General features: G+C 43.9%; 4 protein-coding genes across 13 annotated transcripts; all 4 read left to right on the top strand.

Annotated features, from left to right (window-relative positions):
* Positions 1–13,094: 13,094 nt before the first annotated feature.
* On the top strand, positions 13,095–95,591 carry plekha6 (pleckstrin homology domain containing A6). Of its 9 annotated transcripts, XM_088920857.1 has the most exons (27): positions 33,412–33,856; positions 51,683–51,766; positions 54,331–54,451; positions 55,052–55,156; positions 55,613–55,685; positions 63,136–63,236; positions 72,394–72,572; positions 72,868–73,299; positions 73,754–74,291; positions 75,526–75,612; positions 76,199–76,252; positions 77,311–77,391; positions 79,374–79,445; positions 79,762–79,842; positions 79,958–80,107; positions 80,800–80,895; positions 81,794–81,905; positions 82,705–82,844; positions 84,323–84,505; positions 85,916–86,015; positions 87,118–87,230; positions 87,626–87,802; positions 87,885–88,037; positions 88,328–88,461; positions 89,187–89,329; positions 90,132–90,240; positions 91,167–95,586. In XM_088920857.1, exons 1-26 carry the CDS (start codon positions 33,828–33,830, stop codon positions 90,227–90,229), a joined length of 3,636 nt encoding a protein of 1,211 aa, XP_088776983.1. In that variant the 5' UTR covers positions 33,412–33,827; the 3' UTR covers positions 90,230–90,240; positions 91,167–95,586. The 9 variants fall into 9 exon arrangements, with proteins under 9 accessions (XP_088776982.1, XP_088776978.1, XP_088776979.1 ...); XM_088920852.1 differs by lacking the exons at positions 33,412–33,856; positions 76,199–76,252; positions 77,311–77,391; positions 84,323–84,505 and adding exons at positions 13,355–13,462; positions 41,250–41,392 and having other exon boundaries at positions 72,457–72,572; positions 91,167–95,591; XM_088920853.1 differs by lacking the exons at positions 33,412–33,856; positions 76,199–76,252; positions 77,311–77,391; positions 84,323–84,505 and adding exons at positions 13,355–13,462; positions 41,250–41,407 and having other exon boundaries at positions 91,167–95,591.
* A 594-nt stretch (positions 95,592–96,185) lies between these two features.
* Positions 96,186–99,870, top strand: golt1a (golgi transport 1A). The gene is made up of 5 exons (XM_088920868.1): positions 96,186–96,285; positions 97,101–97,192; positions 98,176–98,354; positions 98,914–98,977; positions 99,206–99,870. The coding sequence occupies exons 1-5, from the start codon at positions 96,186–96,188 to the stop codon at positions 99,245–99,247; spliced, it is 477 nt and encodes a 158-aa protein (XP_088776994.1). The 3' UTR covers positions 99,248–99,870.
* Positions 99,871–100,013: 143 nt separating this feature from the next.
* kiss1 (KiSS-1 metastasis suppressor) lies at positions 100,014–105,693 on the top strand. 2 transcript variants are annotated; one of them, XM_088920870.1, is made up of 3 exons: positions 100,014–101,657; positions 103,549–103,719; positions 104,770–105,693. In XM_088920870.1, the coding sequence occupies exons 2-3, from the start codon at positions 103,575–103,577 to the stop codon at positions 105,054–105,056; spliced, it is 432 nt and encodes a 143-aa protein (XP_088776996.1). In that variant the 5' UTR covers positions 100,014–101,657; positions 103,549–103,574; the 3' UTR covers positions 105,057–105,693. The 2 variants fall into 2 exon arrangements, with proteins under 2 accessions (XP_088776996.1, XP_088776995.1); XM_088920869.1 differs by lacking the exon at positions 100,014–101,657 and adding an exon at positions 102,739–103,078.
* A 647-nt stretch (positions 105,694–106,340) lies between these two features.
* LOC148831009 (polymeric immunoglobulin receptor-like) lies at positions 106,341–114,331 on the top strand. Its single transcript, XM_088920871.1, has 8 exons — positions 106,341–106,395; positions 108,478–108,813; positions 109,036–109,965; positions 111,211–111,277; positions 111,652–111,770; positions 112,156–112,296; positions 112,379–112,428; positions 112,888–114,331. Exons 1-8 carry the CDS (start codon positions 106,341–106,343, stop codon positions 113,260–113,262), a joined length of 2,073 nt encoding a protein of 690 aa, XP_088776997.1. The 3' UTR covers positions 113,263–114,331.
* The last annotated feature ends 18,605 nt before the right edge of the window (positions 114,332–132,936 follow it).

Here is a 132,936-nt window from a genome sequence, read left to right as displayed (position 1 = left end):
ACACCGTGGCTCTGTGCTGGGAAAAGTCTCAGGTTATCTAGCAAATATGGATGCTTTTCATAAACGTTTTGCCTAGTTTCTTGACTTCCAACTCTGCCTTCCTTATCACAGTTCAGTGAGTAACGCCTAGCAGTCAGTGTGGTGTGCGCTGCAGTGTCCAGCTCTGCCATGGAGAGACCACTAGACACTGACCACTGCCTTCCCATCAGCCCCCTCTGCTCCTGGCTGTTTGACCAGGTAAAATTGTGCCCAAGTTACCTTATTTTGTTGGAATCTTCGTTTGAACTAACTGAGCTGGGTAACTTCAGAAGGACTTAGAGTAATTTATTGAGGACAGGTTTAAATAGGATTTGGCATCCGTGTATGCCGGCAAATTTACAAAAACCTCTCTTTCTTAGTTCTTGACTGACACCGTATCTAAAAACTGAAATGTATTCGTTTGTCCTCTCTCTGTTCTCAATTCCATTAATGGTCACTAGAGGGAGCTCTGAGATGTTCAAAAGACCAGCTCCCTCCTGTCGTTACGTACAGTACTGTGCTGTTAAAGCATGATATTTAATACCTCTCCAGGGCCAGTGTGTAATTTGAAACGCGTAGCTTGTCTGTTGAACACTATGGAATGAAATATGACATCAAAACTAATATTTTTTTAAGGCTTTGCTATTAAAGAAATTTCAAACAATGTACAATGTACAAAAAAGAGGAAAAGAGATGGCTTTGAGGAAAAAAAGCAGTGATTGCAAGCCATTTTGTGAAAGAGGACAGTAAAATGGACCAAAGGAAAGTGATATCAGACAAAAGACTTATGCAGCTGTAATCTCATTGGATTTGATTTTTATTTTATTTGATTGATTTTTGGAATAGTGATCTAAAGGTTCTAGTAATAACAATTTCCCACCAGAAACTAAATGAGAATACTTCAATAAATGAATTCAATAAAAATGAAGTCTTGCTTATTTTATTAACTGTTGTTTTTGTGTACCACTTCAGCAGGAGGTTCAATTTGAAATCCTGATGGATGTAAATAAAATACAAAATAAGGATTATTTATAGGGATCCATTTAAGAGTGGTGCCAGATACTGTAGATCTTCTGGAATATGGTTTGTTCCCAAAGAGACCTAGTTTATCAATCCCTGCATCAATGCTTTCTAATCACAGTTAGGCCAATTGATGTTGATATTCTTTTTCTGTGGTAAAAACAGGGAGCTCAGTTTATCGTGTTTCCATGAGTGAGTTTTGTCTTGTATGGAACCAATTAGACCTGGATTAAATCCAGGATGGAGGGGTGTCTCCAGTTCACTGATAATCATATCTCCATTCTCGGCAATGCAGAACTGTGGCTTTTTAGGATGTATCAAGGCACCTATCTCGGAAAAACAAGATTATGTCCGTTGAGGCCAGGAAGGTGCAGTTTTATACTGGGTTTATACTGTATCTAAATTTCAGCTGTAGAAGCCATTGCATCCATCATTTCTACACTGTGGCTTGAATCTCTGTGGTTGTTTAATACAAGGAACTTTGTGAAAGGAAATTAGTTCAGGAAAGAAACCAGCTTTTTTCCTTTAAGTCTATGAAAGTGATAAGAGAAACACGACACACAATAAGCTGTATAAGAGCTAAAGGATATAAAGAGCCAGGATTTAATTTGGAATTATTTTGCTTTTATTGGTAATTGCAAAAACCTTCAGAACATGAAAGCAATATTAGATGGTATTTGTAACACACAGAAATATATTGGTTCAACAGGACAACGCAAACTCTGAGAGAGATGAGTGTCTGTCTCTCCCTTCTGTCCACCTCAATCTCAATAATATACTGTATATGTCTGTAAGTCTTTAAGTAAATGATGCACTATCCTTGTATTTCAGTGGGATTTCTGTGGAAAGAATAGCAGGTCAGGACTGTGTCTGCAGTCTGTGGGGTAGAAAGGGTTAATCCGGCTCCTCCTGTGTTGTAACACATGAAATCTCAGCTCCTATTGGCAGGCTGGATACCTTGTAGGAGGGGTGTTGGTGACTTTAAATTTTTTCATCTATTAGGGGGTCTAATCTGCCAATCCGGCTTCTGCAGGGTTAAACAGAGCAGCCTTTCCCCCCATCTTTCTTAATGAGTTTGCTTTTCAAAGCTCCTGACAGCTCGAATAGTGTCATGTGACATTTAAATACCTTGGGATTTTCAGTGGGCATGCTCCGTATTGCTGCCTGCCTACCTCCCCCTTTTTATTCTCCCTCTCGCTCCCTCTTTTTTTCCTCCAAAGGATGCTTGTTTTTGTACAGCATCTCTGCCTGGGCTGATCTGGCACTGTACTGTTTTGCTTGGCTTTGCTATTGTTGTGCATCTGGAGATCAGAGAAGAACATCAGTTGACCAGCCTTTCTCTCTTGTCTGTCTTTCTCTCTGTCTCCTCAGCTCTCTTCCTTTGGAGCTGACCCAGGAATAGGGGATTTTATTCTATTTTGCTGCACCTTTTGGAAAGGCTACAGGCTGCTGGACGAGGGAACAGCAGGTGGCTGGAAGCTGGTAAGTCTGACTAATTTTCTTGCGTCTCCCGGCTAGGAGGAATAGCTACACCACATATTAAAATGCGTCTCAGATGTGGAGTGGGCACACGTGCTGAGAGCTTATGGAAAAATGTATACATGTGTGCATACAGTTTGCTTTGTCTGTTTGTATGCGTGTGGTGGTTTCTGTGATGAGACTACCAGGTGTATGTTTTTGTACTGCTGTGACAGCAATGAAGTAGGAGCAGTTCAGCTCAGTCATTCATTTGTACTAACACGCAGTTATCTGTGTGTCGCAGACATGCTCATATGTACAGATGGCTCAATGCATAGACAATCTGTGGTATCTATTTTGCATTAAAAGACATTTCCCCGTCACCCCCTTTTGGTGCACAGCCACCTGCCATTCTGTTTCAGTGCCCCTGCTGACTCTCCGATCACAGACAGTGTTGTTAATCCGCACTGGGCAGGCTGGGGTTCCTGCAGCCCAGGGCTGCCAGCAGTGCATTTGTGCTCTTTGCAGAGGTTGGGATTTGTACAGCATACAAAGTGACACTTGACTGGACAGAGACTTTGATTCCCGAGATAAGGGTCGTTGACTTCCAGGGGATTCTCGTTCCGCGCTTGATTTACTCAGCAGTTAATTGGATTTCTCTATACATACTCCCGTTGCGAGGATAAACGAAGAATCATCTTGCGTTGGAAAGGGGGAAGAAATTGGAATTTCATCCGAAGTGAGTTACAATCAGTTTATACCGTACGTAGTAGTGTCCAAGCTGTTTCAGTTAAGATATGTTAGGCTGAAGCATCTGTTAGTGTGTGTGCTACTGGGATGACAACAAATGTATTTCAGCTGAAGGTGAAGTGACAGTAGCAGGGATGAATTTTGCTGAATGAGGTTCCAAAGATGCTGTCAATCAACTCCCTCTACCCACAAACGGCTCTGATCTGCACTGGGGGATCTGTCTGTGCTTGTTGGCTCTTGAATATCTCGGTGTTTGGTTGTGTGTTCGTACAAAACAAATCAAAAAGCCCACTTGGGTTTTATATGTAATTGAGCTGTATCTTTTTTTCCCATCCAATATATTCCTTAGCAAGGATGTTGCTTCGTCCGTGAAGCTGGTGGTGAGGGAAGAAGGGAGCAGGGAGGCAGATGTACTGCAGAATCCTGGCTTGCTGTCCAGATTTAAAAATGAGAGTGGGAGAGCAGACCCGATAAGGGGAGATGTGATCGGAAATTGAAGTGCTGGAGGACCAGCTGCAGCTTCACCTTAACCATGTGCTGGCTGTGCCCTAGTCCTTTCCATGTGCCCAGTTCTCTGCTGCAGAGTACGCCACACTGGTCAGCCCCGCTTCCTCGTATTAAAAAGAGCAAGTTGTTTTCTCCCAACTTTTACAGGGAGTAGTGTAGATGGCATTTTCCCCAACCCAGACATCCGACCTTCCTCCAACAAAACTGGTTGGATTTCTGACGCTGAATCTTTCAACCAAAGTCCTGGTTGTGTGGCGATTGCCGATCTTGTGTCACGCTTTGGAAGAGTAGGGTGTCCAGGGTAAACTCCAATCTGGAAGACACGTGCTACACTTCAGTGGTAGATCTGGTGTGTCTCTGCCATAGCACTCTGGAATGAAAAGTGGAGCAGATAATTATTGGCAATTGTATTATATTACGTAGAGTTTGAAACTAACATATAGGCTGATTTCTGTCTTGTGAATAGGAATTATCTTTCACTAAACAACCAGAATCAACCAGAGCTTTGACTGCTCCCCTACGGGTTTCCTGTGGCTGTGGGTTTTTAGTGCGAGTGCTTGATTGAGTTTATTTTTTGCACCTCGCAAACAGCACTCGAGGGCCCAAAAGCAGTGATTTGGAGGACCCAGATGGCTGCACATCTCGCAGCTCTGTGTCTGTCTGGCAGACTGTGGGGCTCACTGCTGTGTGGTGGAGGAGGGAGGGGGGCGTAATCACCAGACTGGGTCTCCCCAGGAGGGAGCTGGTGCGGTTTGATCTTAATCCTGCCAGTGAGGGTATTAGCAGCTTGGGCTTTTCTTCCCCTGTCACAGAGGCTCCCCGTCTGCATGGTGGAAGAGGGCTACAGACTGGGGGAGAGCTTAAGCTGCAACAGGGAAATTCTAACACCTCTCCTGCGCAGTGTATCCTGCAGCTTCGAGCTAAGCGGGCATGGGCAACACAAGTGCAGCATTACAATGCTGACTAATGTGGAGGAGGCACACTCCAAGATTTAACCTGCGGAATAAATGCTGGTTGCCACACTCCCTTTTGTGCATTTGCTCTTTTGAAATGAAACTGCATTGTTTGTTCAGGAAGTGCTAACAATGAAATTTGATCAGTGTGGTATACCAGCTCAAACATCGTTATCCAATCTTTGCTCAAAGGTCATGTGCATGGAAGTGGAACAGCACCTCCCACGTGTAACAGAAATTGACATTTGCATTTTGCATGCATATACAGTATATATTTTATATATATATATAAGACGGTCAGTTGTGTTCTTTTATCCTGGCTTGCATGAGCAACCCCCTGTACCCACATAGGGTGAATGAGGAGTGTGGAAGAGCATTTCAGAGCCACTCGAGCCTCTTATCTTTTAACATGCTGTAGACCAGAGGGGTTTGGAGGAGAGGTGTGTCCCGTGTTGGTGTCACTGTGCACCAGCAGGACATGGTGGTGCTGTTGTGCTGGGGTGCCAAGAGAACCCCTGGCTAACTAAAACTCCAGTGGTGTCGGGCCAATTGTGCTTCACTACTTAGGGAATCCCAGGCACATCTAGCTGCTGACTTGAACCAGTCCCGAACCCATGACACCTGGGTCATAGCGCTCAGTATGCGCTCAGCAAAAAAATTGAAAAAAAAAAGAATGAATCCATTGTCCGGCATTCCTCTTGGGACTAGTGCAGGTCCAGAGGATTTGGGATTGAGAAGCATAGTTCTAAAGATCTGATGTCACTTGGCTAGTGATGTGGCCCCAGCTCAAACGCACAACACCTGGATCACTCAGTCTAGTCTTACTCAGCCTCAGCTGCAAGAACTGTCATTATTAATTTTTTAGTGTGTTTTAAAAGCATGGGATTAAATGGGATCTTTCACTCTGTCAGAGCTATGCATTGCAGAGTATATTGTACTATAAAGTACACAAGACCCTGCCAGTTTGCAAACAGTCTACAAACAGGGCTATTATTGCAGTGTAATATCATCTTGCTAAGGAAAGTTTTTACGTTTTTTGGAATGGGCTTCCTTTCATTACGTAGCCTAGCAAACATCTGCTCATCTGAAGCTGTTTCAGTCGGGGAGTGTGCTCTTTCTCTCCTCTTCTGGGGCAGCAGAAGAGACTGTAATGTGTTAGAAGTGAGCAGAAGAGCACTAAGGATAAAAAACAGACCAGACCCAAGCACCTCAGTTCCTGGCAGCTCAGCCTCTTGCATAATGTAGGACCTGACGCAGATGCTCGCGCACAAGGCTGATGTTTGCACCACGTGTGTGGGAGTGTGGTGGGCAAACCAGAACGTTCCATCACATTTTGGGGAAGTGTGGCATCAGGGGGGTGTTCGTGTGAGCCAGACCGTGGCTGGCGTGTGGCCGTGGCTCAGCAGGAAGCGCCAGGGAGCCAGGGATGAAACAGTTAAGTTTCCTCACCTTGCTGGGAAAGTAAAGCAGCCCTCACGGCCATAGGCGGCCTGCAGGATTGCCATGGTAACCTCTAAGTAATTGGCTTCAGGCGGCCTTGGATGTGAAAGGACAAACTGGAGGTAGGGGGGAGCGAGAGGGGAATGAGTGCTGGGAGCAGGGAATGATAATGAAGCCATTGGGAGCAGAAGAGCAGTGTAGAGTTGAGGTCCCAGTTTTAGGACAGGGCCTCCACAGACTGCCCTTGCCAATTGTGAGACGACACTGTGGTGCAAAGCGGGGCACAGTGTAGTGAGAAGATGGTGAAAGCACATGGAGGTATGGCAAGTTACCATACACATCCATGCCCAGTGTGAACACAAGTGCAACCACAGAAATACCACATTTTTACCGTCGTGAACTACTAGATAAGATAAGATCACTTTATGGGCTATATACAATTTCTTATATTAGGAATTTGTCATTTCGCATACCCAACTTGCTCTACTTGAGTCACACAGACAGGGAGAGAAGCTTGGGGTCAGAGCGCAGGGTCAGCCATTTATACGGCGCCCCTGGAGCAGTTGGGGTTGCCTTGCTCAGGGGCCCAACCGAGTAGGATACGAACCGGCAACCTTCCAGCCACACCCGCATATCATTAGCCACAGAGTCACTGCACTGGGGCGAGCTATTGTAAGAGCTGGCTGCAACAGCAAAGTTAACTGGAAATCAAACGGGATCAGGACAGAATGTTCAACGCCTTTGCCCACTCTGGGAATGAACGAGGGAGCACGTCGGAGACGCCTCCAAACGCCAGCAGCTCCGACAGCACTCGCTCACTGATCTGATGGCGTTCCCTCTCGGAACAGCTGGGCTCTGTCTTCTTCAGCCCTGTCTCTCTGCCTGAGGTCTCCTTCAGCTCCTTTCCCTCTTAGCTTCTGAGTCTCTACCTCAACATCGCCCTCTTTCAAAATGTCGTTTTCGTTGTGCTATCTCTTTTCATGAGCCTCCTGCATCACGGTCGGTCATGCGGTGTAAGTTATTGTTCTTCAAGATGTAGTGATCAAGCTGTAAAGAAAAAATACTTATGTGTCTATGTACTGTATGCATACATTTCTATGTACTGTATTATATTGCAATTTTGGACATATTTCAGAAAGCACAGATGATTAGTCCTGTCCTGTATAAAAATATCCAAACCATGAAAAATGCGAAGTGTTTACATGAAACACCTCCTACTCTGTCTGGTGAGATCTGAAACGGTTGATGGCTGTGTCATTAATTAGCAAGCAGAAATGCTCCAGAACAGCTCAGGGACTCTGCAATGAATGGCCGCAATGATAAGTGGATGTCATTAAAGCAGGGAAAACGGCCACAGTGCTCCTGCCTGAACGCTTTAGCTGTTTAAACTGAGCTCCGTCTCATCACTACATGCAAATTTAAATGGCACATAGGTATACCGATTTCATCCTTTCTCCAGTCGGAGCTTTTCCACAAACACTGCAGAGTAAGAGGGGCTCACCCCCCCTCACACAGAGAGACTCCAGGAATGAAAAATGACATTTTGAGGTCTGTAGATGGGTGGATAGAATCAGAATAATTAAGTTAATACTGATTTTTGTCACCGAAACAAAAAAAAAGGAAATAAAATATCTTGATGCTCTTCAAACCGGAAAAAAATATCAACCTGTCTGATCATGAGTCTTCTTTTGGCCTAGGGCACAGGGGGAGCAGTGTTGCGACATTACAATGTTGATTTCCAGATTCCTTACCTGTCAAGTTGTGGTTGAAATCCAAGCTGTTTGGCTTTTGAAAAGTTGTTTGCTGGTTTATCTCCGATTTTGTGGGTACATGACAGAGTTGCTTTTTTATCTCAGTCACAAAACGGCAGCAGGATGTAAAAGGACACTTCCATAGCAGTTTCGGCCACTCTGGGCTCTTCTGGTTAAGCCGATATGTGGTGCTGGACCCTTCGTGTTTGCAATCATATGGAGAGTGTTTTTGCATGGATATGTAATTATATTTGGAAAGAATTTGCAGCTAGAAAAAGTCTGAGTGAAGTGAAGTGCTGTACAAAAGGAATCTTATTTCCGTTGTTGAAAAGGTAGCTAGCTTTTTTTTGCAAACTTCTAAGAAAAGCTATTATGCCCTATTAATGTCCTTAAATAATTAATGTGTTTAACCCTGAGCGACTAAAATAATAGTGATAATCCATCAGCCTAATTTCTGCCGTTTTCCTGAGCGAATGTTGAAACATTCTTCTCGCCACAGACACATGCTGTGCTCGCATCCTCATTTCTGTAATTGGCTGGAATGCAAATGGCATTTTAATAAGCTCTTGCTTTATATTTAAAAGCAAAGTCATTTTCATGCTTTATATATAAAGCGGTTTTAAATAATGAAATTCATTGCATAGTTTTGTCATCTCAGGCCTTGGCTCAGTAGCAGATTTGCACAGGATTGACACTAATGTATGCTATATGTTGTGTTCCAACTGTTTCCTTCCTCTCTTTGATCCGTGAGGAGTTGTGCTCCTTATAAATGGAATGGCAGTCAATTTGCTGAAGCCTGGGAAATCTGTGGTTGGTTGAAAGGGCCCTGGCTGAAAAGATGATAGTTTAATGACTCCTCCATTACTGTACAGCACTGGTACAGGGAGAGGGGGAGACAGCTGGAGCCTGAATGTTGGGGCGGGGGAGGTGCAGATGCTTCATAGTGCACATAATGATGATGATATTAATCCTTTATTTAACTGGATAAATCATTTAAGAAAAGCATTCTCATCTACAGAGACGACCATGAGAATCACACCACTGTTGCATAGAAAGAAAGGCCAATCAATAAAAGCAGATTGACTTGACGGGGCGGGGCAGGGTTAACAGGCACAAGTTTCTGGCAGAAGAGATTTCACTGCACAGCCGAGAATGCCTTCAGACATGAAGGTGAATGGTTTCAGCTCACTCTGCAGAGTGTTCCAGTCACTGGCCAGTCGCTGCTCTTGGGAGCTGCTTTTAAGTGCAATAAATTATCTAGAGAGAAAGGTTAGAGATCTGTAAAGTAAACCGGTGAAGCGTTTGTCTAATATGCAGAGAGGGCCCATCAGTCAAAGAGTGAAGATCAGAACGAATGCAGTAGGGGATAGTACTGACAGACCTTATGACAGAATGCTACAACAATTCAAATATGTGTGTTTCTTTAGAAAGTAATGTAAAGCAGTGATTTATAAATGCGAAGAAGAAGAATAATGAAATGTCAGAAAGATAAAAGGAGCAGACACAGACACCAGGCCAGAATCAGATGAACAAAGATTGTGACGTGGGGAGTAGGAAGGTAATAAGTTGAAAAGTGGAAGCATGTTTAAAAATGGGGGCTAGAGGCATTTTTTTGTGCACAATGAGTCGCTGGTGTCAGGACAGGGGATGGGACATACGGATAAGGATTCCTCTGCTTCCTCCAATAGACACTTGGACGAGATCCTCTGATCAATGACCTATTAGCAATGAAATGAGCAAGACCGATCGAAAGGATGGGCCTTCTCTTGTTTCAGCTTATCTCATGCTGTTGTGCTCTTACCTCAGAGTTGTTTTTCTAATTGGAAGACAGCATGATGAAGAAAAGTGTCACATCAGTCTTTCAGGATGCTAGCGCAGAAACCTCTATAGTCCAGTGGAAATATTTCTGTTCCCTGGTATGGAGGTGCTCATCCCGCAGTTGCCTGGCAGGCTCTGAGCTGTGAGTGTGATACTGTACATCTCCTGTGACAATGAAGTGTGTGCGGGGAGGGGCTTCTGGGGTCCCTTATAATCGAATCATAGCTGGATCTTAGGCAGAAATTCATGTGAAGCTGGTGGATTGGAAATTCTATTGGCATTTAAATAGAGCTGTCATGCCTCTTTCTCTTCAGAGTAATGAGGCCAGGCTCGCACAGCACCACACCCCAGCGACCCTGCTGCAGGACTGGGCTTCTTCTCTCCCGGGGGACTTATTAAAACCGGGCTTCTGCTATATTCCAGTCTCTTGCTTCTTTGATGATTGCAGGACGCCGCAGCCACCAGAATCAAAAACAACAACGCTGTCTTTGCCCATGAAAGGCAAGCCACCGAGCACTGGGGAAATCAAGCAAAAACCCTTGCTTGCTTTTTAACAAAGATGAAGTCACGTAGCTAATGCACCTCCTTGTCAAGCCTCCATCAGCGCGCTGTCTGACTGGGGACCCTGCAGATGCCCTGCAGTACTGCTGCGATTGGTGGCGCGCCCTTTCCCTAGCTGCTCACAGTTACTGCCAGGCTATCTTGTGTGTCATATGACGCTTCTGTTTTAATATAATCGGCTGCACGCTGACAGAAGTGTCAGGAGGGAGCGTTAACTACCCTGGTCGTCAATCATGGGAATTAGCGACTGGATGGCAGCCCGAGCTGCTTGCCTGTTCCCACTCTCTGTGCTGTATTTTTTTTAACCCTTGTTCTCCTGAACATTTTAGGCAGCACCTGTGATGATCTGTGTTCATGGCTTTGCACGTGGAACAGGCACTTCACTGCAGTGATGCCTTTTTTTGTCTGCCGTTTTGTTTCTTTCCAGTGCTGTTGTGCAAAAATAGAAGCAGGGAGACAGTCCAGGAACCGGTCTGTTGGGTTGACTTTGCCGAAGGCATTGACAAAGCCAGCCCAGTGGATTCCTTCAGACTGAACAGTGTCGCGCCCTTGCGCTGAGGTACCAGGGCAGAATTTTGAGAAAGCTGTGTTTGAAGGTAAAGCCCTTGCTGTGGTTCCTGGATGGCACACTGAGCCTCCTTAAATGTCTTTTAGGTGAGATGTAAAGGCCCAGATCCTGTTGTCACTGACTCTGCAGCAGCTGATGTCATGGCTCTCCCTATAAGTCACTTTGGATAAAAGCATCTGCTGGGTGACTAATTGTCATTGCTGCCATTATTATTGTAATCTCTCGCCCTCAAGTTAGGATAGTGTTTTTTTTTAATGTATTAAGTTGCAGAAGAAGCTTAACCTAATAAGTTAAAAGGTTTCCCATAGTTTATGTATCTCTCTTCTGAAAAGGACTCTTATTATGTTATACTGTGCTGAAAGACAGGCTTCTTTCCAAGCAAGTGTGTTTGTGCCTCACATTTACATCCAGTCTTCTGCGGTGTGAAGGAGAGATATCTGAAACAGACACTATAAAAGGCATGCCTGTCCTGAAAGTAGTTGTGGACACCCTCAGATAACACCTCCTGTAGCTGACGGTCAGAATCAAACTGCCAGCCTGTGACCTTCCCTAAGTTATAACCCTGATGAGCTCTTGGCTCAAGTGGCCTCACTGTTTTAGTCAGTCTGTTTTGGCAACGCTGTTTCTGTCTCCATCTCTGCAGTGTGAAGTTTGAATTAGACGTAAAGCCTCTGTTGTTTTGTAAATATTACCAGTACTGTATTTTTAGCCACCAGATTGTGTAACAAATGGGCTGTCATTGTACTTCAGCTTAGATAATCGTTTTGCTTTATTAACGGGTAGGGCGTGTCTTCCCAGAATAAAGAAGGAAGGATAAAATAAAGTTATTTTAAAAAATAGGCTCTGGGCCAATGAAACGGCTTCTCTGTATTAATATTGTTACCTTAACATAGCTGAGGTTTGACCCTGTAAAAGCAGAATTAAGCAAGTATTTTCATGTTTGCAGCTCTGAAGAACAGAACTTAATTCTGAGAACCGTATAATACATGAACTTACATGTCTACTTCAGAAGCTGTTATTGTTATTTACAGTTTACTCTGAAAAACCTAAAATATTCATCTGCTGTTCCTTCATCATCTCATCTACAACTTGATCATTGATGCAGCTTTTCAGAGCAGTTGAATTTGAAAACAATCATCGAATAATCCCTCTATTATACTTCACAGCGTGCCTTCAAAGAAGAATTCCACTAATCCAGCTTTAGGGCTTGGTTGACATAGACTTTGGAGAAAGAAAAGGTTAAAGAGAAATGGTAATTTTGCAATTTCTAAAAGAAGTGATCTGCTTCTTTCTGTGTACATCTTAAGGACCAGTCCTGCTGGACATGATATCTGCAAAGAAGACCAGGCCACTATTTTACTACCCCCTCCTCTGACCACACATCAGCACTCCCTCCTTCCCATTTTGGAGCACAGACTAATCCTAATCCCTGTGTTCTGCGTGGCTGCGAGTCAGCCAGCCCATGGGACTTTGAAAGAGAGATTAATGTGACAAGAAAAGACTTTGATTGGACAAAACAGACCCGATCACATGACTTGTAGACCGAGCTCTTGAATCATTCATCTTAACCCCAGTGAAAGCTGATGAAAAGCTTGTTGTGCCAGCAGGACTGGTTTGGAGCGAGGTATCCAGTGTGCTGTGAATTTTGCATTTATGAATTGCAGATTCCTTGACCTATTGATGCGGAGGGGGATGGCCCTCTTTATTAAAGATGTTACCTCCTCAGCAAGGACCTCACAATTTCAGTTTGAATTAATGAAACATTTGCAAGAGGATTTGTGTGGTCAGAGCCCATCCCACTGTGTGAGACTTGATTTCTGCACAGTATTCTTCCCTTATATAGTAGCTGCCTAATAGTGCTTAAAATGCACTGTTTGATTTAAATACATCATTAGAAATAATATTTTTCACATACCGATGGTATTCAGTGTTTCACTGTGATCAGTGTAACACCTTACTGTAGTTTCTGACATCTTAGTATTTACTTTAACCATGAGTCACACAGCGTGATGATAAATCCAGTAACATTCCTGGTTGTTATTTATTGTGCAGTGACGGTGAGGATCTAATAGAGGGCTGAATTTTTCACAGGTCTCCTTGAGTGAAACTCCAGCTCCCTGCTTGATTGCAACACTTCCTGCTTTCTTGTCATTTCTGCACTGCACACACCTCAACCTGCAGCTGTGATTGAACTGTTTCTAGGCTGGCTGGGCAATTAGAGGAGGAACAGTCTGATTTCACGGGTGACTGGGCAAGGAGAGGCGGAACAGTCTTGCCCAGGCCAACTAAGCCGCTGAAGCTCACTTCCCTGGGATCCTTCAGCCGGTTGAGATTTTGGGATCGAGCAAGGTGAGCTGGGGGATCTTCCCTCGTTTGTCACCTTTCTCGCGTTGGTATGTGGTAACACCTGTGAACAGGTGAGCTCCTTAGCGAGAAACAAGGAGAGAGAGGAAAGGAAGGAGCTGCGCAAGACACCGGCAGAAAGAATAGAAATGGGGAGGGACAAGGAAGAGGGAGGGAAAAACTGAAGACGGAGAGAGAAGGAGACGATTCTAATGAGCACTTTATTTGAAAGATAAGCTGTGACCGGAAACTGCAGCAAAGCACAGCCCTTGCAGGTAGGAGTTTATTTTGCCATTCTCTTATCAAAAAAACAAAAATGGTATTGTTTGAAGACAGGGTTGAGACTACCTGGAGTGGCCAGCAAGAGCAGGTGAGCTCGTCCCCTGTTTTTCAAATGAGAGCGCAGGTCTGGGCAGGCCTAGGCTGAATATTTTCCAGCTGGTTGTAAACAGGGGTTCTGCTGACTGAGCACGGGAACTCCCCAACTCTGGCTCGGCGAACAACTGAACTGATGTATTGCTGTACCTCCTCTTCGTTATTTTGAGTTTTTAAATGAAAATAGTCGAGCTCTTTTTGAAAACAGAGAGCCAGTTGTTGATCATATCCATGTGAGCTCGGCTGCTGTAAGTGCAATTGGCATATTTAAGGAACGCCACAGTGATGAAAGACGCTGGAGCAGTGAGGACAGCATTAAAGCAGCTTTTAAAATTTCTTCATCTTGTCACTTCTTATTTGTTGTACAGACTTAAAAATGATTTTACTGCTCATCCACAACCAATAGTAACGTGCAATAACAATTTTTGTTTTGTATTTCTTCTGTGATATTTTGTATTTAAATTAAGTACGCTTTTTGCCACTTGCTCTATTCCCTATTACTCTTTCAGACAAAGCCTTTAAAAAAATCTGCGATGTTTAAAATTCAGGATGTCATAGTCATATAATGTCTAAGTTATGCTTTATAGTAGAAGCTTGATTTCAGAGATAATGATTGTGAGATAGTGAATAAACTATGAAAAACAATAAATCTTTGTAGATAAACTTCTTGATCTCATTCTGCATTGACTCCCAACCATTTGCCATTTTGATCTGAGGCCAAATAGTTGTAATCGGTCTATATGTATGACTAGCTGTCCTCCGGTTAGACACTGATTCAAGTTAAAACATACTGGGGAAAGCTGGCTCATTTAGTAGTCAGAGAAGGCTTGTTTTCAGACCTGCGAGCAAAGTGAAATCTTGGGAAAGGCTCTTGCTCCCCTCTTTCATACTGTATGTTTTTACTTCCATGCTGTGTCTTTGTGGACTGTGACAGTGGCTGTAGAAGCTCAGGCCTCATAAAGGTCATCATAAAAGTTACCCTACAGGCTACCTGTGCTCATGTTGTCTGTATGCAGAGGGAGTGGCAGATCTGCGTCACAAGGAGAGATATTCACTGAATCACCGGAGATGGTATTCCTACTCAGTCAGGATGGAGTTCCTCCCACTTTTTTTGGTAGTAACGCATTTCCTGCTCACCTTCCTGTGGTGTAATAATGCAGTCCTGAAGAAATCCCAGCAGGAGCAGGTCCAGCTGCCCATTTATGGGAGAATGAATGTGCACTGCCATAGTTAGTATCAAACCTGCTTGTGTAGGCTGTTCAGTCCTTGTTGATGGACAGCATTGTGGTGTAAAAATAGTTTCTCTCCCTCTTTGTGAAAGAGGGGCCTAGATGATGCAGTTTTGTGGCCAAATTCAGCAGCCAACTAACAGGAGAGCAGAGGCCAAACCAAAACCTGTGCGTTTGTCCCTCTAATGGAAATGCCAGCTTTTGCATATTTTTGTCCCTCTAAAATTGCCATGTGCTTCACCCCAAGCTCCGAGTTGAGATGCTTGGACTTCTGGCTGTCCCCACACGCCTGCTATGCTGCCTGTATCTCTGTTGAGTGGATCTGAATTAGAGTTCAATTAGATTATTATGCAAAATGGGGGCACCTGCCCACCCTCCCTTGAGAGGTCATTCTTCGTAACATTCCTTCGTTTTTTAGGCTTTCTGTTTATCTCCCTCTCTTTTGGCAGTGCAGAGGAAAGACACTGCCCCTCCTACGCGTGCTGGTCTCTTCTGAATATTCAGAGCATTGGCTTTCCAGCTTTCCACTTCTCTTCATACCTCCTGTGAGGCACATGATTTGATTTTTTAGTTCATGGCAATCGCCAGCCCTGATAACTCAGAAATGGATTTTCATTAATATTTTAGTGGTCAAGTAGCAATTAGCTTCGCAGACTTTGTAGGGGAGCTGCGGAGTGGACGTTTCTTTCATTTCCGGTCAAGAGAAATAAAGGTTATGTTAATCATTTGACATCCAAGCAATTGAACTTTAGTACAACTCATTCAGTAGAAGCCTCATGTATCACAGAGCTTATGCACATACCAAGACGTGACATCAGAGGTTTACTTCAGTGGTCTAAACACATTCTCTACTAAACACAGTAGAGAAAGGATCAGTCAATCATTTTTTTCAAGCCTTTCCCATGGTATTTTTTTATGCACATACTCAAAATCATAGTTTCATTGATGTGTGGTTCAGCTGTGCTGATTATTATGCAGTGAACTGTGCTGTTGCGGAGTTAATAATAATCTCAAAGTTCAGAAAGACCTCTGAAACACTTCCGAGTGGCGCCAGTTGAGGTGATCCTACAAAGCCTGGGTAGAGTCCTGTAGTCCAGGCATCATTGGTTCAAGTCAGGGTGTGACTGGGCTTTCCCAAGCGGAGGTATGCAGTGGTGTGAGGATTGGCTTGTGTACCCCAGCAGCCTTGTGTGTTGTCTGTGAGTAGTACCCAGTTTTCCTCATTTGTTATAGGATGTTTGCACAAAATAGTGAATGGCTGTGCTTGTTTCTGATTAAAATGGTCCTCATTGTCCTGTTCATTTAGTCCCCATTTAGCTTCAATACAGCAAATTACTTTCCTGGTTTGTGTTCTTCTGCACCTTTGCATCACACTGCTACATGCAAACCTGTGCTGGTGACAGGACAGAATTAAAGAATGCTGCTTGACCCGCCTTGCGATATTCACCTCCTCCAAATGAAAAGTGACAGTGCTGCGTGAACAGACTTGACTTTCTCTTTGCAATATAAATAACCATGCTGCGTTAGGGCATGCTGAGCAATCCTTAATAAACTTGCTGTTTTTTAACTTTAACTGTGTAAAAGAAAGACACGTTTGGGAGGCTTTGCAGCTTTGCTTTTTTCCCTTAGGCTAGACACCTTGGGCTTGCGTGCTTATACCTCATATCTCGTAAAACTCTGTGTGTTGACACCAGTGACACATTCTGACAACTTGGGCCTGATAATTGTACACTACGAAACGTGGTTATGAAATGTGCAGATGTCTTCTGGACCAAGTTCAGTCCCCCACCCTATCATTTTATTGTTATAATAAACCTGTCATTATAAATAGATTAACTGATAAGAGGAAGATATGAAAAATGTAACTTCTGTAGCCTGTGTGCAACTCTTTTTAACCATTGGCTTCAGTTGCTTGGATCATGTTTTTGCATTTAAATGAGCATTTCACACGCAGCCTGTAGCATGTTGTTCTGAGAATGCTATTTTGGGTCTTCTAAAGTGAAGTGCCAGAACACATCTATCGCTGCCCCCCAGCACTGTCCCCATGAAGTATAATAAATGTTTGTGGCAGGTCAGGTCAGAAGACTGGAATTACAGACAAACTGCCACAATAGGAGAATTTAGGCCTCTAATCTCTGTAAATAGGCACATTGGAGGAAAATGTGAAAATTAATGAACTGGATAATTGGTGAAGGGTTAGAAGTTTTGGCTTTTTCTTTGGCGATTGGAGTTTAAAAACAGCAAACTGTAGAGTGGTTTCTGATTCTATTCTAATGAAGACATTGTACATTTTTTTGTAATATTCACAGACCCCTTGAGCAAACTCAATAAAATAGGCTGGGACCTGTCACAGTGTTACACTTCTTCCATTCCCTGCCCTGAAGTGCTCTCTCCCTTTGTCTCTCTCAGTTCTAATAATTTCCTTGTTTTTTGAAACATGGTCTCTTGGGCCGTTCTGCTATCGATATATATGACAGCCCTCTTTCCAGATGAGCAAATCTTATTGTACGCAAGGATTCAACCCCTGGCTGGAGCTTTTTTTTGTGTTGAGAGCTAAAATTTAGTTTGGAGTCAATATTTTGGGTTCAGATTTTCTTTCGATATTAAATGAACGTGCGTGGTGCCAACTGGCCAGTCATAGCCAGAAGCTGATTGATTTACTGGCTGATGAAGAGATTGAAACCAGGGTTGTGTCAGAAGTTGTCCAACACAGGAACAGCGAGAGCTGGGAACGGATGAAGGAGTGAAACTTCCCAGCTCCCTGGGAAACTAGAAAGCAGTTGTGTCTATAAGACACCAGAGAAAATGAGGTTGGGGAGACCATACAGCAATAGTCTGTAGTGTAAGTCCTAAGAAGAGACCCCTTTATTTCTTGCAGTGTTTTTCATCCCGAAGGTTTCCAAACTGCTTCACCTATAGGAAGGGAGCCCCTTAAATGATCCATCGCTGAAGTGCAGTCCCCACTCTGCAGGCAGTGCATCTTTCCATCTTCAAGTCCTGCCTCAAGGAGAGCTCTGAGCGCTTGTACTGTTGCCCTGGCTCTAGCACCCTAGCACCATCCTTCTTTTAATTATTAGCTATTTTGTTATTCTCCATAGGCAGCTCCAGAACTAACACTCCCTTGTATAGCTGGCGCCAGACATTTCAAAAGCCCTGCGAGCTGAGATGGGATGTGATGCGCACATCTGGAGAAGGGCTGCTGTACTGTAAGACCGGTGGGCTAAAGCCCTTGGTGAAAGTACAGAGCGCTGAACAGATGTATCGCGCTCAGTGCGAGGGGTCGCCTCCTCACTGGGAGCGGCTCCCGGAGGAGCAGCCGATTCTTCGGTTTATGGAAAAAGAGGCAGGAATGCATTGAGGTTGTCAGGGCAGTGAAAAAAATGGAGTCACTGAGGCCCCTTCTGTAACTGTCTGTTACCGTATTTGGAGGGCTCTGAAAGGCTCGGCTGTGATTAACCATCCCATGAAACCTTGGGTACAAGCGTACATGTGAGAACGCTGCCTCCCGAGAGAGTGTTTTTGTGTAGGTTGGCGAGGATGGAGCAGGGGAGTAGGTGCAGCTGGTGCTTCTCTTTCACCTCTGGCTCAAGGGGGAGAGTTTGTTTTCCACTTTCCTTTCCTAATAATAGATGGGAACCACTGGGCTTAACAACCCCAGAGATCACTCCTTTGCCAGTTTCGGCCCTGAACTGACGTTATCTACAAGGTTGCGAGAGAAGTTGCTATACAGTGCTGTGTGTTTTTCTTGCTATCTTTTAGCACTGATATTGAAGAGTAGCCAGTAATACGCGAATATAAACCAGGTTTTGGAAAGCAATGCTTGCTTTCTGTCTGTCAGGAATGTTGAGTGCTCTTTTACTTGAGGGAGTATCACAGATTTGTTTATTGTCTCAATCAGGAGTTAGGCTGTTGACCTGAGCACTGCTCAGCCTTGTCACGCTTTTGACCTGATCTTTCTTGGTAGAGCACAAGGGAACCCGTTGTAAAGGACTGGGGTGGTAGACGTAGAAGGGGAAAAGTGCCGTATCGCCCAGGGAAATCATGGTTAAGCATGAAGGAGAATGGCACAGTATGGTAAAGACCATATATTACCATGACGCATTTCCGTAGCTAACTTTGTGCATTCTGCTGCCAAGGTGTTTGTTCCTTCTCCTTTCGGCAATAAAGTTAAATAGAAGAGTGAAACCTGTAACACAGTGAGCTCAATACTCCTCTATTCTGCCAGTTATGCCTTTTTAACCAGTATTGCCTCTTATCACTTCAGTTATTCTGACTGTAGACATACAGTGTATAGTAGTGTTTGTCATATTGCATTCTCTGTAGTTGCACAAGAAAATTTAAGAACAGAGCCAGTCAAGGGCTTAGGCATTTGTCACTTAAAGATGAGTTATGTCGAGCATTGCTCAATATGTTGCAATGGAAAGACAAGAAAATCAAGAAGGTATTAGCTGCGAGTATGAAATACACAAGCACTAAGTGAATAGTGACCACCAGGGGTGACTGTTCCTGCCAGTTTGCTGTCAGAATGAAATGCACAGTGCTGTGCCATTGTTGGTGTTGGTCGCCCCTTCTGCCTTGCCTAGTTCCAGCCAGGAAAGTGTCAGCCAGGCACTCTGTCTTCTGCGGATCAAGTAAAAAGAGGCCAGTACTTCTCATCATACTGAACAGAAGTAAATTTCATTGGCAATGAGACAGTATCTAGGTAACAGTGTGGATCACTGCGTCTCCCCCTGTCGCATTGACGTGGAAATTCAGACTCCGCTCTGTGTGCGTGCGTTAAACTCACACATATTTCTTAAGCACTCAATGGGGGAGTTGCACTTCATCGAGGTTCCTCCTTTACTGTGCTTCTTTTTTTTTGTCTGAGTGCGACATTTTGGATTCTCTGTTTCATAAGCCTCTGTCAAGGAACTGCTCAGGGAAGAAATCTTTCTTTTTCTAAGGGCTTCAGACCATCATTCCCAGCCAAGACTAATCTTTCTAATTCCCTTGTGTCCACAGAGTCTGTGTGTTTCTTGTGACTTTTCAAATCTTATTCCTGTAGCTGAAGTTGCATCTTGCGGCAGTCAGCAGGTGTTTGTATTGACCTTTCTCACTGCTGTAGTACCTCTAATGAATTCTGATGAACATGCATCCTTTTGACCTTTTCTGCAGAGCTCCAGTTCACTCTTCAGAAAAAGCTCTGGCACCTTTGAACAATGCTGACTGCTCAACCTGGTTTTTATTCCCTGAAACCATTGGTCTCACCCTACCCTGCAGAATGCAAACATTACATTGTGTAATCTCTGCATTGCCCATTAGCTGGTTTTAAAAATACACCTGTTTTACTGAAGGTTTATTGAAGCGAGTACACTTCTTTGGTCTCCCAGAAGGAGAGCTACCACACATCGAGTTTGTATTTATCAATCCTGGGAGAAAAAGATGATTTAAAGTCCATGTTTCTTTTTCAAGGTATGTGTAAGATACAGCAGTTTTAAATAAATCCAGAGGTTTAATTTACCACATAGCTGCTGAGAATGATTTTCTGTGTTTTTTAAAAAAAGTTTAGAAAGACATTTTATTTTGGATTTCAAATTTTTTCTTTAGTGTTCTGACAGCTATAAGAATCATGGTCCTTCATCCAGATTAGCGCTCAGAAAAACCCTGCTGTACCAGGTAAAAACGCTTTTAAATGTGTGACACAATTTAAATGTGACACCATTACATAAAATTATCTTGTGCTATCTTTTTGAAGTTTTCCTCATGAACCTGCAGGCTGTTAACAAGCACTTTTAAAACCCTAGTGCAAGGGAGGTATTTTATTCCCGATCGGTGTTTTTTTATGAATTTCTTATGAATTTTATGGATTTCATAAATCATGAAGAAAGCGTCATGATTTTGCAGATATTGGCGGAGTCTTGTGCAGAAGCCAGAGCCACAATGTGGCTGTTTCAAGGACAGTCATTTTCTGTTTCTCATTTACAGAAGAGTCTGTGTCCCTTAATGCAGGGTTTCACAGTTCTGGTCTGGGGACCCTCACGTCACTAAAGCTGAATTCTACTTCTGAATTCTTAACTGAACCAACATGTTGCTTGATTAGAAACTTTTTCTATTTAAGACTTGAAGATTTTAAATTGCTTAAGAAGTGCAACAGTTAAAAGGCACCCTCTTGCATGTTTAGAAACTGAAAGTAAATCAAGAGATCAGATGAAACCTATTATTACATCTCTTAAAGGTGCAGTACTTTTGAACCCCCTGTCTCTGATCTCTGATCTGGTGACCCCACTCCCATTCTTGATGCAACAGTCCAGTGTTGTGGATTAGTGTACATCTGATCGCTCAAGAGAATAATTAAAACCACTCAATTGTGCAGAGGTGGACCACGCTGGGCTGCAGCCCACCTCAGGCACACGTGTACAATCCATTGAGCCCTGCCCCCTGCGCCTCACTGTGTCAACACCACGCACAGAAGCTGCTTGTGCCCTGTTTGAATGAAGGAGACTATTGTTAGCCGCTACAATCTGCTTAGCTAGGCTGTGTGATTGAGGGTGGGGATGAAAGATGCATCTTTCTGGACATTAAAAGAAATAACCTGTTGTTGTAGGAAACTTTCCTTTTTTGTGCAGAAGTACAATGACATGGCTGACTCCATTCTTCCATTTTCATTGATTTACTGGAGTGCAGAATTTGTCCCATACAGTAGGTGAGAAATTTTAAGATTGGAAAGCTTACCTCCACAGCACAGTGTACACAGTTAAAAGTGCTGCAGGTTTCTGACTCTGCAAATACTGCATACATTATAATGCGTGCAATACAATGTACAAATACTGTAATAACTCTGAACACAAAGTAGCCCATTAAGGTTGTTGTCAACTGGTCTGTTAATTTCCCTTTGCAATATGCATTGCTTTGAGACTGAAGTGCATCATCTTGTTCCCAGCTTCCACCTGCTGAAAGAGAGAGGCATTAGTGTTGAAGTGTGTTGTCTCTTGCCTCTGAGGCTATGTGTGAATGTTTTTGTTAGCATATAGTTCTGTGGCAATAACAAGGCAAACTCTTGAACCTGTTTGCAGATAAGATCTGCAGTAAATGCTGGGTCTGGGTCTAATTTGGGTAGAGATGGACTAATTCAGTGTAATTATCAGAGAAGAGAGGCTGGAGGGCAGGGGGGTCATCTTTCACAGGCACGCACATACCAGGGACCAGACGAGGTACTGCGCACGCGTTTCTGCTAAGACAGCAAATAGAACCATGAACTTCCCTCGGGCTTTGAAAGGCACTTAAACTTGTCCTTGGAGAATAGTTTAAAAAGCAGGACATCATCAGCACTTACTTTGTTACCATATAGGATAAATGAACTTGTTTGTATGTGTATGTGAAAGTGTCCAGAGCTAGCCTTTCACCTGTTCTGGAAGTGTGACGCTGTGCAGCCCTCTTTGTGCCAAATGTGAGCTTCATCTTGAGTGCGAACATCTCCAGGAAAGACAAATATTAATTAGTGCTACCTTGTAAAAGACAGCATTCCTGCAGCACTACAACACAGGCTGCCCTCTGAGGCTAGCAGTTGTTGTTCTTCTCTCTTTTCTTTTAGTTTCTAACCATGTCTTGAACTAATCGGGGAAATAAGAAAAAATATCCCTAAGCAAAATCTGGAACCAAGGAGTTGAATATTGTTTTATAATGCAAGAAACTAGGCGTGTTATAGCTTGATGTTACAAGATAAGAAAGGACAGTATTGTTTTGAAAGTCTGGTTAATATGTTGTGTCTCAGAAGAGAGATATTTGTAGAAAACAGTGTGGCAGGCAAGCAGAAAGAGGTTTGAGACCGTCTAGACTAGGAGAGGCAGTTGAGGGTAGGATCTACAAAGAAAGGAGGAATGTACACGTGGCTCTGATTGTAAACGGGCTCTGCCGAGATCCACTTTTATGTTGCAACCCAGCAGAGCATGAGGCTACAGCAGTGAGTGTGTAACAGGGAGGAGACTGGAGATAAACCCCACTGACAGGGGTTCCACAACTTCTCCCTGTTGAGTAATGGCAGTTGGCCCTTGTGTCTATGGGATCTAACTGCTGTGCGTCACTGGGACAAGAGCGTCTTCACAGCCCAGGTGTCTGCAGCTGAGACTGTGCCCAGATGTTGCCCAGGGATTGCATTATGTCTTATGACTTTAGCCGGCTATGAGGGTCAAAGAGTGTGGTGTAGATTTGCAGTTTATAGTTCTGGTGCACTTCTGATATAGAAAAACAATGACTGTTAAGTCAAAACAGGTAGTATCTGGTCATTTTGTACAGACAGCTGCTCCTTTATATGATTCACAACACTTCTTGAGTGTCTTGACTGCATAAGAACTCATTACATGACATTTCCAATTTATTAAGAATTTATCCAAAAACATCTAACCTAAATATAAGGTTTGACTTAGTAACAAAGTTCATTTATACTTTAACAAAGTTAATAATTTAACTGTCTTTATTGATCTATACCACTAGATGAGCATTTTAACTACAGTAATTAGCTATCCCTTCTAGCTTTTTAATTAACTTGCCAAATATATTAGATATATTGCTGAAGTTGTTCACTCTTGCTGTATATGCAAGAGTTTACAACATCAGTGGATTTGGAGACCTGATTCTGAATGCGCATTGTTAATGACCTGATTTCTCCATGATCTTGTCATGCTATCGGACTCCTGTATTGTGTACAGGCCTTGGTATATATTTATACACACAGTGTGATTTATGGCCAGGTGAAAGGGTGGCACTTTGAACAGATGTGCTTTTGGAAAACAGAAATCAATTTACCTGTAATTTTTCCAAACATAAACCAAAACCATGAATTGTTGCCTCATATTTAACTTAGGGGTTATATGAAACGAAACAAGCTTCATCTGTGTTGCATTCATATCCATTGCTTGGCACTGCTTCATAATACTTTTCAGGTGTGTGCGTCTGTTACAGAAATGAACTTGCCCTAAGGGTTTTATTTTCATTCCCCCCCCCAAGTCGTGGACTAACATGACCTTTGGGCAAAAAACATTTCCCTTCATTGCCTGTTTGCTTAAGCCCGGCAGAAAAGGGAGCTCATTCTGGAGGAGAAAGAAAGAGAGAATCCAAATGATTGTTTGAAGACAACCTGAGGTTTCAGGTTTCTCTCCTCTAGCTTTCCAGCTCCCTCTCTCTCTCAAGCTGCCCCGCGTTGCAGGAGATTACGAACAGCAGCCTTCGGGAGTTGAAAGGGAAGGACGGCTTAGGAGAGAGGGAGCAGCAGCGAAAGTGGAAGTCGGAGAAGGAGAGCGCCTCTTTTTTCTTTCTTTTCGGTTTCAGCAGAAGTGACGGGAAGGAGAAAGGCAAGGTTTCCAGTTTCCTTTTGTTTGCTCTTTTGTGCTGAGAAAATGCCAGTGCTCTGAGCAGGCTGCTCGACCTGACTTCTTTACGGTAACCAAAAAAAAAACAGGTTTTGGGGGGAGAGTGTTGTGTGGAATAGCTGTGATTCAGAGTACCAGCTCTTTAGGGTGTGTCATTGTGGAGAGGCAGGTATTGCTTCGGTTGTTTCGGGTTTAGTGTTAGATGCTTTAAGACACCAATATGTTTGTGAAGGGAATTTAAATCTGAGTTAGGAAGGTACTGTACAGTACGTGGCTTGACTCACAGGATGTAAATAATGCACTGTAAGAGAGACTTTCACTGTCCCATTAGTGCATTCTACCGATGATCAGCGAGACCTACTGTATCTAGACGCAAGAAGTAAACCTGTTGGGCTCTTTCAGTCCCAGGAGGATCGTCTCCAAACCTTCCTGTTATTTTCAGAATCCATGTGCTTTTTAAAAAGGTGGTCTCATTTGCTCCTGCTGGTCTCGTTTGAAGTCTGGGCTCCACTTTTCAGAATCTGTTTATTCGACTTATTACCAGCTAGTTGCCATGTCTTTTATTTACTGTTTTTTTTATTTTATTGCCATACTCTTTGTGAGAAAAATGAATAAAAGCAGCCAACTAGGGAAAAAATCCTTGGGAAAGCAGCATGGCTAAGTGGTTCTGGACTCCAGTCAAGAGGGTCACGGGTTCAACTCCTGGGTGAGGCACAGCCTTTGTACCTCACTCAGTCCAGTAAATGCGCTGCTGTAAATATCGTGTTGCAAATGACAATTGGTTCCAAATTGGCTCCGATTAAAGAATTGTAAAAAAAATGTGAAAGCACAAAAAATAACCAATATTGAGAAACATTCAAGGGACACTGAGACACAAGAGTCACCAAAATCATTATGTTAAAGGAATATAGAGGAATCCACTTCAGTTGTGTATGCCGCTGTATGTTTGAGCCTTATTAAAACTGCTACATCCTCAACTGGAATTATAAACAATTATAGCTGAGCTCTGGTGAACTGTGCTGGGCTGAGTGCTCAGGTGCATTCTTTCATGGAAATGAGTATCTAATAAGCCAATACATGTTGGAGACAACAAAGACTGGCTTCAACACTGCTTAAGGTCTGATCCTTCAGGCTTTGCAGTTGTTATTGCTGAACACGACTGTTTCCAAAGACGGCTGTTAAATTTCAACTTCAAAGCATTGCTTTCTCTCTCTCACTATCATTTTCTCTCTCTTTCTAGTGCATTTTTGTGTGAACAATTTTCCGGTTATTTTTAGCTCTGGAAGACCAACCTTGAAGAGTTCCTAAACATATTTATTTGCATATTTTTGTAGGAGTCAACAAGTTCCAGAGAAGTAAAGGGGAATATGTTTTTTCAAAATTCCTATTCTCCCATAAAGACACCAGAGCACCAGAGAGAAGAGTTTCTGCTGACTGAAATACTGTACAGGCGGCCCTCATCTTTCAGGGATGTGAGGGTGTATGTTGACAAGCAGTGTCTGGGAGGCTGTTTTAAAGAAACCATATTGAACAGACTCAACCTATTCGCTCTGCCTCCCTCTGGCCTGCCCGTGCTTTGTGTATTCTGTGGGATGAATTGTTTCTCTGTGTCCCGATCTATGGAGGGGGTTAGATTGGTGCGTGAGTCAGGAGTGATCTGGCTCTGTGTGAAAAGTTAGTTCAGCATTTGGATAGAGGGAGTTGGCACTATCTATGAGGTACACACAGAGCAATGAAAGATAGGAACAAAAAAAAAGAATACCTTTCTTGTCTGCGGTACGGGCGAGAATGACAGGCTCACACAGGATATCTGCGTGAAGGCGCTTCTGTCCCTTGGTACCCTCTCTGCAGCGATGCCATCTGAAAAGCTAATTCATAGCGCTTTTTTTCCATTTGTATGAATTGAGAAGGTTTCTGTCCTTTCTGTTGGAGTTGCAGAAAGAGAGTTTCCAATCCATTGCTTGTAAACAAGTCTTGTCCTTTAGCAGCTTCAGAAAGCTGCGTCACTTGGATTTTAGAGTTTTGCCTCTTTCCTCTGCAGGTCTTCGTTTTCCTCCTCAGCCATCCCCCCCAGCAGAGGGCACGAGGCTTTGAAGTACATGCTGCAGACGCAGAAACCACTTGAAGGCTGCTGATACTGTACATAATAAACATCATTGTGCTTGTTTGCTTACACTCTGGTAACTGTAGTATTTTCGTTTATCTAAAGAAAGTGCTTGAAGGGATGAATAAAAAGCTTTGAAGACAGTCCAATGAGACCAGTTGACAAAATATCACATCTCATGTTTTCATTGGACTCTTTTTCCCTTTAGTTTCAATTATTCCTTTTGAGAGTTTAAAGTGGTGGATCTTCCACCTGTTTTTTTCATCTCTGTGCATACACACTTCCCCGTCTTTGACAGAGTTTCCTAAGGTTGGTGCTAGGCCGTGCTCGATCTTCGACGTCTCTCGATGTGGAGTTAAGCTGTTAGGACGGCTGTGTTTCCAGGGCTCCACTGTTCGCCCAGAGCAGTCGAGAACCCCTGTGCCGGGAGTCCAGCCACGCTGTGCGGAGGGCCTGACCACTGCGCGTGCGTCTTTGTGTGTCAGGTGCCTGAGGAATGCCCAATCCGATCCTGGGTCCCGCCACACATGCCACGGGTGCTTCACCGTGATTTCACTGCATTTTACTCATTTTTTAACCTGCTTCTCCCGCTGGGCCCTGTTCTTCTCGGCTTTGTTTTTTTTAAACCTCCCAGTGTCCTCCAAAGCAAACGAGAAGAAACAGGTTGCCTTTCATTCCCCTGTCGGTCCATGTCCCATACCAATATCTCAGCATTTCTTTAAAGTCAGGCCGCCTCTCGGCTCCAGGAGTTTTGAGAGTTTTGAGAGCGCTACTGCGAGTGGCGTTCAGAAGAGTAATTCCTTTCCACTCGCTGCTGTTCAATGAAGTTTTTATTCAGGCAGCCTGGTGCCCTAACAGGCTGGGGGCATTCTGAGAAGTAACGGTCCCGTTAGCTAATAGTTGGAAGCAGTTTTTGTTGCCCATTTTTGTCTCATCTTTTGCAGATGTACAGAATTGGATCCCTCAGTTTTCTCCATTTCATTCTGTTTTTTCTCTCTGGACTAGACTGTTCATTTAAACAAGTTTATTTATCATGATATTTTCCTTCATCAGAGCAGAAGCTGTGATAAATGTATACCTTATATTTTGGGGGAACAATGTTATCCTTAAGGGTGCTTCTTTACCCATGACAGAGGATTGATTTTCTGGGCCACTGTCGCTTTTGTGTGCCGGTTCATTTAAAGAGGCTGAGAGAAAAGCATTATAGCGTCATGTTTCTTGTTAAATTGGATCATAGGTATTAGGATCAGGTTTTTCCTCAAAAAGTGATAAAAATAAACCAGTGGTAATGACTGTTTAGGATTTTGGTTTGGCAGATGGCTGCAGCCGAATAAAGGATTACCAGCTGTGTGAGACTGCCCTAATTGAGGACTAAGATGTTGTGGGGGGTTGTTAATTGAGTATGAATGCTTATATTTGCCTTATCCATGTTTTTTATATAAATGTCTCTTTCTTCTGAGACTGGTAATAAGCACGACGGAAAGATTGTACCCTCCGTGAGAAATCTGCGAAGGAGAACTTGGTGGCGTGGTATTCTGGCACTGAGGATTTCATCTCTTTCTTCTGCAGTGACTTCCTGCTGTTTGTGCCAAGAGCTGGCACGCCTTTCTGCGCTATATAATGTTTTCACCGCTGTTTCATTGTGCAGTTCTGCACATTATTCTGCTTCTCTCAAGGTGGCTTTCGAAGGGCCTTGCAACAGGTGGTGCCCCGTTGGCAAGCTCCTGCTGGCTGTCCTCCCACGTCTTCATGAGAAGCTGTGGTGCGCTTTGATGAAGAGGGTTGTGTTCATAGGCCTCAGGGAGGTGTGATATTTCTGAAGTCTGAAAGTCTCCGCAGAGAGGTGGGGTATGAGGTTTGGCAGGTCATCTCTCTGGCATTCCAGGAAGATGAGCGGTGAAAAATAACAGCTCTTTCTTTGTTTATACCCTGCCAGTGCAGGCCCTGCTATCTGGTTTTGAAGGATTGCAGGTGCTCAGAAACAAGCCACCTCCTCTTGGTCCTATATCTGTTGTCTGTAGCTTATACTGTTCCCTAACAACTACCAACTGTTTCAACTGCTGGAGCTAAATATATATAGACCAAGGTTTATGGTTTTGGTACTCTTTCCATATTTGAGAATTCCTGACTTTTTTGGCAATAACCTTTACTAATTACAGATCCTCAGATCGATGAGCTGCTAACTACCAATGTGATAGATGGGCTAAATGACCTTCCTTTTGTTTGTAATCATTCTTACTGTATATCAGGCAGGATTTGTTTTCCTATTTGTAGTGCTTTCTACTATAATAACTTACTGTGGTATGACGTGGTAAAAAGGGAGTTGTAGTAAAAGCTGTTTAAAGCATTGAGAGAGGTTCCCAGATGTCATTAGTTCAGACCTGGGTTCCATAGAAGAGGAAATCTTGGAACCGGGCTGGACTGAGTCAGCCAGCAGAGACTCCTGCATGTCGAGTGTCAAAAAATATACAAACTGCTTGAAGGGGGGTTTGTCAGACGATCATACCCTCATATAGAGTGATATCTCATCCTCTATAGAGTGATAACTGATACAGATCCTTCCAAACTGAGATTCCATTTTTTAAGACAGAAGAAAAAATGGTAGGAGCACCGGATGGTTTGGTACAGCAAGATACAAACTATGGGGAGCCATTGTAAATCTGCTGTTAAACCATAAGAAAATATAAAATAAGATGCACATTTTTGCTGTTATCCTTTCAGAAGGGCTGGCTGACTATTGCTGGCAACTGCTGATTAGGAAAAAATTCTATCAAAGTGGTTTACACCTGTAGAGAAAACTCTAACCCTCACGGGCTGAAATGTTAGGAATTTAGCACAAGGCTCTGGAGAGAGTTCTCCAGCATTTACATTATGATGGCCAGAGGGTGGCAATGTGTGGCAAGGCTGGAAATTATTTGGAAATAAATGTGAGAGGAAACACATTGGAGAAGACAAAATGTAGTAAAATGACTGTAACAGTTAGGAGTGCACACTTGTAACCTTTATACTTTAACCCTTATAGTATGTAAAAACCTCCTGATATGGTAAGGAAGTTATCAGTGCTATTTGAGACTATATACAGTATGTAAATATCTATTTCTTTTATAAAGAAATTATTTTGTGTTTGGTTTATATACTCCATAGGTTCTTATATTTGTTGGACGATGGTATCTCATCTTTGCAGTTCAAGTTAAAGAGGATCCACTGTCATTGCCTTTATGCTTGGAATGGATTGTTTCTGCTACAGTACATGAAAAGCAGCAGTTTGGCCATCATACTCGAAGGAGGCTGACATCTGTAGGTGAGTCACAGGGTTTAGGGCTAAGGAGAGCACAGTCTATCTGGGGAGGGTTTTCTGTGGAAAGACATGAGTAACCAAGCAGATTCCTAAGATGCCAGGGGCCTGTCTTTACCTGCTTGGGATAATCACTCACAGCTGGGAGGAAGGCAGGTTGACCTCCTTTGTCAAGATCTGCTTCACTGCAGTCAGTTTATCAAAACCCTAGTGCTGTCACCTGGCAATTAAAGGAACCAGCATACCTCAGATGCACTGTGGTTGTTTTAGGTTAGCAGGACTGCCATCGGAAAACACAGAGGGATTTCTCATTATAGTAATGCGATGTATTTCTACATGTAATACTAGCACCTTTGGAGATCAAGAGTAATGAATGCTTCTCCTACAGAACAGACTACCTACTGTGTTTTGATCCATGACCTTAACCCTTTTTTCTGGCCATGAGATTGATTCAAACATGACACATGAGGCCCCAGTCTTCCCACCTCTGATTGAGGATAACCAGTTCCAGCCCTCAATGGTCCAGCCTAGGCCGCCAAGCGACAACTGAATAACACTGCTTTGTGCCTGGCACACCAGAGAGGGCTTAAGTTTTCAGCATATGCTTATCAGCAAGACACATTTCTTAATGGTTTCCTTGGTATATCATAGTGAAAGCAGGAAAGTCGGGATTAAATGCAGATGGTGAAGGAGATACAGAATGTGTTGGATAAGCTGTGAGAGTATCAAAAAAAATTACCATGGTACGCTTATATCAGGACACTGTTACATCAAGAAAAACCCAGGCTGATTCAGCTTATTTGAATCTTGGCACTTACAATTTCTGACTGTATGTATAATTTCCTAACTTTTGCTGGAGAGCTGTAGAAGTTTGATGACCTATTAGATAAGGTCTTAGTTGCATGATTAAAAAGGGGATAATATGGCCTGTTTAAGGCTATCAAACTTGTTTAATATTCAAACTGTCAAAAATTACATTTCTTCCTTTGCATAACTACTGATTAATTTTCTGGTAATAAATTAGAACATAATAGTCTTGAAAAAACAGCACACAAATGTTTTAATTGGCTAAGGGGAAAGAGGAGATTTATGGTTCTTCTGCAGGGGCGAACTGAGGCCTTGAATCTAACCGCTGTGCTGCAGTCTAAGATCAATAAGCAAAAATGTTCCTCTAGCGTCAGAGGTCTGGTATGGTCAGTGTGCGTGTGTGTGTGGAAGAGGGTCCAGGGATTTGGGATTAGTGTGAAGATTTCCAGCTGTGACATCGCTATCCAGATGGAGGCACTTTGTTCCAAAATAAACATATTTATCTCAATAGGAGAAGGTTCTGTATGAAACAGAGAGAGGTGAGGTGGGGGGTGGGGTGGGGGGGGGGTGTGGACTGTCACATTTGTACAGAGTACCCCTGGACAAGTCCTTACATCTGGATTTCAGGCAATGGAACAAAATAATGATTTTATTCATTTTTATTGAGTTCACAAGTACATTTCCTGGTTTTGTGTTACTCGGCTTTGATTTTGCATAGAGTCCCACCGAGTGTATTAAAGAGCATTGAGTGCTCTTTTTTACCTGGAGTAATATAAAACAGGTTTCTTTTGAAAAAGTGTTCAGGCGAAACATCGTTTTAATTTTCCAGTAAATCTGAACACAGAGAAGGAAAGTGTGAAACAGTGGAGACAGCACGGGCTGGTTGCTGCTTCCCAATTTGCAATAGCAACGTGAGCAAGAGCAGCAGACGGGTGAGAGTTGCTCTGCTGCAGGATTTAATTTGTTTAAGTGCTATTTACAATGTATCTACTGTGCCACTACTATCCTGACAGCAGTGGTTCTTGGCTTCAGTTATATAACAAGCGAAACAGAGTTCATCTCTGTAGCCTTGACCCTGTTCTTTGGGCTCTGTGCAGATACAACTGACGTCTACAGTTTTTTATTCTGGTTTTGAACAAATGTGACTGCTATTTAGTATCTCAGACTGCTGCACTATGCGCACCCCCCTCCTCAGGGCAGCTCCAGTGGTGGTGCTGGCACAGGCTGCAGAGACTGGTCGCAGGCACAGAAGAAGGTAAATGACAGGCTGGGAGAGACGTGGAGTGGAAAAGGGCCACCTGTTTTTTTTAAAAGGTGACTTCCAGACCTAGTGATGATGGCTCGAAGAGGTCTGGGTGCTTTAAAAATAGACTTTTGGGAAATCTGACCAAACTGAGCCGAGAAGCAAAAATTCACACGACATGTCCTTCGGTTAACCAGGTACAGTATCGTCTGTGCTGCCACTTACAATGTGTTTTTGATGTCGTGGCGACAGCCATCTTTCTGTGCCAGGAGCTTGGGAGCTCAGTAGCTTGTGCAAACATGTGGTCTGTGTGTGCCACTGAAGATGGATAAACTGTTGGAGCACTCCCCTGATGCTGTGGACACAAGCCATTTTGTTTTGCGTCCAAGGTCTCCCTTTCACTCGCTGACTGGTTGTTGGAGAGGAGGTTTTGAAACGTCGAAAAGTAAAAGCAGTTGAAATGATGCATGATGCTGGGGAGGACATAAGTGGGAGCTATTTGGAAGTCCATTTACCCAGTCATGTGGTTGAAGTGGATATCCTCCCTTCTTTCAAGAAACAGCTGGATGAGATCCTCAGATCAATTAACTATCGAAAAAGCTAACTTGACCGTACAGCCTACCTTCATTTGTGACCTTTCTTATGTTAAGCAAGTAGTTGTTTTCCTTTCCGTTTGCAGTGCTTCTCTTACAATGCCTTGCTGTGGTAAAAAGGCAGTGTGCTGTAGCCAATGACAAAAGCATTGTGGGGGGTTCCCATGTGGCTAGACCAGTGAAGGTGCTCACTTAGGGTGCGTTCTTATGTCCTTTGGTAGCCTTTCAGTGTACTGTAGGTTGAGTTCTGTGGTCCTGAGTCTGTGTCATGTCGCCAGCTGATGGTGGCCGAGATTTCCCAAGTGACCATCAAGGTAGCGCTCCGTTTTGTCGGACAGCGTTGCCTGGTCTCTTCAACTTCAGCGACTCCTTCAGCTTGCCAGGGGTCTGCAGGCTTACAGTGACATCAGTGAGAGACATGCCTGTCCTCCAGTTGGTTTGCTTTCTGTCAGGCACTGCAGAGCTCTCTGCGTGTCAAAGGTCGAATGGCTCAGGCAGATGTATCAGACTCCCACTTTATCTGTCTATATGCTGTATCTACTGATATCTGATGAATTGCTCAACACATTAACTGAATTTAAAGACAAATGCTTGAATCATATGATAAATATAGATGTTATTCATGTGTTTCATAAAACAAATGTGTAGTAAAGAATATTCCTCTTAGTTCTGGACATTTTAAGAAGTTGAAAGCATGCCAAAGCAAAATCTGTTATTAATAAAAAGCTCTATAATTTAAACTTTTTATGGCCCATAAGGATGTTAGCTGTAGCCCACACTGGAGTCTCTAACCCTTTAAGCCAAGCGCTGATATTGTATGTATGTGTATTGTATGATATTATATTGCGTGCTGGAGGGAGGAATGAGTTCCCTAAAAATTTCCAAGTGTGCCGTCTCTGGATCGCTGCTCATCAACCTTTGCTTCAAGCAGAAGTCTGCATTGCGTTAATCATAAAACCTTCTGGTCTTCACTGAACCTGAAATAGCTTAGTAAAATTGCAGCAACAAAAGGCACTCAATCCAGCTGACCCTTGTAATGTTGATAGATTTGTTTGCGAAACCTCAGTGCTGACTTGACCTTAAAAGCTGGATGAGACACTGTGTGCTCTGACGTTTAAGAATGAAGAAATCGGGAGACAGCGTGTCGAATTTTTAGCACTGCATGAACCGAGAGAACAAAATTCAGATGACAGCAGAGGGTTGCACCAAACAGTCCTGGTTTTCAAAAGTATTTAAGTTACATAAAAACGAATTTCCAGCTCATTTTAGAGAACAGCGTTTGGATTTCCCTTTATGTGCTTTGAGTCGACTCTGCGGACTGTGCCGGAGTCTGATGTTCTGAACGGGAAGCTCAGCCCCGGTGCACGGTTCAGGCTGGCACCGTTTCCCTGTTGCTGCCTTGCAGGATTTGGATCTCAAAAAGCAAAACAAACTGAAAAACCAATCCGCTAGTGCTGCTGCTGCAGCAATAATTACAAAGCAGATGGCACGTTGTGATGAAGGGCGGAAGAAAAGAGCGCGAGGAGACGTGTCAGAGCTGTAATTTAGGAACTGGACTCAGTTATCTCTGAAAGGAGCAAAGCTGTGATTTGGACTGAAGTGAAGACTTAAAGGAATTTGGTGTTGCAACACGAGGGAGGGAGGTGTGTAATGACAGCAGTGCCAGGCAGCTCTGCAAGGTAATGAGCCCTGAGAATGAGCTGCTGTAGGAGCAATACTGTCTGGTATGTTGTGCTGCTACATTTATGTCTTGTTTTGATTTCCTAAAGAGCAGTGCTTCACCTGTCAGATCAGCACTCAGGCACACCTGCATACACATGAGGAATAGAAACACTGATTGCTAGTTGTATGTGATCACACAGAGAACCAAATGCTGATTTCTTTGTTTTGATGATTTAGGTTTTGTTTTCTACTTTTTAATCTGCTTTTGCTGTTGTTATGTTGTTATATCGCCAATTCCATGCAGCATCTGAACTTGGTCCAGTGTACAAGACGGCTAATTTTTTAAATAAGCGCCTAGTATCATAATACATGGTCTTCCAATAACGAGCCAGGTTAGTACCAAGTCTGTGATTTCTCAGTGTCGGATTTGTTATATGCACTATGCATTTGTATTCTTTTGTTTAAATCCAGATTGTCTTGGTTATTCAGTTGAGGGCATAGCTAAAGGACATGGAAAGTAGGAAGCACCTTTCCATAATTATTTTGTGCATTATTTAAGCTATGTACAGATACAACAGTTTTCTACCCTATTTTGTACCAGACTTGTTCTGATGTCATGAACGATTGTGGCTGAGTGATCTGGCTTTTTTCATGTTCCTGCACTCAGGGTGCTTTGCAACAGCCATGTTTACCATTAATACCTGAGAGCTACACACCTGTCCTTCTCGGTGTGCTGGCAATGAAGGGGTTAACCGGCGGGCACCCTCTTCACTGCCAGTTAATGATTATGGAGAATATCACAGCGTAAGGATGTAGCAGGCTGGTTGGAAACAGAGTGAGTGCTCTACTTCAGCCCATCTGCACTTGGGAGAAATTCAATCCATATGTGCTTAAGTTCAGCTGTTGAAGAAGAAAAGAAATTACTGCAAAGAGGCGATTGTTTCAGTGTTTTTGTTTAAATTCCTCTCATACTGCACTGGACCTGGCTTTCCTACAGCAGCAGTAGAAAGGGAGAGGAGGAGGGAGGGAGAGTGAGAGCCGAGGATTGGAGGGGGTCGAAAGAGGAAGCTGTGAGTTCAATGTTTTCGTTCTGCATTTTCAAAATGGTTTTGCTTTTCAGTGCTGTGCTTTCTTGAGAGCAGTGCGAGCTGCGAGGGTTTGAATTTGACCGAACTGTTTACGGGAGGCTGGGTTAGTCTTCTGGAGCTGCTCTTGGTTGGAACAGCAGACATCCCTGTGCAGCCTGTAGGGAGTGTCTGTGTGGTCCCGGGGTCCAGAGAACGCAGCAGTCTGCATGGAAAAACACAAGGAGTGCAGGAGAGCCGAGCAGGGAAGCCCTAGCAACTCTGAAAGTATGTGAAGAACACACAGGGCACCCTGGACTGTCAACGGTCAGCGGACCTGCATGATCTGGGGGATATCCCAGCTGTGGTAGTAAGGAAACAAAGATGTGCGTGTCCATGTGTTTTGTGGAGGAGATGGTGGGGGGTGGGGGTGGGGGGGTGATCTGAAAGGAGCCAGTGGTTGTAGTGAGCAGACATGTGATGCCTCCCACTCTTGAGCGATTCTCAGACGGACTGAGAGCAGACCCCTTCTCTCTCAAGGTTCGAGTCTCGTCAGTAGTCTGGGCTTCGGATCCTCCTGTTTTACTGTTCCAGGTAATGTAGGCACACATTCACATCGCTTGTTTCATGCTTTGCATGGAAATATGACTTTTGATTGTCAAGAACAGTATGTGCATAGTATGAGTGTTATTGCCACTGTATTGATTTTTGTGTAGGAATGCACTGACTCAAGATGTAGGTGTTTATAATGCTTCAGTAGGAAGAATTATATCTGCCTTGCCTAGTCATAGAATGAATTAACTGCAGATGGTTGTATCTTGTATTATTCCCTTGTAATGGTACTGATATTGAGTATGAAAAGATTTTTTGATTTTTTTTATTAATGTCCAAATAAGGCTCAGTGATCAGCTATAGGGAATGGAGAAATTAAACTCTTTCTCCAGTCCCAATGTGCTCGTGGGCAGAGAGACGTCTGGCATATTCTAAAGTGAGGAATTCCCCGTTTTGACTTCAGCTATTTCATAGTAAAGTTCACACAATAGAAGGAGACAACAGAAACTGTCAGAAAGAGGAGCCAGAGAAGTGTTCTTGAAAAGGTTTAACTGCAAGTACATGCATAAAGTTTGATTTTAGAAATGCATGCACAGAGCAGATGACAAAATAAATTAAAAACATGAATACGTGCAGAGTCTGAAGTTTGCATGTTACCTGTTCACAGCAGTAGTTGTATTATATGCACAGTAAAGGAATGCTTTAAAAGCTTGGGCTAGAAGGCATGTGTGCTGTGCATGCCTGGCAGTGGCAGGCACCTGGGTCCCCACCGTACTCCTCTTCCTGAAAGGCCAGACTGGTGATTCCCTGCACGTGCTGCGATCTTAAGACAACCCATTTTCTCTTACTTCTCCTCATTGTTCCATGATAGACAGTTATAGGTTGGACATGCTGAAAGACAGAGGACAGTGTTCTCTTGAACTTGGTACCTTTTTTCACTGCATGATTTTTGTGCTCTCTTTTCCAGGGCACTTTGCCTAAATAGATGAGAATTGGCAGCTTGCCTTTGAATTCCCCTTTAAAAAAAAAAAATGGGACAAAAAGCATACACTCAGAAGTAAACCGTAACCGATTCTTTTTTTATCTGATCAGGAATGTGTGGCAACTCCCTCTCCATCTGTGATTCATACATTCTCTAAGCCACCCCCCCCCAGCTGTCAGAACTCCCCATGGGAAGAGCAGAAGAGCTTGAGCAAATTTCAAGCTGTACAGCCTCCATTGGCTTAATATTATCATCAGTACAGTGCTTTACCAGTACAGGACTGCGGGGGAGCCAGAGCCTATCCTGGCTAGCTACGAGCACAAGGCAGGGTACACCCTGGATGGGACACCAGTCCATTGCAGGGCACACAAGGACACACACACTCACACCAGGGCCAATTTTTACCGGTAGCCAGTTAAAAAAAAAAAGCACTAATATGCTTTTGTATGTGGGAAGAATTAGGAGTACCTAGACGAAACCAACAGGAACACGAGGAGAACATATGAACTCCATACAGTTTGCACCCCAGGTCCAGATTTGAACCAAGGACCCTAGCACTAAGAGGCAGCAATGCTAAGCACTGTGCCACCATGCCACCCATCCTTTAATTTCATATGTCAGTTGAAGCAAACTCTGATTTATAGTGGTGACCCAGAGCCCTACTTGTACAGCAGCATTTCTTTCTGACAGCAGTTGAGAGTTGAGTTTTTACTGAAGTGTAACAGCAGCATCTCACCTGGGATTTGAATCCACAACCCTTGGTTTTAGAGACTAGAGCCTAACCTCTACTCTGCTGCCCTAGGCATTACAGGATGCAAATAACAACAACATGCTTCAATCGAGAAGCCAGTGCAATGAGATGTAGTTCCAGTTCACACCCAGAATCAGGGGCATGATAACTAGCCCCAGTGCAGAGCCAAGAGATTCCTTGCATAAACTTTTAAAGTCTGCGTACAGTATTCAGTCAAGGTCATCCTCTAGCTTGTTAGGCAAAGGTCTGTATTATCGCATCGCTCTCAGTATGCACACCTGGAAGAGCGCTCGGCGTCGCGCGTTGCTCTGGTTCCACTCTGAGAAATTCCTCGGCTGAGTTCCGCTGCTGCTCCCTGTGATTTCCGGCTGTCTCAGCTCGGTGAGAAACGCCGTGTTCCGCTCCACAGCAATCAAGGCCTGCTGGCATCACTGCTGCACCCTGCTCTGGATCTCTGTGTCCTGAGGTCAGGATGTGCAGGTCAGGCTCTGATGCTGCCCGTGTGTTTAGATCCAAAAGGCCTGGTTCAGTAGGAGAGCAATTTCTTCCAGGAGTAAACTGGAACCCCATAAACTACAGCTACTTCAGGGCATAAATGAAAGGCTTTTGTGCATTCTGCACATTTTAGAGCGATATGAGTTTCTGCATAAACACAGAAGAAAAAGTGTCTACCCCACTTCCGACAAAATAAAAAAAAAGATCAGATTTGACATGCCTTTTAATCAGTGGCGTCGCCCTTCTGCCCATTTCGGAATATAACTTGAGCAGGTGTGGAAAACCGTCCGTTAAACTAATTCAACAGTTTGGGAATGAAAGTAGTAATTATGTCACGTGGGAGAGCAACACTTGGCACACAAAAATGTCCAGTTCCCGTTCTTTCTGGCCGTCTGTCAGCACAGCAAAGCTGTGAAATACTCACCCACAGGTGAGCTGTGACAGATGAGGTATGCACATGGCCTGGTTTCTGTCTGTTCTTGGTTTCTTTCCAAGCGCCTGTTGTCTTGATACCTAGATGATGGTTTGCGTGTCATTCATTCCCAGTGCAACAGACAGATATTGAAGATTTGATCTGCGATAACTATCCGCCAGTCATACCCCAGAGGATACACTGCCTCCATTTCTTTAACCAGATTTGTATTATTACATGGGATCTAGTCTTCAGAGTAGTCATGACTGTTTTTTCCTCTCCCCAGATGTGCTTTGTAGTCCTGCCCCAAAGCTTGTACTCTGCATTGTAGCACTACCAGATATTCCATTTTGATTTTAATTCCATCATCTATTCAGCTAAAAGGGACTAAAATCTACTCACAAGAAATCATGATTAAATCAAATGGTTCCTTTTCATCTGAAGGAAAAAGAAATGTAATGTTTAAAAGCTTGGCTCAGTAGTGCGTTGGTTTCATTTATTTTTCTTAGTTTGGTTGGGTGGTTTGAGGAAATTTGCATGAAGTATACATAAAAACACTACAGTTTAATCCAGGACAGATTCTTTCCACCAAGGCCTGACTTGCTGGACAGCGAAAGAGCTTCAGAGATCTCAACACATCGTCGTTGCAGAGCTTTGGTTTCAGAATTTGTGATGAAACAAAGACCTCAGTACCTCCTGACAGAACTATTAGCAAAGGCTTTTTAGGTTCTCTTGCCAGGTAGCTAAATGTGAAAATTCAGTTCTCCGTCCTCTTGTTTGTTAAACCCTTTGTTAGTGTCTGGTTGGATTTAGTCTGTGCAGTTGTGTGGGTAGAGACATACTGTAGCAGCCACAGTTTAACTGAAGCGGTTGGAAGACTGGAGGGAGTCTTGTAAGTAAAGGTCTGTCTTCACTGCCTGTTAGAGTGGAGGCGTTTTGACAGGGTGACAGGCAGGGGAGTCTTTAAACCGAAAAGAGAAGACTCATACCTGGGTTTGATGTTTATGTGTAATACAGGAGACATTGCCAAGAAAGGTCACTTTTTAATTGCACTGTGAAAAAAAGCTTTTTCCAGTAAAAGTAAAATTGCTGTAGAGTAAAATAATTTCTGCAACTATTTGAATGTTGTTGTGTAAACAAAAAATTGTATTTGCTTTATCACAACTTTCCATTGCATTGACCAAAGAATCCTGCAGGTCATATTGCAGCTCTTTCAGTGGATTAAAGGCTAAACACTACACAATTAACATTTTTATAATGTGTTATAGACATCTGGGTCTCCACAGTTGGCTTTGCTATGTCAGTGCCTGTATATTCTGATTGCCTTTCATTTACAAGGGTTGCCTGAGAAGAGAATATCAATATGTTCCTGAAACAGAAGAGCAAGCGGGGTCTTTTCTAGAAATGATGGGAGAGGGCATTTGTGTGTTTCAAGTTACATTTCTCAAGGTGCTTATTGAGCTATAGTTTCACCAGGAGATTCCAGTGCAATTGAAACTGCTACGTCTTTCACAATACTGATACTGCCCAGAAGCTATGTGTCTAGCACATTCTAATGCAGTGTCAACACAGTACAATAGGAACTGTAAAACAGATGCTTCTCAGTTGAAAGTATAGCCTTGGTTATGCAGTCGTTGTGCTCTGATATAGTAAGTAATAGTTCTGTTCTTCTGAAAAAGACAGAAATGGGCAGGGCTTTGCCCCTGCTCCCATTTGACGTATTTTATCAGAAGCTATTAATGCAACAGTAATGCCCTGAAGCCATTGACCACGATTTAACTTTTCTCAATAAACCTACAGCACGTGGGTCTTTCAGAGCTCTAAATGCTTCCTTGCCTGAGCCATTAGAACAAACGATCCTTCAGGGTTTGCAGTGCTGTGATGTCTGCAGTTAAAGATTTTATTAACCCACACAAAGGTCTTATCAGGGGCTGTTGTTTGCCTGTGTTTGAAACACTCCTTAGCTCGGCTCCCAGGCTTTGTCTTAGTTCATGTCTTTTAGGTGCGGTTCCTTGACTTCTTTTCTGTTCTTTAAAAATAGCTTTTATCTTAGTGCTTATCTTGTGCTTTGAGGTACCTCACCTCTTTGCAGTGATGCCAGTTGTGATCGGTATCACTTGGCTCCTTGTGAAACAAAGGACTGCACTTCTTTTGTGTCCACTTTTGAAGTGCAGCCCCTGCCTGGGTGACACACTGCAGGTATTCTGTCCCAGCAGCCTCACTGCACAGCTACTGAATTAGGGGGACATTTTATGGAGGCCAGACTGTACAAGCCCAGAGTGGAATTTAGCCAGAACAGGGGTTAAAGCCCCTACTTTTATGAGAAGTGCCCTTTGACCTGTAATAGCCAAGTGTTCCTGACCTCAATTTAATGTCTCATCTGAAGGACAGCAGCACCGACTCCAGTAGGTCCCCCATGCCCCCCTTTACTAAACTGAGGCCTTGTTTCTGGGAAATCTGGTTTGGAGGGAAGAGTGAAGCCCAAGAGCTCTTCTCCTCTGCGATTATAATAATTGGCACGATTTGGTTCAATCCCTGCACTACATTGGAGTAAATTGGCATGCACTGCTTCACAAAAGGCACAGGTTGTTTTAGAGTGCATCTTCATGAGCCCCCTGCAACCTTTTCAGCATGTCCGAGTGGCCTTTCTGTTTCAAGTGTGTTTGTTTTGTGCTGAGATATTACTCTTCTCAGACAGTCCTCGCTGGTTTACTAGGTACTCAGAGATGTCCCAGGGTACAAGTGATTTTGAAAGAACAGGAGATGAAAGCGGAGCTCTCAAAAAGCGTTGGGTTGGACTGTTGGGTTGAGCCGAAAGGGAAACTAGGACAGAAAACGATGGGGCTGAGAGGAGTTTTTAACAGAAAGAGCATCAAATCAAATATTAATTCTGTGTAGTTAATGTAGACATTCAAATTGAAAAGTAATCACTGGGCTCAAAAAATGTACAGAAAGTCAGTAAGGTTATTTTTGCTTGCTTGTCTGAAGAAACGCAGAGCTCTTCCCGTCATTTAAAGTTAGTGGCCGTAACTTAATACTTAGCAAGAAAGGAAGTAGAAAGAGCGTACCAATGCATAGGCATTTTTACACGCTGTTTCACAGTTTAGATCCATAAATCGCCAGTAAGTGGTGCCTCGTGCATTTGCATTTTCAGATATAGTGCGGATGATTCTGTAAGGAATAAAACCGGATGTTCCAGGGTCCTGAAAGACCTGAAAGTGGGCTCTGCAGAGCGGTCAGCCTCCTCCTGCAGAGCGATGTCCGTGCCCTCCAGATGTAGATGGGATGTCCCAGGACGTGAGTTACACAACAGTAAGCAGTAAAAGTATGGGGAGAAGCACCTGCTGGACACAGGCTGCTTCCTCACTCCAAAGCCTGCAGGCTGTGTGGCGGAGAAGGGAGGCGGCTGTCTGCTTAACTCAAGTTGATAAAGGAAGCAATTTTAGGTAGCTACCCCTCTAACTCCTCCCCAAACTGGATTGGTTTGGTTCCATAACTATTAAGTCTGTTTGTTACATGGATTTAAAAACTTAAAAGAACCCAATCACATTGTCATGGAGCCTAGTAGGAGCATTTTGTTAATGGAACAAGTAATAGGTTTATTCCATGCTGAAAAGAGAAGAACGAAAAAGAAAACACAACGTTTTGGCCGTGGAGCCTTCTTCAGGTGTGAGAAAGACAGGGTGATATGCCTTCCTTTGCAGCCTACGCATGCTGACGCAGCTACCCACCTGCATTTTTTAAAATTATTTGTTTTTAGCATTTTGAATGAATGGAGGCTACTGTGAATGGGTGACTACAAATGAAACCGTCAAAAATGCCATCCTACCAAGCTTCTGGCTAGTGTTTGCTTTAACTTTTCTCAACCAAAAAGGAAAATTAAAAGTACTTCAACATAATAGGCCAGTGCAGCTGTGTGAAGTGTCTAGATCGTCAGCAAACCTCTCCTCTTTCACGAGCTGAGCTGCTCTGATAATCTCCACAGAAATCTTGGGCAGAATGCTTTTCCCTCTGTCCTAACGTTCTTTCATCATGCTCTTAATTTTACAGCCTGCCCGGTGCATTGTGTTGTAGTGAATTGTGTGGCAGTCTAGAAGAATTGTATCGAGATTCTGATGGACCTCTTAACTGGGCATGACACCCTAAACATGACACTCATCCCAGCTGACTGGCGCAGTTGAAGCGTCCTCGTTAATTGTCACAGGTCTTTCGCTCTGTACAGGTGTGTGGGGCAGGTTGCACTTGGGTGCTGCATGTGTATGTGTGTGTGGACCATAACTCAAACCTCGAAAAGTTGGCAAGAGTACAAGACAGAGGTCCTGCCATGGAAGGAAGGCTGCTTTTAAGAAAGAATAACAAAGAGAACAGCACTCTTGTTTTTGATACGCGCTATCATTATCAAAGACAGTTATAGGAGTAGAAAGTCAGTAAAAGGTGTTGGCTTTTCACTTGGCAGCCGAACACTAACTGCAGATCATTGAGAAAAACACAGCTGTTCACATCAAAAGGAGAGCTTCCAATCCCTCCTTTTTTAAGGTAAAGATAGCATAACCCCTCCGTCATTTGTCTTTCATGAGCGGGGTATTATACTAACATCTCATGCAAAAGCAAAGCTTTTTCACACTTAACACAATTTTTACGCATATATTCTGTCACACCTGTTAATTTCTGATCAGTGTGTTAAAGGTGATCTTTCTGTAAACAAAACACAAGACTTGTCCTGTGTCTGGAAAAAAAACAAGACTTCCATGCAGGATTGGTATACTTTTGTACTACGAGCTGTTATAGCAATGTAAAAAAATCAATAAACACAAAGCTGCAATTTTGTTCAACCGCATATACACCAAAGGTTTTATTGACCCCTCTTGTATTCCCAGCATGTCAGGTTCTGATACACTTCGGTAATGATTGTACAGACAGAGGCACACCCGCAGTGACATAGACCAGGCCTGTCTGGAGCAGTGCCCAAGTGGCCTGTCTTGCTAGCTATCTGTGAGGATACAAAACTGAAGTGATCTGCAGGACTTGTGGCTCCCCTGGCTGCAGTTTCTACAGGGGTCGAGCCCCCTCTCTCTTGGTCTGACCCCTGCTGAGAGCAGGCGGGTTACGTAACGGAGATGAGCTCATAGCTGTTCTCAGTAACACACGGGAGTGGCTAGACCCCCCCACACACACACACACATACATACACAACCAGCAGCCTGCCTTCCAGCGGCGTGTCACGAGCAGAGCGGCTTATTTCACTTCCTTTCTCTTTTATTCATGGAGCATCCAGAGATCAGAGACACACGTGTCCTACAAATAAACTATCGCACGTGCTTTTTATTTTTGCCTGCTGTGGCAAGAGATGCAGGAGATGGACGAATTTGAATAGAATGCCCAGTTAACAGTCGTGGGTAACTGGATTATGTCCTCCTATCAAGAATGGTTTCCGTTTTCCCTGGTACTCTTTGTGCAGCCTTTTCTGCATTCGTTATCAAACGATTTCCTATCCGTTTTTTACTCCCAATATCATTGCAATTAATTAAAAACGTAACAAAGGTATGGCAAATATATATTTACTTTAAAGGAACAAGTAATAGGTTATAGAGAACACAAAGTTTCGGCCGTGGAGCCTTCTTCAGGTGTGGACACACCTGAAGAAGGTCCACACCTGAAGAAGGCTCCACGGCCGAAACGTTGTGTTCTCTTTCTTCTTTTTTTCAGCATGGAATAAACCTATTACTTGTTCCTTTGCAGCCTACGCATGGTGACGCAGCTACCCACCTGAACTACTATATTTACTTTATACCTCCTTGCACCCCTTTAAATATCTATCTTGGCACCACAGCAATTATTTCAGCCTTGGAAATTAGTCTCGGCTCCTCAGCTTTCCAAGGACTTCACATTGATTGTTAGGGCACTGAGCCTTTTCAGTGATAGCGTCTTGCTGACCTTATTCAAAATGCAACCTCTGTCAACGTTTTAAATTCTCACCTCTCACAATCTTATTTCTTTCTTTAAATTACACAGTTATACATGGTTTATTGTTTTTTTTACTGAATTTTTTAATATGTGTAATTCATTGAGACTGCTCTGTATCAAAAGGCGCTGTATAAGAATGACATTGATTAAGAGGACAGAAGTCCTGCAGTGTGCAGGCTGTCGATGGCTGACATGGTGGTGACGGAAACTGTACCACAGTGGAGATCAGCTTCGGCACGGTCTGCTTAGAACACACTTTCCCGCACTCCTTGTCTGAATCCAGTGCTTTGCCCGTGCAATTAGACGGGTTTCTGCAAGGCACCGCAGGACTTGTAATTTTCTGCACAGACACTCTTGCCCGGCAGGGATGGAGATAGATGGTTATGTAACTGCGGAGGCCGGAGGATTAAACCATAGGGGCACCTGACAACGACAAACAGCAATTTGTATTTGTTTCTTAACCAGAGTCACACCTTCTGGATCTCAGCATAAATAAGCCTCCGGCTCCTCTCCTTGTCTGTCGCCACTAAAATAAAAATACACAATGCAATTTGGGCCAAACCCTGCCTGCCCGCGATTACACTAAAATAACCGGCTTGGTTACGCTCTAAAAAGCTCAGTCTGAGAAGCCCAGTGATGTGTTTATCTAATGTGGGACTAAAGGGAGTTGACTTTATTTTTTTTGGGGGGGGGGGGATCGAAAATAGGGGGAGGATCTCAATTATTGCGATTTACAAAAAATGCAAAAAAGATCAACCCTGGAGGTGCAGAGAGGTTTTTGCTTTTGAGAACAGCTTGTTCAATGCAAATGTTTCAGATGCTCACCTCAGGCACTGGGAGGCTGCCAGCTCAGGTTGTGGCTGAGCATTGAAACAAGGATTACGCTGTAATTTAGGAGCTTTGTTAAGGTCGTCCTATTAAAAGTTCACCCTTATGTAGACAATTAGGCCATGAACCACTGTTAGTCACAAGGTGACTGTATCACTGTATACTACAGTGTGTGCTTGATATTTGCCAGCTGATGTAAGGGCTACTGATGCTTTCATGTTTTTTGCACTTTTGTTGCTTGTTGAAATGGAAATGTTGAAATGGAAAATAAAAAGAATAGTTAAAAAACAATGTGGGATTCCTCATTAGGGCTCAACCAATAATGGCTGGGGGGGGGGGGGGGGGTGAGAGCAGATTGTGCTTAAATCTTCAGTTCTGTGTTGCAAAAGTTGTATAATTAGATCTTTAATTGGTTCTACTGAACACTGAAGAAGTTTGAGAAAGTTTATAACAATACAAAATCTTGTTAAGTATACCCAAGAGGGACTAGCTCAGTGTATTTGGAATTGATATTTAAGATGAAAAATATCCGTGTCTTCTGGCTGTTGTCATATAACAGAATTCGTGGGTGTTCACTTGATCGAGTTTGGGTCACCTCAGCCACCTCCCTCCTCTCTTGGCTTATGGAGAAACAACAACGTCTGGGATTTCCTGCGTTGCTGCATGCTGGCGGTGATGTCAGTGAGTGTCATTGTAGTGCCAATTCAGAAGAGCAGCGAGGAAGAGGGCGAGAACCAAGCAGCTGGTGGTGTGGTGACTCTGTGGCTCAGGATCTGCGCCTGTGACTGGAAGGTTGCCGGTTCAAATCCCGCGGCCGGCAGAGGAATCCTACTCCGTTGGGCCCCTGAGCAAGGCCCTTAACCCCAGCTGTATAAATGGGCGCCGTATAAATGGCTGACCCTGCACTCTGACCCCAAGCTTCTCTCCCTGTCTGTGTGCCTGTGTGTCTCATGGAGAGCAAGCTGGGGTATGCGAAAAGACAAATTCCTCATTTCTATGGCTAATAAAGTGATCGATCTATTCTCCACAATCAGCGCTGTCTCTCCCGTTGGGCGCTGTGAAAGCTCTCATCAGTGTGCAGGATGGTTGAGCTCATGTACTCATCTTTACTGCCCACCCACAGCAACGGAAGTTGTTGGTATGGAAAACTGTGAATTATGGTGGTTCTGGAGATCCAGAGAAGGACTCCACATCTGGGATTGCAGAAAAAAACTAAACCACTCACAGCTCAGGGATCTGACAGCAAATCATTGTGAACCATAGCACCAATCCCTGGTCTCTGTGTTGGGGAAAAAAAAACTTTCCACCCCCCCCCCCCCCCGTCAGAGAGAGTTCTTCCATGTAAGTGAAGTGATTAAATTTGTCATTTCCTGACTAGCCATGATGAGATACTTAGGGTTTGGCTGTGCTTCAGCATTCTGCTGGGAAGTTTTTAATTTTTTTCTGGAAATTGTACACAGATATCTGCAAGGGATAATCCAACAGGCTTGGCCTTCTGGAAAGAAAAGCAGGCTATTTAGGGGCGTGAGCAAGTTTTAAAGGCAAACTCTTTAGTTTGAAAGAGATGTTAAAGCTGTAGTCTACTGAACCGTATGTCATAGCTAATAAACTGAGGAATCTTGATAGAAGAATGAAACAATGTTGAAAATTAGTCAGTACAGAGTCTTGGCTGCTTTATAATATAAAGATTTTAAGCATTTCAGCTCAGAGGCCTAGACAAAATGAATATGGTCATGAAATGAATATTTTATTCCTTTTCCTATTGTCTGCAAAAATGTCTTATGTCTCATTAAGGAGGGCTTTCAGGAAAAATAATTGAAAGCACATTCAAAGTAATTGTTTGCTTCTTTGTCTCTCAAATCCCTCCGTAGATCTCGTCTTTCCTGGTGTACATCAGGGAAACAGCCTTCTTAGCTGTGCTGAACCAGTGGATTACTGTGTGTTCAGCTAAGCTCAACTGTCAGGGAACTTGTTGTACCTAAAACATTCAGGCAATTTTAATGAAGCAACCTTTGGTTATAACTCCTAATTCTTTTACAGGGTTGGGAAATCTTTTATTTCCTCTGCTTTCAGCCTTGTCTGTTGCAGGGCAGGGTTCAGTGTCTCTCAAGAGAAATAAATCAAGCGTCACTGTACCCTCCTGTGGATTTAACAAAGGCAGGCCAGGGGGTTGACAGGGTGAACTTGTTTCGAGCTGCGATTTCACCTGCAGGCTCTGCACTTGCAACTAGACTGAGTCGTCAGCCCCTGGAACGGCTGCTCTGCCACAGGAAACGTAATCTGCAGAACTCACAGCAAACTCTCTGTTCAGTGAGTTTTGAATCCTAGTGTGGGTGCAATAACATAAAGAACTGGTAGGAGAAGGAAGGCGAGAGAAAAAGAAAATGAAGCACAGCAACAAGTGGGTTGAAGCGGAGCATACTGTACGTCTGGAGAGCGCGGACTCGAGCTGGCCCTCCGTGCTTGAGTGGTATGATGTTATGCCACTGATCTGCCACGGTGCTCAGGAGGAGACCCTGAGAATGTTAAGAAGTGGTTGGGGGACAAAGGAGAGCTCCCTGATCATCCACGGCTGGACAGCCCAGGTAGCATGGTGCTTAGTCCTGCTGTTTACAGCTCAAGGGCCTTGTGTTTGGTTCCAGTATGGTTTGCCTGATCTGTGTGGAGTCTGCATTGAAAGCCACTCAGACATGTGCCGGCATCTCACAGGCTGTTCCACACCGTTTCTTTCCAGGGGTGGAGGAATTGAAGGGACTTCTTAGCTGGGTTTGTTTTCCCCAGTGCAAACAGTGCTAAACAGAACCAAGAGAACACAATGGGCATGGCCTTGTCTGTTTTAATAAACTGATGAGCCCTTCATCCCGGGCCACTGAGGGTGTACTCTAACGCTTCTCATCGTGATCATGATACTGTAACTGTTGGTTCTGTTAGTCTGCCATAAAAGAGATTTCTGTATTGTCCATTTATAAAATTACTGAATTTGTGTTACTACCTCAAATCAGTTTTGTACATTGGGACAACAACAGTTTGATCTCACTTGGAAAATGCAACGGGAGAACAAATCCAAACCATGTACTCCCAATGGCTTTGATTCCTGCTAGTGTATCATGCAGTGGCTGTCCTGTAAATATTTTTTTTCCCCTTTTCCTCGGGGTTTGCAGGTTTTTCTTTTGAGTGCCAATGTCGGCAAGCCTTGCACGCCACCTTTGCAAAAAACACGTTTTGGCTGTGCTCGATCCTTTCTCGTTTTGTCTCTGGGGGGCAGCTGGCTGTTTCCTATTGATGTTTTATGATTGCTGTCATCCAGTCTTTGATAAAGTCACGGATCCTATTAACCATGTTCTACCACCTATGTCATCTTCTACAAACCATCTGTCAACAACGGGGACTGTCTTCAACACGCTGCCCAACTGCAGGAAACTATAGTTGGATATTGCTTGACATGTAAACTTCCAGTACATCCATATTAAATGTTTCAAATATAAATATATCATTTTCTCTTAACATATTAATATATTGGTTTAACGGAGCACTTTGTTATAAAGGTTTATAACCTTTATAGTAACCCAAAATGTGAAACAGCTGGTAAAATGTGTCCTTACAGGATATATCAGGGAGTATACACACTCGTTCCGGTTGTACAGCTAGTATGTGGAGGAAAAATTTGGCTGCCATCCTGTATTGAGAAAAAAACTACTGCTTAGCCCTCCCCTCCTCTGTGTACATGGTGAGCAGTAACATAACTTTTGAACAGTACTGTGTGCGTGCATCTTGGGTTTTGTGTATTTTTGGATCCAGTACACGCCCAGCTGATCAGGAATTAAAATCAGGGCGTTCTGTTCAGCAGACAAGTATCATTTCTTATTAATATAGGTTCCGATGTTGCTGTACAAGTGTGTTGGAATCTTTAAGACTGCGGAGAGAAGGTGCAGGAGGAGGGATTATACTACACAGTACCCAAATGGGTGACTGTTTCTTCATCTTTGACCTTTATCCCAGTCCCCTGGGAAGCCGAGTGGTGAATCCTCAGTGTAGAGTTCACAGGCCAGCCCGCCTGAACCTCACTGGTGCTCAGTGAACATCTCTACTCCGGTCTGGAGGATTCCAAAGACAGGCCTTCACGGGCCTCCTTTTCTTCAGCTGCTCCTAGGGGAGAAACAGAAGGCAGAAAAAAAAAAACGTGCCGACCGAGGAACCGAATCAGCTGAGCCTTGCAGTTCTGAAAAACGAGCGAGAGAGAGAGTCAGCGAGAGACGGCGAGTGAGACAGAGAAGAGGGAGGCTGGCTGGAGCACACTTCTCCAAGGAGAGGAGATGGGGAAATAAAACTAGCATCACAGCAATTGCAATTTTCAGCACCAAAGAGCAAAAACAGGTTTTAACTCCAAACCAGGGTCTTCCCTTCCACTGCCACCTGAATCCATCCTCTCCTTTCTCTCCGTGGAGCCTCACTCTGATTCTGTTATATGATTGATGTAAGGAAAAATGCTGAAGTTTCGCGCAGACCGGAGAGTGAGGTAGGTAGGATGCTGTGCTGTGGGCTTCGAGGACAGCTCAGACATGAAGTTTATTATGTAGAGCTGGTTAGCAGCTGCAGTGGGAAGTGACTGGGAAGCTGCAGGTCAGTGATTACTGCAATGCAGTGCTGGAAGGACAGGACCTGTTCTGTGTTTTGTGCATTTATGGGAGATGTATGTATGAAATAGAGACAATGTGCGCGCCTAGATGTTTATACTTGAGCAAGAAAAATGGTTAAATAATCCTGGGCGACTGGGCGTGTAGCGAAACTAGGTCTAGGCTGGAATGTGTACAGTAGTGGTTTGCACATGTTTGATAATTACAGCACTTTACAGTGATTCAAAAGCTGCAGTTTCAACACCAATATGTTGTAGAAATATTATCCCCTTGTGCTTCTGTGCTTATAATTTTATCTCTTATTGGCACAGGATGTTTCTGTCTCTGTCTGTGTTTGTAGACTAAGCATTAAGCACTAAGCAGCAACAGAAGTTACTTTCAGAGTAAGGGAAGGCTGTAAGTGCTGTAAGTGTGTGGATGGTGTTGGTTAAGGTTTCACTCTCCGTATGAGTAAGTGAGTTGCCAAGTGTTTAGTGTTCAGAGGAGACTCAGGGGTGCGTGTTGTTTGTGTGTGTTTGCGTGTAGGAAATCGAGCAAGCCCTCGCTGACTCTTCGGCTGGGGTGTCTGTTTTTGTGCACTCGTGTTCTCTGCGTTAGCCAGGAGCTGGCACGTGCTGTGTGTGTGTAGACTGCACCGTGGGCTTCCTGCTGAGGACGAGGGATGTGTCATGTCAAAACAAGCCAAGCAGTTCTTTTGATTGCTTTTCAAATACCCACTTCCAGTCCCATTGTGTCATTAATCCCTGGGTGGAATTAAAAGTAACAAGTGCAGAGTCTGTCAGACAATGTTTTACTCACTACAAAGTCCTAATTTGAAACAACGGTGTTTATTTATGTGTAATTAATGCTATTTACTAAACCATACATACTGTATATGTCAGATAAACGCCATCTCACAATACATCTTCTAGGTTTTTGAGCAGTCATTTATCCCAGCAAGAAACAGTTTATACAATCGAGCGAAGGAGTCCTATTATGACATGCAGTGTGACATAAAATATTATTTTTCTTAATAACATCATTCTAATATGACAGGAAACACCTTTTAGGGTTGTGGTATATTTTAAGAGCAAGCACTTGCTATTAAATGTGGGTTTGTGAATATTAGCTTGGCAGTTTCACAATGCTAGAAAACAGTAGAGTCTAAACAGACTTCTGTCCCTGCTTCTCTTTTGTAAAATCAAAGTTAGAAGCCGTGCATAGCTGTTTTGTTTCTGTAAGGGCTCGGTGTGACATAGCTAACTTTGACTAATGCAAGGAACATACTGTATGTTTTAATTACAAAACAAGCCACATCAGTCTAAAATAGAAGTATTCTTCTATATCTGTTGAGTTCTGTTCTGTGCACGTTTGCCATAAAAAAGCTAAATATGAGTCCCAGATATTCTCAGTACATGCTGATTAGTGGCAGTAAGAAACAGGGGTGTGCACACAGTGTATGTTTCAGCTCACATGAAAGAATGCAGAGTGTGAGGTTTCTGAAAATGGTATTGCATTTTTTTTTTACCCTACGGTGATTATGGAGATAATATCAGTTCAGGGTTCCTCATGCTGTCTCATAAATCTCTGAAACGCACCCATATTTATGACCTCCCCAGGCATGCCATGCACCTGGCTGGTAAACAAAATGACTTCCCAGCCCAGAGCTCCAGGAACATGTGTTCTGGCTTCATTGATTCTTAAAACCCATACAGAACCAGAAAGCGTATCTTGTACCCCGTAAGAGCCTTATTCCTTCATTCCTTGAACGGTCCTGTAGTAGGACCACACTTGCGGTGACCTGATAGTGAGCCTCATACACTCACACCATGTTTGCCTGTACAATTCCCAAAACGCTTGAGCATCGGGGTGAGCAACAGCCTTGACTGACACGGATGTCATACAGCCGTGGCACACCGTGTGGCACAAAAAGGGAGCAGATACGAATACATTCAGGCTTAGTAACTTGATATAGGGCATCATGCTTTGATGCAAATAATTGTGCTGTAGGTCCATACACGTATGTACTGTATGATATTAGGAAGTGCATTGGAAGATTGGGCTAACCCTATTATGAAGATGTTCATTATAATATTGTATGTCTGATCCGACTTATGGCACACAGTGGAGAACTGGCACAGGTTAGTGTGTTTTCTCATCACCACCTCTGTTCTCTTTACAGCCACAATGACAGAAATGGAGCACTGGGGCACCCAGTGATTCAAAACAGCTCAGAGGAGACACGCAGACTGCAGCGACTTCAATAGTGAGTACGGCAGGATGAGTACCAGGGCCTGGTTTTCACGCTCCTGCACGGGGAACACAGAAACAGTGGTCCTGCCGGCGTTAGTCTTTAGAAGGAATGGAAGTTTTTAGACATGAAGGAAGGCACACTGGCTAGCTCGCTTGATTACAAGTAGATGATGGGTCCAAGCATCTTATCCACCCGTGTTTTTGATGGATCCAAGCTGCTACAAGAACCAGCTTATTCCAGACACCCACCACCCTTCATGTATAGAAGTGCTTCCCTTTTCTTTAGTCTTTAGAAGGAATGGAAGTTTTTAGACATGAAGGAAGGCACACTGGCTAGCTCGCTTGATTACAAGTAGATGATGGGTCCAAGCATCTTATCCACCCGTGTTTTTGATGGATCCAAGCTGCTACAAGAACCAGCTTATTCCAGACACCCACCACCCTTCATGTATAGAAGTGCTTCCCTTTTCTTGGCCCTAAGTAATTTAACCTCTTAATTTTCATCTGTGTCTCCAGGCCCTAGTTTCAATGCTGATCTTGAAGCAGTTCACTGGATTAAGCTATTCTGAACTGCTTTCAGAATTTTTAACACGTCTGTCCAGTCTCCTAATTTTCTTGTTAGTTTGTTCCTTTAGTCTAAGTGGGATCTGACAAGTGTGTTGTAAGTGTAATTGCGGCATAATATTTGTAGCATAACTTCTCTTGATTTAAACTGTACAGTCAAGAACTGAGCATAAGGAAATGTGAGATACAGTTTCTCTTGTTTTTTTGTTATTGGCTGCATGTCAGTATTCAAAAGGACAAACTGGATATGCTAGAAATATTTTTTCCGTGTTTATCTTTTTTGCATCCATGTTTAATCGACAAACGATCTGTACTTGCTGTATGTGAAATTTGAAACTCTGAGACAGTTGATGATGCAATGGATTCGTAGATTTGCTCTTCAAATTCTGACATTTTTGAAGCCTGTATGACAAAACATGAGAGACAGAGCCCAAACTGAGGAACCGCTTAATCTTTTACATTAGGTTATTTAGAAGATTCAAGATTGATTCTAGATCGTATTACACAAGAGTTAAACGCATAACTAAATAAGTTAGTTATAACCTATAGAGAGGATAAGAGAAGATAAGTTTACTTTTGCAAAACCAGAACTTGCTCTGAAAGTCACGAAATGAGTCTCCTTAGTTTGAAATAGAACTAGATGCTGTATAAATATGGCAAGTATATGCTGTGTATAAAGATTGAAGGTGATAGAGGGTGTTGATTGTGTCTCAGAAGAAAAGTTAGTTTCCGCCCTGGAAATGACACTGTAGCAGCACTCTCAGGTGTCCGGCCCTGCACGCTGAGCGGGAGTTTCGCTTTGTGGTTTTTGTTTCGAAAGCCGAGCTTGTTGTTTGCCCGCTGGCTCTCAGGACTCAGGAGAGGCTCAGCACTGTGGAGGTTCTCCCTAGTCTGTCAAAGCCCGGGCACTGGAGAGGCAGGAGGGGAATCACGTTCCAGCAGCTCAAGTGACCATGACCGTTTTCTGTGGGTTCAGTGAAACTAGGTGATGTCACTGGATAATTCTCCTGCACAATACTGAGGAGGAGGGAGAGGCCAGTCAAGTTACAGTTAAAAATATGTTCTAACCACAGCTTTCAGACAATAGAAAAAAAAGAGCAATGGAAGTGTTTTTCTCATAAGTGCACAAGAAAGGCTCCCAAGACCTTGCATGACCCCTACCCTTCCTCTGTTGTTGGTTAAGCAGAATCAGTATTGTTCCAAATATGTATTTATTAATGGAGAATGTGGTAAATGCAGGCGTAGAGCTTTCTGCGGTTGTTTCTTCAAACGCTAACCTGTAGAAGGTACTATCCCTTTGCATTTCTTTATGTCTTGGAGGGATCCAACATTTTTTCATGGGTGTTTCTATGGCCCCCATAACTTCACTCTAGGCTCTCTGGCTTTTTTAGTTCCCTGGTGTGAACATTTTGAGATTAAAAGAATATAAAAATATTTTTGTTGGGATTACACATGAGGTGAAATAGGGCATGATATTAACTACAGTCTGACCTCTACTGCTGGAATTGTACTCTGCACTGGATGGGGTCTTGACTTGGACAATTATGTTCCAAAATTAAAGGAAATAATCAGCCAAGCAGTAAACCTGCCCTTTTCCTCATGAAGAAGTTATCTGTTAGGGGTCAGCGTTGTGCAGTCTGTGCAAGAATCTGTTTAACATGACTCTGATTATACCAGTGAAAACCCCTGTCTTGCAATCTTTTCCTAACCATCTCATTTCTTTAACTAAAACCACAGGACTGCAGAATTGTAATGCTGCCAGCCCTAATAAAAATAGAACGAGTGGTTGCTGCTGAATCCCTAGGCACTTCTCTTCAGTATTTGTTGAAATGTTTGTACAGACACAGTAACGTGATTATCGGCCACATGGGTGCAGGGAGAGTGTGCTTTCTTTCATGCTCATCTTGGTTCAGTGGTGTCAGCTTTAACTACCCCGTCTCATTAATGGGACTGAACGCCTTGCAGGATGAACGACGGACTGAGTGGCGAAATAATGCTCTGTGTTCGCTGCAGCTCGAACCCGGACATGAGTGGCAAAGCGGTGGGGAAGAGGCCTGTGAGCATCGCCAGCGACGTCAACTCCACGCACGCCATGGTGTCCGATGTGTCTCCAGAGCAGTTGCCCAACGGGAGGGTCAGTACTGAGTCCAAGGTGGCGGCTGAGCTCTGTGCTGCGAGTCTGGGTCTGGGTCGTGTCAGCGGCCAAGTACGAGCAGGGTTGCCCAAGCGTCCGTGTGCTGCCGGGGAAAGGTGGGGGGAGGTGAAGCACAGTAGTGGAAAACAAATATTTACGCCAAGTTTTAAAATAAAAATGATATAATCACTATCCAGACAAGAATAAGAACAATCTGCTCTGTCCCAGGATTTGGACATTCTGTCCTTGGTTATTTATTCGAACAGGGGCTAGGATGGGTGACATTTTGGAAGGAGCTTTCTGGATTGCACTTACAGAGGGTCAACACTTTGACCTTTATGCCATCCAGAAACCCAGTATTTGATGGTGGGTTTTCATTAGGTAGCAGCAAGAATACCCTGGCAAACACAAGGAGTTTCCATTCCTCAAATTGTGGGTGAATCTGTGTTTAATAACCCATAATCTGATCCTCCGATTAAAAGGGCAGTGCATCCTGAAACCTGCAGAAGGATCACGCTCTGCTGTGTTGTGTTACTGTATGATTTTATGAATCCTGTATTGGACTGTTTATTCTTCCTGTTTTCCTCCCGTCCCTTTTAGGCCTCTCGCTCTTCCAAGAAAGCCGTCACGTTCGGGAAGCGCTCCAACTCCATGCGCAGAAACCCCAAGGCAGAGGTCACCCAACAGGGCTGGCTGTACAAGCAGGTGGGGGGCTGCACTCCGTGAAAGGGGGAGTCCAAAAGCCAGTGTGTGGTGCATCAGGTGCAGGCAAGGCGACCCCCTGGCTAACAGCAGAAAGCCGCAGACAGCTCTGCCATTGACAGAGCTACTGTTTCGTTTCTTCCTGCCTCCTGTAAACAGAGGCGTGTACAAGCCTGGCATTACCACTCAGACTGGCTTGATGTCTCTGCTGAGACATGTGGGTTAGTACTTGATCTGAATCTCTATTTGTGTGTGTGGGGGGGAGGGGCAGCATTAGGGCTGGGTAAGGCTTTCTCGGCCTTTTTCTCGGTTTTTGCTCGTCATGAAAGGCATCACATCCATTGTCCGCTTAAGAAAAAACAAGTTATTAAGAAACACATTTAGACCAGAGAGATGCGGGTATATCATTAGCTGTGACTCAACATTTCCCCTTCTTTCTCCCTCTCGCTCTGCCTCTAGGCCAGCAATGGAGTCAAGCAGTGGAACAAGCGCTGGTTCGTCTTGACGGATCGCTGTCTTTTCTACTACAAAGGTACGGACTTATTTTGATGTTCACATGGAAAACAGAGAAATTGTTTCAGCTTGTGGGAATGTGTGACTGTTGTATCTACTTTAAGCCACTATCTTTGCTCTGATACTATCTTATTGTACTTGACTGATGAGTCTGTGTATTGAAAACATTGCTATGCAAAGGTTTTATGAATATCTTTTCTTGGGATCACAGAATTGTTTTACGAATATGTCACAGTTGCGGTATGGTATAGTATACTGCAGCTGGAATTCCTTGATTATCTCTTTTGCTAGGTTTATTACATTTGTTTCTTGTCTTCTGCATATGACTGGGAGGGGGGCTAGGTTCTCCATTCTGGTCTTGTCTTCTAACTAACGGTACTGTGCATGAGCACATAACTCCTGAGCCCTGTAAATTCTACTGGTTCTCACTCAAAATCATAGTGGACATATAAATTGCTGAATGGTTTAGTTACAGGTTATTATAAGGATTTAGGGCACAAGTGCAGTCCAGTTCTTAACCCGAGATCTGCGGATTCAAGTCATCTTACTCTGCTGAAAACCAGGCTCCATGGGCAGAGCCTTCTCTTGTATGATGCCCTGTCTGTGGACCTCTACTTAAATCCATTAGGGACTCTCTGAATGTCAACATTTTCAATACTCACAGAATGAAGACCTATCACTTCATTCTAGCTTTTAAAGTGTGATTTATTTTTTCTTTGGGTTTATCCATTTTGCTGTGCCTTTCATTTTTTCTGTTTTTACTTCTGTAAATATTATTCTGTATATTACATTTGAGCTATTGCCTAGCACTTTGAGATTCTTAAAGTCTCACATAAAATTGCATTATTTTCATCATCTTCAATAATTAGATGGAACTGTGCTGGTTTATTACCTGTTTTTTCTAAGCGTACTTAGTAAAATTCCTGGAAAAATAATGCCTACATACTTGAACATGAACGGCAAAGGAAATTATTAATGGGACCTATCTAGGGCTTGTAGACCATGGATATGCAGCATTGAGCTAAAAGAGAAGTGAGATTAATGGAGTGTGATCCTGAAATGTGCAGTGGTTTTTACAAGCTGTTCCAAGAAATTTTTGAAGATGTGGTAGTAGTCTGTGCTGAAGCTAGTTAACCTCTTTGACTAAGTGTTTGAGAAATTTTAGAAGGTTCATTGTTCCTCTGGACCTGCTGGGCATCAGGTGCTGTATACAGCAGTGGGACGTGTGGCAGAAATGGAGGAGTGACGCAGTCAGATATCCCTGTCTTTCCTGCAGATTTACTCACTGTGTAAACATGTGCAACATGCAACATCGATTCCTGTCAAACCTTCCTGATTTCCTTCAGAGAAAGTGAAGACATGTTTCAGAGCCAAGTGTGAGTTGCGGAATGAGTCACGTTTCTGCTGTTACCTGTAGGTTCATTTATAGGTGCATTTAAATTGAGGAGGTATGACGTGGCAATCACACTGATATTCCTGTGTTGTTCAAAATAAGTACTTTTATCGGTTTTACTAAGCTAACCCCCCAGAATCTGTAGTCCCTGATAGGTTACACATACACATACTGTACATACAGACCTCTGATTCAAACAGCTGTCTCTGGGACACCATCTAGCCACCACATCCACAGGGTGCAGAGGAGCCCCAGTTTCACTGTCCCGAAGAAACAGTGGTCTAGATGTGCAAGGCTTGTGTAGCAATCTTCAAATGAAGAACCTCTTAAAGGAAAAACTAAGTGGAAGGTTATTGTCAGCTGTTTTATGCCATAGGCCATGGCTGTGAGGTTTTTTAATACCCTTTTAGAAGCCAGGGGAGTGATACTTTCATGAGAGACTCATTATAACTATAACTACAAGTCATGTTACAAAGTGTACCTTCAAGCATACACACACAGAAGTTCATACTATCTTTTTAACTCCAGTGTGTTCAGTATTCAGTCACCTGGTGGCTGCTCTGCAGTGGGTGTTACAGCTCTTCCTTTCAGAGCGGTCACCTGGCTACTGGACAGCTGTACGCACTTGTTTGCATGGGTGCCCCAGGCATCAGGACCTTTAGAAGCTGTGTCATTGAAGTGGCCCTGAGGTGCTGGAGGAGATAACAGAAGAAATGACTATATCACAAAAAGAAATCTAACCTCATGCAAGTCAAAAAGTTATTAGTTCTCATAACTGACTACTATGACAGCTACTGTACAGTATGTTGTGACAAACGCTTGTGCACACAAGCATGCAGAACAGTAGTGCAATCAAGTTTGTTCTTAGCTCGGGTGTTTTTATTAGAATGGTGTTTTTACATTTTGTCTAAGTACACAAGGCGGGGTGAAAAGGAGCAGTCTTGTACTGGAGAGTGAAACACATCTGTAAAGAGCTGTTCTTAATGTGCCAAGACAGGTGGGAGAATTAGTGTAGAAGCATGGCTTTCTGGTTACCTGTCGGATTAGGGCTTGCAAATGGCATTTGTAAATGGAATATATCAATGTGGTATTAACAGAGTGAGAAAAAAGTGAAAATAACCATCTTCTACTGTAGATTACCTGCATGTTAGTAACAAAACCCCAATTCTTATCATAGTCTGAAACACAACTCTAACCCTAGTGTAATTTGCAGAAGGTAGGTTGTTCTGTTTTTCATACTTTGTACATGTACAGTATTAACAGCGGGCTTATTACGCATTGATAAGGTAGAATTTTGCACCCCCTAAACTAAAGTGTGACCTGTTTTCTTTCATGAGCTGTTAGTGGATTCCCCCCTCCGGGTTTGTTTAGTTAATAGCCTCTGTGGTCACAGGTCCCTTTGTGTCAGTTTGGAGCCCAGGGCTGTTTCCACAATGCTTTGTAGTTATTAGAATTCATTCATGATTTAATATCTTAGCATCGAGTGAGATCTAATCTTAATCATCTCAGTCTGGGCAAATTCAAACACCTCCATACAGTGAGTCTTGGTGGCATTTTTCAGAGTACTGAGAATTATTTTTTTAATTTTAATTCCAGTTCCCAAACTGAATAGAATAGAAATATTAAGGTTCTGTTGTATTGTTATAGTTGTCTAGTCAGTGCTTCAGAAATTTGGCACTTAATTGTATCAGAAGATCTGCTTTGCCGTTGAATTTTGAATGGGTTTCTGATTCTTTTGCAAAAGTCAGTGGTTATCTAGATCATCTGTGTCCGTGCACTCAGCAGCTGTTGCTGCTGTCTTGAAAAGAGTGACGTGAGAGTTCAGAAAGATCGGTGACTGCCGAGTAAAGGTTAGGAATGTTTGGAATCATTTCAAAAGCTGTGAAATCCAGAGGTTTAAAATTCCTCTTTGTGACAGAGGTTTTGTGTTTTAAGATTACCATCCTCGTTGTTGCTTAAGAGGAGGTTTTGACATGGCTTCAGTCCATTGCCGCAAGAGGGTGTTAAGACATCTGTTCTTCAGGAGGAAAAGAAATTTGATGAAAACTGGAGTTAACATTTTGAATGTGCGTGGCCGCCATGCCACATCAATCAAAATGTCACTGAGGAGGACGTTAAGGTCACATTCCTTTAATGCCGTCTGTAAGACATTTCTTTCGAAAGCGGCCGTCAGAGTCACCTGTGCAGACTGCTGCTCATCCTAAAGAGTTGTGACATACAGTACTGTAGGAATCATCTGTAATGACAGGCTACAGACAGACAGCTCCTCTCTTCCCCTGCCTGCGCTTTCTGTTAGTGCGGATATACAGTATGGTTATAAACACTGTAGTTGGAAGTACAGTACCGTTTGGGGAAGCAGCAAATGTCTGTAGGCTGCTACAGCAAGAGCATGCCTGGAAGGAATCTGTGGCAAGGAAATTAATGTAAACCTAAAAAAGTCGTGTGAGTGTTTGATAGTGAATAAGTATTGCACAATCCGTTTTGAGAACTGAGGAAACAGAAACGGCAACAAAGTATCCCAGTACGTTTTTGTTTCTATTATCAGGCTGTTATCTGTACTGTACAATAACTGGAAACCAATCTTGATCCTTTATCTTGTTCAGTTTCCTTCTGTATTCAGAGGTTTTCAGGTGGTGATTATTTTCATACGACTCAATACAGACAGACATTCTGTTTACATTTTTACAAAATCACTCACAGCTAATGAAAAGCACAGGTGTGTTTTTTTTCTGTAGTGGCTTTAAAGGAGGGATAATTGATAAAAACTCCAACTCCAGTTGAACTCAAACTGTTGAAGTAAATTAACATAATATCTCTTGTACCTTAACACTATATTTTATGTAAAATAGTTTAACATTTGGATACAAAATAGCATGGTAATTGTTAGGGAGTAAAGGCAAAAGACATATCACACGTGCTGTGACTTTGGAATTAGATAAGTTACAATTAAAATCTAAAGCACTTTCCTTGAAATGCTACCGAAAGTGAATTGCAAATCCGAGTTTTTTTACCTTTTGATGTTAATTGGGACTGAAGTAATGGGGATACGCTAATTTTAAGTGGAGTTATGTGTGTATAGTTGGAAGACTGTCGGACCTACCACACCACCTTTTTTGTTTTGTGTAAGAACAGCAAGAGTTTATGGATTGCTTCGTTTAGATGTAGCTGGAATGAGCAATACACACGATTTGCCTGAACTACATTTTGGCAGCTTTGTTCCGTGAGAGTTATTTTTGCCCCTTTATAAAAAATGAAAGTGGGACAAGGTCAGTTTTTCAAACCAAGTGCTTAACAAACAGTGCTGCCTGTGGTCATTCCAGAACAGGGACGGGGTGGTCTTTACAGTGATTATAACTACATTCTCATTAAAAAATAACAATTTGCTATAAAACTAATTAATGTCTTGCCCACCGATGAAGCATGTTCCTTCTAATGACCATGGTTAAGGAATATTATGTAAAAATTACACAATGTGTAAGGCTTCATTTAGAATACTGTGTACAATTTTGGTCACCATGTTACAAGACAGATCTTGCTATTTTGGAATCGGTTCAAAGAAGAACAACCTGACACATGATTGGGCATAAAGTAATGTCCTACACTAACAGGATAAAAGAGCTGAACCCTTTTAGTCCTGAACAGAGAAGATTTTGAGGGCATCTGATTCAGGTATTCAGAATCCTCAAAGGCCACCCATCTTTCTTCAGAAAGATCTCTGAGACACGAACCAGAGGGCACAAGTGAAAACTAAGCGGAAGTATATTTAAAACTGAGGACCGAGGCACTTCTTTACCCAGAGGGTTGTGGGAGTATGAAACACAGTAACCAACCATGTTGTTGAAGCTGATTCCCTGGTATCTTTCGAGAAACAGCTGGATGAGATCCTCAGATCAATTAGCTTCTAACGTCCAAATGAGCTAGATGTGTAGAATGGCCTCTTGTCTTTTGTATCTTTTCTTATATTCCTACAGTAAATGTTGTGGCTTAACCAATATAGGCCCTTGCTTAGGGTCTTTTAGCACGAAAGCGAGGTTTGCTTGACAATCGCCGATTCTGACCTGGTGTGGCACAGAGAAACGTGTTTTTTTTAAAATGTGCGCAAACCCATTTCCTGGCTGTTCAAGTTGCTTGTAGTCAGTCTCATTTGCGGCACCACAGAGGTTTATACAGAGACTCCAGTTGACCAGTGACCAGTACCAACTGGTCAACAGTGACTGTTGCGCGCCTGCCTGGGGGCGGAGACGGTGGCGGCTTGGTTCTTTGCAGTAGCGCACTGGCACGCCTCCTGTCACATATGTTACGAAATGTCTTTTCAATGATGAACGTGTGCGACGGGATCCCTGCGATCCGGGGATGGGGACTCCGCACCAGCAGGAAGAATGCCAAGAATTTGTTTCTGTTTTCCGTTTGCCTTTGCCAAGAGTCTCAGCTGCAGGAAGTAGAGAGGTGCGCAACGTGCAAATTCTACAGTCTAGTTGACAGGCTTCGTTCTTCCTGAACGCTCACGGTAGACAACCAGAATTGTTTACTAGTACAGACCTGAGGGGCTCACATCATATCTTTTAACATTTTGATTGGAAATTATTTTGCTTCAGTTCATTGAATAAACCTTCACATTTATGAGATTGCATTGTTTTGAAGTGCATTTGTTAAACGTTTAAGTCCCCTCTTAAAAACATTAAAAGTTGTGAGAGCATTAGACATAAAAAGAAAACCTTTGAAATCCACGACAGTGTTGAAATATGGTAAAATATTGGTATTGCTTGAGATAAAACAGTGACTGCACATGTGCTGGGCAAATTCGCCATGACAGACATTCACAAGAGTGTATACACACACATACATATTTAAAAACTTTTCAAAACATCTGGTGTAGATACATTCTGTTAAAAATTCAGTAGCTACAACAAGAGGTGTTGATCCTGTACGTTCCGAGGAGACGGCTTTTAATTAAAAAAGGGAAGCCTTTAATCTAGCTGTGTTCGGAGAGAGCCATGTTGTTTTCTTGTCAGTACTTCTCCAAGAGAACAGTTTCTTTAGGTGTGGGCAGAGCTCTGACCACACCAGTCGCTGTGCTCTGCGGCTGACATTCTGATCCAGTGGACGAGTTTTGCAAGTAGGTTTTTCCTAGCAATTACTCACGAGTACGATAGAAACAAGCAAACAAAGGCAAGAGCCTAATTGGTTTGTTTTGTGCAGTGTCATACAGGTGAGGTTGGACTGTGAGCATTGTGTGCGAGGTGGAGTGATAATGAATACAGTATATGTTTGCAGTGTGACAGTCATGCACTCTCCTCTTGGATAATAATGTTGAACGGCTATTGCAGGTGTGTGTGTGTGTGTGTGTGTGTGTGTGTGTGCATGCGTGCACCTGTGACAGTAAACAGATTCTTATTGCCAGAACTGATCCCTCTAGTTGCACAGGTACACAGTTGGCAAGGGGCCAGGCTTAGATTCCAACAACACTGAGTCATGGGGGCTGATCGCTATCTCTTGACTCCGGCTCTGCGATAAACCTAGTGAAGTCAGCCTCACCGGCTCAGTTTCTACAGACGCCCAGCCTGGGAAGGACACACAGCTGGGGAGTCTTTACTCTCCTGTTTCACGAGAAAATAAGACTGGATGCACCGACCCTGCAGCTGATATACTGAAACAGCACCACACAGTCAGTCTGCAACTCTGCCAGCACTAAGGTGCCACCAGGATTCAGGATCTTTCTGTTTCCATTCTGTCTTTTAAATTTTCATGAAGTGTTTCATAACTCACTTAGCTAGAGTCTTTGCTTTTGGCTTTTTTTTTAACCAAGCAAGGGATTTTATAGGTAGATACGGGCTTTTTTGTGCTCATTCTCACTGCAGGAGATTTTGGAATGGGAAATAACAAAGAGATTTACCAGCTGATGGATCTGAAGTTGTGGCTGTTTTTGCCATTTTTGAAATATTTTTATCACAAGGAAGAGGACCTTGCCTTTTGAGAGAAAGGGATTCTATCAGGAGCAGAGGCTGCTACTCATCTGTCTGCAGGATTAATCAGTCTTTTTGTTTTTGCTTGTTGTTTTTTTGGCTCTACCACCCAGACGAGAAGGAAGAAGGAGTCTTAGGGAGCATCCCTCTCCTCAGCTTTCGGATCTGCGGGGTCCAGCCTTCGGATAACATCAGCCGGAGACACGCTTTTAAGGTCAGTGCGGAACGGGAGCGTTGTGGTGCAAAATGTGGGGTCTAGTGGGAGTGGGATCAGGCACCTCTGTGGAGAGGAATAGGGGAGTGGACTGCACTGCAGCTCCGATGTGCATGGAAATTTAACTGTGTACAAAGCAAGGACTGTATTCAAATTGACCGAACAGGAAGATTAAGCTGGCGCTGTTTCAAAGCAGACAAGGCTGTCCATGCAAAGGGAGAACAGTAATGTGCATTGTACTTTAAATGCACAATATTATGTCAAGGGCGTGGATTTCAAGACAAGTAGCCTGTTACAAAGTTCTAATAGTGCTTTCTGTTCGAGAGAATATCATGTCATTTTGCATACAATGTACATGTCATTTTGCATAGAACTTTTTTTTAGTCAACTTGAAACTTGAAACTGTAGTTAAAATGGTTTTTAATTGTTTTCCTTGATTCAACACTGTGACTTCTTTCTGATATCTTAGAATGGCACCCACGACTTCTGATATTGATTCATATACCCTGAATTAATAATTATGTATTTTTGCTCTGCAGAGTCAGATTCTCACTAAGATTAACATTTAAAATGTATTCATCTCTTTACAGAGAGCTTTTTTTTTAGTTACCTCCTTTTACTCTGTTGGTGGGGAAGGGGGAGAATTGAGACTTGAGAGAACAACGGGGCCAATATTCCCATTCATTCAGTAGCGATTTTTTCACACGCTGTTCATGGTTTTGTGTCAGCTGAGTGTGAGCAAGCGGGGGGCAATGTATCATTTTTGCTCTCCAGGTGGACTGTCCTCCCTGCCCTTGCGTCTTTTTCACTTTTCTCCATTTAAGACTGTCTTGGTTTTGAGGGATGGGGGATTTCTGGGAACGGGGAAATTTTGGGAAGGCAGGTTGCCCTTCATTGATGTGTCGCACATCCTTCATTGACCAAAGTTTGTTCTCAGCTCTTTTCTGATTCTCTAATCCAGCTTGTGCAAATATGTCAGCCCTTCCATCCTCACATCAGCCGACAACACACAACACCAAATAATCTCTGTTTCAATCCCACAGATTCATGGAGAAATAAGGTTATGCTAAAAAAAGGAGCACACACCAAATGGAAGTTTAATTTTTCAACACAAACATTTAGCGCCGCACCTAAACATATTTAATTTCTTTTTAAGTTGTATTCAAAGCAAAGCCTTTCATTGCAAATTATTTGTTAGTTATCCAGTGCACAGGTTATCCAAGAACACAGTGTGCAGCATTCATCCAAGCAATTAATGTGAGCAGCAGGAGGCCAGAGCTGTGTAACGTTTCCAAGCCTTCTGAGTTACCGTCCTCTCCCTGAGAAGCAAGCTGGTGAATTATTGATCAGAAAGCTCAGTGTTAATGTGTATGCTGTCTCGCAGATATTAAGTTCTAGAGTGCATACAATTCAGACATCACAACTTGCAGTGAATGTCTCTAGAAGAAGAGTTTGGGTTTTTTTCTCCTTTTGAGAACAAAATCGTAGCACATGCACAGCCTGGCGCTTTCCATCTTGGCTCGAACACACCCTGTGGTGTAGAATGTCCACTGCGCTCCTTGCTCCACGTCACTTTCCTTTCCATTGCTGGTGCCCCTAGTCCGTCTCACTTGTGTTTACTGTAACTTGAAGCCCACAGATAGCTCGCTCACCTTGTGAGGAACTCGCCCTTCAGTCTAACCTGTTGTCTACTGGATTTTAGGACCTTCTTTCTGTCCATAACAAGCCTTTTTGCTTCTGTACAGTATGTGCACCCCCTTCCTTGTTTTGAACTGGATTTCTGTCTTTCTTGCCTCCCTGTTATGTGTCAGAAAGACTAGCGTGCTCTGAAATGGCTAAATAAAAACACTTGTGGAATGGATGAAAAGTCACACTTGAGGAATGTTAACAGGAATAGAAGCAGTTCTTTTTTCCTCTCATTGCCGATACAACAGTAACTATTAAAGTAATATATCACATTTTAATAAACCTCTCCACAGTCTGTCCCCACTGGACCATTTTAGTCAACGATAGCTTGATAGCTTTAATTATAAGCTCTGTCTCATTGCTTACTTGTCAGCTTCTAATGGCAGACACATTTACAGAGTGCTGAATGGTGTTGGTATTTGCATTTACCCATCGGTATCTGCAACTCACATCCAGAGGAGATGGACAGAACAGTTCTAGTGGTGTTGTGCTGCAGTGAAGCTCTCCAAGAGTCCCTGTGGCGCAGACTGCTGCAGTCGCTAGCTAGTTTGTAGGTCGCATGATTCAGTTGGTGAAGCTCTTTCTCACTTCTCCACCTGATCTCCTGTGCAGTGGGATTGCAGTTACCCCGGTGGTATCTACACTTCACTAATGGATGTATGTAGATTCAATGGTTCAATATGGGTGTCCTCCTATTATGCAAAGAGCTTTGGGATCCTTTCGAATGAAAGCGCTATATAGATGCAAGTATTTTTCTGAAATCACCTTGCTTTAGCATAGCATGGAACTCATGGTGTATAATAGCTGTGTTTTTGTGTGCAGACACCCCACACTATGAATCAGTGTACAGAGTTCACAGATGAATCGGAGGTACAACACGCTGCAATTTCCGTTCTGTGCTAAAGCATGGCAATTTCAGATCAACAGACCTGTCTCTGACGTTCTTTGTTGGGAAACCACCAAAAGACTCAATTTACAGTATATGTCCTTGAGTTCATAACAGTTGACAAGACATGGTGGGTCAAACATCAGCTAAAATGCTTTTAATCTCACACAGTTGTGAGGTGACGTTAGGTGTTTTGGTAGAGCTATTTGTAAAGAGAGAGCAGTCAACAGACCACACCCAGACTCGTCTCTCTCAGCCACTGTGACACCACGCTGCGTTCCCACACCTCACGCTGGTGTGGGAATCCACCAACCACAGTTGGTCACATACGTTTGCTTCTGATCTTTTGATCTTTTTGCAGAGCAAAAAATTCACCACTTTTCCTGAAGCACTTCCATGTTCCAATTTTTCAATATATTTTCAGTTTGATGTTTATAAATCAATTTCTTCCTGACAGAGCAAGTCAAGTTACACCTAAAAACATGCTACTCTGTTTATGTGAAATGTGACTTTCCCAGGGGCTGCATGACTGCCAGTGAAGAACAATTTTCCTTTTTACAACCGAGTTTGTGAACTGAAAAATTAAGCCTGTATTGTCACTGAGCCGATTCATAAATAGATTATTCTTGATGGCTGGTGAGAGACTGGAGAAAAGGCATTCAGAAGCTTGAAACTGTAGTTACGGTATTGTTCCAGGCAGTATGTTTGTCTGTTCAAGCATGTATCACATGCTTGTTCTCAGCACTTCAACTTACCATCCTGGGAAGCAGGTGGCTCGGTGCTTGAGATAAAGGAATAGCTACCAAGAGGTTCCTGGTTCAAGTCCTTGGTTTTGTCTGTAGACCTTCAGAAACAGCAGTGAAAGAGAGATCCTTTTGTCCAACTGCACAGAAGAAGCTGAAGGTAACCTCCTAGTATTTTTGGATAAAAGCCTGTTCTAAAGGCACACTAAAGACATGAAAACTAAATGTTAACTGTGTTTCTCTAGGATGACTGGAATAAATATAGGATGCCATTGCTTTTTAACAAAAAATGGATATACTATGCCTCTAATGTGCTCAATAATAGAAAAGTGCCTCAGATTTCCTTACTATACTGATATAAGACACCCACTCGGTTGAAATGGAACAACTATTCTGGGGATCATTGAAATATTTTATGAAAACAAAATTTAGAAGCTGTATTCATTTACACCGGACAGTGTTTGTTACGCCAAACAAACGTATACTTGCCTGGAGTAACGTCATTTAAGCTACATCATATTCATGGTGCAGGACTGTTGCCTGTGAGGTCAGTTTACAGTTCTGTAAGAACTTTGACAAAGATATGTGTATGTGTGTAAGAAAGAGAGATGTGTACTTGTGTGAGAGACAAGAGTGCACAACCGTTTTGCCTTAAGGGAATTTCTGGGTTTAAGTACATTCCCTAACAAAACACGGGTGAGAAAGAGGCCATCTCCCTTGCCTGGGGTCTCGGGGAGGAGGTGCTGTGAGGCTGGACAGCAGTGAGCGCGGGGGGAAGGAGAAGAGGGCCTCTACAGCAGAGGCTTTGGGAACTGCAGTTAGTCTTACTTCAGGGCGAGGCCACAGCCCTTGCTCAGCCACAGTGTCACTCCTAGGCATCCAGGAGCCTAAATATAGAGCTCTCCTCTCCCTGTGTATCCTGGAGACAGACCTCCATCCCGCCCCCCATCCCGCACTGCAGCAGCACCTCCTCCTTGAAGCTCCTGGCCTCTCCCGACCTCTCGCTCACAGCCGAAGAGCAGTTCCAGCTCGTCAGAAAGTTTTAGGAATTGTACCAAACACAACCACGCTTCAGTCCCATCGGTAAACACAGTGCAGGCCTCGCCTGCCCAACTTTGAACAAGAGAGCACGGAAAATTTATATACAGTAATCTGCATATATATATATATATTATATTATATTACAATGAATTACTTTGTATTAAAGTTCCTCTGTTAATTCTGAACCAGTAAGTCCAATCATCCCCCCTCCCCTTTGATCTCTCTGTGATTTAGATTGCTTGACCCTTGTGATTGTTTAATAAAGCAAATTGTTTTATAGAATTACAAACAGTGAAGAGTTCTTCCCCCAGCAGCTGGCTGTGGATTTTAATTGAATAGAAATAGGAGCTGTTAGTATTTAGGACCAGGCAGTACAAGTGACATAATAACAGAAGTGTGTGAATGTCTAGCTTGTGCATAAGAAGCCTGATCGTGATATTCTGCTCTCCTCATAGGCTAGCAATGATGGCTTTTTTCATGTAGGCTGTAATTAAGCTACTGACAGCCAAAATAGAAAATCCCATCAGATAATTCCTTAGCTTTGTTGTCTCAAATACTTTTTTCTTTCCTCACCTGTGAGACTGGTATCCCTGTGGATGAATGCTGCAAAAGTGAAAGGGACAGTCGACGATGGGGCTTACATGCAAGAAAACCAAGATAAAAACCTAAGAGCAAAAATAAAAAAAATATTTTAAAAAGTGATTTTCCACACAAGTAGGAGGCATTTAAAACAACACACACATCTTTAAAGTGCAAGAACAGCAGTGCCCAAAGGACAAAGGGAATGTCAGGGGGAAAAAACAGGATCTTTTAATCACAAGCCTTGGGACACAATAACAGTAGCTCAAGTCGATTCTAATTCAAACAAATAATAAAGCAGGGAGCTGTCAAGCCTTTAGCCATTTATAAATGCCTCTGGAGTTTCTGTTTTCAGCTCCTGCTCCCCTGAGGGAAAAAGCTACACTCCAAAACATTGTTAAAAGTAAACTGTCAACACGCTACAGGGAAAGAGTGTAGCGGCCTTCACTGCGCGGCAGTGCTCTGGCAGAACTTGTTTTGTGTCATTAATCTGCAAAACTGAATAGCTGCGCTCTTGTAGGACGATTCATCCCTCCCATCCTCGCATGTCTTCACTGCGGTATGTCATGGTAAAAGCAGAGTGCAGGTTTAGTCCACGGCGCTGCGACAGGGGCAAAGGGGTGAGGTAAGACGAAGCATGAGGCAGCTCGTGGGAAACACGTGATGTCAGCGTGAGAGAACTGTGGGAACGGCAGCAAAAATGCCATGCAAATGTACCCCGGTGAACTTTCACAGCCGGCAGAGCACCTGCCAATTTCCAGTGGCTCGGAATAATGTCATCAACATTTGACTAAAATAAACTAAGAGAAGGGAGGAAAAAGAGGTGGCATTTCAGATGTATAAAACTCTGGTTTGTATTATCTAAGAAAATGAGGTTACCCCACAGAGATTAAGATTCATATCGCAGCAGCTTCTTTCACTAATAAGAACTGTTGTACTGACAAAGCAGAATCCGGAAAATCTAGATTATGCCTGTGTCTGGTAAAGAAGAGCAGATAAGAAAATTAGTTGAAAACTGCATTTAAAAATTCTTCATATTCCTTAAAGCAGGACTGAGACATCAACATACCAGTTGTGGGTGCTTTTAGGAGGCGAGATTATACAAGCCCCAGAGGGGAATTTAACAAGGGTACTGGGGTTACTACTTTGACAGATGGTACCTTGGTATTTTTAATGACCAACTAGTCAGGACCTCAGATTGACTACTCACACAAAGTATAGCATCACATCTCCAACAGCAGTGTCTGGAAAAATTGCCATCTACTGCTCCACCAGCATCATACACATCACTTATACAGTAGCATCAACCTGTCTTTTCTTGGTGGTCTCCCATCCCAGTTCTGACCAGTACTGACCTGCCTTTCTGAGCTTCTGAGATCTGATGAGATAAGAACATCAGAGGTGGTAATACTGCTTCTAATTAAAAGAGGATGAAGAACTCTGATCTTAACTAATGATAATTTACTTATTATCAATAGCCTTGTTATTATATATAGTACATATACAGTACCTACTCTATGAATATATGAGAGTTAATAGCTTTTCATATATTTTTATAAACTGTCATTTCCCGGATATCTTACCTACAGTAGTGTTATTTTTAGTCTGACATGCCACAGGCTTCCTTTTTTGTTAACTGTAAAATGCTCAATTGGTCCCACTTACAGTACCTATATGATATAGAGGTTTCAAAACTGTACGTTGTCTGCATGTGAAACAGTGGGTAGCAGAGTAACTTTTTTCACATGTATCAAGAAGAATTAGTTTGGACTGTTCATCAGCAGCTAACAGTTTTGAAGAAACAGCTAGTCTGTGATGTATTGTAGTGTTCTCGCTTCATCTTATTGGATGCAAATAGCTCCCCAGCCCTTGCAATTTCAATATTACTCATGTTTTCTCTTTTTTCTACCTGTAGAAGTAGTGCTGTTTTTTTTTGGTTTTCTATACAACATTCATAACTGACAATAGATTACAAAACCCAGTGAGGCATGACAAAACTTTTCATATCTGCTTTCTTTTTTCAGATTACAATCAAACATTTGTGTTTCATTTAGCTACAAATACATTTGATATACAGTACTCAGACTTTTTAAAATTTTTACATAGCCAGTAGTAAGGAGCCTTTTGAGTTTTGAGTTTGTAAAGAAGTCTGGCAAAGAAGGATTGATCTGTTCTTCAAGCTCAAGGCATGCTGTTACTAGATGGCACTTAAACTTGCTTCAGCTGTCTCAAACTATTTTTAAGATTCTAGACATTTTTGAACAATTAAGATTATTGATGTTTAAAATAGTTGAGGTCTTGAGTGCCTTTTAAGTCCGAGTCATTGGAGAGCTTATCTGAATTCTGTGGTACAGTGGCTCCCTCATGTGGTGAACTTGGGAACAGTGAAAATATAAACAATTACCCAGTGGAAAGCAACTTTATTTTTAAAAGCAGTTGAAAGAACTGTTATCTTACAAACCTCACTTTTTAACTGCATTTTAAAACTTAATTCCTTCAGGAATGTAAAAATGTCTGCAGTTTGGTGTACAAAATTGTGATCACCTCATATTTCGACAACTTTAGAAACGCCAATAACAATCATATTTAAAACCTCTAGAACTCATTTCCGACTGGAATTTTCTCCCCTTAAACATTTAAACAACCAGGCAGAGGCCTGTTTCAGGTCTTAAACTGAAGCTAAAAATGATGCTTATTTAAATGTACTGTGATACACCAGCAAAGTGACATGTGCATTGTGATGCAGCTTAGAGTGTCACATCATTCCCACAAATATCCCTCCTTCATTTGACTTGAGCTCCTGTGGTAGTGCTGCAGAACATTTGAAGGGGAACTTGTCTTTTGAAATGGATCTGCTGTTTCAGTTGTTCCGTAATTGGAAGAAGCTGTGTTTACCAACAATCCGTCCAGTGATTTCCATGCCAAAGTATCTGAGTGTCAGATCTCTCCTATCATGTGACTGTTTGGCTTTAACCTGTGACACTTTGACCTTCATTCAGCCTTTCTTCTTTTCTGTTCACACCTGTTTCTGAGGACCCCCGAGTGCAGCTGTCCTTCATTGTGCCTGTTTGAGTTCCCAGATGCGCTCCTTTACTGTAGGTAGTATATCCCTTTCTCCTTCTATTGCAGTGACATGCCTTGATTTACAGACAAGACTGGATTTACTACGTTTTTACATATTTTATGATATTTGTACCAAAAGATAGAGTATGTTTAATACTAACTTTATATGTAAAACATGACTTACAATTCTGAACATGATGGAGGATGCTGTTAGTTTGGCAAACCATAATTTCAGACTTTTCTACATGTGAATGGTTTTCCTTCTTTACATAATGTAAAGAACATACCTCAAAAAAACTAAAGAAAACTGTTTAATGAAAACAGGTGGTGGAGTACTAAGTCTTACTGTGTAAAAGCTTGGTAGATCTGGTCTGACATGTCTTTGAATAATGTCTGAAGCTGGGGCCTGAACTAAAGGCTCCCAGCCAGGTCCTCAGCTCTGAAGATGCACAGCAGCAGGTGGCTTCAGCCATTCAGTGGTGATGCTGTCTTTTTTAATCAGATCCATTCTTCAGCTCTTGGCCTGAATTACCAGTTTATGTTGTCTGAGCCAAGTCTGAGCGCCAAAATTACATCTTGGCACAATGCCGACGTCCATCAAAATCAAATCAAAGAGAGCTTAATTCCTCTCTTCCTTAGTCATGAGTTGTTAGAGACTGGTCATAATCTGCTTATGTCCTGATAAGGCATAAAAAAGTAAACTCTGAAAGCAGGATCTTAATTAATCTGTCAAAAATCAAACAAAAATGTCACTGCTGAAATTGAGGAGACCACTGCTTCAAAGTCAGAGATGAGATTTTTTTTGTTGGAAAACTAATTATATTCTAATCGCCGTCGCTACCACAACTGCTACCTCATTGTACATTCTTAGCCCTTCACTGAACATCATAGATTACCTTTCACTATTAGCAATATTCATTGTCTTTTTAAAAAATCGCAAATGTACCTTGGCTAGTATTAAAACTGCTTCTACTACCATTACTACTGCTAGCGTTTCTTAAATTCATTCTAGCCTTTTTTTATGAATAAAAAGTTTGCAGATGTGTTGTTTTTCAGTGGATAGTGTATTTGCAGCATGCGCTTATCTCCACTTGCTCAGGGCTGCACTGCGAGGCAGTGACGTCTGACCATGGTGTTTCGTGTCTTTCTCCCCCCGCAGGCATGCTGGGAGGAGGAAGAGGAGGGCCGCTGCAGTAACAGGAGCTCCTCCTTCTGCTTGCAGGTGGAGCACGCAGGCATCCGGACCTACTACTTTAGTGCCGAGAGCCGGGAGGACCAGGAGGCCTGGGTGCGAGCAATGAACGAAGCAGCTTGCGTCCACATCACACCCACAGAGAGGTACACGTGCAGCGCCTGGGGCCAGACAGGCAGATTCACCCCCAAGGCCTCGAGCCCCAAGTCAAACACCCCAAAGAGAAGGCTCTGCTGTGTGGGATCTGAGCACTACTGAAACACCCCGGACTGGGTTTATTGGAGTAGACCCCATCCCAATATGATACACTTACATCTGCATGAATACACACTCTGTTGGTCATCGTTTTTCACTTTTTTCCCTCATGGTTCCTTGATGGTGGACTGGACGCAGTATTAAATGAGGCTTTTGTGCCTCTAACTTTTCCCACATCTCCTTCAGGAACAACTCGGAGAACATCCCTCCGGCAGGTGAGAATAACGCCATGGTAGCGAAAGGGGTGGAGCCATACCAGCGCGGGGAGGGGGATGGCCGGGGAGCGGAGTCCCGGGACCCCAGCAAGAGAGAGGTCAATGGGGTCGTCGCCGCGGAGACAGTGACTCCCACCACGCCCCTGACCCCGGACCTGGACGGCAGAGGCAGGGGAGAGAAGAGGGCCGCCCAGCCCAATGGGTGGGGGAATTACCGCAAGCCGGATTCTTCGGCCTTCCACCCCCAGGAGCCCAGGGAGCCGCCGGAAAACAACGTGATGCGCCGAGGGTTTGTGCCACGGACGCAGCCCGAGAGGCTGGCGCAGAGGAAGAGCTCCATGAGCCAGCTCCAGCAGTGGGTCAACCTGCGCCGGGGCCTGTCGGCTCAGGAGGAGCTACGCAGGTAAGAGGGGGTGGGGGGCGTCTTCGTGTTTAACACTGGCCACAGTTCCCAGTAACTTTCCTGTATGTCACCCGCTCAAACTCATTCCTGCAGCAAAAAGGTTGCAGGTGTTTGCCGCAGTAAAGATCTTAGTGGACGGTGTCCATCTCCTCTGTGAGATTAATTTTGTGGTTAGCCAAAATACTGAATATTTTTGCTTTTTAGCGAAATGTTCAGTAAGTATACAAATTGTAAGTGAGTTTGTACGTTGCACAACAGATTTGAGGTTAAAGCATTGTAAAGTACGAAGAATTACTGTGGAGAAGCGGCACCGGTACCTGACTGCTAAGACTGGTGGAAAACTGCAAACTCAGTTGTTTCCTTCAGTTGTCTGCTGCCTTCAACCTTCCTAAAACAGATTTATCACATTTTAGAAATAAACGGCAAATGACTTCCTTGCTCTCCCACTCCACAGCCCTGCCCGATACTACCAGACCAGCCGGGGGATGCCTGCAGACTATTACGGGATGTATGGGCCTCAGTACATAGAGGAGTACGGGCTGTACCCCCCAGGGGTGCGTCCGGACAGCATCTGCTCCGTCACGGCGGGCTTTGAGCGGGTTCCGCCTCGCTGGGCCACGGAGGAGAAGAGACGGTCCCTGCGGGACGGGCCGCTCCATGCCAGGGAGCGCCCCCGGGAGGCAGCGGGCACTGGCGGCTTCCAGTGGGTCCCGGCAGCAGCCGCGCCCCCCACCCAGCAGCCCCTGTACTACGCCCAGGTGGAGTCGGCCCAGAACTCCATGCGCCGCCTGTCCATGCAGCCCCGGTCCCGCTCCGTCCCCCGTTCCCCCCCCTCCTCGCAGGGCCCCTACCCCCCCGGGAGCCGAGCCTTCTCCCCCGTGCGCTCCCCCAGCGCGCGCTTCGACAGGGGGGCCCCCGGGCGGCACCGAGAAGACGTGATCTATGCCGACCCCTCTGCCTACGGTCTCCGGAGATCGATCAGCTCCCCCAAGGTACCTCTGCGGGACAGCGCTCGGCAGCAGAGTTCAGCGGCGAGTCTCCAAGGCAGACACGGGCTCGTACTGACGGGCGTTAGGACAGAGCAGCTTCTGACAGGGGCGGAAAAAATCACATCAAGAACAAAGTAAAGGATAGGAGGACATTCGGACCGTCCGGCCCATTCGTTAGTTAGTAGTTAATTGATCCAAGGATCTCCTCCAGACATTTCCTAAAAGAACCCAGGGCATAAAGGATAGCCCAGAAAACTGACATATAGATATGAGGGGATTAGCCGCATCATATATTTATAAAAATGTTTATGCTGACCATGGTAAATTGAAATGACATTATTACATGGAGGTCTCTCCTCAGACTGATAGCTCTCACTGACTTTACCTAGTCGTCAGTAGCACACTGCAGATTCCTCCATAGCCCCAGCAGTGGTGGAAGAAGAGAAAGGATCTAGTAATGTACAGTACATTTCCATTTTCCTCAATGTGATCAGGACGTTGCCTTTACAACAAAGGAGGTTCTGTAGAAAGCAACAACAGCTCCTTTTATCCCGTCACATGATGATTGCTTTCCTGTTACCTTCACTTTTATAACTGTCACCCCAGTGTCAATGGCAACTGGAGGGGGCACAGCCCACACTTTCCTCCTCTAAATGTGCACAGGTCAGCACACACTTAGCACTACAAGCTCTGCAGAGCCTGATAAGAGAGTTAGTATTCACTAGAGGAGTGGTGAGGCCCTCCTTTCTCTCATTGGAAACTCACAGCCGTCCTGTGGGTGAGAGGCCTCCTCCATATGCCTGTCCCACTGGCGATCAGTCAGTCATAACACCTAACGTTTTATGAACCCTGGTCACGTGCAGCTAAAGAGCATAATTCGTGCTCGGAATGGTGACATCCAGATGACAGGGCTGGACATGGCTCCCTAAATGAGAGTTCTTACTGTCTGAAGCAGAGTGGAGCCCTTATATCACATTTTAATTAAACAGAGAGCCTGTTTCAGGCTGCTCAATTATTTCCCATCCCTTTTTCTATAGTCCTTCAATCAGCACAACCCTTCACTCACACCTCAGCTCCTCGCTCACTTGCCTTTTCTGAGTCTCCTCCCTCAGACCTCCCTCTTTTGTGTTATGATTTTGAATCGGCCCTTCCTTGTTGCTCGTTTTGTAGTAATTACACTTTCAAAGAAGTGTCATCGGCTTCTTTTACAGCCAGGCTCATTTGCTTTCTCCTCCAGTACGAGTATCCCAGAGACAGGAGGTCCCTGACCCAAGGAATGTACCATTACAACTACCCTGGCTCCCCTACTTTGCATGACAAAATGGTAGGTGCCTCCATAAGTCATTCTGAGAGAAATGTTTGTTTTTTCACCAGCTTGGTAGAAATATTAACAGATAGGGTAGAGGGTCTGTTTCACTGGACAAAGCGAAATAAACCATGATGATAAGGTTGAAATGTTTGTCTGTGGCTATAAACTTTGACTTTACTTACAGAAAGTGGAATACACCGCACTGCAGACAGTATAAAGTAACATCCTTCTTGCGTTGCAAAGCAGTCGTTGTTAATAATACACATCCAATTCATTGCGACTTGTTTGCTCTTAAAAAATACCATAACCCTGAAATGTGTTCCTTGACTGATTGCATTATTGCATTATTGCACACTACATTCACAAGGCATATTGCTGTAGCACGTTATTGTAGCATCTTGTTGCTGTGGCTGGAGATCCACTGAAGGGCTTGTAGAAGGGAGAAAAGTCAAATTTTCTTGTGTTGGTCTTGTGTTGGTGTGTGTGTAGACATGCCTTTGCTGCTTGGCTGGTGTTGGGTCAGCTTGCAACTCTCCTTCTCCCTGTTCTCTGTGTGTTTCTTTCTTTCTGCCACTGTTGCTGCTGCTGTTGCTTGGCACAGGATGACATTTTAGACCTACAGTTGCAGAGAAATCTGGAATACCTGGACCAGCAGGTGAGTGCGCTCCTGAGCGTTTATTGGGTTTATTGGCTTGGTGGCACACTATGGCTATATCTTCCTATCCCTTTCAAACTTGGATTTAATAACTGTCATGCCTGAGAGAACTCTGATGGGTGTCCAGTCTCTTCAGGGTTTCTTTTCAGTTTTATTATTTTCTGAAAAAGTGGAGAGAGATAGTAGCTGAAAATAGTGGTATATTTCGCATTCAAGTGTTTGAATATACGTTTGATTTTAAGGGCCCACATGGTAGTTTAAACCAAAGCCTGTGCACTAGTTTTATGGTTACATACCTTAAATGTGCTGCTATACTGTATGAGCCTGCACGAAGAAGAAATCAAATAATGGTATCTTGAGATACAAGTACTGTACATGAGAGGTGGAGAAGTGTATGAGGAATGTTTCAGCCACACTGCCATGGATTACAGCTGAATGCTTAGGATGGGACTCTATGAGACTCAATGAAATGGACAAGGAACTAAGTGGTCAGGGAGATGGCCGGCATGGGAAGAGAGGTCCATTTTACTCATCTGGATGATAGCAGCTTGTCTATCCTTTCCTTGAAGGGTTGTGTTCCATACACCCAGGCTTTTTTGTGCATAGTGACAGGCTGTGCAAAGTTCAGAGACTGACAGGAGCTCATGTAGACAGCTCCCTCCCCTCTGTCATCACCGCTGTGTTTACATGCACTGTGTGGTATGTAAAGCCTGGAGAGCAGCTATCTTGCAAATGTTCCATGTGGAACATATGCTTTACTAGCCTTTATCCAAAAATAGAGCAGTGGTAATTTACCACTTTCGACACAGTTCTCCTGGTATGGATTTAGTGCAATAAACTGACTCACCATATTGAAGCCACTGTGATACAAACTAGAAATCATGCATCACGTTAGCTTGCAAGGGAGAGTGCACTCCATTAAATGAGCAGGTTAATTCCTGCAGAGGCTCATACAGTGCTGGCCAGGCCTCACTGAGGGGGCTCTCGCTGGCAGGTGTACTCTGGGCTGGCCCAACCCTGGCCAGGGGCGCAGAGAGTGACGGTGTGTTTTACTCCAGGTCACAGAGAGCGATCACCTGATCAGTATGGTGCACAGAATGGTGGAGAACTCCTCACCCAGAGCAAAGCTCTACTCACAAGTAAGAGAGGAGAGAGAGAGAGTGACACAGAGACACAGGCAGGCCTGCGAGATACTACAGAGGGAATTTGTGACTATGTAGTGAAATTTTGTAAAGGAAGGAACTGCAATCCTTCTGTAGGTAGCAACAGAATAAAAACATCAATAACAAGCTATTTCATGTCCAATTAATGCAGTTTGTCATTCCCCTGTTGAATGACACAATGATCCCCTTTAGCATCTTGAAAACATGTAGCCCAATGTATAAATTAGCTGAAGTGTTGTAATATCTTCACTCTAAACAGGTACTTTTGCTATCCAGAAATACAAGTATGGTAATTGACAGCATTTTAATGACTTAACAGAAAAAAAATCGGCAAAAATATGCTTGGAGATTAGGATGTTTATAGACTATGTACAGTATAATCACTTGTAATGAATTAATAAAATACAACAAAAGATCCACTAAAAACAACTCATACCTGATTTAGGGCTGATTTAGACAGGTGTGTCTGCAAGTTTTCTAGGTCTCTTTTAGTTATCAAATCGGTCCTTTTCTGCCAATAATGAGCCAATTTAATTTGTGAAGAGCTGAGTTAGAAAGAAGCAGCAACCTACAGGGATCTAATTAAATTGAGGACCCTGCCCCTCTAGGACCCCACACACCTGCTAGTTTTCATTGCATCTGAGCTCTGTACTTAAATACTTAGATGATCCAACAAATTCAGAGACACAACAGTTCGAAAGCAACATCCTCCATGTTTAGAAAATGAAAAAAATTAGAGTTCAAATTAAACCTATCAATAGGTCTCTTAATTATTTCGATAATTTAATTAAGCGCTCAGGTGGAAGCATAACCAGCAACTACGTGGGTGTCAAGGACCAGGATTGGGATCTCGTGACTCTATATCCAGAGTATAAATGAAAAAGGTGCTTTTGATAAGGTTCTTTATAGGTTTATAGATCTGATTCAGGTCAATACATTGTTTTTTTGCACTCTAATAGCATCTGACAGAATGAGGTCTCATAACCTTAATTCTCCCAGATGTCCTGCCTGTCTCTCTCTCTCTGTCAACTCCCTGGCTATGTGGAGTGTTGTTGTATGGATGTTAGCATCACATCTCCAGACCCCTTTGTATTGTGAAGCAGTAGGTGTTTGTTTTCTTTGGTTGACTACCTGCCTTGTCAAATGAGCCCATTGCCCAATGTTAACCCTGTCACGGTTGTCCATTGTTATTGTTGTCGTTGCTCACTGTGTTCTCACCCTCCCACACTGCCTGTGCCATTTCTCCACCCCGTCCGCCCTCCTCCTGAAAATGTGCACTAACCGAGAGGGCTGGTAGGAAGTGCATTGTGTGTAGAGCAGGGAAGCTTCAAATAACTCAGAATATTGACTTGCAACAGTAGCAGTCAATCGCAGGTAGTGTTAAAGTGGATTGAAGGGACATTGTTTTATTTCCTGGATTTTGTCTTATATGGTACCAGCATAATGTTAGCTTTGAAATGAAAAGGCACTTGCAAGGGAGTCATACTTTGGAATAAATTGACAAGAGTAAAAAAAAAAAATGTTTTATATACAGTACAGTGCAGAGTATTTTGAAGGAAAAATAACAGTCAGTACACTTGTGTATGAGTGTCATATTGAATGGTTGCCTGAAACACTAGGGCAACTGCCTTGTGCAGTCTTTGTGATTGACCAGTAAAGTCTGTCTCAGTATCTGTATGTAGGATTGTGAAAGCTGTGCACAGTGGAAGAGTGCAATGGGCTAACCATGAAACTGAGACAACCGGCAACCCGTTGTCATCCATATTGGCACCACATACGGTACCTGAGGACATTTCGAGCATCCAACAGATTGCAACCAAGTTTACAACATGTCTTCTGTCAGCTCCAACAAACTAACATTTTAGCCTCCTGAAATATTTCAAATGATTATGGGGGCCAGATTCCTGTGAACCCCCAAATGAAAAAGTAACAGAATTTTTCTTTATGTCGCATTCCAGCAAGCATCTCCATTCCATGACATCTACAGGGAGCTACACCCTTCTTACAAGACCAGCGAAGTTGAAGTTGATGTAAGGCTCTCTCTGGCAGATTTTAATTTTAAGCTATAAAGCCAAGTATTTTGAGAAAAATATATAGCAGAGTCTTGCCTGTTGGCCTGGCTTAGCAAGACAACTGATCTGTGTTTCTTGTAACTAATGTAGCTCTAATTATTCAATGAATGGAGGATGTCTTTTTTTTTTAGCAGCTGTTTGTTTTTTATCACATGGAAAGACAGGAACGTAAGACAAGGGTCATCTAGCCCATAAAATAAATCAATCTGTGTGCATGTTTTAAAACTCTGTTCTCGGTTACTCAGGCTCCTCTCTCTGTCTCTCTCTGCCACAGAAGCTCCTGGGCCGACTCTGCGAGCAGAACCGGGTCCTGAAAGACCAGGAGGCGGCTGTGCAGCGCCTGCGTATTGAAAAGGTAATGGGGGTGGGGCAAGGATAAAGCTACAGCCCAGCAGGCTGGTGGAACACTACCCAGGAGGAGGGTGCATCTCATTGCTTTGTGTGTACCCAATGTGCTGTTGTTCGCACAGGACGGTCTGGAAGGTGTGCTGGTGGCTACACACCAGGAGCTGGACCTCTACAGAAGCCAGCCCTCCATCGCCGAAAACCTGCGGCTGAAGAAGGAGTCCCTGCAGAACCAGCTGATCAACATCCGCGGGGAGCTGTCGCAGGCCACCAGTGTATGGAACCAGGGCAGCAGGGGGCCGGGGTCATGTTATCTGGGAATGTACAGGCCAGCTGGGGAAAAAACCTGTGGTCCTGGAGAGCCACAGGCCAGCTGTATTTATAGGTCACCCCTTAAGTAATCACTACAGAAAGGTAGGGAACAGATACCATTTTTTCAGCGGCTCATCCTACCCTGAAGTCATGGTGCTCAGGTTTTTGGTTTTAGGTGATCTCTGAATTAGTTGGCCTCATTCTCTGTGAGACGGGTCAAAACAAAAACTTTTGCAGTCCTTTAAATCTCAATCAATAATGTGTGCCGGCCTGGGGCTCTCAGGTCTCATCTCTGTACAGGAGACCTGAGGAGAAAGGGAGAGATTTGAGAGTAGTGATGCAGAGTAAGGCCAGACCAGGAGGTGGGAGACATTAAGAACTGGGAGCAGTAGTATGAGATTTTTTTTTGTACACAGTAAAATCTTAACTAGATAAGGGGGGGTAGAAATGGTGAAACACAACCCAGGAAAAGGTTCTGTTAACCATGTCTTTCTAGTGGTGCAGGCATGAAGGATGTGATGGAGAGAGAGGCACACATGAGGACAGTTCTCTCTGAACTTGCAGACTGCGGACCAGGGTGTGGGGGTTTTGTGGAGCAGTTAGTATAGAATGATGCCAGACCTCTGCTTGACCTGCTCATGTTTTGGGTCTTCAGGTGCTGTCCACCACACGGATGGAGTTTGAGGCCCTTGAGGATGAGGTCAATGCCATCCACAGTGATCTCTGGGAGCAACTTAACACTGGCGGACAGGTGAATGGACACCCTTCAGTGGTCAGGACCTGTCATGTACTCATGTCAAGTGAACCTCAGGCACAGATGTTCCAGAGTTTGAGGCACAGGCTTGCAGTGATTATAGCTATATTCATTTATCATAGTCATTATAGAATTTTGAAAATTGGTATTTATCCTTTCAAATAATTGAAAACTGGAGTTTAGCTCTGTGGAATAAATTGTATATAATGAGCTCTATCTACTTTAATGTCATAAGTTTTGAAAATGTTAAATATGCATTTATTTGATTGATTTATTGATTAAATGTCTCAGTGTTTTAAAGATCTAAAAAATTATAATAATTTAGCACACAAAAAAAACTAAAAACAAAGTAAGAAATAGACCTGGGGCTTTTAAATCCCAAAGGAATATCTCCATTCTGACCTGTGTGATGTAGGTAGGACTAAACATATCTGGAGAAATTACTCGCACTTAACAAGAGGATTTCAAAATCAATAATTAACCAACAACATTTAAATTATGCATCCCTCATTACTGATTTAGCAGCACAACATTATTTTTATCTATTGTCATGTTTTTATGGCTCAGTTTGCAGTGTTCAATAATGCATGGACAGGCCACTGTGGATAAAACAGCAGCTGTTCTCAATGGACTCTGCACGGCATTAACAATTTCAGAGCTGACTGACTGCTTTTGAAAAGGCATGAGTATCGGATGTCATTTTCTGTGCCCATCTGGCCTTGGTTTTCACCTAGAGAGGCTGAACACAGTTCTAAGTTATCAAAGGCAAAAGTTCAAAGTTATTCAAAGTTTTCAAAATAACCCCGGAGCCTGCATCCACAGACGGCAGAAATTTGCTGGCTTGTTAATGTCAGCGTGCTGGTGACCTGTGATTGTGGCTTTATTGTCTTGGCAGAATGAGCACGTGCACAGGTACTTGCAGAAGGAGTTCTGGAGGATCCAGGATGTGCTGGAGGGGCTGTACAAGAACAACCCATCTAGGGGGACAGACACCGCCAAGTACAGAGGTAAGCAGAAGAAACACCTTCACAGGCAAGAAGGAAGCAGGAGACGTGGGGCAGGCAGGAAGCGAGAGAGGACCGTTAGGAATTTGGAGAGGTGCAAAAAAGAGTGAATTTTATCAAAGGTGCGGGGAACTTTGGAAGTTATGAGTAATCGCCAGACATGAGGAACGTAAGAAGGGCAGAAAGACTAACAGAGACCAAAGCCGGGACATTCAGAATGAGCTGCAGGAAAAGATATTGATGCAGACATGCGAGATCTGGACTTAACTGCAAACAACTGTTGAGGCAGCTCCAAACAGCAGCAGAAATCACAGTCATTCTTCTACTGATTTTCTAGTTTGTTTTTTAAAGCTATATTTTCAGCTCTGCTTTCTGCTGAGCCACAGTTGGCTAGTTATTTTGTTTTATTCCAGAAGCTAGTTGTACAGATTTAATTCTAAGAGAAGACAAAGTGTGATATTGGGAACATTTACAGTTTTTTAGTTAATTAAGGTAAAAAAAATGAGGAAAAGTTGCACTGGGGCTATTCTGCAGGTTTATGTTATTATTTATAATAAGTAATAAGATAAGCAGATGCCCTTTTCTGGGGTGAATTATAATATTTTGCAAAGCTTACATTGTGCAAGTGTATATCTGTATATATTTACACCTTTCACAGCTTATAATTTACATACCTCATCTTGTCATTATTCATGTGTGAACAGGACATGCTGCTGTGCCCAGTTCATCCCTCGTGATCTGGAGAGTGTTTTAGGGAGCAGGCAGTGCTGTAATGACCTCTTGCTGTCCTTCTCTCCACCAGCGACCAGCGCGGCCTCCGGCTCTTTCAGCACGAACAGCCCGGCCAGTCCGCTCAGCTCAGTCAGCCTCACCAGCCCGCTCAGCCCCTTCTCCCCTGTCTCGGGGTCCCAGGGCTCCCCCACCAAGCAAATGGGTACTGAGGTGAGCACCAGCCACCCCCACATCCTCCCAACCATGTCCTGATCCTAGCACCCTAATACCCCAACACAGGATCAGGGGGCTAGGCGGAAGTGTGTTTCAGAGAATACAACTGGAGACACTTCTTTCACGGTTAGCAAAGAGCCCAGCCACTTTCTGGAATCGAGTGTGCAACATCTGGTAAAAGCAGCTTTGATCTGACACAGACAGGAAGGATTGAAAGGTCTTCTGTTTTGCAGCCCTACTTCTGCTGTGATGTTTTAAGCACGATACACACACCTTACCTTGCTTGATCTCTTCCACACAGGGCTGTCGTCGACTCCAGTCGTCTTGTTTGATGGGTCTGCTGCCTGTGACTATTCACATCTCATGTTCTTCTTGTGTACCTATACATTTTATAGATATCTTAAGGTTTTACTTTCAGACACTGGAAGAGGACAAAAACACTTACTACCACCCTCAAAGCCAAAGATTTCAAAGCTTTGGAAGGATGGACAACTCTTTGTGTGTCAGAGAGCCTTCTCGAGCTTTTTGCAGCTTTGAAAACAGATGGATATCCCAGTCTTCGCGCTCTTTTTGTTGGTAGTGTGTTGTTGAGTTTACTGGCACAGGAGCCTCACTAAACCGCCGTTGGAAGGACCCCAATCTATTCGGCGCCAGCTCCAAAGCTTGGCAAAGGCTTTAAAATGGCATTTTACAAATTATTGGCTTTCTTCTGCCGCTGTCCTGACCCTGCTGTGCTTTGCTAGTGGTCGCTCGGTGCTCTCAATTACTCCCTCGCTTGTTCATGCACTTTTTTCCCAGTGCCCCAGTTTTTACACCATTTACCGACCATGCTGAGCAGTCCCAGACCCCATCGGACTCCCTGTTCACCCAGGACAGCTTTTAAGACAGAATGGAATTTTAATGTGGCACTGAAACAGGGATGACATTAACTTTTAAATGAACTATTCTCAACTCAGTCAACTACTCTCAACAACTCAGTCACTCAATGTGAGTTAGGTTTTATGTACGAATAAAGTAAAGTGAATTCTTTATCTACTTAATAATATGAATAACTTTTAAAAATTTCACCCAACAGCAAAGCACATTTTCACTTAATATACTTTAGCACACATGAAAGGTGCCTTGTGAAAGTTAACATTACAATATCTTGTTCCAGGGTAATTTATTTTAACTCCTATTCTGTCTCAAAAGTGTCTGGGGAAGCATGGAGTCATGCAGTCCCTTTAAATAATGAGCTAATCAATTAGTGGAAAAAGTACTGTGCAGAAGGACAACTCACAAGCAACTATTTCCATGTAATTCAAGTGCAGAATAAAGTTTGTGCTCTGTACAGACAAGAGGGGGATGCGATCCAGCTAAAGGTTAAATTTCCGCTCCTGAAACCTCTCTGGCTTGGCTGCTATTCCTAATGCACTCTGTGCTCTGTCTCTCTTTCGCTTTCTCTATCTTTTTCTGTATCTCTCTCTATGCCTTAGGACATTGGCCCTCCGCGGCCCCCACTCCCCAAATCCTATCTCCCCCTGGAGTCTCCCCCCGCCATCCCCCCTTCCATCCCCCCCCTGCCCTTTGACAGCACCCCTTGGCTCCGTGGCGTCGGCCTGCGGTCCGACAGCATGGAGGAGGAGGATGACGGGGAAGAAGGGTCTCGACGCAGACAGGTACCTCTTCTACGGGACAGGAAGAAGGCTCCCCCCCACCAGCCCTCCATCCCCCACCCCTTCCCTGGGTCGGTCTGCCTTCGCCACAGCCACAGCCGAACCCCCAGCCCCCTCTAATAAACCCCCACGCACACACACTCACCCCCTTTTCATTCCAGAGCTCTTGTCGCTGTTCGTGCGCTGTCCCGAAACATCGGCACAAATGACAGCTGGAAACAAACTGCGTGGAGGCCTTCAAAGCACAAGCCTCCACATCTACCAGTGTCTCAGAATACTTCCCTTGTTATTTTAATTTAATTTGTTCCACATTACTACAAGTGGTTTGAATTAAACATAAGCTGTAACCCGTTTTTTAAGTCAGTAAAGAGTAAAAGCACGGCAGGAAATTGGATCCAGTTTGGCTGATGACAAACATCTGTAGCCGTCACAAGAGGCAGTACAGAGGGTACAAGGATGAAAGCCTCCACTTATTGTGTTTCCAGTTGTTGCTGGCTTTGGGGCCTCTAGCTTGCCTGAGGTTCATGTGTTGAGGAGAATAATGAGGTTATTTACAGAGGTAAGAAGCTCCAGAGGACTCATGGCTGCCCCCACTGTTGCTCTCTCAGTTGTGACGTGTGCGTTCCTTTGTCCATCAGTCTGTCTGTCCCTGTGTCTGGTCATGCAGTCTGTCCTCTGTCTCTGTCCTTGGAAAACTGTGGCACATCTTCCTGGGAACCATGAATTGTGAGCTTCTAAGTAGGGTACAGTAGCCTGGCACCAGATTATTTTTTTAATGAACAAAATTAAAAAATCGGCAAGGTTGGTGATATAAATTACTTTCAAACTCAGTGCTGAACAACAATCATTTTGGATTCTGAAAAGAGCTTGTGAGGTTATTTTCTATCTTACTGCACAAGGATGAGAAATTTGGAGTTATTTAGAGCCGACCATGAAAGAGTTTTTTAAAATGGCTTAAAATGTATTCTTACCAGTTTCTTTACACAAATGGCTGAAAAATAAGAAAGGAAACATGAATGTTTCAAGAATTCTTGAATGTTTCAAGAATGAAACGGGTAGTTTGAATGGATCAAAAAATATTTTTTATTGAATGAAAAAAGTCAAATTATCCAAAAGTCAGATTATCAAATTATAATTACATTTTCCACCCAGCAGAGTGGACAGACTATTGAGCTTTAGTTTAATTCTTTATTCTGTACTGTTGAGAGGATTAGAGACTTTTGGAGTGACCGATCTGACGTTCTCTGACCATTTTAATAAACCCAGATCTTGAAGGATCTCTTTCTCCAGATGTGAGTGAGCCAGGGAGCTGGACTCAGTGGCACAATGCCCTTGTTTTCTCCGCATGTGTCCTTTTACACACACCGTGACTTAACAGAGCCAATGCTCTTCTGTTCTGTATCTGTCTTCCAGCACAAATTCTCTTATATGTCCCACATGCCCACTGGGGAAAAGCCCAACGGCAGCGAACAACAGGAGGCAGAGCATGAACGACAGAGCAGTCAAAATAAAGGTACCATTGGACAGAAAAGAGTTCTTCTTTTCCCAGGCGAATGTGTTGTCTTTGTGTTGGTTGACTTTTGTTTTCATAGTTGTGTAGTTGTGTAGCTGGCCTGTTGGACACAGTGGTCAGCCAGGCTGTCTCACATCTTCATGTTCATTCCCTGGTTCACACAAGTTATTTCCAGGAACTTTATTTTCCTCTTACATCGTAAGATGTGCTGGTTGAGTTGGATATGATACTTGAAATTGCCTCCCCCTCTACCAGGGTCTGATGATTTGTTCACATGAAGAAGGGAGCTAGGCACCTCATTTCATCCTCACCTCAGGTGGCTCTGCTGCCTATCAGCCCTGTGCTCTGGATTGAGAACAGGTTCCACAGAAAGGCTACAAACCAGTGTAGTTCCAGTGTAGCTCTGTAGTTCCAGTAGAGCAATAATACAAGAAGATTTCTCCACAACTATGAATAAAACCTGTACTATTGTTTACCTCACTACAACAAAAGATATTGCTGCCACAGAATCAGTCTAGAGAAGATACATTCCTGCACTTTAGGGACTGTCCTATGCTGACAGGCTAACAGAATTAAAGCTTTTTAGTCTTAGAAGTCAGAGAAGACTGTGTAGGGACCTGATCCATGTGTTCATAATCTTCAGAGGCACTGACAAAGTTAACCTAGTGGACGTCTTCAGAATCCACAGTTTAACACACACCAAAGGACACAAGTGGAAACTACATACACCTTCATTTAAAACTGAGAACAAAAGGCACATTTTTACACAAAGTGTTTTGGAGGTTTGTAACAAGCCAAGCAAGACTTCTTCAAATAAATAACCAACTGAGGATATTTATCAACCAGCCAAAAACAGGCTATAGATAGGCTGTACTGCTCTCATCTGTAACCTTTCTTATGTTCTGCTTGGAAAAGGCTTTCATCATATTTATTTATCAAGACCATTTAATAAGATATAAGATAACTCTTCAAAAAAGCTGACTGTGTTCCCAGGGTTTGGAGCTCAATTTCTTCAAGTTATATAATCCAGTGTTATATAATCCAGTTTTCTGCCTGTTTGCTTATTTTTTAATTCATTAATACAAGAACTGTCTGCTTCTAGTTGGTGTTGTTCCCCCAAGGACTAAGTCACCTGCAAGGGATGAGACAAACTCTTCAGATCCCATGACCCGCAGTAAAGCCTCAGGGAAGCAGCCCAATGGGCACATTTCCAGGGTAAGGAGCACATGGGGCACTCAAAGCACACATCTGATTGAGCCTGTGGTTTTAAATTGGGCATCCCTACTTGCAGGAAAGTGACTGCCCCAGGTTTCTCACAGTACTTTTGTGCCTGTGGTATAAGCGTTCTGCACGACAGTGTTTGCCATTGCATGGTACATGAGGATAAGCTACAGAATGTGGATGTGCTTGTGTCTTCTCCATTTTATGCATAGTGTTGTAGCACCGTTCAGTTCTGTTACGGCTGCATCGGGGCTACTCATCTATGATGCTGCTCTGCAGTAAGAGCTGTACATAAGTAAGATCTTAAACAGCTGCTCACTGTGCAGTAGAATCTCTCAGAGACCTTCTGCAGGGGCAGTGATTATTAAGCCAGAATTGTTTTATTTCAGGAGCGCCCGAAAAGCGCGGTGTTCCAAGCAGAGGTGAAGTCCAAGATGAGCGTGGAGGAGCAGAACGAGAGGATCAGGAGAAACCAAAGCAGCTCCATGCGGGAAAAGAGACGCAGCCTGCAGCTCTCGAGCGGGCAGCAGATAGACGGCCTCAAGCCCACCGTCAGCTACAGGGTGGTATGAGCCACTTCTCAGCCCTTACCGATTGGTAGATGGGTCCGGTGCACTTCCGCTAATTGGTTCCCTTTCGCCCACGCAGGTACGTCGGAGACTGACCGCTCACGAGGTCGACATCAAAGACCTGGAAGCAGCGGTACGGGGGGAGGGGGTGGAATCTCCACGCGAGGAGATTGCGCGACTGCGCCGCCTGCAGGTCGAGCCTGAGCACTACGACCTGGACATTGGCAAGGAGGTAGGCCTTGAACTTGCTGCTTTTTTTGACCTCTTTACAACCTAATGAAATTACAGTTATCTACTGTGCCTTTTTTCTTCTACTGTGTATAGTTTTTTACATGGTAAAGTAAAATTTCAGAATTAACCATAAGGTCCAGAAAAAGTGAGGTGAAATTAATTGTGTGTGATTTTTCCTCATGATTTCAATAAGCTACCAGCCAGTTTCACCTTTTTTTAGTTTTAAGTGCTACTCACGCCAGTCACTAGTGGCGCAAACAGTAAGTTCTGTCCAAAAATCTATCCGAGCAGCTCTTGATGCCAGACAAGGTTCTGATCCCGGAGCGATATCTGGACGCAGAACCCGAGGTGATGCTCAGCCCGGAAGAGATTCAAGAGAAGCAGAAGAAAGTGGAAAGAATCAAGACGCTCATCGCAAAGTCAAAGTAGGTGGTAGCATTGTGAGGTACTTACAGTTGAACCTCAACCAGCTAAGACGAGGCCCAGACGGACCCACAGTGGGGGAAGTGCCAGCCCCAATCGTGACTGTTGCTTCTCTGGCCTCTCTTCAAGGTGTAGAGTGCCTTTGCCCGCGACTTGAGGCTCCATACCTGCTCCATCGTTTTCTAATTTAAGGTCCATAAAGAAACACAATGCAATCGCCAGCCTCAAGCTCCACATGCGTTTTTGTTTAACCATCACCTCTTGCCCTTGCCTGCAGGCAGGGGGTTAGGAATTCGTCACAGCTGGACAGGATGAGTGTTTTTACTTTATATAGCTTTAATTCCACTTCCAGGACAAGACTAAGAATACTACCATTTTCTGTACCATTTGACTCCACAGCATTCTCAGTTTAAGTTTATTTCCTAAGAAAGATTATTACAAACAAGAGGACCCATTCAGCTACTACTGCTGTATCTGTTTGATAGTAGTTAATGGATCCAGGGATCTTATCCAGCTGTACCCTGAATGAACCAGGGTATCGGTTTGAATAACACGCCAAGATGCCTTGCTCCAGACTCCCACAACCCTGTAGGCAAACGTGTGCCCCCTTGTCCTCAGTACCAAACGCACCTCCACGTAGTCTCGGCTCGTGTTCCACTGTTAATGCATGAATGCGTCTGTGGACACGGCAGCTTCGCTGTTCTCACTCCGCCTCCCCCTCGCGCAGCATGCAGAACATCGTGCCCCTCCTGGACGGGCCGGCGGACGGCCAGGCGGACCCGGAGCAGCAGCGGCAGGAGCAGGAGAAGAGGATCGAGATCTCGTGCGCCCTCGCTGCCGAGGCCTCGCGCCGGAGCAGGCTGCTCTCCGGTGAGGACACCAGGCCGGCCCCGGGCTCACTCGCTCCACAGCTGTTTGCCTTATCCAAAAACACCAAGCAACATTCCCCTGTGATTGATGTCAGAAATGCAGGATTACATGGCTTTTTACAGGAAATATTTACCCTCACGGCAGCAGGATAGACTCCTCTAGCAGGATATCAGATGTGGAAGAACTGCTGAAGTCACTGAAGCACTTGTAGGCAGAATCACAACTGTTGTTATCTGCACCTTGAGGGTCTTTGTGAGAACCGACTAAGTTTGTTTTTTGTGGTTTGCCTTTTATACCGAGTCTTGGCAGTTTTCCTAGCATTTCAGATCATGAACATTCACTGCAGTCCTGAAGATATTTGCGTAGCACTCATTTCTAACCCCTTCATTTCCACTTCAAGCCTCAGCCCTTCTTCCACCGCATGTCCCACATCAGCTTATCACATTAATTGATCCATCAGTTCGTCATACCAGCTGAGCATTCTCGTCCCCGCACATGTGACGATACACCATATCTGTATGCACAGATATAAAGGCCGTCTTTCAGTGCCTTGTTTTCTGAAGATGTGAATGTCATTTTAGACTTGTTGGGTGTAGTCACATCTTCTGTCAGACTTTTAAAGTTCTGTGGAGGTCTCGCTTCAGTCTACAGCGATTCCAGCTGTAATGCACCTTCTTAAGCAACCTTGTTCAACTTCCCACCTATCCGCTTCTGATACTGCATCTCTACAAAGCTAGCTGTATTTTGTTTAAAGCAGGATATTTTGTTTTTTTTTTTTATTATTCACTCCATTCCATTCCAGCTCAGTGCGTCTCCCCCAGTCCTTCAGCCTCCCCGACTGACCTGGTCCCCCCCCTTTCCGCTGACCTCTCTGACTCCTCCCACTTCATGAAGGTCTGAGGCTGCCCCAGGTGAGTCCCGCCCACAGCACTGCTGTGCCAGTGATAGCCCCGCCCCCCTGAGCCCTGCCATCAGTTCACACCCATCCTGCTGCAAGCCTGTGGTTTGAGATAGAAGGAAGAGATAGTCTGTACAGAGGTGTGCTGAGCAAGTCAAGGACTGCAGTGATGCCTGCTTGATCATACTGTAGTGCCTGAGGTGATGCTCACATAATTTAATGCACATTTCTGTTTTTACTTCCCCTGGAGAATTACCTCGAATCATTCTAGTTTTATATTTAATTGCTCACCTGTGAAGGAGGTAAAGAAGGGTGAACAATTTTACACAGTCATTGATCAAGATGAAAGTCCTGGAGTCATTGTTTTGTAGCCAGCTGGGAGTTCACTCTGGTTCTTATCTTTTAATAACCTTTTCTTGCATATTTTGGACATTTTGACACTCTTTGTTCCACTTAAAGTTCCTCCTGTGTAATTTTGTGAGCTTGAAGGAGCTTTCTAGAATCCCTTAATATACCATGAAAATAATCCTTTTCAGATGCTGTTTTATGAAATGTACATTGGATAAGGAGTTGAAAATTGAATACAGTAAGTGTGTCGCTGTACTGAAAATATCTCAGTTTCTGAATTGTGACTGGGCTATCTAACTTTGGTGAATTTTGTATTGTCAGTGAAAAAAGTAATCAAGCAAAATCATTTGACATTTTCATCATTAATGTATCCTCTGGTAGATACATATGACAAGACAAGAGTGTCATGCGGTTTCAAAATGTATTTTAAAGGAATCAGTTGATCTACCGGAGCCACTAGGCTGCTTAAATATTAGGCTTCTGCTTCAACAGCTAATATGAGAAGATCAAAATATTCATCAGAAGGATGCAAATAAGATAACTTACTGCTTTTCTTAATCTTTCTTTCTCTTGTTTTCTCAATGTTCTCAGCTCAGGCCCTGGCTGCTGTGAAGTTCCATGGAGCAACATTCTGAGCACTTGATGAAGAAAGAAAAGTTTTTTTTTTCTTTTGCCCATAGAGTATATTTTTTCATTCTGTTATTTTAATGACTGCGAGAGAATATGAGTAAGAACACTGGGAGCCCACGACTGTAACGTTCTCTGTTATGTCACGGAGCAGTACTGGCCTACTAACTCTAGGGGGGACGTCATCTCGTCCATACGACCAGCCACAGGCAGTCTCCATTTACTGCTAACCGACAGCCAGAATCTCCGCTGATTGGCGTGTGTCAAGCAGAATGTGGTCATCTAGAGAAGAACATCGAAACCCTACTGTGGTGAGAAAGCAAGCACAGGTTGGAGAACATACAGTAACTGATTGGTGACAGATTTCAAAACCAGTCATCTAGAACCACCAAGCATTCATCAGACACAGAGGAGTGCAGTGCAGGTTCTCTAAGCGTTACTGCTTTTCCCTTTTGTTGGTCTTAATGGAATGTAGCTGCGGTTGGTAAAATTCTAAACCCGCATTGAGCCAGATAGTCTCAAGGGCTCTGCTTCTGACAGGGCAGTTCATTCTGCATGGGACTGGGAGCCATGATATACTGTACGGAGACCAAGCAAGAAGGTCGATGGTGAGGGGAAGTGATTCTGTGGGGGCTGTGGTTGTTCCAGGGTGTTGTAGACCTGACCAAAACTCAAGAACCAAAGCAAGAAGACATCTCCATGCACCTCTAAATGACTTGACATCATTTGGGCTGCAACAGCCGGGCTGACGTTTTAGTGGTCTTTTCAAACCCAATGCCTGAACTTTTTCGATGGCAGTGCAATCTGACCATACCCTGTTGATCTACTGTAGGTGGAGAAAAGACAGGCCGGCGGCTCTGCGTCCTTTAGCACTGGGACCAGTCCACCAGCAGTTGCTGGTTCCAGTCATGTGGAGTGAATGTCAGCATTGCGGGTTGGAGTTTGTAGCATTTCCAAGAGCACAGACGTTCTACTTGTATACCTGCTCATGGCTCAGTCGGACGTATGTTCCCAACACACCAGAATTAATCACACTCTGTCCTGCTCCATCAAGGCTCTGCTTCAATGAAACTCTAATCCCCGTTTTTCTTCCTAAAATAGGGCTTGTTGTACTAGCATCTCTGCAGTGTGACATCTCTCAGCACTTTTTTGATAAACCCTATAATGAGGTATACTTATGTACTGACCGTTCCTTTTCATTGTCTTTATTGTACACAGCGCATTCGCTGCATATACCTGCAGTTGTGATACTGATACTCTTAACATGAGAAAAATTGTAAATGAAACAGAAAGAAAAGAAGTGACCTTAGAATTTTAAGTTTGCTTAGTTGAAATGCCTGTTTGTCAAGGTCAAGATGGATCAACAGCTTGCAGTACAGACACTCAACGCAAAGCATTTTTACCTATGACTTCAATCACAGGCTTTAAAGCTAGCAAACAAAATTGTTAACTGTTACATTTGTATTTGATATTTCATTGATACCCATCTTAAAATCATCAGATGTTGACTTTTGGGTCAACGTTTTTTATTCATTTAATGGTGTGCAGAAAAGGCGTCTTTATGGGTTTCTGTTGTATCATCAATGTGGTGTGTGCTGGTTTTTTTTTTTAAATACAAAATTCAAAGCCAAATGTTTACATGAAAAATACACCTCCACTGTACATTTTCTACTTACAGGAAAACAGGAAAAACAAGCTTAATAAAGTGGTATTTGCTTTTTGTATCACTTCGATAAAACTATTGCGGCCTGCTCAGAGAGATTGCAGATCATTTGTTTCGTTTTTAGATGGAACACACTTTTTATGGTTTGAATTGTTGGGTTTGTACTGTAAAAGTTCAAAGGACATTTCAATTAGGCCTAAGCATGTAATTTAATCGTCACAATGTCTACATTTCATAAAGGAGAGGACTGTGCTGAGTAGTGGTTAGGACTCTGAGCCAGAGAAATTCTTGCACTTCTTCTTTGAGCTGATTAACTTGAGAGTCATTCACTTTGGTTTTGCCTTTGCTCAGCATGGCGACATCCACCAGGACAGTTTCTTAGGTCAGCATTTGATGGTGAAGAGCATGAGTTGAAATGCCAGCGTGGATTGGCTTGTTCTCTCTCATTTCCGAGCACTAAAGGCTCTGAATCATCTACAGCGGGCACCTGGAGCCTTGATCACCTAGCAGGTGCCTGTCCTGCTGCTGAGGGCTCGCTCAGCTCAGAAGAGTTCAGACATGTGTCCCCCCAGAATGGGCACTAGAGTCGCCCAATTTAAACGGCTGTCTTAGATACTGAAAAGGCTGTGATATACTCCTTCTGCCAGTGAGTTGCTGGCCCGTTCTGGATCTGACCTGTCTCCTGTCTCTACTGTGAGCACTCAGGCCATCAGACCAACCGTTGGCATTTGAGCTTTAAAACTGTGGGTAAGGGTGCAGCTCTCACGTCGGCTGTGCCCTTGTGTGAATGGCTTTTACTTGCTATCCTATGACACGGAGAAAGCGTTGCCTTCTGTTTCTGTGAAAATATATCCACTGTTTCTAGCTAACATTGAGCTGTGTTTATTGATAAGCAAAAAAAAATTAAATGATAACTTTTGAAGCAGTTTTCATCGATCCCAAACAGCAATCTTCATAGATACAGAAAATGAAAGCAGGTATGTTTTTAGCTAAATAACATAGCCAGATAGAGTTTCCTGAAAGGCAGCTTGTATATCTAACTAGAAAAAGAAATACATGTGGAATCTCTACATATTGAAAAAACAACTTTAAATGAGCAGAGTGTGCAGCACTTATTGACAGTGCAGTTGCCATTGTTGTTTATAGCGTACAATCCAGTATACACTGATTACACAGAGATGTTGCATTAAGTTAGAATGTATTTGTGTGATAATCTTAAGTCACAGTCATTGAGCACCCACCATAGTGTTTCACTTAATTCCAGTATATTCATAAAACACGTTAAATGGTCAACCAAAGGGACAAGCTAAAATGGGCCTTGTAAGAGCGTTAGGTTAGGTTATTTGGTTCAAATGAATAAAAACAACAACTTTGTCTTGGTAAGTCAGATACCCTCAGGTCATGAGGATTGTAATACAGCATTTTCATGGTCTTTTCAAAAAATCATCAGCCTCTAATGCCTGTTGACAAAAGGCTCACTTTGACCAATCCTGCCCTGTCCAGCTGATATAAACAAACCCAGGAGATCTGACCCTTGTCTGTGTTGTGGCCCTCAATGACCAGAGGTGTGGAACCTACCACTTCAGCAGAGAACACTGTTAAAGTCCGCTTGTCTGCTAGATCAGAATTGTGCCCGTTTCGTTGTCTTTTGTGGTTAGAGGAAATGTTAGTTTTCAGTGTTGCTGTTTGGGGGACGTTAAAAAAAACTGCTTGTACTATGCAAAAAAATAAAACAGGCTTGCTTTAAGAATTTATTGTTCTTGCAATAAAGCGAATGTATCTGAATAGTTTTGCCTTTTTGTTTAGATGATTTTAAGGGAATACAGCAGTATTTTTTTTCCCAACAGAATAACAGCTTACTCTTAATAGTAATATATTATTAATGTTATTTTTGGTATCATTGTTATTTTGTGGATATGATGAGTAACACTGCCAAAAACATTGCAGAGCCCTGCCACATTAAAATGTGCAGACTTTACACACTGATGATTCGTATGGGGACACAATACCAAGCACAAAGTGGAGCAGACCCAAACATAGCAATATCTGATCCCTTGGCCTTGCATGTCACATAGGCCCCAAGGCAGATGAACATGAAGGGGGCTGATTTTTATCCACAGTTGTGAACCCCTTTATGGAAAACTGGACGACTATCTGGATGTGGGGAGTCATTTTAGTCTGGCAGAGCTCTCCGCTAAAGATGTCTGTTGCAAAAGAACAAGCCTGGATCACAAACCAAATTAGGTTGTCATAGCACTGCTGTAGCAATAGATGTGTTGATGTGTTGGTTCTGGGTAAAGTTACTTTTAAAAAAAGTATTTTTTACAGTTACACAATACCTGTGTAAAGGACTACTTTTTAAAAATAACAATAATCTCAGAGAAATTCCTGTAAAGCCATCAGTTAGAGTGTTCTGTGGATGTGTGGATGTCATTACCATGTAGACTCATGAATTTTCCCTTAAAAGCAATGCCTCTCAACTTCTTATTAAGAATTACCACTTATTAAGTAACTTGTAGCTGTAACTAATTACTTTTTAATAAGTACGTTTCCCAAACCTTTTACATGTTGCAGTGCAGAGTAGCAGCCTGGATTGAGCCCCTCATGGACCGGGCAGTACTGTAAAAGCCAAGGTTTAGATCTGAAATGCAAGATGTGTTTTGTCAATACAAGTTTGTTTCAAAATGTATAATTTAAAAACTCCAATAAAATGTATTTGAAACAAAGATGAAAGCCTCATATCCTCACCTATTTGTTAACAAAAGGTGTGATTACAGTGGGAGGGATATGCCATTTTCTCTGCATATTATTCAAAGCACTGCGATGGACAGGCGTCGCATCATGTCTTGTACCTGTTGCATGCAGGGATGGGCTTCAGTTCCCCCATGACCTTGGATAAAGTGGTTAAGAAATGGATGGATTATTCTAAGCATTAAAAGCTTTTAATTGTGTAGCCTTCTGTCTATGCAGTAAGTATATACTATGTCCATTCATAATGTAGCATTACATCTTTCTGTCCTACAAAGGTGAAAAATGATCTGTAAGCAATTTAAAATATTTACACTTAGAAGTTAAGATGACTGAAACCAAGATCTAATTTTTATCATTTAGTGTTGTCTTTGAAGATAAGGACCTCTTCTACTTCCCAAGTCATAAACTTCTAAAGGCTCAGAAAATGCTCATTGTTTGAGTGTCTGTAATTAGTATATATAAGGCTGTTCATAAGTGGAGAATAGCATTGCAGTGCAGAGACATTGTTAGAAAGCTAATCTATTTTGCTCAGTTCGCCCGTGTTTAGTTAATAATTTCCCAGGCTGGGAATGACAGAGCAGCTAAAGGGGCAGAGTGCTGGGACTCCTGATACTGCCGGGCCTGAGGAGAAACAGGAAGACACGATGATCACAGTCACAGACGTCCAGAGTGAGTGCGGGGAAGTTTTGAAGCCTTTTTTTGTTCATTTTCTTCCAGACATTTCAGCATTGTTGTGGACAGTTACAAGTCTGGCAATGTCATTGCTTATTTTTCACCAGTTGCCTGCACTGTAAGTAGGGATGAAGCTCGAGATCTTGGACAGAGAGGCCATGCTGGTGTCTGACTGAGGATCAATAAGTGGATTATACTGTAGATCTCAGATGTTTCTTCTGAAGTTATTGTGTACACCTTCTTAAGATGATTTCATACATACCTATCAGGCAATGGCCAAGAATGGAATTTTACCTTGACGTTATTATGTTAAAGATATGGGAGAGCATGGCCCTGCTAATTGAGGTAATTGTGTGCATAAAGTAATGTTTAAGACTTTTGGTCTCATTTATAGATTTATCTTCTGCAGCTAGAGGAGCTGTCTGCACTCATTATTAGAACATGAGGACAAAGGAAAGGTTACAACTGAGAGGAGTCTATTCACCTCCATCTTTCTTGGTTCAATGCTACCCGCTTAATGATCCAAGAATCCCATTGTATTCTTAATGCTTTTCACTGGTGTGAACTTGGTGGGAAGGAGGTTAGGGATTTGGTTTCAGGTTCCCTCGGCTCTCTGTGTCAAGAAATGTCTCCTTTTCTCTGGCTCAAATGTTCACGGTTATTGTTGTCATGAAATCTGTCTGATGGTGGTATGTTTTGAGAGCTACTAAGTATTGAAAGGTTGTGAAGCAGGGTACAGAGGGGGCAGCGTGCTTGTCCTGTCTCTCATTCGCCTTCTGACTTGCTGTCTTTCCCCTCTGCCCCTCTTCCAGAGCTGGGTGTGGGCCTGACAGCGTTCGGTCTGTTCTTCCTGATGTTCGGAGTGCTGCTGTACTTTGACTCTGTCTTGCTGGCCTTCGGAAATGTGAGTCACTTCACAGCTCCACACTCTGAGTCAGGGACATATAGAGATATTTATTTCAACTCCAACAACATTGGCAATGCCTGAGCCCTATTCTACAGCAGACCGTCTTCTGCTGTTTTATGTGTGCTGATTAAATTTCATTCTGGGCTTGTACAATCTGGCCTTCTTAAAGTTTAATTCTCCATTAATTCAAGTTTCTCACTCTTTCCCTACATCTTATATAGCCTCTAAGAGGGTATTATGAAGGCTACATAAAGCCTTACTCAAACAAAGCATGACTGACTTTTGTAAATCTGTTCTGCAGGGATGCTACTTTGTATTTTTAGCTACCTGTATAAGCTTCTGATAAGCTCATGTTAAACTGTCAGCATTTGGCATAACATGTTGTTTCTGTGGTGACATTAGTAAAGTACAGAAACCCCGCCAGGCCTGTTGACACCTCATATGTTTAATGATTCAAAATTCATTAGGTACTTTCTAAGGGGAAGACAAGTGTGTAACTACTATACATCTTGAAGAAAACAGCAGCCTGAAAGTGCCAACCACAGGTAATTAAAGAAGAGAGAACAAAAACTGGGCATTTGGATTCTCACTAGGTCAGTAGATGAGTAATTCAGTTACGCTGTTAAGGAGATGTGTGTGCTGAAGGCCTGTGCTGAGCCAACTCGCAGTGCTTTGTGAGAGCTGGACAGGAAAACGGTTGTAGTTTTCTCGGTTGGTGCAGTAGTTATCATACTTTACCGCCCCTCCTTCGGCTTTACCATGGTTTTACTATGATTTACTGCATACACCACATTCGATTTTCACAAGGAAAACCCTGAGTGCAAACCCATTCTGCTGACACACTACCAGTAACACCTCACATCTGAAGAAGGCTCCAGGGCCGAAACGTCGTGTTTTCTTCTTCTTTTTTTCAGCATGGAATAAACCTATTACTTGTTCCTTTGCACACTACCAGTAAGCCTGGGTCTCCTGTGCCCTAGATCCTATTCCTGGCGGGCCTGGCTGTGATCATTGGCCTCAGGAGAACGTTCCAGTTCTTCTTCCAGCGCCACAAGCTCCGAGGCTCCGCCTTCTTCCTGGGGGGTGTGGCTCTGGTTCTGCTGCGCTGGCCGGTGGTTGGCATGGTGATGGAGACCTACGGCTTTGTTCTGCTGTTCCGGTGAGTGGGGCTGACCAGCTGACAAGGGTTGGACAGGGGGGCTTGTGGAGGGAGGAGGGGGCCCCCAGGTGGAGCTTCATATTATAGTCACATTCCCTTCCAAAACTCCCAGGACAGTACTATTTGCCCAGTGGTGAAAAAAGGATTGTGCTGATAACATCTATTAGTGTTATAAAATCAAGGATTCCTATAACTGGATAGATGTAGGATAAGACGATCCTACAAATTACAGTGTTGAATGCTTCTCTTGTGGCTTTACTCCAGTATGAGGTCATATCAACACTATAGCAGTTGCCTTTATCTCTTGGCAAATCTTCCAAGAGACTGCGTCTTCCTATAAATCATAACAGTGTTTCAGCCTCCGTTTCCCAGACAACTCTCAGGAGACAGAAATCCCAGAGACTGTTCATTGTAGCCCAGAATTCAGCCCCCTGTGAATGATACGGTGTAAAACAAAAATATCCATATCACTGAATGGCACGGCTCAGCCATGTGCTGGCATGGAAATAGTGTTTCCAATCTGAGGCTGAAAGTTCAAATTTGTGTTTTATCCCTCCAGGACTTTCTTTCCTATGGCATTTGGATTCCTTGGGTCTTTAGTCAACATTCCATTCCTCAGCTCGGTAAGAAATACAGTCTATTGTGTGGTGCTATTATAATTATACCGGTAGATTTACATACAGATGGTCTAGTTTGATTGCCTCTGAATCATCATTTGAGATGTGTGAGTGAGGAGAGTTTCAAGCCAGCTAGCTTCCTTGCAGTTTTAAAAAGGAAACGTTGTGCAGCATTTGTGACAGATAAGAGAAATTGTAGAGGCATGTAAATGTGACTCATATTTCTCTCTCCAGCTCCTCAACAGACTGTCTGGCAGCAGCAGCTCTATGGTTTGAGAACGTCTGGCCCAGAACTTAATACAGAGGCAGTGGAGGTCTTCATTTTGAAGCATCAGGGCTTGTTATTTTGTTCTGGGGTCCGGGGACATGAGACGCTCCCAGACCTCTGAGCCTTTCCCATGAATGACCTGAGCCTGTGTGAGAGGATCAGCCCCAGTGTGCTTCTTGTCCTTGTCCTTCTTCCTCAGCACCTGGCACGAGCAGTGACCAGGACTCAGGCCGAAAGGAAGGAATCAAGGACTGAAAAGTTTGGGAATTTAAATCAATAATTTGGGGATTTAATTTTTTTTGGGGAGGGGGGTTTGCTGTACCCCAAGGCTGCTTGACTCTCAAGGACACCCCCATCGGGGTCCCCAAAGCCTACAATGATCTGTGTTATATACACTCTTGCAGTCTTGGATACATCTAAGAATTAACATAGTAAAAATTTTAAAACGTCCCCACTGCATCACCCTTCTGTAAGCTCTGCAGAGTGACCAATTAGGCCCTGTACCTAGGTCACGCAGTTGTGTTGTGCACGATAAAGCCAGCGTCTTGTTTCAGTAGTCATATTCCATGTAAGGTTTATTTTCTTCTGATTTGGGGTTGACTGTAATGTGGTTTATTTAGTACAGCAACTCAAACATGAGACTTGTGATCTGTGAGGCTTCATGCTGCTAACCAGCAGAGCTAGGATTGGCTAGGATACCTCACCGCCCTTTAAATTAATTCCTTAAATCATAAGTAAAAGTTATTTCAAAAATCTGTTTTGAGAAGTTTTAAAAAAAGTGTTTAAACTTGTTTTCAATTTAAAAAGAAAGAGAGAAAATCCATCCATAACTACTTGCACAGTCACTGACTCGAGTTGGAGCCATCAGCAGCTCTGACCAGAAAGAACGGCTCTGAGGAAAGCTCCCTCTACTCATTTATTTTGGCAGACACATCCTTTTTAGCTGGTTCCCAGACTTCTGTACTGTCTCCTCAGGACAACCTTGTTAATGATTCCCAGCCAATCCAGAGAAATTATAGAAGCTTGTGGCAAATTGAAAAGATTCTGGCCTTAGGTTAGAGAACCAGCTCTGAGCAGCGCTGTCTGACTGCAAGAGGAAAATCGTTTTCCTCGAGCTGCTTAGGCTCAGCTGTTCTGTGTTTATCTGCTCACAATTCTTTAGGATGCAACATGTCATGAGAGAGACCGACACCAACCCAAACAAAATGAAGAATTCAAATTGGACACGTGATGACTCGTGCAACACTGCACAACACCATCCAAAGTCACAGCTCTACCTCAGCAGGGCAGTAGTCATTTCCGCGGCTCTTCTTTTAGAGCAGTGAATAAATGTCTCATCAAAGCACAGGAAATATTAACTTTCTAAATTAATTACAATGCAAGCTTTCAGCTGGTTCTCCATACCTTTGCCACAGCCCTTCTCCTGAATGCATTGCTGTGTGTGCTGTAACCACTTTATCCTGCGATGGCTGACGTGAGCTCCAGCCTGACCCAGCAGGGGCTATGCCCTGGGACAGGACTCCCCTCCATCGTAAGGTACACAGACTCATAATCACTCACAATGTAAATGGGCAATTCAGAGACATCAATGGACCAGGACTGCATGTCTTTGGAGCATGACTGTGGGGGACATGCAAACTCCGCACAGAAGGAGCCACAGTCCGGAATCAAACCTCGTGCCCAAGAGACGCGATGCAGCTGCATTCAGCTGCACGCCACTGCATTGCCCTGCAGGGCTATGTCGAAGTGTCAGTGCATTGCAGTGCCATGTGTAGGTGTAAAACCACACTGCACCCAGTGCTGACTCTCCCCTGTGAAATGCTCACGGTGCAGTCTGGTGGTTTGAACTGGAGAGTGCCCCAATTCAGATGCTATGAAAAAGAGAAAGCAGCTCTGAGGGCAGGAAATTGATTATTTCATAACCCACTTCTCTGTCAGTGAATTCTATTCAACAAAACCCTTAACTGGTACTGTACATACATTCCTCACATGGCCATGTTGACATCCTTGATGCACTCATCCTAACTTCCCTTTTAGCTAAAGGAGGTCTGGAATAGAATGCAATTCACCGCAACTGGAGCCGCAATTAGAAAATCTTATTTCGATCTATTCAGGGACAAAAAACTGGAGGAATTTCAATCAAGAGCAAGGAAATGAAGAATCGGAGACAAATAATGGTCTGGTTTAGGAAGGTGGATCAGGCAGGAGAGCAAGGGGTAGGAGTGGGGCTGGGTGTTGTGTCTGTGAGTGTCGGTGGGGTGGGGGGGGAGAGTGACGCACGCCTTGGGGTGATATAATAGTGGTCCAGTCCCAGAGAGTAAAGACGAGTCCAGTCCGAGACCTGCTGCTCTGTGCTTCTCAGCATAAGGGATACCAACACAGTGAACAACAGACGTGCTCTCGGCACTCCAGCAGAAGGTAAGCGCTCAGAAGCTTTGCTCTGCCATCATGTTGTAGTACCTGACCAGGGCGGATGGGAGATCCTCTGTGTGAAAGACATGCTATCTAGACACCTGTTATTTTCACAGAAGAAACTGACAGACAGGCTGAGTAAGTATACCGCTGTCTCACATATACCGTATGGAAGTCTGAAGGAAGGATCAAAAGGTTAATTGTATACTGTATATGTGGATGACTCTAAATTGTGTGATTCTCTGAATGCCAAGTATAAAAGGTGCTTGTGGACAATGGTAAGCAGATCAGATAGGGAGAGAATCACTCCGTCAGTCTGATCTTCCAGAGGCCTCTTCATTACCTAATAAACCTCTTTCACATCTTCACTGAACTGGACCTTCTGACAACACAACACAGGAGCCCAGAAGGGAAACCAGTAATGACTTGGGGGAGTACTGTGAATTAATGTTCTTACTTTTGTAACTGCAATGAAGGGAAAATATGCAATATTTTTAAAAATAATGCAGAATGAGATGCACAAGTTGTCAACAACAGGTTGACAACCTCATTGTACAGTATATAAAGATAGAATAAAGGCTTTCTTCAGTGCAGTATCTTCAGTTTACATATCTGTAGATGTCAAGAGCTGCTGTTTCATAGATTTTACAGTCCATTTTGTATGGTAATCAAGGATGATAATCAGTAAAATTAAGTTCAGTTGCTAAAATGGACACAACTCTACAAGCATTAATGCCTCAATGTGTTTTCGAATTTGGAAACAATGCAGAGATCAATAGAGACTGACGCACAATGTTACTTCATGTGTTACAACGTCAATCAACGTAAATTAAGAGAAAAAATAGCACATTACCAGAATCTTTTTCTCTTTCGTGTTATTTTTTCCTGCTAGGCAGGATCTCTCATAAGAGCTCTAGACCAGGGGTGTCTGGTCAAAACTTCACATGTATACTGATCAAATATTAAACTATGAAAGTCCAATCTTTTGCATTATTTCTTTTCTCCTGTTGGGTGATATGCTGACTTTTTAGATGAAGCATTTCAGGGCTGCGAGTTGTGTCCTCAGTGCAAAACTAAGAAAATTAGTTCACAGTACTCCCTCAAGTCATTACTGGGTTCCTGTGTTGAGTTGTCAGAAGGTCCAGTTCAGTTCTGAAAGCACCAGAGGGGTTTAAAGGTTTAAAGGGTCACAGATGTGAGAGTTTGGAAGCGGGGTGTCTGAGGGGCAGGGGGTTCTTGATGTTTGTGTTCCAGTGGCGCAGTGCTGTTTTTGAAGAGCGTTAGGAGAAAGGAAGAGCCCCTCTCATAGCTGACACTGTGAGCTCCCCAGGAAGTCGATCCTGACCTTTCCCCACCCCCCACAGGTGCCCAGGATCTGAGCGTCACTGTGACTTTTGCCCCTTTCATCTCTCCAGGGCACTGGGAAGGTAATACCACAGAGTTACTCCTGCAGCCTCCGACGCAGACAACTCAGACTGAGTCAAGCGGGGGGGGGGGGCGTGCAGCTCAACGCCCCAAAACCAGACACAACAACCTATATATTTCAGATTGGTGTGTTCAGTCATGCTGACATTCAAACAGGAAACTGCAAGCCTGGGAGGGCTGGATGATTGAATGTTTCAAAGCACAAACAAAACTATCTTCCAATGGGTGTGCTTTTGACAAAACTGAAACAGAATGGGGCTTCAACAGTGTGTAAGCGCAGGAATCACGAGCTTCGATCTACCTTCTAACGCCTTGTCGGGCAGTGTGGGATTGCCTCTCATTGAAGATCCAACACTGGAAGAGCACGTAAACATTGAAACACTGAAAAGAAAACAGTGCCTTTATTAAAGCAAAACCCTTTCATGAATTTACATGTCTGCTTATGTATTTTTTTTTCCCCTCTGAACTTCAGCAGCCACTGGGTGATCAGGAAAGGAAATGGGACACACTGGAAAAGAGATATCGCGCACTCCCCTCAGAACAGAGTCCATGATGCTCCTTCTGACCATGATGCTGATGATGTCCGTCCAGCTGGTAGAGCCTTGGGCAGGACACCCGCAGGTCAGCTCGGCCAGTCCGACAGGTACACCCACCTCTGAGTAACCAGACACAGGGATCTTTCTGCACTGTCCTTGGTTAGACACATACTGTACTTGCAGTGCAGATCCTGCATCAGAGCGCAAGAGGAAAAATCCTCCTCAAGGAAGTTAGTTGAACGACAGAAGGGAATATAGTTGGCTAACAGAAAGTGAATGAGGGAATTTAATTGTTCTGGCTGGGAGGCATGCTTGCTATTTAGGGGAAAAAAATCACAGAATATGACAGCAGGCTTTACCCCACAATATAATATAAAAGTAAAACAGGACAAGGGCCACAAGTGGAGATGGCAAGTGAAAGGGCTGGAAACAGGAGGCAGCCCTGCGAGCAGGTGCAGGGCTCTGGAATAAACTGTTGTTGGAGCTGTGTCCCGGGGACCAGTCAGGGAATGGCTGGAGGGGATCCTGGGATTGTTCAGTCACCAAATCAGCAAGATGGGCTCAGTATCACCCTCTAGTTTGTACTCCATCCGGTGATCCAATATTAGAGAAACATCAATGGAAAGGTATTTTATCTGCCATATCTAGTCTAATAGCATATTTTTTAAAAACTACTGTATGTAGAGTACATGCATCCATTTCTGAAAACAAGAACAGTTACAGTACAAACAAGAGGAGTCCATTCTGCTCATCTTGCTTGTTTGGTTGTCAGTAGCTGATGGATCCAATGATCTCATCTGGACATGCCTCAAAAGAAACTAGGACAACATGGCTGGGTAGCTTGTCCCAGACCTCCAAGCTCTTTCTTTAAAAATGCGCCTTCATTTCTCAGTTTGAAAGGCACTTGAACATCAATTAGACTGTTAAATCGGTGAATTAAATTTAATTCATCTTTGGTTGGTCAGTGACATCTTTGGTTGGTCAGTGACTTCTGGTTTCCATTCTGCCTATTCCGTAATTACTTATTCAGACAAATGTGCTTAATTGGATTGATTGAGACCAAAAACCTGGAGATATATACCCTTGTGATTAAAACCAGAACTCGGCATTATGGTCAGCCCTGCATTTGCCAATTCACATGTTTCCGTCCTTTCCAGTGTCGGGGAAGGAGCCGGAGCCCGGCGTGCAGGACTTCCTGAGACAGCTGAGCACCACGCCCCCGCCAGGAGCTCGCTTGCTCCTGCCCGCCGCTGGGAAGATTCCCCCTGCGCTGGCCAGCCTGCTGTTCGGGTCTCGGTTCCCCAGGAGGGGCGGGTGGGCCCCAGCGAGACCCCAGCCCCCCGCCGCGAAACGAGAGAAGAACCTCTCCGCCTACAACTGGAATTCCTTCGGGCTCCGTTACGGAAAACGCCGGGCGAGCACCCCGCCGCCGCAGCTCGGCTGAGCCCTCCGTACGCACAGCCGCCTGCTCCTGCCCGTGAGAGTCTCCAAACAGGGACACAATCCGAGCCGTCCCTCCCGCCGCCGAGAGCGCAGAGCAAGGCCAGGTTCTGCTCTGAGAGTCCCTCTTTTCGGCTCCCCGCTACTGCTTTCCATAGAGACGTTGCCCTTTAACCCCCTGAGCCACAACCAGCTGTCTCTTCTGCTAAAAAACAACAGGCACCTCTTCATGACTAAAGAGGAGATAATTCCGGGTTACTGCCTGGTCAGATCGTTTTTAAGTAGTTTCCTTCAGAATGTTGCAGACTTTCATAAATGACATACTGTATAAAGTAGCTAAAGGGTAGTTTAAAAGTCTGTGACCTTTTTATATTTGTATTTCTTTATCCTATGGATATACAGTAAAAGGCTAAACGTCATAATAACTACAAATTTGATGGACTTTATACATAGAAAAATTAGACCACAGTTGCAGTTATGTGAACAGTTGCTACAACTGTGATTAAGTCCTTGTTTTTCAACAACATTGAAGATGTGTTTTGAAGCTTTTTATTTAAAAGTGTATTTTGTTTTGTGTGTGTAATACCAATTTATTTGTTTGAATAACTTTTTGGAAAACAAAACTATTAAAACAAGCTTTGCTTCAATATATTGTAGGAGTGTCTGACTTTTATAAATAATGAAAGACAAGTATTTAATTTTTATAATGACTATTGGAGAGACGTAATGGAAAATCTTAATGTAAATGTAATGTAAATTCATATGCATTATGAATGATATTCTAAACCTTTGAAATACATACTGTATTAAATACATATTCCTCCAGTTATTTGTATGCAAAATGAATTAACTGTTAACCATTTTTTAAACAATTCAATAATATGTATTTTATCAAAATGTATTTGGTGACCCTAATCATAACTGCTTTGTTTTTTGTGCCCAGCCATGCCAGATTATGATGGACTTTGAATTTGTTATAGTTATTCACAAAAACGGATAATTATTTTATTATTTTATAGTGATTATCATTAATAGCAATTGGTTGTGCTGAATGTGCAGGGATTTGGGTTTTTCTATTTTTGTTCGTACCAGACTTGCGCTGCGGTAAGCCACATTTTCCACTGAAGGAGCTTGTTTGCTTTTGCTGTGCTTCAGCTTTCCTTCTGTAGAAGCCTGGTACTGATGTAATCATCTCTGAGACCTGCAGACAGAAGGGAACTGCAGCAGAGAGGCAGCCGCCCTCCACAGCCTCTGTGTCTGGGTGCAGGGTCCCTGAGGACTCTCAGAAATGGGGACCCTCGTCACTCTCTGCCTGGGGCTTCTGCTTGTGGCTGGGGTCAGAGGTAGGGGGACACCGGAGACCTTTTCGGGGGAGGGGTCACTGCTTCACAGTTGCGTGTATTTCATCTGGGCCAACATGTAAGCGTTAACAGACCTTCAGTCTCATGGCGCATTGTTACATGTAATAACGGTGGGGTGGCGTTTGTAAAAGCTCTGTCATTCTGGAGCACTTTCTTGTGCTTTTGAGTTGAACTTTTTTGAGAATTTCTAAAGAAAACCATTTGATCTACAAATGGTGATGAGATGGATAAAGATTTTTTTTTAATTAATAACCATGAATTCGTCCGTTTAATGCAAAACCAACTAGTATTTAATTCTGGATATAGTGCAGCAGGCAGCTTTTTCCCTTTTTTTCAGCAAACAAAAAATTAAGCAACAAGGATGTGAAAGAGAGAAAAGCTTTTTTTACAAAAAAAATGTTCTAATGCTCTGTCCTTCTCTGAGTGATCACTAATGTGCTACAAAAAGGTTCAAAATAATTCAACCAAGGATGTGACCAAATAATAATGTTGACATGGGATTATGTGTATAAATAGTTTAAACATGATCCACCACTTTGTGGAAGGTGGCTGTGCCTGTGGCATTTTACAAGGGCGAAAGAAAATTGTGCAGCTGCGTTTCTTTTCAAATGTGCCTCTTAAAAAAGATGTCTGCCGCTCAGGGAAGCAGATGTAGGTAAGGAGAGCTGCTGAGAACAGAAGAGAAATCCGCCATTTTAAGCTTCTCTTCAGGCCTTAGAACTGAAATCGACTTTTGATTGCAAAGCGGTACACGTCTTCTCTGAGGAAAACTTTAAAGCAGATAGTGTAAGAGGGCCATTCATATACCTAATTTGTGATTAAATAACACATTTTGCAAGAAGGGGGGAGGGTACGAATTTAGTCTTCTGTCACAAATCTACTGAATTTTAGGTAATTTCAGTACAGTTTTCACTTCTGCTTGAAACCGAATCAAACCAATTTCCTCATTTTTAAAATCTTCTATCTGCATTGTAAAAAAACATATTACATTTTAAATAAATATTTATTCTACTTTAGGAAATGTTTTTTGTTCATGTTAAATGTTAAATAATGTACAACGTGTCTGTTCATGGGAAAAAATGGTTCGTAATTCATAAAGTTATATATGTTATACATACGTTAGTCAACATTTATCTTGCTGTCAATAACATTTATCTTGCTGTAAAAATTCAGAGCAGGCAAATACACAATTAGCACATATAACATACAAATTTCCTATTTTTAATAACACGCATTCCATCTATAGAAGTACATCCAAATATGACCCACATGTGGTAACTTATGAGGAACAGCATCAAGAGAAATATCATTGTCTGGACTGTTTATTACTGTAACTCTCAGTGTTCCATTTAACTGCTATTCCCTGATCCACCACAATATCAGACAAGTCCCTCAGTCCAAGAAATGTATTCTTAAATCTTACTTATAAGTAAAACTTACAATCTGAAAAACACCTATCATAAGTTTCCTATATACTAATGATAATTGGTGTTATTATTTCATCTCTCTACATTTGAAATTATTATTTGGGGTAAATATACATTTTACACAATAAATTCCAGTAGTTATGGTAAAAATCACTCACGGTTCATAGTGTATTGTGGGTTATAGCAGGTACTTAAACTGCTTAGATTTTTTAAGTGTCAAAAATTAAATTTCACAATGTCGTATATACAGTAGCAATTCATTCATCTGTATACAAGTGTACACAGAACAGATAACACAACACGTAAGGTATTTAGAATTAGCAGTGAAACAAATCAGAGGACTCAAGTAGAGACTATGTGGAGTGCATTTAAAAAAAAGAACAAGAGACACTTCTTTACACAAAGGGTTGTGGGAGTTTGGAACAAGAGCTGATAGGCAGACTTCTTTCAAGAAACAGCTGAGGGAGATCTTTGGATCAATAAACTACTGAAAGCCATTCTTACAACTACAAAAAGAGTTATATTTTGTTTCATCATTGTACTCTCTCGCTATTTACTGTATATGGTTTTATTGTATGGAATTAGTGTTACTTCTATTGATACATGAACTAAAAAGAGTGTTCTCTTACATGTCCAGGTCAATATTATGTAACCAGCCCAGAGATGGTCTTCGGGATCGACGGTGGGTCTGTCGATGTTGAATGTCAGTATGCATCATCAATGAGAAACTATGTGAAAGTTTGGTGTCGAGAGGAGTTCGGAGGTACTTGTACTGACCGGGTTACAGCAGACAAAATAACTAATTATCATGGGATGTCAATTAAGGATGACAAACCCAATAATAAATTTATAGTAACATTGTCTCAACTGAAAGAACGTGATTCTGGACGATATCATTGTAAAGTAAGGAGAACCTATTATGACACAAGATATGAAAATTCTATACATGAAGTGGAGTTGAAAGTTCTGCCAGGTAAGCTATTTGCTCTTTCCCAAGATGTTTTAGAGACGTTTATACAGCATATGTGCCTAATATGAATTCTTAAACTGCACATCACATCACTTTAAAACATCATTATGAAATTGAAATTATAACATTGAGAAACTTCTTTAATAAATAGCTTTAACTATTTCACTTCCAGTTTTGCACTTTGATTCAAATGTCTCTTTAACCTGTCCTTTTCCTCCTGTTCAGTTGTAGCTCCGGAGACAGTCATCGGGACAGTGGGTGGATCTGTGATTGTTGACTGTAGTTACAGCGTCAAGTTCACTCAGTACCGGAAGAGCTGGTGTCAAGTGCATCAAAGTGGATCCTGTCCCAGTATAGCGGAGGTGAATCCTGGAAGGGTGTTTTCAGGCCGTGTGACTGTGCAGGATGATGTCAACAACAAGAAATTATCAGTGACAATGACTCGCCTGCAGGAGACAGATGCGGGAAGATACAGGTGTAAATTTGTGTCGAATGGAGACAATGTGACCCAACAGGTAGAGCTGAAGGTTTTCAACCGACCCGGCCTCAGAGTACAAGAGACAGTGTCTTCAGAATCAGAGGGATCTGTGGTAATCAACTGCGAATACAGTCAGGAACACATGAATAAAGAGAAGTACTGGTGCAAAACGCAACATGGCGAATGTAAGAATCTATTATATCAAAAGTTCAACCGTGGAGTAATAATGATCACTGACAATCAGCACAATTGCTCTTTGACACTGTCAATGACATTGCTGTCCTGGAAAAATGCTGGACAGTACAGCTGTATCATAAAAGGGGTTGGCTGGTTAATCAGTAAGAATGTGGAGCTGAAAATTATTGATATTAGAGGTCCAGCTATTGTAAATGGAACCGCAGGCGGTTCTGTAAAGATAGAGTGCCAATACAATGAAATGTATCAGTACGGGTATGGGAAATACTGGTGCAAAGTTCATGCCAATGGACAATGTACCAGATTGTTGCGTACAGATGACAAGAGAAGTCAACCCAGAAGTAGTATTGTTGATCAAACCTGGAGTGAATCACTAGTTGTTACAATGTCCATGCTGGAAGTCAGCGACGAAGGGCTGTACCGCTGTGTGATAGATACAAAACCAACCATCAGCACAGATGTTCGTCTGAATGTCTTTCCAGGTAAGTATACAGAATTACCTGAAAACTGCCACGATACCATCAAACGCTGCAACCGGTGTCAATATTGTGTCTTCCAGCACTTCTTTTCACAGGTTTAGCTGGCTGTTTGTTGCCTGTGATCTCAAGTGATTGGTGCAGAAGTGAGAAGGGTACAGTATAACAGTCCTCAGGTCACTCTCCAGGCCATACAGGAACACTTACATTTCTTTAGTATAATTCACAGACGAAAACCGACAACACTCACCCGGGGTCAGGGAAGCTTCTAGAAAGAGGACAATGGGTTCTGTGCCAGGCAACAGAGAGTAGTGAATAACTGTTGTTCATAACAGACACATTCATGTTTTATTTATATTATAGATAAGGATTTAAGATTTTTACATACATTTTGGTAGTATGTAGTAAATTTGGTTGTTTTATTAAAATAATTGAAAATGTTACTAATCAAATATAAAAGTCTATTAGCTCAGGCAAACACAATCTAATTAGACATTATTTCAAAAAAATCATTTTCAAGATGCTGGATTATGTTTAGAATCTTTTTTCCATCAGCATCATATTAGTTTATGATCCAGAGGTTCTAAAACATTGGATAAAATATTGGTCCTAACAGAGTCTCACTCCATCACGGTGCCCGGGTGTTGAGAGTTTTGATCGGGGAGTTTGAGAAAGTGTTGGCAGGGGCTCTCTTCGTTCCTTCCACATCCCATATATTTACCTGTCAGGAACAAATTACAGGCAATCGGTTCTTCTGAGCCGCACACTGTACATACCGAAAAGGGTATTAGACACCTCATCTCCAAGTGTGCAAACCAGAGTTCAGAGTCAAGCAATGGTCATGGTGGGGATCCAACTCCAAGAATGCCCACTGGGCTCAGTGCCAGCTGGGGGCGGCACCAGAACAAGGGGGCGCTCTGATTAAAAACTCACCTCCATGCTCTAAACACCATATTTTTCCTTAAAAAATAATAAGCCACAGAATAATATCCTTGATTACAACAGTGCTGAGGCTAACTCAATTTTTGAAATTGGTGTACTGGCAATTCAGGACACCTAGAATTTGACCCTGCGATATCCCAGTCACTGGCCTCGGCATGCACATTATGAAGTGTGCAAGTTTCTGTTGTGAGCCACTGGGGAACCTAATATCTCTCCCCACTGACCACTGTATTATGTTACTCACAGTCGGGACACTGAATCCTATATTTGTGTTTGATAGTGATGGCAGCATGGTCATGTTTCTTGCAGGTGAAAATCCTACAACCACTGTGGAACCACTCCCAACCAAGCAACAGGAGAACCACAATACAAAGAGGTTTGGAAATGTCCCACAGAAATAACAGAAGTCACACTAATAGAGATACAGGAGATCTAAGTCTTACATCTTACCTTACACATGCTTCTCGAAACAGAACTAGCACAAATCATCTTCAGGAGACAATGTTGAGAAATGTCCTTAAGCACACCTTAATGAGTGTTGTCACGCACACAAATCAATGAAGAAAAAGCACAGAACTCAGCTGTTAGGACAAGGCAGTAAATCCTACTGCATGTCATGAAAAGAGAATCGATCTTTCAAGAGACCACAACCCAAGAACAAAACTATGGAATGACACCTCCTATACAATAATGTGTTCAATGCCTTCCTATTACATATGATGTAATACACATATACTCTTGAATTTTTAGTGTCGGTCCTACTACAGGAAGAGTCAGCCCGATCGTCTTTGTGATCCTGGGGATCCTGGCGCTGCTCCTCATGATCCCCGCTCTGATCTTCATTAAAAGGAAGTGTACCAAGCGCAGTGGTGAGTACGAGGTCTCTGAACTGCACTGTGGGCAGCAGGTCGCCGGGGTAAGATAACCTTGCAAAGAACTCACTTTGTATCATCAAAATTCTGCATAAAGCATATTGATCAAAATACCCTCTGAACTGTGACATTGCCTTTCTATTTTAAAAATCTTCACCACCCGTGCGAGTAGCCCTGGGCACAGTGCATGAACATTAGCCAGAATGAGATGGAACTGGGCCAAGCCTGTGACAGGGGCATGCTTTTAATGTAGGGTTATGGCAATTTAACTCAAATTGAAAGAGGACCGTTATAGTTATTGCCTTCATTGTTCTTGAATATACTGTAACACTAGAAAACATGAGTAGAGGTTTATGCAAGATGCCTGTTTTCTATGCTTTAGGTGGTACAATAACCTTCCACAACAATGGAACCAGCTTTCACCTGAGAGAAATCCAGACCACCTCTTCAACAGTGGTGAACGAGAATCAGTACATCTACCACACCTACTTCCAGCCAGCCATCAGCACTAGCAATGTCAACGGTAGATAAAACTCCTACTGGCTCTAACACTGAACACAGTACTACAGTCCTCTTCATTCATTATTTAATTCTCCTTTCTTTAGTGCTTGATGACGATTCATCCACTGATAGTTCAGATTCTTCGGATAGTTCGGTGAGTACTGATTCTAAAAACTCTGAAGTAGATTCCTGGGAAAGAAACGTGGTGCTTCTTCAGCTTTTCATTGTGGACACCACTTACACAAGTGGAGCTACTGCATGTTTAAATTCACGCCCACTTGATGAGACAGAAGACACAGTCTTCTTGCATTTGGCAGGCAAAAATGATCTCTGTCTCAAATCAAAAATAAGCGGATGATGCCTATTACATTTTGTCTTGTTTCAGTTCATCTAAATTTTCCACAAGCCTTTTATTCCAAACTTTTTATGCAAAGCTTTGTACAGTACACATGCATGTTAGAAGCGATGTCTAATGTAGTCTCCACACATGTTTGATGGGATAGTGTTTAAGGACTTCGCCCGCACTTTCAGCTATTTATACATTCCTGATGTTCTGTGTTTCATATGGTACATAGTCCAGTTCTTACTGGAGTCTTCCACTGTTTTGCCTCAGTCTACAGAGGAGCCCAGCAGGTTCTCCAGATATGCCAGTTTGAATCTGAAAGGGACAGCAGAGGACGAGCTGGAGCAAGCACACGACTACGTGAACGTGTCCGAGGATGGATGGATCGACCCTTCGGACTATGTGAACGTCCCGAACTCAAACGAGCTGGGAGCTTGTGGAGCCCCACGCAAAGCTGAGGAAGACTACGTGAATGTGGAGCCGTCCCGGGACGAGCAGGAGAGAGAGGAAGAGCAGGAGGGGGTGGAGAGGGAAGCTGGGGTAGCCGAGAAGGAGAAGGAAGAAGACAGCAGTGAGGAGGATGAGGGTGGAGAGATTCAGGAGGAGGACGGGGAGGTAACATATTCACAGGTTGTGTTCAAGTGAAGGACGCCTTGCTGCAGTCATGATTATGCCTTTCTCTTGCCTATTAGGAGGACTAAAAGGAGTCTTTGTGGCATTCAGCACTGTTTAATAGGCAAAAAATGTTTTCTGAAGTACTTTTTAAATTGGGATGTCTGCAGATATCGTCTTCTGACTAAATCACTGCATTGCGGATTATAAAGCTGTTCACATCAGCAGTGACCTACTGGTTCTGGGACAGGTTTTTGTATTTTTTAGTTCTTTTTTTTCTTGTTTGATGACTTCAAAAAACAAGTTTTTTGTCTGATCCACTGCGGATCTGCAGGACAGGTACTGAGATGTGTCCTGTGAGCCAGACGTCCAGTCTCACCTGAACTTGTGCGTCAGACTGTGTGAAGCGGGCCGGACTCCTGCGCGACGTGGTTTCAGACACAGACGAACTGAGCCGCAGATCAGCTCAACCTACACCGGAGCTGTTCGCTCCCGCTCCGATCAGAGCTTTCATTTCCACGCGCATCCGCCCGCATTTCGCATTTCTTTTTGCAGACTGCGTTGTCAAATATCTGAGATATCAAAGCCTATTCAATGTAGGGGGACAGGGACAGGCGGAGGGAAATCATCCAGGAAAGAAGTCGTTGGAGCTGCTAGCTTTCGCTCGAGGAATGTGAATGTCTTTGAAATCAAATTTTCACTGGCCTTAAATCTTAAGCACACAGCACCCTCATTTTAACACGCACACCATCCTGCCTCTCTCTCTCTGTGTGTGTGTGGTGGGGGGGCAGAGAATGTCAAGACGATGACAAGAAACCTTTAGCGTTAAAGGTCACTAAAACCTGATAAAAGAAGAATGAAAATTCAAAGAATTCCTTCCAAAGCCAGCGTTGTTTATCCTGAGAATGTCTGCTGCACCATCGCTTTTAACGGAATGTAGATACGTCCGCAGCGCACGTTTATGTAACGTACGTCTTTACACACCTCCATCTTGAATTCCTATTTCATATTCACTTTGTGGTAGTTAAAATTGTTTTTGACGGTTTTGTTTGACTTCCATTGAAACATTTGTTTTCGAAAATAAAAAGGAGAACAAAATAAAGCGATGTTAGCGTTTTGTATTCGGATCCCCTCACGCTTGTTTCACAATGTAAAGTAAACGCGAAGTGTTGATAAATACTGGAGAAAGAGTGAAAAGAGAATTCTGTGGTCATGACTGTGAAATGAGCGCCGCGGGGGATGTGCAGAATTTCGCTTAGGGCTGGAGGCGAGGGCGCGGGCCCGCTGACACCGCTCACAGGTGGAAATACAGTAGTTTGCAGCTGTTCTACATGCTGAGTGGAGTAGGAATGCAGTACTGTATTTTTATCAGAATGCTAAGAAACACTTTGAAGCGACTTGGGACCTGGCACATGACTTTTATCTGCACACGTCTTTTATCAGACCTGACAGGAAGGAATTAAGATTAAGAACAGAAAAGATGACAGAATTTTAGATATTATCGCCGCAAACACACATAGATAAGGAGAGTACTGCGTGCTCGAGAGGGGATTTCGGTCTGTGAAATATAATTAGATGAAACTGCAGTCACATTCTATGTTTTGAAAATTGAAAATAAATTATATTAAAGCAACAGTACGTTTTCTCTCCTTAAGTGGAATTTTCTCTTAATTTGTAAACCGACACCGTCTCTCCCGCAGTGCCTTCCTCACTTGTGATTGGTTGGCCCATGTGACGTCATTAACGACGCCCCATAGCTGGAATCCCGGCCGTGCGTTTCTGGTCAATCCTTGGTGTAGAATACAGCGTGAGGGCACACCCTGACCTCTGAAGAGACGTGTAAGTGCCTTTGTTAGATCGTCATATTCTCCCAGGTGAAGTCGTGTATTTTGCAGTATGTCATATCGCGATATGCGGGCTTCATGTCGCGACATGGGGCGGGTTGTTTTGTCGGGGTATGTCATATCGCGATATGCGGGCTACATGTCGCGACATGGGTGCGGGGCGTTTTGTCGAGGTATGTCATATCGCGACATATGGACTCCATGTCGCGACATGGGGGTCGGGGGGGGGGGGGGGGGGCGCATGTCATATCGCGATATGGAGGCTTCATGTCGCGACATGGGGGGGCGTTTTGTCGAGGTATATCATATCGCGATATGCGGGCTTCATGTCGCGACATCGAGGGTCGGGGCGCATATCATATCGCGATATGCGGGCTTCATGTCTTGACATGGGGCGGGGGCGGCATGTCATATCGCGATATACGACAGTAACGCGGCTGGTACGTGATCGTGACACGTTGAATCCTGAATGCGCTGTGGATGCCATGACATTCTTTGTTTGCTATTCAGTCTTGAGCTCAGTTTGATTTCTCTTAGATTGATTAGTTATTTGAAACTAATGGATGTTAACCGGAACTGCAGTATTTGGACCAAGAGGAAAACAGCTACGTGTATAGTTCTTGGAACTACAGCGGTGGCGCTTTACCAAATCAGAGTGTCGATTCTTAATCTTGCTAAGTTTCACCCAATCGTGGCCCGAATTGTTCACCAAGATTCAGGTCAGGGGTTTAGCCAATCACGGGTCTGAGAGCTGTTCGAGCTTGCAGCGCCAGGTGGATCGGCTTGTTTACTGTCAATGAGAATCTATTTTTAAAACGCTTTACTTATTTGCAAAATAACTACATCGGTTTATTTTTATTTTAACGTCTTTATGGATTCACAGTGTCCCGTATTCTTCTAAATAAATACATTTTTATTTGGAATATAACAGTCTCCGCTGTTTTCTGTAAGGAATACATGATATTTGAACAATTTTAATCGTGTATTTAAGGTAGGAGAAACACCTTCAAAAATGAATAGAAATGTGAAGTCTATGATTATTACATTATTATGCTTGTGCTTTCAGTTTTGTTTTTTATTGTTAAATTATATTGATCTTGAAACTAATACCTAAAAATGTGAATATGGGCAGTCGTGTACCAGCGGTAATTTGGAAACTGGTGTTGTCAGGATACAGCAACGGTGTCTCCTCACCAATAAAAGGAGTACACAAGCAATACATTTTCGAGAATATGGTTATAAATTTAAAGATAAAACACCTAACCCAATGAACTAACATACTGAAGTAACTCCTCCCTAAATGTAAATGTTTATTAGTGGAAAGGCTGCAAAATCTGGGGTCAACTGATCAAAAGATCACATTGAAAGATCTGGTGGTCGTGACCTTGCTGTTTTTGTACATCACAGCCAGAAAAAGAAGGTGCTGTATTGAAATTTATTGAAACATCCACCTCACCCGACCAGACAGACTCAGAAAACAAACTGCACCCATTGTTTGCATCACATTCAGGAGTTAAAGTACCGAGTATGTTGGTACCTGTAAACGTCCTTGAAGATATTCACGTGATTACACGAAAAAACAAGGCGCTATAATATCTCGGAATTGAAAGCAGCACAAACGCTATTTTTCAACGACACAAACCGGCACAAACGCAGCACTTAAGTTATGCGGCGGGTTTCATCGTTTGTGCTGTTTGTAGGGGAGCAACTTCACGGAGCTCTCCAAGGCCTGTGGCCGGAAAAGGTTTTAGTAGCAGGATGGGGTCATTGGGCTAGAACGGGCCTAGCTAGGTGAACCAGACAGAAACTTTGTTGATAATGCATGTTGCTTAGAGTAACACAATCCGGTATATATTTTTAGATGTGATGAATTGAACTGTAAATGGACAGAACATGTGTACATAGTGCTTCTGAAGGGTCAGTGTATTGTTTTTTCCCCCCCACAAGAACGCCCAGTTGCCACATTAATTACATTTAATTACATGCATTAAATGCATTTAATTACATAACTGTATAACGGCAGGGCTTCGAACCAGGCTCCGAGGTATTTTATAAGATGGAGTTAATAGTTTTAAGTCATCAAACTGTACCAGACCTTCAGAACCTTCCCGTAAATTTCGGAGACGACAATAAGGTCAAAGGAATAGACCCGAGTATCCTTTATACGCAACAACCCTGGGGCAGGACCTGGGTTTCACGCTCCAGAGAGGCCGCTGGAGGATTCTCCTCCGTTGCTCTTCCTTTGCGACACTGGCAGGTAGGGATCTGCTCAATTATTTGGCGTGTTACACTGTGCTTGATTTTGCTGGGGGTGTCTCGGGTCCTTCCGTCGTTTCAGTTCTGTGGCCAAGAGACGTTGCACGAGTCTTGAATATTAGGTGAGATTTTGTGTTTTGAGATTTGTTAAGTTTTACATTTGCTACATGGTCTGTTCTTTGGTTTCTGACATTTAGTTGAAAATGCCCCTTAAAGAAGTTTTTTTGTGTGACTTTTTTATTTTTCTATAGCGACGTGGATGGACTACGTCTCCCTATAATTCATGACCAAGCCTATAAACCCAATTTCTTAGTTCTGTAAGTTTTCTCATCTAATGTCTAACATTAAAAAGTGTACATAAAATAGTTTTATAGGTATTATCCTGTTTTGTTTCGTGCTGTTTTCAACGTAGTGCAGCTTATTGAATTCTGGAAGCCAGTGTTAACTTCTTAGACATGGCGTTATGCAGAGCAGGAACTGAAGTTTAGTGATTGATGAGTCAGTTTTGTAAGCTGAAACGCTTGTACTTTATTATATTGTAGCGCTTGCAGGTTCTTTTCAGAACAAGGACGAGTGGAGACGCAATTAACAAACAAGCATTAGCTTTATTCGTTTTCCCACACAAAACCCAAACACAGGATCTACGCACACATGAGGAGACTGACGGAACACGTACACAACTTTAGGTTGGTAATTACCTAACAACACACTACACTTTTACAGGACTACACAGGGCACTAGAATTACTAGGACATTATTTACACAGGTAGGGTCAGCCGCTGGTCATCGTGCTGACCCTCAGACTCTCCCCGGCTACCACTCCCAGCATGCCCAGCGGTACTACGAGCGCCTAGGGGCGCTTCCTCCTCACCACCAGGCGAGGGCATTACACTGCCCCCACCTGAAGCGTCTGGCGTCTCGCCGACGTCGAACACCCCCCTCAGGCTGTACTCGTATTCGGCCAACTGCTGCGGAACCCTGCGTGAGCGGCCACTGCGCCGCGGTGACGGCTGGCGACCCATGGACGCCCCACTATCGGCCGGCTCCAGCCCCGGCTGCTCCTCTAGAGCCTCCCCACACGGCTCCTCCTCCCGGGCCCGGTAGGGGGCCAGGCGGTCTCGGTGCAGGACCACCACTCTCCCCCGTGTTCGCAACCGGACACGGTAGCAGACCTCGCCCACCACCCCGAGTACCTCAGCGGGCCCCTCCCACGACGGCGCCAGCTTAGGGCTGAGGCCTTTGCGGCGGCGCGGGTTGTACACCCAAACCGAGTCCCCGGGCTGGAAGGCAGGCCCCCTGCAGCGCAGGTCGTAGTACCGCTTCTGCCGGACCCCCGCCTGTGTCAGGTGGGTCCGTGCAAAGCTGTGCACCCGCTGCATCCGCTGCCGCAGGTCCCACTCGTAGTCCGGTCCAGCCGGTGGTGCCGACCCGTCTCCGGGCGGCGGGCCGAAGACCAGGTCCACCTGTGTTCGCATTTCCCGGCCCAGCATGAGCGAGGCCGGGGTGCACCCGGTGGATTCCTGGACCGCAGTCCTGTACGCCCAGAGCGCGAGGGGGAGGTGGCGGTCCCAGTCCCGTTGGTGCCGGGACACCAGGGTGGCTAGCTGGGTGGCGAGCGTCCGATTAAACCGCTCCACCAACCCGTCGCTCTGGGGATGCAGCGGTGTGGTCCGCGTCTTAGTGATCCCCAGGCGCTGGCACACTCTGGCGAAGACCTGGGACTCGAAGTTACGCCCCTGGTCATTGTGTAACTCCTCCGGCACCCCCAGCCTGGCAAACATCCCCTCCAGCAGTGCATCGGCCACCGTGGGGGCACTCTGGTCCGGGAGGGCGTAGGCCTCCGGCCACTTCGTAAAATAATCCATGGCCACCAAGACGTAGCGGTTCCCGGCCTCGGTGCGCGGAAACGGGCCCAAAACGTCCACCCCCACCCGCTCCATAGGAGCCCCCACCTGGTGTTGTTGGAGGGGGGCCCGGGAGCGCTCGGGGGGACCCTTCTGCGCCACGCACACCGCACACGTTCGGCAGTACCGCTCCACGTCCCGGTGGCAAAGACCCCAATAAAAATGGCCTCGGAGACGCTGCAGGGTTTTTTTACCGCCGAAGTGCCCCACGCCCGGCTGGCCGTGCACCGCTCGGAGCACCGCCCCGCGGAGTGACCGAGGCACCACCAGCTGCCACCGTACCTCGCCACTGGAGGGTACCCGCCACCCCCGGCACAGCACCCCGTCCTTTACCTCCAAGGCCTCCCACAGGGCGCAGAGGGCCTTGACGGACTTTGGGTGCGGGGCGAGCTCCTCTCGCGTAGGCCGCACTCCTGCTGCCCTCCAGCGGAGCACCGGCCCCACGTCAGGATCAGCTGCCTGACGCTGCGCCAGGTCTGGCAGGCTCACCCCCAGCGGCCCCTCCCGGGCCGTGGCCGCGGTGCTCACCCCCGCCACGGTGCGGACAGCCTCCTCACGCTGCTCCCGCCGGGCGCAGTGGTGGCAGTCCGCGGCCTCGCAGGGGCACCGCGAGAGAGCATCAGCATTGAGATGGCGGGACCCCGCACGGTGCACGACAGTGAAGTCGTACTCCTGCAGGATCTCTATCCATCGCGCCATCTGCCCCTCCGGCTCCTTAAAGTGGAGCAGCCAGGTGAGGGACGCATGGTCGGTCCTCAGCCGGAACCGGGTCCCGAACAGGTACGGCCTGAAGTGGTGGACCGCCGCCATCACCGCCAGCAGCTCGCGACGGGTCACGCAGTAGTTCCGCTCAGGCCTAGTCAAAGCCCGACTATAGTATGCCACTACGCGCTCCCCACTACTGCGCCAACACCGCGCCCACCCCCGAGTCACTCGCGTCGGTATCGAGAACATACGGCAACCGCGGGTCAGGGTAGGCCAGCACGGGGGCCCCCACCAGAGCTTCATGCAACCGGCCGAAGGCAGTCTCACAGCCCGAGTCCCAGTCAAAACGGCGGCCCTTGTCGGTGAGGCGGTGCAGCGGGGCAGCGATGCTGGCAAAGTCCCGGACGAACCTCCTGTAGTACGAGGCCAACCCCAGAAAGCTGCGAGCTCCGCGACGGTGCGTGGAGTCGGCCAGCCCCTCACTGCGGCGACCTTACCTGGGTAGCCACCCCTCGCGGTCCAACAACATGTCCCAGGAAGGTCACCTCCCGCCGCAGGAGCTCGCACTTGCGGGGGTTGAGCCTCAGGCCAGCACGGCAGATGCAGGCCAGCACCGCCTTGAGGTTTGTCAAGGCCTGGTCGAAGCCCCGGGCATGAACCAGCAGATCGTCCAGGTACAGCACACACTGGTTCCGCGGGACAGATGCCAGCACCCTCTCCATCAGCCTCTCGAACGTCGCCGGGGCATTGCACAGGCCAAAAGGCATGACAGTAAACTGCCAGAGGCCCTGGCCGATAGAAAAGGCCGTCTTAGGGCGAGCATCGGGAGCAAGCGGTACCTGCCAGTAGCCGCAGCGGAGGTCCAGGGAGCTGAACCAGGTCGACCCGTGGATGTAGTCTAGGGCGTCATCTATCCTCGGCAGGGGGTAGGAATCTTTCCGGGTGACCCCGTTCAGCTTGCGGTAGTTGACGCAGAACCTCCACGAGCCGTCTTTTTTTTTGACCAGTACAGCTGGCGCCGACCACGGGCTCGCGGAGGGCTCAATCACCCCCGCTGCGGCCATCTCCCGGATCTTTTCCTCGGCGGCGGTCCGCTTGGCGTGAATCATGCGTCCCGGTGGGATGCGGATGGGCCGAGCGTCGCCGGTGTTGATCTCGTGTTGGACCAGGGCAGTGCGGGTGCAGTCCTCATCTCTCGCCGCAAAGAGATCCTCGTTCTGGGCGAGTAGCTCCTGGAGCCGCTGCCGCTAGTCCTGATTGAGGCCCTCGCAGCTCCGCTGGTAGAGATCCTCAACGGCGCGCCTCGCTTCGACGCAATGCTCGGCCCCCGCCGCCGCCGCCTTGTCTGGCTCCCCGGCTGACTCGGGAGCAGGATCCGGCACGCTCGCTCCCCGGCTCACAGGCCTGGTCTGCCCCGGCGACTGCCGCCGCCGCCGCCGCCACTGCCTCTTTTTCTCCCGGCTCCGGCAAGCCCGCGTCCCTCGGCCTTCGCCGGGCCTGCCCTCCACCAGGTGAAGTCGCTCCCCCTGCCACACCAACTCCTGCCGGCTCAAGTCCAAACTGGCCCCCACTCGCTGCAGTACGTCCAGCCCCAGAATGCAGTCCTCCTGGATGGGTGCGAGGTAGCAGGGGTGGCGCACCGTCGCTGCACCTAGACGGAAGGCAAGCACCTGTTTCCCCCGGACTGCAGTGAGCTGTCCCGTCACGGACCTTAGCCGCAGGCTGGAGGCCTCCCATCCTGGGGGGTTGGTGCCCTCGGTGTCGGGGAGGACGCCCGGCCGGAGTAGGGTTACCGATGAACCGGTGTCGAGTAGAGCCAGGCAGGGTTGGTCCTCGATTTTGCAGTGGAGGTACAGGCCCCGGCTACAGCCGACTCGCCCCACGGTGGCGTGAGGGGCGCCGGTCTTAACAGTGCTCTCCGGAGCGGGGGTTGAGGTGTTCGAGGGGCGGCCTTCCCCACGCTGAGCCGCCCCGTTCCCGTTTCCCGACGCCGATCGAGGAGTGCGAGGTTCGGGTGCCCGGCAGAACCGGGCTCGGTGTCCCCTCTTCCCGCAGCGGTTGCAAATCAGCATGCGGGGCTGTTCCGCGGGGGTCGCTGCCCGGGCTGGCTCCTCTTCCCCCTCGCTGGATCCCTCCGTCGCCGTCTCGGTCAGCCGGCAGGGCGCACTGCGTCTGCTGGCGCTTCCAGCCACCCCGAACACCGCCTCAGCCCGTGTAGCAAGGGCCAAGGCCTGCTCCAGCGATGTTGGCGCGGCCAGCTGCACATGGCGCCGCAGCTCCTCGGGTGAGAGGGCCTTGAGAAAAGCCTGGAGAGCCATCTCCCGCTGCGCCTCCCGGGGGAAAGTTGGGTATCCTCGGCGGGCGAGGAACGCGACATCAGCGGAAACCGGGCCCAGTCGCTCTCCTGGTTGGCGCTGCCGCAGGGCCAGCCTCTCCCGCATCAAGTCCGGCGCCTCCTCCACACCGAAGCGCAGCTGGAGAGCCGCTGCCAGCGCCGTGTATTCGCCTCTGTCCTCCTCCGGGACGTCCAGGAGCGCCTGGCAGGCCGCTCCTTCCAGCGCCGCCGCCAGGTGGCCGACCATCTCCGCCCGGCTCCAGCCATTCGTCCGGGCCGCGAGTTGGAACTGCGCCTCGTAGATTTCCCACGGCGCTTCCCCATTGTAGCGACCTGGTCTCACCCGCGCCGATGAGTGTGGGAATCGCTGATCGGCTCCGGCAGGGAGAGTATCCTCTATCTGGGGTGCTCGCTGACCAGGAGTAGCGGCCGGTCGCCCCAATTCTACCGGCTGGACCACTATTGAATAGCGCTGGTAAGGGCTGTGGTCACCTGTCGTAACCCAGAAGTTGCTCAGGCTCCCTTTGTGTGCTGCCGATGGGTTCTGTTTCTTCCAGCGTCAGCCGGCGCTTAATAGAATCGGGTACTGTCTGCCACGAGTTGTCCATTCTGCCCGCTTCTGACACCAATGTAGCGCTTGCAGGTTCTTTTCAGAACAAGGACGAGTGGAGACGCAATTAACAAACAAGCATTAGCTTTATTCGTTTTCCCACACAAAACCAAACACAGGATCTACGCACACATGAGGAGACTGACGGAACACGTACACAAGTTAGGGTGGTAATTACCTAACAACACACTACACTTTTACAGGACAACACAGGGCACTAGAATTACTAGGACATTATTTACACAGGTAGGGTCAGCCGCTGGTCATCGTGCTGACCCTCAGACTCTCCCCGGCTACCACTCCCAGCATGCCCAGCGGTACTACGAGCGCCTAGGGGCGCTTCCTCCTCACCACCAGGCGAGGGCGTTACAATATATATTAATTGAGGGACCATGTTGAGAAGCTTCTCCACAAATCCTTCAGCCAAGAAAGTTTAAAAACTTCAAAAGAGTTTGAATATGCACTGTATGATATACAACAACCTACGGAAAGTGACTGCAATTACTTCATTTCACCGCAAGAGGGGGCGCAGAAGCTGTACCTGAGCTATAATACCTGAGACCTGCTTTATATATTTATCTCACGATGTTTTTCGCTTTGGAGTTTTTTTTAATGCGACCCGACACATAAACAGTAAACTGTGTGACGTAAAGTTATTTTTTGCGAGTGTGATGTTTTTCACAGTTATTGACAGGAAATCATCCAGACCACATACGTAGCTGTTAAAGCGGGTCGTCGTTTTCAGAAACGAAACTTTGATAACCGTTTACACTTTTCAAATAATTCTAGATGCGCACGTACGACTGTACGAATGTACTTTCTGCAATGCAGTGAGGTTTTCTTATTGCGAAATCCTGAAACTTTAAGTGCAGAAAAAATACCCTGCTTTTATCAAATCTATACGTAGTTTACAGTATTACAGGGTTTCTTAGAAGAAGAAATGCGTGTTACAAATGTATTAACCATTTTAATCCATCAGGGGATCTGCAGGCTTTAAGGGTTTGTTGTAACAACGAGAAACTTCGAGTACTTCATCAGAATTACAATAATGTCTGGAATCGGTGAGGGATTCTGTTCTGTGCGGAGCAGGTGGGCTTTAAACCGAGGAGGAAGGCCGTGGTTAGTTAGGGTATCTAATGAAAGCTGGATCCTGCCAAAAAATTTGAGTGAGCTTTAAGGGAACGTCACTTCATCTGACTGGGAAAGTAGTTCCACTCCCCTCTAAAGAAGAGCCTAACGAGTTTAAGGAACTGGGGAAGGGGATTGTATCCTTCTGTGCAGAGTGTGTGCGTCCCCCCCCACGTGCTCCAGTTTCCTTCAACCTGCCAAAGACATACTGCTTGCTTTTTTAATTTGTCTCCTGATTGTCTGTGTGTGTGCCTTGTGACAGACTGGCATCCTGTCCTGAGTAGTTCCTTCTTGTGCCTTATGGCTCGGGATGTTCTCTGGTTTCCTGCAGCCCCTGTCCCGGAGCCAGTGACTTTTTAAGGGATGAATGGATCTCATTGTAAGGAAAAACTTCAGCATAAATGATAGGAATGAACAGATGCCACACCTTTGTTTTTCAACTTGTGCTGCTTAGAACTATTTTTAAGGGGGAAATAGAGACCCCCCCCCCCCCCAATATGAGCATCATTGAATTTGGTCCTGTAATGATTTCCTCTATATTGGAATAGCAGCTGGAAAAATCTAAAAGCAGCTGCAGATTGTTTTGTTTACCTACTAAAATATCCCTCCCCCCATTTAAGAGTCTAAAACTTAATGATGTTCACACAGCATGATCATTAACTACAGCAGTTTGGTTTCAGAAATCAGGTGGGTCATTAAGATGTTTAAGAGGCTGATAATGTATTGTAAAATAGTTTACCATGTGGTCTTTTAATTTGTTTTACAACAAGCTGTGTGAACCTACTGTATTTACTGTTATTTTTTTCCAAATGTGTGCTCGCCTCTTTACTTTTCACTGTAAAATTTCTCTTGTAGACTGGCTTTCCTGGGGAAAGAAAATAGCAGCAGGTGTCCAGGACAGGACTGGGTGGATTTCTGCTTTTTGTGACGAGTGTTTTAATATGAATAGTCATTTTCTACTTTCATTTCAGTCATGACCGTCTTCCAGCTTTGCTGTTGTGATGAGTAGCCCTCAGTGATTAATGTCTTCACCTTTGTTCAACTTTGCATGATGTAGCTATGGGGAGGGAAGAGTTAAGGGGTATTTTTGCAAGAAGCCTAGTCGAAATGCTCAGGAAGGATTTATTTTTGTTGAGATCTAATCTTTTCTGAACACAAGCCAGGCCACTCCTTTGTCCTGAGTGTATGATTCATTCTGCTGCTCCTTGTTTCCCTTGTATTGTGTACTTGCGAAACGTGAAGAATACTGCAGCCTTGCAGGGAACCCTGAAATCATCCCACCTTATTTATCTACAAGCTAGAGAACACCTGAGGTCAGGGGTGGGGGGTTAATGACATTATGTAATTGCTATAATTAAGCCTGTGAAACTGTCCTGTGGGATCAAGGCAGCAGTGCAAAGCCAAATGGCTAGCTGTAATAATTGTAAGTCATGTCGATAGATCTTCATTCACTATTTGCGTAAGACTTGTCAAAACTGTCAGTCAATTATTCATACATACTGTGAAAAAGACAGTCTAGTTCTAGTATTCCCAGCATGGCTGCTGAGTCTGAAAGTGCCGTCTGTGATTTTCCTGAGGGATAATGAGTGGTTTTGCAAGAACATGAACAGTCTGTTCCTAATGATTATCAGCCACCTTGTGTAGAATTTCATAGTGTTGTCAAGGATTGTAGTTTTCCCAGTCATGAGGTATGAATAAATCAAGCAGATTGGTCTTTGTTTTCCATTTTATTTTTCTGTACCCAATCAAGTCATTTGTGGGTAAATCTCTGATTGCCTGTCTCTTTAGAGAACGACATTGCAATTGGTCTTCAGTTCTTAAAGAGCTAAATTGGTTGATTACCTTGGCTCAGTTTGATCCTCCCGGATCTTCAGGTGCTACGAGACACACCGCCCTTCCGGGATTTAGAAACTTGCTCTATCCATATAAATATTGTGACTACATACTCTTGCCGGAGTTAATGTATGGGCACTTAAAAAGATTTTCCTATTTCTCCCATATGGAAAATGTCTGTAGATGATTTCTAACTCTTTGTTAACCTTTATCTTTTGTGAACCCTGTGGTCTCCAGAGGTAAAGTGCAGTACAACATCCATGTAATATTTTTCGCTTTTTTCAAATATGGTTTAAATCTGGTTTGTGTATAGTTTTGGGTTTTGTCATTGTGAAATCGTAACTTTTAGCATATAACAGAACTAAGATTTTTGGAAAAGTACTAATAAACATCATAAGGATGACATTTTGTATACTGTATATGAAACATTGTGTATTTACTGTATGTGGTTTAAAATGATCAGCTATCCAAGAAGCAGTTAGCCTGTAGTGATTGTCTGGTCTTAAACAACATCGCTCATGTTGGTCTAGGCAGCACCTTTGAACTTCACACTAGGTAGGGATTGGGACAGATAGGCCATTAAATGTCAGGCAAAACTAAGACCCTGTATCAGCCAAGATGTTGGCCTGATCTGTGTATTTTCAATGCTTTCCACATCTTCATTATGAACATCTGTACCAATTGTATTGAAACTCAAATAGAATTAATTACCAACCAAAGCTTTTCATATCTAAGTAGTTGCTGAGATAGTATACATGGTGTGATCTGCAGTGTTTAAATATCAAAAGCTGATGGGAAGGTCAGAATACATAAAACCACACAAACATCCAGTACAGGGTCAGAAGGAGCCGGAGCCTATCCTGGCAAGCAATGGGTACAAGATGCGCATGTGCACCTCCTGAAATTCGGACAAGTGAGTACAGCAGGGATGGACAACTCTCGTCATGCAGGTTTTACATTTTACATTGTCAAATGACAGATGGAGATCTAATAAAAGTAGGCAGTGTGGCTTTTGATTGATATTATTGTTCACTTATATAAGGTCAAAGGTAGAATGAAAGGTGAGGCAACCATACAAGATGAGATTTTTTTGTAGATATATGCGTGTAAGGCTATGTCAAACAGCTGTTTCCACACGATTGTTTTATGTTTTTTTTAATTCCATTTGTTTAAAAGCAGCCTTATTTCATTAAAGGTATTTGATAAACTGTCCTGTGTGTTGGGGTAGGGTGGCATATTTTGCAGCGGGTTTTGGCTAAAGTTGGATCTCTGTGGTTTTTATACTTTCACTCTACTTTCTAATGTGGAATGAACCTCTCTGTTCCTATTATGATATAGTCTTAAATCCTGCCACTGATGTTTTTTTTGTGGTGGACATCTAAGAAGAGTAGATGCTTGAATTCTAGGTTGCAAGATGCTTTTACAATTCCCGTAATTACTGTCTTTTAAAGATTTTATTTTCAATTCTAACTTGGCAGCATTGCCATTTACAGTACTTCAATGAGTAAAAGAGTTTTAGTTTTGTCTGCAACTTGGTACTTTTCAACTGTCACAGGTGTTGTAAATGTTATAATCTAGTGGAGGTCATTGGGCCTATCCAGTTTTTTGTGTAGTTGGTAGGTAATTGATGCACATTTGTTCCAGCTGCTTGAAAGAGGCTATGGTATTGACTTCAACAACATGGCTGTTTAGCTCGTTCCACCCTCCTTCCACTCTTTGGGCAAATCTTCCCCTCCAGTTTCCACTTGTCCTGCAGTTTGTGTTTCGGGGACTCTGAAGAAGTCAACAAACTTTGATCTGAAAACAAGAGGGTAGGTGAGGGTTTGTCAGAGGCTTTTAAAAAACTGCAGGCGCAAGATTAAAAACTGTGACCTTTAATGATCGCAGTGTCGTCACTGCTCATAGCTGCAGTGCAGCAGAGTACAGGCATGTCTACTGAAGATGTGTCTCAGTGACGTTTCTCTAGTACAGTAGCCCAATTCGGATGCGCACTGATGCACAGTGATTGTCCGTACTGTAAGAAATGTTAGCATTTTGTTTTTGTGGATTGAAGTGCATTAGATGATCTTCAGACTCCTGGACATGAGTACTGGCCTGTGTAGCTCAGTTGCTTTTCTCTTCAAATTAAAATAACTACGGCATCCTGACAAGCAGATGAAGGGGAGATACAATGCGGCCTTTTGTTATCCACAGAGTTGCTGTCATTTGTTGACGCTATGTCTGTTGAAAATGACATCAGTCTCTAAATGAATACAGCCCCAAGGCAATGGCGGTAAAGAGAATTAAAAAAGCCTAGATCTGATAATTACATTTCCATTAAGAAACGTTATGTTCTTAATTAAGTAACCATAAAAAGAATGTGAGTAATAGTTGGGTGTCTATTTTAATTACTTGCTTATGTATATAAAATAATCTAATTATGTCCCATTGGAACTTTTTTAATTCTGTAAGGAGTACAAAGATATAATAGATTAAAAGGTCACTCTACTACAATTATTTTGCTCAGATTGTTTCCCAACGGCAAAGTTATTGCTACGGGAAAACAAGATTTCAGGGACTGTTCCATTCTGTAGAGTAACTGATTGCTTCCAAAGATCATTTTCAAAATCTGTAAGGAACAGACAATGATACACGTACAGTATGGAAATGTATGTTTCCAAATTGTTTTTAAATTAATCTCTTGTTCCACAAACAAAAAGAACCTTAGTTATTGCTGTGCTTTCTGGCAAAACCATTTCTGCCCATTTGAAGCCCTCAGGTCCTGTGCTCCTCTATACTGTAGATTTTCTGTACTGTGCACTGTAGAACATGATGTGAAAGAAGGCCGTTCAACCACCTAGCTTGTTTGGTTGCTACAGTAGTTGCTTGTGGTTTCCCCATCTGATGAAGGCAGGAAGAGGAGGTCATCCCTGCATATCTGGTACGCTGTGTGTCCTTAATATGCTGGCTGTGACCTTCACAAGAGCGTATAGCTACTCTGACCCAACAAGAGTTTAAGGATTTTTTTTCTTTTGGCTTTTTTCCTCCCTGCTTGTTTTCGCTCATAGCCTCTTGAAGAAGGTCATTTTCCCCTCCAAATTGTACATGATACTGTACTTACAGTATCTCCTGCTTTTGCCTTTATCTGAAAATGTTTGGGTGAGCAGGTAAAGTTGTTTTAATTTGCCATGAAGTTGATGGATTCACTTTGCACAACTATGGGAAAGTTAGGAAACGCTATTGCAGAGATTATACCAGGATGTAAAGAACTATTAGGGCTATAGTTCAGACAGCTCAAGGTCCATCCTACTGTAGTTTCTAGTAGATAGTCAATCCCCAAATACTATCCAACTGTTTCCTGCAGTACCATAGCTGCAATCAGCAGCTTGTTGGCTATTTCATTTCAAGAACCAACAGTCCCCCCATGCCTTTTTTTCAGTCCAAAAACTAATTGTGATTCAGTGCTTCATCCACTGAACAAATGAGTGGAAACAAACCACTTTTCCCATCAGAACTTTATATCTGGTGAGATCCCTACTCCAGTTAGGAGGGGCCAGCCTTACGTCCCTCCTTAGGTTCTTAAACACACAAACAGGAGACAACAGACTGCTATTTCCAAAACTGCCCTGACACTGCGCAGAACAGTGAACACTCTGGTAAAATAACCGTGGAAATGAAGGGAACGATCAGGCAGCATGGGAAAATGCTTTCTTTTGGCTTGACCCTCCACAGCTTTGAGTTGCATTAGTTTTGGATCCCTGTTCCAGTCCGTCTCTTGGCCTGTGCTGGGTTGGTATTCCTAATAAAGCTGTTGAAAATGACAGCTACTGCCCTGTAGTGTTAAATAGTTTCTCAAATAATAGGTCTGCAAATAACCATGGTTTATTTCCAAGGATAGGTTAATAAATCACTCTTTATATCTTGGACTGCCAAGGATTTAACTTTTATTATTGCACTTCAATAATTGTCCCTAAGCGCTTTGAAAAGTAATCAGCCTTTGCTTTCATTTTCACATAACTTGCACGTATTCTGGCTTAGTGTGATGCACTATGTTCTGAAAGTACAGAGCAGGAAACATGTGGCAAAAGGGGAAAAACTTGAGCCCTGTGTCCTTCCTGTTCTGTAACATGCTTGTGAAGTTAGGTTGCCTGTTCAGAAAATTATACAAAAAACTGGAAGGTGAAATGTGGCAGACAGGCAAGAGAGTGTGGGGAACAAGCTTAACTTGCACTGCAGGGAGCCAAGTGGACAATTATGCGCTGTACTAGTGCACTGCATGCCCCATGGGTGTCACTGTCGATGCTAGTACCCGCTGGGGTGCTGTGTGGTCATGCCCACTTGTTCCTAAGGTCCTATTGCCTATATTCAAAGACTTCTTTGAAACATGTTGCATAAGATTAAACAAAACAAGCTGTCCTACATTCTATGCTTAAGAACCTCTCATGAGGTTGGAACAACCTACTGTACCAAAGAGGGTGTTTCCAAAAACCAGGGATCAGAACATTGGACAAAGAGTGTTGGCCTTTGGGGCACATCGTTCACAACTGTGTTTTTGGAGAAACGGTCTGTCAGTCTTCAATGTAAAAAGGATAGTGAAATTCTGGGAGGAGAAATTGTCAGCAGTGAGTTGAGTTCAATAGATCCTTTCCGCTCTGGGTTCTGAGGTTTGATGACGGTCTTTTTTCTGTTTGAGCTCATCTGGTTTTCAGCAATTTTTTTTGCTTTCGCAATACAATGGCTCGAGATCTTAACAGATTTTCACAGCTGATTACAGGTTTGCCCCTCTACACCGAAACAGCAGCGTCTTTTCTTATAATAATATTGTTTCTCAGAAGAAGTAATAACCACAAACATACCCAATAGAACATTGATTCTTGGAAGGATACATATTGCCATTTCCTCTGTGACTTCAACTAATTTTGTCAGTGGCAGCTGACTCTCAGTAGCTGAAAATCATTGTCAAAAGGCCAAACAGTGTGATTTGCAAGACCTGGTGAAACTCAAGTTCTTGATTAGCAGCTGGTTGTGTACATTGTGTATACAGTATATTATATTTTGTTAGTTTCAGAAGGAGTTGTCGTAGTCTGTAGTTGCCAACTTGAAAGTGAGTGACCTTTTCTGTATTTCTAAGTATTTTTGTCCCTTCAGGGAAATGTAGTATGAGATATTAAAAAACAAAAGAGAAAAGAAATTGACAAAGTAGATGAGCATTCCAAATCTCTTTCTCAACATGAATAGAGAGCAAATTTACTTCCCATGAGGACTTGAGGTTAAAGTGTTTTTTAAAAAAACATTGTTAGGCAAGTAAAAAGGCATTGGACAGAAAACAATTTCACTAGTTGCATAATGTAGATTTTTTTTGGCTAAAACTGTAACTTTATGGTCATACTACGTTTTTCAGTCATCAGCCATCACTATTTGGAGTTCTTTGGAGAAGCTACTCTTTAATTACATTCCGGGCTTTTCCTGCACTCCTTATTTTCAAATGTACAGTCTGCAAAAACTTGTATAACTGCTTTGGAAGAAGCCAGCTTCAGCTTTGGTAATCGCCTGTTTCTGGTTTGTGCAAGCATTATATCCTGCAGGGTTGACTGAATTGATCTGAAACCCTGCAGTGATTTTTTGATAAACTGTAAAGTATACCTTTCATTCTCGACTGATGCATGTAAAAACATGACATCTGAGAACAGCAGAACATATTCACACCGTTTTTGGCTTTTGCTGTACTTCATTTGACTTGCAGATCCTTATATAATTTTCCATCTGTGTAAGTTAAAATGATCTCTTATAATGTTTAATGGCTATTTAATAATAATAATTGCTTACACTTATATAGCGCTTTTCTGGACACTCCACTCAAAGCACTTTGCAGGTAATGGGGACCCTCCTCCACCACCACCAATGTGCAGCCCCACCTGGATGATGCGACGGCAGCCATAGTGCGCCAGAACGCTCACCACACATCAGCTCTCAGTGGGGAGGAGAGCAGAGTAATGAAGCCAATTCATAGAGGGGGATTATTAGCTGGCCATGATTGATAAAGGCCGAGGGGAATTTTGGCCAGGACGCCGGGGTTACACCCCTACTCTTTTCGAGAAACGCCCTGGGATTTTTAATGACCACAGAGAGTCAGGACCTCGGTTTTACGTCTCATCCGAAGGACGGCGCCTGTTTACAGTATAGTGTCCCCGTCACTACACTGGGGCATTAGGACCCACATAAGCCGCAGGGTGAGCACCCCCTGCTGGCCCCACTAACACCTCTTCCAGCAGCAACCTTAGTTTTTCCCAGGAGGTCTCGCATCCAGGTACTGACCAGGCTCACACCTGCTTAGCTTCAGTGGGTTGCCAGTTGTGAGTTGCAGGGTGATATGGGTGCTGGCCATATTTCTGAAGGTTCCCTTCATGTGGTTTAGCGGGCTTGAGATTCTATAACAGAAGCAGTGAGCTTTAACATACAATGAAAGTTGTATTTTTTTTTTTGCTTTACTTTTGTTTTAAGCAATCCTTGTAAAATTGTAGAATTTCTCTACAATTGGTAGTTCAGAATCCTGGAAGAGGGTTTTCTCTGTTTTCTAATAAACAAACATGTTAGGTTTTAAAACTTTGTTCAAAATACAATTGTGCCTTGATGTCACAGGGCCAAAACTAGGACTGGGTTTCCACTGGTCGACCTGTGAGTGATTTGTTTTAAATACAAAGTTTGAGGTTGCTGCAGTCGCTTTTATTGAGTTGACTTTGGCCCACAGTGCAGTAAGTTAAAATAAAATGCATTACGGATTATTCAGGGAATTAACGTCAGCATGAAATCTGATCCATTTGCATGTCTTGTACTATGCCATTTAGCCCACTGCTTCCTCTACAGTTGTTTGAACAGGATAACTGTGTAACCACCCTGTACCAAAAAATCCACATGTTTCTGGAGAGGCATGCAGTTGATAGCTTGGAAGTCCTCAATCCTGATTTTGCTGATGCCACCTGCTTCCATGCTTGTATAGATATGGAGCTGTGAGAAGGTGACAGAGCTCTAAAATGGTGACCTTTATTGCATTACCCAGAAAGCTGTATTTGGATGGGTTCATGGTCTGGTTCAGGTTGGACTCCTTTCCTTTTT

The sequence above is a fragment of the Atractosteus spatula genome, chromosome 7, assembly GCF_055471065.1.
Source record: "Atractosteus spatula isolate fAtrSpa1 chromosome 7, fAtrSpa1.hap1, whole genome shotgun sequence".
Classification (NCBI taxonomy): domain Eukaryota; kingdom Metazoa; phylum Chordata; class Actinopteri; order Semionotiformes; family Lepisosteidae; genus Atractosteus; species Atractosteus spatula.
The sequence above is the reverse complement of the archived record's forward strand: the minus strand, read 5'-3'. Positions and strand labels throughout refer to the sequence as shown.

Coding starts and splice junctions, on each gene's coding strand:
- plekha6 (XM_088920857.1), top strand. CDS start 33,828: ATGACAGCAGTGCCAGGCAGCTCTGCAAG. Junction 33,857..51,682: donor GTGCCAGGCAGCTCTGCAAG/GTAATGAGCCCT, acceptor TTCTCTTTACAG/CCACAATGACAGAAATGGAG. Junction 77,392..79,373: donor GAGCAAAGCTCTACTCACAA/GTAAGAGAGGAG, acceptor GTCGCATTCCAG/CAAGCATCTCCATTCCATGA.
- golt1a (XM_088920868.1), top strand. CDS start 96,186: ATGACAGAGCAGCTAAAGGGGCAGAGTGCTGGGACTCCTGATACTGCC. Junction 96,286..97,100: donor CACAGTCACAGACGTCCAGA/GTGAGTGCGGGG, acceptor CCCCTCTTCCAG/AGCTGGGTGTGGGCCTGACA. Junction 97,193..98,175: donor TCTTGCTGGCCTTCGGAAAT/GTGAGTCACTTC, acceptor CCTGTGCCCTAG/ATCCTATTCCTGGCGGGCCT.
- kiss1 (XM_088920870.1), top strand. CDS start 103,575: ATGGGACACACTGGAAAAGAGATATCGCGCACTCCCCTCAGAACAGAG. Junction 103,720..104,769: donor CAGCTCGGCCAGTCCGACAG/GTACACCCACCT, acceptor CGTCCTTTCCAG/TGTCGGGGAAGGAGCCGGAG.
- LOC148831009 (XM_088920871.1), top strand. CDS start 106,341: ATGGGGACCCTCGTCACTCTCTGCCTGGGGCTTCTGCTTGTGGCTGGG. Junction 106,396..108,477: donor GCTTGTGGCTGGGGTCAGAG/GTAGGGGGACAC, acceptor TTACATGTCCAG/GTCAATATTATGTAACCAGC. Junction 112,297..112,378: donor CAGCACTAGCAATGTCAACG/GTAGATAAAACT, acceptor TCCTTTCTTTAG/TGCTTGATGACGATTCATCC.